Genomic DNA, 128,906 nt, shown 5'->3' on the forward strand with positions numbered 1-128,906 from the left:
TGCCATTTAGAATTGTAAAAAAAAAAAGAATTTATACATAATGGCTGCAAACAGAGAAACTTTACAACATTCACACTCTCAATCAAAATATAACCTAGATAGCAAGAATATGTCTCTGGTGTTATAACATAAAGTAGGTATTGTTGCCTTAAAAACGCCTTGTACAGTCAGACCTCCATAAATCGAAGTAGCAAATTGTCGGAGAAAAATACGATATATAGAAACAATCTTATTTTATCATAAAAATCTCCTAAAACATTAAAATTAAAGCTAATTTTCATGCACGAAACCCAATTTCTAATTTATACGAGCATCGGATTAAACGAAAGTTAATAACTGAAAAATTTACAGAAATTACAACACTCTTAGTTTATCATAAAAATTTCCTAGAATGTTAAAACTAAAGCTAATTATGACAACTGTAATGCCCTTTCGTGATTTTGAGTGAGTTTTCTGTAAGTTTCGGTACTTTTACTACGGTTTTCCCATTTCTCATAATAGCAGGAACTTTGCTTGCAAAAATACTAAATTTACCAGAAAGGACATTGTTGCGCCTTCATACATCTTCCTTCTTCGGCTATTCAACTTGATCTGCAACACTAGGGGATTTTCGTTTTGACAATGTCATCGAGAGAAAAGTGAAAAACTAATCTACTTAACTTGAATGATTTTCACTGAAGCTAAGAAGACTGGGAATGATAATCAACCGACAATATGGATAAATTGAAATTGATTTTACTGTATTAACTGGTTGCAACTAACTTAAGAACTCCAGAACGGAACAACACCTATCTACACGCCCCTCAACCCTAGATTTCTTGTGAGTTTCGTTGGAATATTTAGTGAACATAATTTTCTCCCCTAACTTTCATTTTTCATGAGACAAAGTCTAAAGTGGAAAAAAAATCTACGAATGTCTCGAAATTTTTTTTGATATATAGAGATTTTTTGGATATATAGAAACAATTTTTCTATGTACTGGACATGGAAATTTGCTCAGACTTCGATGTATAGAAAATTTCGATATGTGGAAGTTTGATATATGGAGGTTCGACTGTATTAATAGACAAATAGACCTTAAAAAGGCTATTTAAATAATAAGATAAAATGTGAGAACTCTGTCCAATGGCATTAAATAACTGATAAAAGCTTGTCAACCAAAATAAAGATGCAATACTTATGAAGAAGTATATTACATTGTTATGTGATTTAATGTACCTGAGATTCTTAGTTTCAAAAGATCAAAAAAAGGTATTATTAGCCAGTGGCGGATACCCAGACGCCGTGATAATATTTGAACTTTTTCTTCAAAAAATTTAAAAATTTTGATTGAAACCATAAGAAAAAGTCAATGTTTTTTTAAATTCAATTTTTGGGGGGAATTACAAGAACGAAGGGGGGGTCATGACCCCCTCCCCTCCCTAATCTGTGACAATACTTTGTAATCTGTTATGAGGTTTATTGCATTAGAGTAGTGAAAATGACTGCTTGAAAAACAAAAACAGGAAAACCCGACGAAACCACAAAAAAAAGTAAATAATGATTGAACTCCTTTTTTTAGGGTATTATACAAGGGCGCCCATATAGGAGGGCAAGGCGGGGCTCGAGAAATTAGAACTCAGAAAAAGACCTCAGAAATTAGAACTTCTTTGCTTTTAGTACTTTTTCTTTGCAAAAATGTAAAAACATTTCTTCTCCAGCCATTAATGAATTAGTTATTAAAAATTTCGAATTTTAATGACTAATCTGTCTTGAAATCTGATTCCATGGGGAAAATATCTGAGCTCACCCCCCCCCCCTAACAATTTTGCATATGGGCACCTATGGTATTACATGTCACTTTTCTATTTATATGTAGAAAGTAAAATAGTTTTGCACGAGACAGTTTTTCTGCCACGCGCTTTTCAGGTGCCGGTAAAAAGAAAAGTAACAAGGAAATGTCTGCCGCCCTCTTTTTATATAACCAAGTTCATCACAGGTAGTTATTATAAATCTATTTCCAGAGCTGTGCAGGCATCGCTTCAGTTGATAAAATATTTGAGTGTGTAATTTTTTTTTGTAAAGTGTATGCGTTGTAAGTAGGTTATTATTCCTTTCTGTTGTGATTTTTAGGTAGTTTCGTTTTTGTTTGTGCTGAGTTTATTTTTAATTGAGCTGTAAATAGTTCATTAGTTTAAATCCCTGTTTTGGACTTAGTGTTGTGCAAGAAATGTAAAATTTTAGTATCCTGTTGGCCCAAAACCTCGTTATACAAGGGTTCCTGTAAATTTAGCCCCTCATGTTAGATGGAAATTGCTGAAAAAAAACTGCAGTTGTTAGAAAAAGCACTACTTGTAACAAAAATAATGAAGCATACAGGTGAAAAAACGGTGATCTTTTTTGAAAAGTTTCAAAAAAAAAAAATCCCAAAACCAATGGAAACATATCCAGGAGACGTCTTCATTCACCTCCAATTTTTCTACAATTGAAAAGAGTCAGTTTGTAAGTATTTACCATGTCTGGATTATATTCAAAAAATATTTAATTTGTAATTAGATTTTTGCCGCTGTTCTTACTATTTTCAGTGAAGTTTTAATATTTTTCTGCATACAAGATGGATATGTCAAGTATCATGCAAATTTATAATCAAAGATGGATATGTCTCCTGTGTCGAGTATTATGCAAGCATTTAATCAATGTCTAAATTTATCATGTTTATGTTGTAGCATAGTTGTACTTCTCATTTCTGTTAAGGTTTTTATTTAAAAATTTCACAATAACAACATATCTCCTTACCTAAAAATTACGACCTACTTTGACCCAGCATAAAATCGTCAAGAAATCTGTCAGAGAGATTTGGAAAATTGATGAATAGCTATAAGTAACACTCTAAACAAGAAAAACACAAGAAAAACACTGGAATTCTCAGCAATGCATTAAGGGAGCGATTACGGACTTGAATCATCAAGGCTCAGTTACATGGTTTTCCGAAGATGGAGAGAAACTTCGAGTTGTAGGAGGTTTGGAAAAGATTGACCCGATTGCATCTACTTCTTACAAATTTTGTTAAATTTTTTTGGAAGGTTTACAGAATTTTGTTATTGGCAGAATGAAATAAGATCATGTTTCCAGAGATGGTTGTTCATGTGAGAAGAAGGAGCTAGTGTTGAGAGCAAGGAAAGCACCAAAAAGTGTTGGAAGTGACCAAAAATTTTGGATCCATTTCTTTTACAAATGGTATTATCTTAGTAAAATTATTCAACCTCCAAAACTGATGAAAAGATGACTGTTCTCCGTCGTTAGTTTCTGAAGCAGTAACTAGGTATACACACACATTGCAAAAAAAAAAAATGTATTTTTCTTTCAAATAAATAGTTTTTCCCATGAGCACACGTTTTCTTCGGCTCTAGTGAGTTCTACAATGATTTTAAATAGGAAAAACCACTTTGGGCAAAAGTAACCCAAACGTTAGGGCAATATTGGCATAAATAAAAAACAATTAGAAAAGTAATATAATACTTTGAAAAGTAATAATACTTTGAAACAAAATGATCAGTATTCAAAAATTAAATTGAGAGCTTTAGATGTGTAGGAAAGTTTTTCACAGCTTGAAAATATGAATAGTTACAAAACTATTGAGAAGAGTTCCAAAATGTTTGCCAAAGTAGCATAGACGGATACAGAAATTGTTAAAGGAGGGAGCGGTTGATTTTTTAGTTTATCTCTATAGTGTATCTAATTTACGTATGCTTGGAGGGATGTGCATAACATCATTTTTATTTGACACACCTAAAGTACGGAGATTTATCCAAGTAGGTCCGCAGACCTACTCCATTTCTTTTCGGTGAAAGAGGTATTATGAAATTACGTTTTATAAATTCAATTTCATGGTAATTCTGAAGCGATGTTTAGAAACCTCCTCTCCGTGACATGAGCGAAGGTAGTCGAAAATTGGCCTTTTTTGGAACTTCAGTTTCAAAAAATTACCGGAGCAAAGTCAATGAACCTATTTCTTCAAATAACACTACTTGAAATGTCTACAATCGCATCATTAGGACTTAAATTTTGCAAAATACCCGAGGGAAAGCCTCCAAACTCCGTCCTCCTCACCAAAGACCATTTAATTTATATATATATATATATATATATATATATATATATATATATATATATATATATATATATAGCCCTTTTAAAACTTCAATTTGGAAAAATTGTCGATGCAGGATTCCTCAAGGTCGTGGGCGCCCATATGCAGAATTTTAAGGGGGAAGAGCTCAGATATTTTCCTCATAGAAACCGATTTCAGTACAGATTAGAGTTATTAAAAGTTTGACATTTTAAATAAATTATTCATTAATGGCTGGAGATGAAAGCTTTTTACATTTTTGCAAAGAAAAAAGTACTAAAAGTAAGAGCAAGTTCTAATTTCTAAGGGGGACTTGAGCCCCCACTTGTCCCCCTATATGGGCGCGCTTGCTCCAGGGAGGGGCGATCTCCCCCATCGCCCTTCCCTTGTATCCGTCTTCGCAAAGTAGCCCGCGTTTGCGGTACTTTCTTTCTATACAAGAGGTTCGCCAACTTCTTTCAGGTTTTGGAAGGGGTTCACAAGGGAAAAAAGGTTGGAATCAATTGCTCTTTTGTTGCCAAAGATGGCTTACTATCGCGTTTTAAAAACTAACTATAAAAGCACGGGAAAATAAGGGGAATTTCGATTTCTTCTTGGTAAAAATTAAACCATGAATATTAAGTTAATACCCCAATTTTGATTTTTTTTCTTTTCGTTTTATTTATTTATTTTTTTTTTCTTTCTTTATTTTTATTTGTTCTTTATTCGAAATTGTTCGACTTTCTCGCGATTAAATAAGTTAATTAGTTCAATTGGGTTGTTTCCTTCAGTCAAAAGTACTACTTTTAGTCACTGAAACTGATAGAATAAGCAGAAAAAATAATAATAATAATAACATGGACTCAGAAAATACTTTAATTTTCCCAACAGTTATTTTTTAATTAATTTTTTAAAGTGTCCGATTTTTTAAACAAGGCGTGGTCTTTATGACGTCATAAATGATGCACTTTGGCACATCCTTCTACGATGTTTCCACATTATGATAATCAAGAAGCGAATTAGAAATTGCGCTCTTCGCTTCCTATCAACCATATCGTTGCCAATACACGTGAGTCAAGATGCGAATTAAATATTTTGCTCTTTGAATGGCATTTCGTTATTTGTGATGTCATCGGCCTAAGCGTAAACATTGAAAGCGCACCGGTTGAAGTAATTTTTAAAAAATACTAAACTTAAACAAATTACTTAAAAAATGCTCAGATCCTATGTTTTTAAGCATGTTCTTTCAGAACAAAATATTTAAAATTTTGGAAACGAGTCATTAACGCGATTAATTTTAAATCGTGATCAAGTAGCTCAATTTAAATAAAAAAAGTTCTTAAATATTTTCTAATAACTGAGCTTTTTAGTTGAATTGCTTGATTTGGAAAATATCGAAGCAAATTTTCTTTGAATAATTTCAAAGAAGTCGTGTTACATAGTCATCAACTAAAGAAGTCAGGTAACTTCAACTGAGATTTTTTGCTTTCCTTTCGTCTAGACAAGTGAGACAAATTCTTCATAAAGTGTTTTAAGTTATTTATTTTGGCACCGTCTGAAACGCTTCGTTAAGTATGTGATCCCGTCTAGAACTCATTTTAAAGCAAGAATGTTATCTTATGTACCCTACCGGAATGTGTTGTGAGGATTACGGACTGAGAAGTTTTTGACAAACTGATTTAGGTGATTTTGAAACTGCTGTTGAGTCTTAGCCGAAATCGATTGTTCTTGGTGTAAGTGAATTGGCTGAAGTTTTATTGTTTTTTCTCCGGATTATAGTTTTCCCTGAGCCTGCGCTTAAGAATTTAAGAAAGAGAAATAACGCCGTTATCGGGAATTTTAGAACAGGATCTAACTCAAATGTTATATTCCTTTGAGAAGCACAACTGTGCTGAAATTTTACGCATAGTACAGTCAACAGAAACAGAAAAATCTAATGCTGTTTATTAACTGAAGATCTACGAAATCATTTTAAACAGTTAAATATTGTTATCAACTGAACACTATAAATAGGCTTGCCAGACGTTCCGGTCTGACTGGGGCAGTCCCGGATTTCAGGCAAAACTCCGGTGTCCCGGCTGATTTAATTCATGTCCCGGAAAATTATAAATTTGATAAAATATTGCCAAAAAAGTCTAAAAATAAGAAACTGAAGGATCATTTTTAGGATAATTAATTTGTCATTTGTAACATTAACATAAAAATTTAAAAAAAATATTAGCTTGTGAAGATTTTTGGAAGATTAGAAACGAAAAACGTTCTGGTCAATTGAAAATACATGAAAATATATTTCACATTTTTTTTCCTCATTCAATGTGAAAATGAATATGACATTTATCTTTTAAAATTTGTCAGTACGACGATAGAATCTGGTAGATGTTAGTGTATTATTTTTTTTCAAAATTTATCTTACTTGAACAATTAACTAACGAATCTATGAAGTTTATCATTATTATGTACATTCAGAATCTCGATGTATTCTATGACAATGTCAAGGTCCTAATAATTCCCTATGAACTCGTCTAACAATACTAGATGTGTATTGTGTAACCATTAACAAATAAAGAATTCTTATTTTTGTTGTTGAAAATGACTTTTTTCAGTCGTTTATGGTTCCAGATTTGTATTTTTTGACTCGCAATAATCATTTCTGTTTCATTTGAAGTGTCGTAAAATGATTGTGATAACAAACCCGTAAAAAATATACGTTCTCCGTAAAGAAACCCCATGTTTCATTTTATTATAACCATCTTTATATTTTGCTATGTCACACCGTTTTTTCCGTCATCTTCAAGTGGTCATCTAAAAGCAAAAAGCTTAACGCCATCTAAAAGCAAAAAGTTCCAGGTCATCTAAAAGCAAAAAGCTTAACGCCATCTAAAAGCAAAAAGTTCCAGGTCATCTAAAAGCAAAAAACTTCAAGTCAACAAAAAGAAAAAAGAGGAATTAACATCTAGATTCCAACATTCATTTGCATTTTGACGTCTTGAATTCAAATTATGTTTTTCGCAATCACGAATTACGAAAGGACCCTTCACGTTGGGCTTCTTGTTTCTACAAGTGGAATGGAATGGAAGTTGTCAAGAAATTTGCGCCGTCATATTATGACTAGTGATTTTCTAGAATAGGTAATACGAGAATCCATAAAAAAAGAAATGGTAATCAGTATTCGGTAATAAAGATAAATATTTTATGACCGAGATATCCACCAAAACACTTATCATAAGGACAGCGCATAATGTATTACATTTTTTTTTATTATTTCTTATCAATCTTAAATGTTGGGAATTAGTAATTAGTAATTTTTTTATTTCGATGGCGCTTTGTTGCTTAAGTTCATCTGAACAGGTGTTTTTTCCTGGAAAAATTAACTTTATACAAAAAACTTTTTTTCATATAAAGTCTGTTCGAGTTAAATCCTGAAAAATCAAACCCAGACGATTTATAACTATGACGACGAAAATTTCCCTCTCTAAATAAATATAAAAAACAACCGTCGTAACCTGTTACCATGGTATTCTGTAAAAACAGAGGTACATCAATTTCGTTCAAGTGAGGGTAATAAGCAATTCGTAATTGCTCAAAAAAAAAAAAGAAAAAGTAAAAAATTAATTTGAATTCTGAAATTTTGAATTCAAATTATGTTTTTCGCAATCAAGAACTGAGACAGGACCCTACTCATTGGAGTTATTGTTTCTAGAAACAGCTCCTGTCCCCCCCCCCCCCCATGCCTGCCTCTCCTCCTGAGTGGTTACGTGTGCATAGTTGTGTGTGTAAGTAGTATGTAGGCTTGTGTGTGTGTGTGTAGACCTGTGTGTATGTACGTAGGCGTGTATGTGTGTGAGCGTGTGTGTGTGTAGGACATGGACGCCTCCGACCAGGAGAAGCGGATAGCTCAGGACCCGAGCAGCCGCGCCGCGCCGCCTGCAGATGACGGTGGGCGGTGGTGCTGCACAGGCTTCTGGTCCAAGCTGAAAAAGGCACGGAACATCAAAAACGGTCAAATAAGAACAATAAGCAATCGTGATTGCTCAAAAAAAAAAAAAAAACGAAAACAAAGCACTTGGGAGTCATATTACATATGGAAAAATGCTAATTGAATTGTCAATGATTTGTCTAGCACTCCCCCTTTTCCTAATGTTTGGAAGTCTGTTATTTGATTTATTTTTTGTCCGTGACGTTTTCTCCTGAGTGCAACTGTCCTCTGCAGTTCTGACGTAACCTTGACGTCATCGTTTCCGGTACTGCTCTCATATCTTTTACAACTCGTCTCTCATTCCATTGTTCGCCTCGACTGTGTTTTAGTCGGGTAAACCTGTCTTCGTTTTTAATGCACTGATGATGGCACTTGTATTTTAGAGTGCCGAAACAGCTGTTTGCTGGTTTTTTAACCTTTTTTCATTCTCAATTTGTACTTTATATACGTTGTCATATTTTATTCACAAAGCACTTTTTGTTGAGCAATCACGATTGCTTATTATTCTCACTTGACTGTTTTGATTTCCTATGATTTTATTTTCCCCCCGTCTCCCTCTGCAGCACCACCGTCGGCCGGCCGCCTCACGATGCTACTCCTCTAGCGAAAGCCATCTCCAGGTTGCGTCACTTACTTGCCTATACTTACACGTACACCTACACACACAGAAAAACGTACACAGACAAACACATACACACATACGCATACATAGAGACACCTACACATACACACACACAAACACGTACACACATACACCTACACACAAACACTTATACACACGCATACATACAGACACCTACACATTCACACACACAAACACATACACACAAACACGTGCCTACACACATACACATAACCCCCACACACAAACATACCCCCACCACACACAAACACACCCCCACCACACACAAACACACCCCCACCACACACAAACACACACGCCTACATACACACACTCATGATTGCGAAAAACATAATTTGAATTCAAGATGTCAAAGTTCAACTTTTTTTTTTTTTTTTTACCACAATCGTACCTGTGGAAAATATGTCACAACCATGTCAAATGCAGTACCTAATAGTTATAAATAGCAGTAATTGTTCTGTACGTAGCTTATTTTGTATTAGCATGGTGATTAATGAGAAGACGAAGTTTCTTTATGCGAGCGTTAATTATGTCTCTCATTAGCAAAATGGTTATGTCTTTCCCTTAAAATTGCAAATTAAGATCATTTAAGTATGAAAACATTTCAGCCAAGTAAGCCAGCTGTAATATGTTTTAATTAAACGTTTCAGTTGAATGATTATGAATGATTAAAAAAAAAGAATCCTTAAAATACAAGAGGGCAAAATGATAGTCATTTCTCTTACGAAAATACCTTTCAATCCTTTCAATATGTTTTTCTAAACAGTTTTCAGGTGGGAAAGGGGGGGGGGGGGGAGATGGGTTGCGAAAACTTCTTTTTTTACTTATTAGGGGTTTGCAGGAGCAAAAAGGTTAGTAACACTGTTCTTAAAAAATCATAAAACAAAAAATCTCTAGAATTTCTGAAGAGTGCTTTAATTTTTTTTATTTTTTAAAGCATTCCAGAAAATTTAGAAATTTTATATCCTGTAGATTTTCCAAGAAAAAATTATTTCAAATAACTTCAGATTTTTCACAAGTTGGCATTTCTATATATTTTCTTAAAATTATAGTTCGAAGAAATTTTATACTTTTACCTCCTCATATTTTCTGTTAAATATAGTATTTTTAAATTTAGTACATTATGCATACTTAAAAGTCAACAGCTGTTTTTTGTGATATTCTTCCGAATATAGGCACATAATTTTTATAAATTAAAAGATCAGATGCTTCCAAAAGTTCTGGGTTGTTTTTGACTAACTTTCTTTATAGTATGACAGCAAGTATTAAATTTACTAAACATGATTACCTTATTAAAATAATGTAGGTATCCAATACAGAATTTTTAAATAATGTTCTGATATACACGCCTTCAGCTGACAGAAAATATTCTGCTGTTGGGTACGGTTGAGACATTTCCTGGATACAGTTGTAACACAAGTAAAATTTATTTTCCAGCTTTTTTTTTTTCTTTTTTCTTCTTTTTTTATGCGTTTAGTTGATCAAAAAACACTTAATGTAGGCAGAAAACGAGCAATGCGATAACAAAGTATGAAGTCGCTTATAAAGATGTCAAACGTGGAACTTCTTTACGGAGGACAATCCACGGGTTCGTCACAATCGTCGTATCACAATCATTTCGTCAGGACTGTCCGTTAGGGTCTTAAGGACTGCAAATCCATCAAGCAGGATGCAAAACATGCGTCTATCCTTTCTCGAACATTTAAAGAATTTCTCGAATTCTTCTCCGACGCATAGAACCTTGGCGGTGCTTGATAGCAATTACTAGCATATCCAAATTAATGCATTGGACTTTTGTGATGAAGACGAAATTATTTTACTTTCTTTTTCTCCACGTTGCTCGTCCAAACATTAGACATTGGATTACTCTTTTGACCCTTAAAAAAGGCTATAAATATTGCTACGTAAATATTAAATTTTTCTAGAAGAACAATATGTTGCATTATGCTAGATATTACTTGCAATAAAAGAGATTTCAAACCATTTTGGAGTATTTCTAACATTGTCACTATTGAAGCCAAGCATTGTCATAACCTCTCTTGGTGGTTCTTTTGAGAGTTTTTCTTTTCTTTTTTTTTTCCTTCTAATTAGCTCTTATGAGTTAACTAATGTAGTTAGAGACAAAGTTTTAGTGTTTGTGTTCAGACAAATGTTACACTTTACTGTTAAATTACTTTTCTTCCAGTTAACTGGCATACTAACAAAATGCATATTGGAATACTAATCACATGAAATTTTCTCACATCCATATCCAGTCTAGTCTACCTCATTAGTAAAAGATTGACGCAAGAACTGAATGTTTTTTTTTTTTTTTTCAATTAAGAACGTATGTTTTTTGTCGAATTAATTTCCATACTTAACGAAAATTAAATCGCTGATGTTTATTTTTTGAAGCCCAACAATATCCTTGTAAAATTGTCGTATTTTACTGAATCCAATCTTTAGAGCCCATGGAAATAAATCGCGACGTGCCAAAAGAAAAAAAATTTATCTCCCAAAAATGATAATAAATTTGCACTAGGTCAATTTTTCGAAATCGCAACTCTAAAGTTGGCGTATTAATCTTCCTGAATGGGTAAAACAAGCAAAATGCAAAAATGTGTCTCCAAATTTTAAATATATATTGCTAAGTTACGTATAAAGATTTTTCAAATATTGCACGAGAAACTGAAATTTATGCTATGTCTTGTTGAGGGAGAAATTAAAGAATAAGGTAGCCAAGTAGAGTTGTGTTATATGACCCTGATGCCAAACTCGCCAATGAGTAGAACTATTAGTTTTCTATTCTTCTAAACCTTAAACCGTTTCTTCTATAATAGGCCAGTAGTTGGGTGGTGATGAAATGCAAAAATGTGGCAATCACATGGAAATAGGTGTGAATTTTTATTTATCGTCTATAGTTTGTTACAAAGATGAATATCTTTTAATGAATTACTGCTGATGTAGCAAAAAATATCTTAAATAAGAATCGAATGTATTTTCACAATACATACTCTTAGAAACGAGTTTTGCATTTCTAAACCTTTTTTTTTATAGAAATTTTTGCAAATTCCTTAGTTTTTGGTTTATGTGTCTGAATTTTTAAAGGTTTTCAGCTATGTTTCGAAAACTACTTAAAGTTGCAGCGTTTGTTGTAATAATACTTTTTTTTTTTCAAGTACTAATCTATTGTTTTTAATGCGCATTTCGGTAAAACTTTGTATTTGTAATATTTTATGTTGATTTCCTAAACCGCATCTCCTATAATACCATGTCTCACAGCAAAACATTTATTATTATGGATGAAATATTTAAATTACGTAAATTAAAAGATTAATTTACTTCAAGAAAAGTGAACAGGAAAACTTTTTTACCTCGAACATAATAGTGATTTTCTATTTCTAATTATGTGTCTCAAAATCAGTCATTTTCTCTGGATAGTTTTACTTGAAATTAACCTATCAGTATTTCTGCGCTTCCTTTTAAGAAATGAAATGAGTTCTGTATGAAGATAGGATCCTTCTTTTTTTTTTTCATTTCTTTGTTACATAGTAATGAAATAAATTGTTTTCAGCAACATCTAGTATATCAACTTGATGAATACGTACCTGTGTAACTGCTTTCGTAGGTTAAGAAAGCACCGCCGTCTGCTTTGGTGTTACGGCGTTCTATTCCAGGGGGTCTCGGGGAGGGCCGGTGGGAGTAGTAAAGTTACATTCTGGCTTGAAGCGCTTGATTACTGATTTTAGACGAACTTTGAAATTAAGTTGTGCGCTTAGTATTTAACAAAGGTATATATTGTAGATACTCATTTTGATCAGAATTTCCATCTTTACAAGTTTTCTGCACGTATTATGGTTATTGGCAGCGTTATTTTTGAGATATTGTTATATTAATGAAAAAACAGGTTTTTTTTTTGTCACTAATTTGGACGTCACGGCTAAAGCTCACTTAGTAGAAGGGGGAAAACTTAGTATGGTCATTCCAGACCCATACGGCATAGATTAAAGCAATTTCCAGCTTTCCACCAATTACTTCCGTATTCAACTCCCCAACCACTGGGCTATAAAGCATTATTTCCAAAAAAAAAAAAGAAAAATATTTTCATCCTTCCCCTCCCCCATTATTCTCTTAGGTTAATTTAATCCCTTGTAATTAACTTAAAAGCTTCAAAAAATTTTTATCTTATGTATATAAAAAAGAGTTGGGCTTTAAATTGTTTAAAATTTATTTATCTATTATTTAATTACCTCATTTTTTTCTTACCTTTTTTTTTTTCGTTTTTTTACTGTTTCCGGGTTTTTTTCTCTGCTGGAAGAGCTTATTGTACTAAGTTTCAGACAAAAATCATATTTTAAACGTTTCAGTTATTACTAGAGATGTACCGAGTAGCACTTTGGCCGAGTAGCCGAGTACCGAGTACTCGGCCTTTCACTACTCGGCCGAGTACCGAGTTACCGAGTACTCGGCCTTTCACGACTCGGCCGAGTTACCAAGTATCAATTATGTTTTAACAAGAACCACCGACACACATGTGATGAATTTTGAACTTATTGGAATAGTAGTATAGACCTCCTTGTCCATATAATAGTTTTTAAAACTATATTCCTGGTGAAATTTAATTACGCATTATATAAACAATTTTGTTTGTCAAAAATTTTACCAAAAAAGGATTTTTAAAATTAAAAATAAATGAATAAAAGGTATGATTAATCAAGTTAGAATTAAAACAAATTACAGTAAAATCCCTCTAATGCGGACACTAACAGGACAATTTTTTTTGTCCGCAATAGAGAGGTGTCTGCAGGACAGGGGTTTAATAATGTTATTTGCATTGGAACTGGGGAATTAAAAATTGTCCGCATAAGAGGGGTGTCCGTTAGGAGGGGTTTCACTGTATACCAATCAATTATAGTTCTAGTTCGCCAAACATTTGGCCGAGTACCGAGTACTCGGCAAATTGGCCGAGTATGCCGAGTACCGAGTAATTACCGAGTACTCGGTACGTCTCTAGTTATTACAAATGCTTTAAGTGAGAGATATTCTGAAAGAACAGCGAAAGTCAGTTTTATCCACTAGTTACAGATTCACAGATAAAAATGAAGAGCATCAACCCTTTAATAAATATTTATTGACAAATGCATAATTATAATCACAACAAAAATCTTTGTTTTAATTTGAAGAACTGCAACACTTTTAGCAGAAATATTACTCATTTATACATACAGGCACACAAAACACATTTTCCATCACAAAATATCGTAGTACATGTATCTAATTATTAATTATACACTTAAAAAAAGTTCACCAGCAATATTCAGTTCACATGATTTACCGACACGAATGATTGTTATTACAATGGAAGATTCGTACTTAGTATTAGAACTAATTTATTTGCAAGTATAATTGATTTAACAGTTTTGCATTTTCTTTCAGACAAGAATATACAGAAAACCTTTATTGCTTTCTAGCTGTTAACAATATGGTTACTCAGTAAAAATTTTTAAACGATCAGATCACCTGGGCGGTCATTCCAAGCTCGTCAGCTTGCGAGATCGAGATTCTCGCTCACGTGATCGGTTTGACGTAGAAATGTCGCAAAGTAACATTCTAATCTACTCGAACTTATCTTGCGGCTAGGTTCGAGTAGATTAGAATGCTCCTTAGCAGGTAGTTATCTGAAATTTAATATGATCGATACGTAAATCATACTTAATTATATAGTTTTGAAAACCAAAATCCCGACTATTCAGTACAGTTTTAAATGTAAGTATGCTCCCTAAAGTTTATAACAACTTAATTTTTAGAAATGGTTGTTTAAAAGTGCATATTTCACTGAGTAAATAAAAATATTGCTTAAAATTTCTTTTGAGCTACAATTAATGGTACATCCAAGACGTTTATTGAAATTCTGGATGAAAACAACACATTTTTTCTTTGATAGGCATAGATTTTTATAGTCGCTGGGAGGTATTCAAAAGCAAACAATGTACAATGCTTGATGACGCTAGAAGTCAAATAAAATATTTACACGCATGACAGCAAACAAAATATGTACACAATGCCTAAATACAAAGGATTTACAATGTCTCAAGAACACGAGGACAAACAAAGAATGAACAGCACTTGAAAATACTTGTACGTAAAGCATGTACAATAATTGAAGACACATAATCTAAAATGATTGAAGATACTTGTATGCAAACAAAGGATTTAAAATTCTTGATACAAAGCAAAGGATCTAAAATGCTTGAAGAAAAGCAAATGATGAAATTGATTGTTGAAGAATTACTTATTAAGACACATTTTTGCAATGGAAATGAATAGGATAGACTCGTATATATATATATATATATATATATATATATATATATATATATATGTGTGTGTGTGTGTGTGTGTGTGTGTGTGTGTGTGTGTGTGTGCGTGTATGTATGTATGTATGTATGTACGTATTTATTTTTTTTAATTAGATTCCATTTCCGGAGTCGCTGCAGTTCCGCCAACACAAATTTTCTTTTTCAATCGTACCTTTCGAGATATTCAGAGTAGAGGGAAAATTTTAAGTGTCGGCGAAATGGGGGATTAATACCATTTCCATATACTTCATTTGATAAAGATATTTATTTTTAACCCTTAATACAATGTTCAGACATTTTTATTACAAATTAGTGTCTAAATAAGTAAATCTTCACCAGCGAATAGGTATATAAGAGATTTTATGCAAGAGAACGGAAGTCTTCAAGATTAATTGCAATTGTGTGGGGAATCACTTCAAGTTTAATTTATTTGAAACATACATTTTTATCACATTTTATTAGAAAATAATAAAAAATGAGATTTTTTTAATTCAAATTTATCCACACTATCTTTCATGAAAAATTCGAGTAAAATATTCTCATCATCGACAATCGATGAGGAAAAAAAATACGCCTAAAGTTATTCGAATAATGGTTAATTTTTATTGCTGATTTGATTGTTTTACGCGACTTTGTCCACACTAATAGATTACGACGCATTCATTTCAAACTCACACATTACAAAACAATTTTTTTTGTAACTTACTTTAAAGTAATAAAAAATGAATTTTCAAATGACGGGCACATTTTTTAAATCTAAATACAAATATGATGAAAAGACTAAAAGGATTCAAAATACAATAACGTAACTTTAAGACCGATACAGCTCTCATAAAATTTGAGACAAAATTATGCTTTAAAACTTTAAGTATTTTACTTAGTATAAATTATTTCTGTGAGGTTTACATTTATATTTAACACTGTTTTATTTTATTTATTTTTCTATTTATCTATTCATTTTTTACGCTAAAGGAAGTTTTTGATTGAACAAAAATATTTCAATTTGTTTTATAAACAGAAACTCAAATTTTATACGTTAGAAATTTTCAGATTCGCAAACTCTCATTTTTGTTTTAAAGTACTGTTTCACAGTCATTTAATTTAGCTTTCACAAAAGAAAAAATTCGTCATTCAGTAAATTTTCTTACTTCTAAACTTTTATTATTTGAATTCTACGTTGTCATCAGAGATAATTATATTAATTAAGTGTTTACAAAAGAAATTTAGTATGCCAAGAGCAGTTGGGTTTTTAACCACAACCAATTTTTTATTTTTTTTTTTATTAGCCCTATTGGAAAGAGCGAAGAGTAAACTTCAATTTCAAAACTTTAGTGGCAACAATGTTTTGTAAATCAGCGAAAAAAGTTTCAGAACAATTTCTGCAGTCCACACTTTGCTGCTTAAATATACTCACAAATTTACACAACCATGTTATCACTTTTTCATTAGAGAGAGTTTTATTTTCTTAAGAGCAGATTTTAATTTTACAATAATCTCTCAATACAAAACAATGTCATTTGCCTTCATAGCGCGATTTATATTACATTTTTATACGAAATTTAAAGTTCAGTTCTCGTTCAGTACTTTGATTTGAACATTGCATCACAACAAATGAACAGCACCGTTAAGGCAAAATATCTTAATTTAGCCTTTTTTTTTTTTCATATGAAATGCATACAAAACTGCTTTAAGAATCCTATTGCTTTATATTAATTCGTACTTTAAAACTATCTTCGGAGCTTTGCTATTTTAATGCATAGCTTCGAAATAAGTTTTAAATTAATTTTAAATTGTAATATGATTCTTATACATGTGTTTAGTTTTGGGGCTATATGAATATGAATCGTTTATTTTAGAATGGGCTCGAGTCACATTTTTCAAATGGGGTTGTTTCCTTCAGTCAAAAGTACTACTTTTAGTCACTGAAATTGATAGAATAAGCAAAAAATAAATAAATAAATATCATAGACCCAGAAAATATTTGTATTTTCCCAACAGTTATTTTTTAATTAACTTTTTTTAAACGTCCGCTTTTTCAAACAAGGCGTGGTCTTGATGACGTCACAAATGATGCATATTGGCGCATCTTTCTACCACGGTTCCACGCTATGATAATCAACAAGCGAATTAAAATTGCGCTCTACGCTTGCTATCAACCATATCGTTGCCAATACAAGTGAGTAAAGATGCGAATTAAATATTTTAGTCTGTGAATGGCAACACTGAATGGCATTTCATCATTTGTGATGTCATCGGGCAGAAACATAAATAATGAAAGCGCACCGATTTAAGTAATCTTTTTAAAATATTAAACTTGAACAAATTATTTAAAAAATGGTCATATCCCATGTTTTTAAGCATGCTCTTTCAGAAAAAAATACTTTTAAAATTTCGAAAACGACCCAATTGTACATGAGACATGATTTTTTTTTTTTTTTTTTTTTTTGAAGTAGGCTTTCTCTTAAACAAAAGTGATTTTCTAGTATCCATAATATTGAATGGAGTCGAATTGTAGAAATGGGCCTTTTTTGTAACATAATGTTGCCATCCCGTCACAAAATTTTGTTAAGACTGCGATTTCCACAAGAATGTGCCCTGTGACCTCTCGAAAATAAAGGCTTCCATATACATATTGGAAGATATAGCATTTCAAAAACTGCTTTGAAAACAGCTTGTATTTCAACGATTCGATAGGGAAATACAATGTAAGAAATCTATCATTATGACTATTTTCTTTTTTTTTCTCATTTTTCAAGATAATTTTGCAGCAATTATGAGATACCCTTTGAAACACGGCGACTACGTTTAAAGCCACCGCTATTCTTTTTTTAATTCATCTTTTCAGCCTATTGTCATGGAGCTTCAACTGGCAGGTAAAAAAGAAAAAAAAATGGTGGTCTCAAATGAAGCCACCGAATCTCAAATGGTTAAAAAGAGGAAACACTGAAACAAAAGTTTTTATTTTCAGAAGGGAAACGACTCCACGGACAGATCAAGGCAAACATTTTGTGTAGATGCAATTTCTTATCTTTTCTGGCAATCATCTGACACTTTCTGTCATCAATTAAGTACTTAAAGCCATTCATTGGGCTCATTGTTTTATTATAATACAGAGAAATTTAGAACATTAAGTTTCTTCAACAATTTTTTGAGGATTTCAACCGAAACATTTATGCTTTCTACTGGATTTGCAAATTACAAACCATACTCATTATGACTTAATTTAATAAAACCCCTGTCCAAAAAATAATGCTAAGTAAAATAATACTGACCAAAAATAGTTGGGTCATCACGGAGTTGTTAATACATATATTGTACCTTTAAGAACCTTACGGACATACAGGAGTCCTTCGTATAACACGGTACTTATACAACACGGTTTCGATATTACACGGTAATAAATTTGCGATTATTATAACACGGTTTCAATATTACACGGTACGAAACTTGAATTTAATCTATATACATAAATGGCTACTTATGTATTTAAGGATGTCCGGGGTAATCTTCAAAACTACTGGATTGATTTTAATTATTTTTTTTCGCCATAGATAGCTACATTCTCGGGAAGAAACATAGGCTATAATTTATTCTTAAACAACTTAGTTTAAAAATGTTATGCTTGAAAACAGTAAATTTCATGTAATTTCCCTATTAAATGATTAAATATAAAATGCATTATTACAAAAATTCGTTGCCTAACAACAGTAAAATTAAAAGTAATCATAATGAAAATTTTGAATCAATGCTTCTCTGGAGAAAGCAGGACATTTATTGCTTTCTTAGGATTTTTATCCTCATCTATATACATAAATGACTATACTTCTTTATGTGTGTATGTTATGTCCAAGGTAAGCTTCAAAACTACTGGACCGATTTTTACCATTTTTTCACCATAGATAACAACATTATCAGGAAGCAATATAGGCTATAATTTATTTCTAAAAAACTTAGTTTCATAAAGTTATGATAGAAAATAATAAATTTCATGTAATTTCCCAATTAAATGATTAAATATAAAACCTCTTGTACAAAAAATTCGTTGCCTAACAACAGCAATATTAAAAGTAATCATATTGAAATTTTTGAATCAAGGCTTCTATGGAGCAAGCATGAAATTTATTGCTCCCTTAGGATTTTTGTCCTCATCTATGCCAAAAATCGATAACGGTGCTAAGTAAAAAGACAGTCGATTTTGGGAACAGTTTGAAGATAGAAAGTGTTTATAGTCTAAAATTACAGAGGCCTGTAAAATTCGGGTCATGAAAAAGTGATTGTACGGTAATGAGTGACTTTCATTCTATTGAATGCGCTGATTTCAAATATGACATCCATTTTTCTCAATCACATAAGAGATTTTGACCAATTGGGCTTTAACAAATACGCAGAAAAGCTTATTTTTTTCCTATTCTCAGAGAAAGAGTCTTTTCAAAATATGTGTAAGTTTATTACTTACAAACGAGTTTATGCATCTAACATACAATTGGAAATCAGTTACTTAATATATATATTAGTTTCATAGAAATAAGAACACAGTAATAATTAATCATAATGATTCAACTATAACGTAAGGCAATCTTTTTAATTGGCACTATTTTTGCAGCCAAAGACTACTTAATAATGTTTCTCAGCTTTCATTTCACCATATAACCAAAATAGCGCAACTAAAAGTATCTTTCAAATTTTTGTTCAAATGTAAGATAATCCGCTAACTAAATTAGACAAATCTTCCATCAGTTTGTCTTTTTGCGCAATTTCAAACACTGGTCAAGTTTTACTACTTATTTCGGAAGAAAATATTTAGCATCATTTTATGGTCATCAAAAATATCTCAGTATTTGGCGACAATATCTCTTTGACGAAAATTAGTAACAGACAGTTTTATAAAGTAGGGAGGGGGAGCATTATCCAAGGTATCCCAAAATGATTACCGCAAATTTGGTAACATTTTAAATCACACCAAGAACTCACAATAATTGAAATTTTCCAAAATAACTAAAGCAAGCATAGTGGGATTATGGGCAGCTACGTTTTTTAAAACCGTTTGTATTTCAATGGCTATATAGAAAAAGTTTTAGACAGTGTTCAAAAAAAAAAAAAAAAAAAGAAAGAAATATTAACTGATAAATCTTTTTAAACAAGTGAAATTTCATATTTTGGAAATTTATCAACTTTTGATATGCTTAAATGTCGTGCTTTCGTTTCTAACTGAATACTATTTTGTTCTTTATACTTATTGCTATTTTACTTTTATGGGTAAGGAAGAAGCTCGATTTTTAATCACGTCAACGCGGTGTGTTTTGAATTCTTTTTAGTTAAAACAGAAAACGAATGAAAGTAGCGATTGGTTCTCACAATTATTACTGACCCAGGCAACGCCGGGTATTTTTTGCTAGTATTCATAATTTTGATTCAACACGAAAGTTATTTTTTAAAAAGACGGAATTTCATTTTTGTTTAATACATTCTGTTAATGTTTGATAATAACTCTAATAAGTTTTTACTTTGTTTTTATGAAACTTGGTTTAGATAGAACACAATACACATCCATTGATTTACATTATTTCTAAGTACCTTATAACACGGTGTTGTTATAACACGAAACACGGTTTCGAAACACGATACATATTGACATGATTTTTACTATGTACATGATTAATAAGTGTAAAAAAACGAGTCAAAAAGTTATTTTTAAATAAGTCTTGTACAACACGGTTTCGATACTACAGGGAACGAATTAACTGATACGAGAGACGCCTGCATATGTTTCCTAAGTTTTCAAGTTTAGTTTATTAATTATATAAATTACAAATACTTTATGATTTGTAGTTTTTCAAGTTATCGAGACATCAAAATTTTAAAAATATTGGCCAAAAAAAAAGATTGTTTTTTAAAGAATATACTTTTTTTTTTTTTTTGATAACACAGCAAATTTCAATATTCTACTTAAAAATTTCTTATAAACCTCTAAGTTTTAACCCTACAACACATTTAGTTCAACGTTCAACGACTTCTTTCACTAAATTTATCAAAAATGCTGTTTTGTTTTTAAACTGCTAAGCATATTATCCTCCTTATCTTAGTATCGTAAGAGCCATAATCATCAATTACTCTCAAAAAATGGCGAATTGAAAAAAATGTCAAAGATAAAAATGTTTTTCGGGCTTTGCTTGAAGTTGGAAAAATATTTGAGTTGTGAGATATGAAGAGATTGCATAAAAATATCATTTGACTTTAGACAGTCCGTGATAAAACTGGACTGTGGACATGATAAATATTTTTTTCTCCTTTTTGGAAGGCATCGACTGTAAGGCATATATTTAATATTGTCGAATTTGAAATGTTTAATATAATTTAATAAATTAACTTAAGATCAGGCAGATATTTACCAAGAAAGTTAAATTGAATATTAAATTTTGAAAGACGTTTTTTCCCCTATCAAGCTACAAAGGGTTACAGTAAATTATTCATGGAGCAGTTGGAATAATAGTTAGAATAATAAATGTCTCTAAGGTCGTCTTGAGTAAGCACTGTAGAAAGTTCAAGCTGAGTTGAACTATTTGTGGGGAAAACGTTTTAAAAAGTTGTATTAGATTTTGGGTATTTCTTGTATTAGATTCATACATTCTCATACTATTTTTTTTCTGAAACAAAATTAGTAAACCATTTCTGTACGTTGCTTGAATCGTAAAACTGTCAGCAAAAAAAAAAAAAAGCTCATTGCAAAACGCAGTTTTATGGTGACTATTAACCTTTCCTTTTGAGTGGGAATGCTTATTTACTTTTAAACTTCATAGACGATCTTGAATACAGTATTAATGGTCTACTGTTTCTAAAAGAGTTTCGATAGCAGTTGTCAGAGAAACATGCAGAATATCTGAGATACGTCAAACCATAGATATGTTTTCATCGATTCGTTCTATATTTAGATTCGATATCACTAAAAATATCGCAACTGTTGTTTCAACTGGTTGTAATATCTTTTAATTAGCAAATAGATAATCTACTAGAATAGAATACTGAATTTTATTTCTCAGTATCTTATATTTTTATAAAAAGATATATATTTTCTTTTATCTCTTCTCATTCACATTGTTTTTGAAACTATCATGATTGCGACGGACGCAGAAGTATTTTTGTTATTAGTTGAGGGTTTCATAGCAAGTTTAGTATGATTCGTTCTGAAATAACTATGGTCTTTAAAACTGAAGAAATAAAAATTAATTAACTGCGTAAAAGATCACTTGAAACTTTTGATGATTTACATGATTTTACAAAGAAAGTTCAAAGAATGTGTCTTGAACGTGATGGTAATACAGTTCTAAGAGATCAGAGAAAACATCTATGATAAAAAGATAAATTAATAAACTTGGAAGATTTTAATGCCGTTAATTCAAAGGGAGGGGATTTATATTGAGAAGAAATGCTATTGAAGACCTGACCCAGAGAGATATTTCTTTTCTGACAAAAACAACCATTACTGAATTTTTTCCAAAATGTTTTGTAAATAACGAAACAATTTAACAATGCAGAAAAGTTTGCATTTGAAGCTTAAAGTAAACTACGTACGGAGAAACAAATAGTGTTTTAAAAGAAAGACATGTTATCAGTGAAATTTGAAATTAAATCAAAACTAAAAATTTAACAAAGTTGTTTTTTTTTTTTTTCGTTTCAAGTTAACATTTACGTAGCAGCGTAGTCGAAGCTGTTTTTCTTTCATTAAAAGCTGTTCGGATGAAAATTTGTGACATAGCCAATTTTCACTCTCAAATTGACTCGAGAAAGTTGGCTGGTAACATAGGTTACGGTAGATGATTTTTAAATAGAATCATTTTTTGACTAGACGCAGAATTCCAGATCATACAAAAAGAAAAAAAAAGTGTTTAACTTTTAGCAGATAATTTATTAACCTCCAGCAGATGATAATGAATCCTATATGCAATAGAACGTCAAAAACTCGAATGACAAAAACCGAAACTTCAAATTTCAAACGCACTCATAAAGTTTTAATAAACTACTCCACAAGTGCTAAGGAACACATACATGTCATGAAAGAAATGATTACATACAATGGTGCAAGAAGAATGAAACTAGGTACATACGTAATGGAAGGGAGTACTATATTTACCATGCAAAATGATATGGATTTCACCACATGGAAAATCGAAATTAACAAAAAAAAAATGGTTTGGTACGAAACACTGCCAGAAAGTAATAAAGAACTCAACTTTTACAAAGAACTTAAAAGCTCTCAGCCAACAATCGGTGATTTGTTAAAATAGGTCAGTTAATTTTTAAAAAAGCAGTCTGAAATGAAGTCGGTTTTTCATTTCAGAAATTCATTTCACTTTTCTGTGTTAAAGTCTGTATTTTCCAGAAGTTCATTCAATTTCCTTTGTTTTATTACTGTATAATAGTTCCTCACAGAGTACAAGCAGTACTGTAAATCGTTTTAATTTTTCCTTTATGTTCAGTAAAAAAGCGAATGTTTATTAAACATTTTTTAAATGTAATTACTTTGTGTAGCGTTATGTACTGTATTGTATATTACGTACATACATATTGTATAACCACTTTATCGGATTAAATAACACACTATTCTCTTAAAAGTTATTGCTTCGTTATTTTTGAAAATCTGAACAATTTGGAAGTCCTAACTACCTGTGGTCTCAGTTAGTTCGGATTTTTTACATGTCGGATGTATTACACGGTAGAGAATTTATGACATACGGGCAGCAGCACATAATCAGAGTGCTTCGATCAGAGGTCACTGTCACCACCCAAAATTTTGACAGACGATTCGGGATATTTGGAGACAGGATTGCAACATACCAATTATTTTTATAGTTTTTAATGGAACCTAGTCTTTTTATTACATGTAGATAGCTACGCACGTAAATGTTTTTTTTTTCCATCCTTCCTTTTTATCATTCGGTGAAATTCGGAGTTTCATTCGGTAAATCGAGATTTCTCCCTCCCGAAAATTTTGATTCTTGGCCTTCCTGAACATAATGTATGAGTATGACATTTATTTAGCATGATGAATTTAACAGTACAGAATGTATGGCATTCATGAAGTATAATTCATTAAACAAGCTATAGTGTATGGCTTTGTAGAGATACAGTGGCGGTAAAAAAAATGCATCACCCGCGTCGCAAAGGAGAGTAATAACATCCCGACTGCATTCAACACACAGTCAAGCATCCCGTATCCCAGATGATTTGGGGACTTATTTCTGATTAAGGAGTTGGTGGGCTTCACTTAGTGCAAGGAACAGTAAACGCTCAGATGTATATTGGCATTTTGCAGGAGAAATTGCTTCCTACTATCCGGGATCACTTTACTTCAGTTCCAAACGTCATTTTCCGGGATGATTCTGCTCCGTGCCATAGGGCAAAACGGGTAAATAACAATTTAAAAACCTTTATCGGGTCATTAGACTTAAATTGACATGGGGTTAAGTATTTTTTTTTCTGTAAACTCACACGCAGGTTCAGAAATGGAAAAATGAGCATGGGGCCAGCAGTTTGCCTTGGCCCGGAAACAGCCCCAAACAATTATCGGATTCCTGCTGTTAAATGTTTATTTCATAAGTGTTTCAGAATTTTACATACATTCATCGTTAATCGTTCGACGAAACTTCTCACATAATCCCATTGTTGTGAAAATGCGAGAGCGATGCATTTTTTTTTTTTTTTACCAGCACTGTAATGTACTAACCAGAACATAGTGCACGACTCATTGATACCTGAAAAATACATACACTATGTTTTATTTTTCTTCCCTTTATTGAAAGTAAAATAAAATAGAAAATGACTGCAACGAAAACGCAAATATTAGCCTTAACTTTCTGTAACCACTTTTTACATTTGAGCCCAGGTTTTACATTAGCATAAAAATAAAATGATGAGAATCCTATAAAAACCGATATGGGTCATTCCATGTCAAGTGATCCAAAGTTTTTTCCCTCACCTTTTTGTATTTCTTTGAAATTTGGCTCATCGATTGTACCCTTTGAGGTAATCAAAAGTCCAAATTTTTAGATTTTTATCTCTATTATTTTTTTATTTATGACACTTTGATTTTTCGAAAAACCCGCTTTTTTTCATGGATGCTTGAACATAAAATGGACGATAACTCAGCACCAAATATAGATAGAAAGATTTGGTAAAAAGCATTTTAAAGTACATTAGTTGCTGTTTAATGGGATATGCAACATGACTAATTTCAAAAAAATTTTAATTTTAAAAAAATGAAATTTAAATTTTAAATTTATATTTCTCTGAAAAGGTATAATGAATTTTTAAAAAAAAATTCTCAAAAATTTGTGTGTATTTTATCTTTATTTGTGCAAATTTTCAAGTTGGGATCTCAATGGGATCATATTTTTATGAATTTTTAAATAAAGTTTGACTTATGAAATAATGACATTTTTCAGATTCTAACTAGTTAAATATGGGGTTCTTTTACTGGGGATGGTCTAGTAAGTAGTAATTGATCATGACTATGCTTGAAATGAACTGACATGACTTTGTAGATTAGTACCCCCCCCCCCCCTTCCGCCACACAACCACTTTTTTATCTTTTTTTTTTTTTTCAAAACTGTATTTAAAAAAAAGCCGGCACGTAAGAGTTATAACCATAATAAACTGGGACGCACGCTGCTAAACATCAGTAGTGACTAAAGCTTATAAATGGGGGGGGGGGGGGGTGTCATAAAAAATAAAAGTCAGAAAAACTGAACTCATTTGCAGCTTTTTTTTCTTTCGGAAAGTGAGACGATAGGGGGAGGGGAGCAATCTGGAATGAAACATAACAACATGGAAGGTTATGCTCAAATTAGCAAAATTTGTTTGATATATAACTGCTTTTAATATGTCTATAAATAGATCTCGCTGCATTGCTCTCATTTACAAGTGAAATTAAAAGAAAACTAGCATTAAAGAAAAGAAAAAACAGCTGCACTCCAAATGTTGCTGAAAGAGTTTTATGTGGACAGACATATGACCTGATACTTAGATTTATTTTTAGTTTGGTGTAAAAAGAATGAAACAACACGGGGGGAAACACTCCTATTTTGCTGTGATCTTGGGGAAAACTATTTCTTTCCTCCATCCAAATTTGAAAGTTGGTGCAGAGGTAAGGGACGAAATGAATCATAACTTTCCTTATCAGATAGTGAAATAATCAAGTACACTTTGTGAAGTTCGGGCTGAAAAAGAAACACTTGGTCTGAAAAAAAAAAGCATCAGGTGAAGCGTGATACTAGTATAGTGTTAATCGTATGTGTGAGTGAATGTGAGGGGGGGGGGGGTAATGTACTTTGTCTTGCTTTAAAGAAGAACATTTACAAACTTGTATTATGTTTTCTATTCATTTTGTTTTATTCTATTTATTTATTTATTTTTTACATTTTAAAAATAGTTTTGGAAAAAAATAATAAAAGTGGTGGCCCGGGGGAAGGGGTCTTTTTCTTACTTTAAAGAAGAATATTTACCAATTTTTAATAAGTTTACTATTCATTTTGGTTTTTTATTCATTTATTTATTTTTTACATTTTGAAAATAGTTTTGAAAAAAGAAATAAAATAAATAAAAGTAGTGGTGCGGGGGGGGGGGGGGGTGTGCTTGCCAATTTACAAATTCACGTCAGCTCAATTCAAGCATAGTTATGATCAATTACTACTTACTAGACCATCCCCAGTGAGAGAACCCCATATTTAACTAGTTGGAATCTGAAAAATGTCATTATTTCGTAAGTCAAATTTTATTTAAAAATTCATAAAAATATGATCCCATTGAGATCCCAACTTGAAACTTTGCACAAATGAAAATAAAATACACACAAATTTTTAAGAATTTTTTTTAAAAAATTCATTATACCTTTTTTGAGAAATTTAAATTTAAAATTTAAATTTCATTTTTTAAAAATTAAATTTTTTTTGAAATTAGTCATGTTGCATATCCCATTAAACAGCAACTAATGTACTTTAAAATGCTTTTTACCAAATCTTTCTATCTATATTTGATGCTGAGTTATCGTCCATTTTATGTTCAAGCATCCATGAAAAAAAGCGGGTTTTTCGAAAAATCAAAGTGTCATAAATAAAAAAATAATAGAGATAAAAATCTAAAAGTTTGGACTTTTGATTACCTCAAAGGGTACAATCGATGAGCCAAATTTCAAAGAAATACAAAAGGGTGAGGGAAAAAATTTCCCAAATTTTGGATCACTTGACATGGAATGACCCATATAGTAAAGACTCTTGTGTGGGGCGATACCTGAGAAATCAAGTTCGAAATTGCTTTCTTGTAAATTAAAACTATCTGCATATTCGGATAAATTTTGCCCAATTGTATTCTCTACTTCTCACATTTTTTTTTTTTTTTTTTTGGTTTTAAGAAACAAAAGTGCGATGAATTATCTATATATGCTTTAAATAAAAGCGAAATATTAAGCTTTTTTTAAAATCTTTTAAGTACGAAGACGTGCATTCAAAAAAAAAAAATTAATTAGAACAGTGAAATAATTTTACAAGTGTGGCCCATTTTTATAATACTCTAAAATTTATACCTTTTTTATTCCGAAGCATTTAAAAAGGAAACTTTACCGTATAAATAATACTTATTTATTGAAAAAATGCTTGCTGATTTTTTGCATTTATTTATTTATTTTTGCATTAAAAAAGTGCTGTGCCCATACGATTATTTTAAGTTCGTCTCGTAGCTATTAAATGCATCGTAATTGTATTTCCTCCATGAAATTCAAATCGACAATTTTAACTCTTCCAATAATTCTTTACACAGCTTAATGTACAAATATTTCAATGTCATGCAGCTGCTTACAGAAAAAAAGTGTCCTTGAGCAAGCAGAAACTTCTCAAAGATGACATTTCTTTTTCTCAGAAATTCACAGAAACGAACAACTTAGTTGAAAAGAATATTAATTATTTTTAGTCCGAAACAAGTAATGTCATAGTAAATATGCAGTAATCTTATCGTTGGTACTTTAAAGTAATAATTAAGACTTCAAAATATTTATTAGTATGTCAATACGTCGGCAACGTGGAGTTTACTGAAATGCTAAAATTCAGGATTGGCTTTTTTTCAGCCGTGGCAAAAAAATTTGACTGAAAAAAACCATGGAAAAAAATCGCGGTTTTTTAAACCCGGCAAAAATGAGCTTTTGCCAGTTTTGCTCCAAGTAGCAAAACTGGCAAAAGCTCATTTTTGTGGTGCACAGGGAGTTTCTTTTTGTGTCTAATAAATAAAAAAAATACTTACAGACGCGGTTTTTCATATTTTTTTTAACTTAGCAAGTAAATAAAAAAACATCAAATATACATTTCTAAGATTTTATTCTTTTTTTCTAGTTTAAAATGTATTATTTGCTTTAAAAATCAAATGTTTTAAAAATTTTCATTTTAAATTTTTTAAACATTGAAACAACACTTATGATTTGTATTTAAGACAGAAAAATAATTGTTAACTTAAAATGTAAAGGTAATTGATGTCTTATAGAACTAGATATATGTACTGTTAATTTTTCTGTCCTCCTTTATTACTTTCGTCAGATATTATTTCCTCGATGAAGGAGAATAAAAGGGTATTCCTTTTGTGAGGAAAAGAAGTTCTAATTATTCTCTACATTGTTCGGCTACTTCTATCAAAATTAAATAATTTAAAAATCTCAACGGAATCAGGCAAAAAAATGTCTATAATTAATTTCACAATTTTCAATAAATTTGCTAATCTTAAAGATATAATTTCTATAAATACTTTTTAAAGAATAGGACTTAGAAAAATGTTTAATGTGCTGCAATATAGTTCTGTAGTGGATATTTAAAATCATTTTGCTAATTGCTATTATATGATTTTTTTCAATAAAAAATGTAATTAATACTAAAGTTGATAATTGAAATATTCATTTACACTGTATTACTTATGTGTATTAATCAACATAATCCAATGTAACTTTATTTGTAATTTGGTTTTTGTCGTTTTTTTCATTTTGGTCGGTTATTTTTTTTTTTTTTTTTTAAATTTTTGCCATAGTTTTTTCCACTGTCTCAGGAAAGATATCGTTTTGCCGACAAAATTATCAATTCTGTTAAAATTACGTTATTAACTACAAAGTACAAAAGTTGTCTTTCTCAATACAACCTTTTTATTGCTTCGGAGTACTTGTTTTAAAAGTCAAAAAATTTGAAAAACCTTTTTTTTTTAATACAGGGTATTTTTTTAATATAGTAATTTATTAAATTTAGGCCGAAACAACTCACCACGTTTTGTGTTTCAATTGTTCTTGTACCTAAAAAGTGTTTGTTTGAGTAATGTTTTTTAATTGTTGTTGCAAAACTCTCCTTTTCCTAGGCCGTAGGGGACACCTCGACCAAATGGAAAAGGCTGCATTAAAGTAATCCTACCTGCAGGGCTAATTTTCATGAGAGCTCACTAGAAATCAGCAACTGCACTTCTTTTCTTAATTTAGGCAAAGGTAATTTAGGTAAAAATTGCCCGTTTCGGTATAATTCAGACTATTTACGTGTGAAAGTGTGAACTGATATCCCCTGCACTTCTTTTATCAAAAATGTTCCCTCCCAACCCAAGCATCAGTGACGTGGGCCATATTCACGATTAATAGCTTAGTACCAAAACATTAATTGCATAATCTAATAATATTTAAAAAAGTAATTTTAAAAAGGTTTTTTTTTTTTAGTTTAATTTTACTTAGCAATGTCATTTAATTCATCCCACTGAACAATAATAAACAAATGCATTTTAAGACAAGTATGCGAATTCATTTCCCACTGCTACGCATAGAATCGTAAGAAGGCGGCATGCTAAAGGCAAAGGTGCTTTCCTCCCAAGAGCGATGGCTCACCTCCTTAAATGCTACGTAGTACCTACCCCCCGAACGAGAGCCCCCCAAATAAGCTCAAAATAACACTCAAATTACACCCATCCCACCTCCAACAAATTTTAATGCATCAATTAGCACCATGGGCCCGCCCTCGTGGGCACTCAAGCTAAAGGGAAGCAGGGGTAAGAAATGTATTTTCACTGAAAAAACCACAAGAAATTTTGCACTTATCAGAGCTGCACTACTAGAACCTAAAGGGTAACTATTCAGTACTTATCGTACAATTTGTCAATAATCATACTAAAAAACTGCGATAAATATTACCTAATATCATTTAAATTGACCAATAACAGTAACGTGCTACAACCAAAATGATTTAAATTACACTTGTTGAATTTATTTGCTTTTCAATACTTAGTTGTAATATATATATATGAGTGATAAAACAGCTTAAAAAACTCAGAAAGGCCGCAGTATTAAAGGCCTTTGGGGAAAGGTGGATATAAGTATTTAACATTCTCATTTCAAAGATCGCTATTTCAGAGACAATAATAACAATAAAAATTCTCTTCTTTAAAGATTTTTGAAAATGACTGTAATAACTAATAGTGAGACATCGATGAAAAACATCCATGTCTGCAAACATCGTTTTTCAAAATTAATACACTGATGTCTAACATCACCCCTAAAAATATCGATGTTTTGAAACATCGATGATTTGTAGCATCAAACTTTTTACATGCATTAAAAGTCTTAACTAAAACAAATGTTTTTATGGGAAACGTGAATACATAGTCTGTACTTAATAATCAATAATATCTAATATTTTTGAACAAAACAATGATTTGTAAACTCAAATTTTTTAAACTCGTTTTTGATGATTTCTAAACTAAAACAATTGTTTTTATGGTAAAACAATGATTTGTTAACTCAAATTTTGCAAACTCATTTTTGATGATTTTTTAAGCTCAAATAAATGTTTTTATGGGAAACGTGAATACATAGTCTGCTTTTAAAAATCAATACCTAAGATTTTTGAACAATGCATAGGTAAATTTTAACGAAAACATTGACATCGATGCCGCACCACTAGTACTGAAGTCCATATTTTGACTGTGTAATAACTTGTGATCTTCGTTAACTTTACAATTAAAAATAAAACTTTTTATGAAATTTTCAGCTAACATGCCTAAGATCAAAGAAGTTAAAAAATACATAACAAGTTAAAAGTTTATATTTTTAAAAATCTAAGCAAATTACAGAATAAATTTTCATTTTATAGCTTTGTTTATATTATTTAGTTACTTGGCACTACTTCAAAAGAAGAAACTACCAGGGTTTTTCTGCCCGTAATATGCTGTAACAACCACAATCCAAGAATCGCTATTCGAAAAACCTTAAATGAATATATATGACGCAGAAAACTACACTCTACTTCATGGTTTTTGGAAAGAAATCAAACAACAAACATTTTTAAACTTACTCTTCTGCAACATTTTGAAACAAAAAAAAAAGAAAAACCCATAAAAAAAACCCATGAAGTTATTTTTTACATCCTTTACAACATTGTCACACTCTATCAAAAAAAAAAAAAAAATCGTCGCACTAAGAAGAGGTTGTCAGAATGAAACAAAAGTTTACATACACGAGGAGAACATCAAATTGATATCAGAAAGTGATTACAAAATGAAAGCAAAATGATCATTTATCACAAGCAAAATTTTAAGCAAGTGAGAGTTTTAGCACCCTGTTGGGCCACCTCTAGCATGAATGCACGAGTCAATACTGGCAAGGATTGCGGCTTAAAAGTATCTAACGATGTCCTATGTCATGTCGTTCACCATTTATTGTCAAGGGGAAACTAATTTGATCAAGCTGTTGGGCAGTCCAATTTACCGTCGAGAGGGATTCCAGATTGCTCGGTCTGTGACAAAGCAAGACATCGAATAGGTCAAAGTAGAGCCGCTTTATATACAAGCCGACGCATCAGTTAAGCCATTTTGGATAGGATATTTCATTGTTGCGGAGCTAGGGGTGCCAGAGAATAGTTTCTGATTTTTCCAAATTGGCCAAACACTATATTTTATTTAATAAAGTATTCACGTGTCGCCAATAATTGCTCGCAGTGAAAAATCACCAAACGCGAAAATTCGCCAGTAAAGACAACCACTTAGACACCCGCTCCGATCTAAAATGGCTAATCTTAAGCAAATGCATCAACTCGTCCATATAAGGGCCTTAGCTCAGAGAACATAATAATGTGGTAGATGAAATACTCTGACGCTCTTGCTGTGTGCGACCGAGCATTGTCCTGTTGAAAAATTGCTCCTGGGAGTCCCACCATGAGTACATACACATATTTGAAGCATACCACGAACGTACCAATAGGCTGTCATGATGGTGTGAATCCAGATTAAGGGTAATCATGTATACAATAGTACCCTAAATCTCGCCTGTATCGCTTCGTACATTCCATTCACATGTCCATTCCTTTGAGATTATTACAGCAATAAATGATTATTTTAGTTTCATTTTGTAATGACTTTTTATATCAATGTGGTCGGCACGTGTCAAATTTTCATTTAGTCTAATAACTCCTTCTTTGTGCGTCGATTTTTTTTTCCAAGTCTATTACGAAAACTATAGCATTGCCGAGATAATAATAAAAAACTCTTAATAATAATATATATAAGTAATATTAATAACAATAATAATAATAATAATAAAATTATTTTTATTATTATTATTATTATCAATAAAGCAAAACAAAAACGTAATTCACACTATTTTGATTTTTGAAAGAAAGACTTACAGTTAGTAACTATTTATGCTGTAATAGTTTCGTGTGGCAATGTAAAGTTTTCTTTTAACAACTAAAAATAAATATTTTTGTAAAATTTCTCGATATAAATACATTGTTCTATGTTTTATGAATATGAAAGGAAAAGCTTAGTATAATAAGATTGAAGCAGATTTCTGAAAGGCAGATTCAGAAAATGTACGAATATTTAAAGCACTTAAAGACATTAAAACATTTAATTACCATGCGAAAAAAATATAGTGCCAAATTTTGTTAGCTTTGTTTGCTACGTTTGATTATTTTATCACTATTTTGTAAAACAAAATAATTATTGAAAATTGAAACTGAATTAAAAAAAAAATATTTTATCATTAATTCGTACGTGTGGAAAACGTACTCAACTTTTGAATGTTATTTGGAATATTTTTTGAAGGTATTTTAGCTCAATTATTAAAACACTCAATATTTTGGAAGGGAAGAATAATTAATGAAAAGTGTTCATAAATATAACTTTTCGAGTTTTTAAATGTCAAGGATAAATTCTTATAATTTTCATTTTAGTGAAATAAATACTAAAACGAAATGCCAAGTTTATGGTATTACACTAATTTACATTTTAAATTCAAATAAAAATAACTGTCAATTATCCGAAAAAAAATTGAACTTTTTAAAAATCCGCTTTTGTATCAAAATTGTTTTTCATATCTATCGTTAATTATTGTAAAAATAAGGCACCTTTATAAAAATATGTAATCTTTCAATTCATGCATTATAGACTTGATCAAAAATATGTCGTAATTACAAATGGCATTACCAACATTTTTGCTATATATCAATTACTTTTGATAATTTCAAAGCACCACTAAGAGATTTTAATGTGTACAAGTTCTGACACATTTTTCTCAAAACATTTCACATAATGCACTTTTAATCATCATTGTTAACAAGTAAAAACTTAAAAAATTATCACAAATAATAAAAGAAACTTTTATGATGACATAATGACTGAAAATATACTTGTAATAAATATTCAACTTCAAACTTTTTGCAAAATATAAATAAATTTAAATTTCTTACATATTTGCCAGAATTGATAGTTTTGATCTACCAAAATTGGTGAACCCATGTAGTACTAGTACTTGGAGAGCTGCGTCCGTCGCTATAATACCCAAAACAGTAATTATCTCCCCTATTATTGTCCCAGTATTCTTTTCCATTGACTTGGTAACGTAAAGCGAATTTAACATTTTTGTGAAAAGGTGACAAAAATATATTGAAAGAAAAAGCGTCCGAATCATCTTGTGTCGACCCCGCGATGTAAGATGCATCAATGTCATTGGAAGATGCCCAATCGTTAACAGTATATCTGGCAACAACCCTCTTCTTATAACCCCAGTTCATAACTCTACAAGTACACTGTATGCTCAAATCTGACACAGTCACTGACTCCAGGCAAATACCCTGCGCATGAACTCTTTCTTTAAAATCTGACATCAGACCAGGAACAGAGAACATCGGATACAAAGAATTAAAACCAGCTGCTGACTTGAAGGCTGAGTCATTCTGAGTGTTTTGGAGGACAACTACCTCGTTAGTTGGAGTCGGCTTGTCATCATCACTCAGAACAAGATCAGTGTAAGCTGAAGAAGGTATGTTTGGTAAGTCACTACACATTATGTGACGGACATCTTCCAAGTCTAAGCCAAGAACATCAGCAAAACGAACGATTTTTTTCCTAGGTGTGCCTGGTGGCGTTTTGCCTGTTTTAAGAGAAGTACTACGAGAAATCATTGGACGGTCTTCATCGAAAACGTGAAGGCTACTTTTCAGCGAATCATTTTTGCTTTCTGATTCAGCTAAGGAACTTGTTGATATATCTTCCGTTATCTCAATCGAAATCATAGTTTTCAGTTTTGGACTAGCTTTATCACATTCATTTTTTTCTTCAATACTTTCACTTCTTTCCGAAAATTCTTGTACATCTAATTCGTCTTCATCTGCTTCGATATTTGTTGCATCCTCCGAATTTTTACATTTGATATTTTTTGGAAAAATAGTCTTGGGGAAACATGTTCTTTTTTCAGTTCTATCGTTGTATTCTGCTTCATCAAGCAAAGAAGATTCATTTTCATTATTTTCAATAGTTTCTGTGGATTTGAAATTTTTAAAAGTAAGAGTACTTATGTCATCATTTATCCTACTTAACTGCTTGCTCGTAAAAACTTCCCCTCGCTCACTGTCAGAAAATTGAATTTTATCCAATTGTTCAACGTCCCTTTTACAATTATTGAAAGTACATAAATCTACATCATTAAAACATACAGTGTCTTGTTTGCAAGTTTCTAATTTTTCACTATAATTTAAATTTATGTTGGTTTCACTTGTTCCTGAAAATAGCGTACCCTCCAATAGAGCACCATTTGTTGCTTTGTCAACCTGAGATTCATCCACGCAGTAATCTTCAGAGTGGCAGAGTAGTTCCGAAGACACCAGAGGAATATCTGACATTGACTTACCATCCAATGAATTACCCTCTGTTTCATTATCGAAGAGAGAATCATCAATGCGGGGATTATCAGAGTAGTAACGTCGTGCTGAAGAAACCAGGGGAATTTCTGTCATTGACTTACCATCCGACAGATTACCTTCTGTTGCACTATCAACGTGAGAATCACCCGTGAGGTGATTATCAGAGTGGCAAAGTTGTTCAGAAGACACCGGAGGAATTTCTGATATTGACTTACCATCCAGCAGATTGCCTTCCTTCACACTATCACCGGGAGATTCATCCACGCAACAATTCCCAGGATGGCAAAGCTGTTTTGAAGACACCAAACCATTTCCAGAATCATGATTTAAGACATTCACTGAATTAACATCCATGTCATCACTCTGACACGTTTGACAGTTTGAGCGCTGAGTATTTTCATCCGCGCGACACATTTCCACCGCGTGCTTTTGACCTGTCAAAGTGGCCGTCCTCACTGACGTCGTAAAAGACCTCGGTTGCGTCATCAGCAACGTGCTGCTGAAGAAGCTCGTAGAGTTTAGCTCGCCCGGCCACACTAGCTGCCGAACTGTCATCATTGCGCGGATAACGAGTGATCGAATCTTCGTCTTCGATCGGGGAGGGAGAGGCATCGAAGTACAAATCGTCTTCCTCATCAGGCGCCGACATCCCGTCTCCTCCGGAAGGTTCTCCACCGACCCACGTGCACGGCCATATCCTGCTGTTCAAAGCTCGAGCTAGAGCTTCCGCCTTCAGACGGCAGCTACTCAAGCTGCAAGCGCTCACAGAACTGTTATTTTTCAGCATCAGCGTAATCCGACAGTGCAAACAGCATCGAATTGTGATCAAAGCGAAAGTTTCTAGCGCCTATGAAAAGAATGAACCCAGTTACAGAGGAGCGCAAAAGATCTTCTGACGGAGCGAGAGAGAATGAATTCCTATCCCGACCTTCAACGTCCTTCATGAAAAGTGATTTGCTCTTGAAAATGTTATTTTGATGTCTGCGCGGCTGCCGTTAGATGGCGTTGTGTTGCATCAGCACGCATTTGCTCGATGAAGTTTTCCCCCGTGTCTAATTTTAACTGTCTTTTTATCGTTTTCGCAGTTTTTAATCACAACTTCACATACTTATTTTCTAAAGTTGCAAAAAAATTTTTTGCAGTGAACTTGAAAGGTTTGAACAAATTTAATAAATAAAATTGAACAACGAAATGTAATTTGAATGCAAGAAGTTATATTTTTCAAAAAAAAAAAAAAAAATCATGAAAAAAAAAGAAAGAGAAAAATGTTTTTTTTTTAAACAAATATTTTTATAAATGACTGAAAACATAACTTATGCACAATAGACAGCAGCCTTGAGAAATAAACTTTTTTAGTTAATAAATTATTTTAGTTCTTTTTACTGCAGAAAGTTAAAATGTATTTCAAGATCTTTTAATTCGTCCAGTTTCGTCTTTTAGAGGCTCAATTGCCCCCTCCTAGATTTGAAAAAATAATGTGCTGACGAAAAAGTGGGCATGGTTTTTGCTGTTTTTTTTTCGTATAATTTACGTTGAATGTATACCCTTTGCCCACTTCCCCCTCTCCTCTTGCACAATAAATGTTATGATTTTTGATTGTTTCATAAAAAAATGTTATTGCGAAAAAAAATAATTTAAAAAGAAAGGACAAAACAATTTGCATTAGTAAAACTATTTACGAATTCAAATTATCATTACATCTACGTAACTAAATTCATACGCTAAATTTTTTTTAAACATTTTTGTTAAATTTTATCTAACTAAAATTTAACATTCATGAATAAAATTAGCCGTAGCCAAAAACTTCCAAAAATAAAATTATTGAGTTATGTAAATGTAGAAAAACATTGAAAATATTTTCTTGAAACTCCAAGAAGACTAGACAAAGAAGTAGAAACCAGTTTTTATATTTTAGAAGATCGCATTATGTGTAAATTTTGCATGGCACATTGTCTTAACAACATTTTTCCAAAGTTCATTACAAATTTCAAAATAAATAAATAAATTAATTTAACTCTCAACTGAGAAAAATAATGAAACTGATTTGCAAAATTAATATATTCATGAAAAATTAAGTTAATAAAGGGCTAATGAATAGCTCATTTACGGAAAGAGATGACACGGATAAAAAAAATAACCTCGTTCGGTTTAAATACAGTATTGCCAATCACAGGTATGTGAAAAATTGATTTTCATTCATGCTAGCATTTGACCCGGTCTGGAACTCTAATGAATTAGTATGAGCAAATATTTGATAATGACTTCAGAAAAAAAGTTTTGGGGAGTATTATAACCTCAAATTGCCTAGAGCATCGATCTTCTACTTGGATTCCGGGGAACCGAACTTAGACTATAATTCCGCAAGTGATCACTATTTGTTTAACCAAATCGCCCAAATGTTAGTAAATTTTTAGTTTTAATAAAATATTATATTCTTAAAGGTGATTTTCTGTGTAAAATAAATATAAACAGAGGAATGTTAGTTATAATGGCTGAGCATTTTCAAAATGAACAAATTGGAAATCTGTTTTGAATATTACAGTACATCAAGAAAAAATAGTATTTATAGTAAAACTTGCATTGAAATAGTTTTTTTTTTTTTTTTTGGCAATAAGTTTTTGCTTTCAAAATAAGCGGAACATTTTCACTTTTTTTTTCTTTTCATGGGGCAAAGTCAAAAATGAAATTTTTTGTAATGAAATATTTCTATTTCATTGTAAAAAATATTTTTGATCAAATGAGTCAGTAAATAAAAGGTTGTAATCAAAGATAAATAAATGAAAATATACTAAAAAAAATAATCAGTTAATGTATGAGGACAAACAAATGAGTGAGTTAAAGAGAGACTGAATAAGAAAATAAGTGAATGAATGAATGAATAGGTGAATTACTAAATTAAGGTACGTTAATAAAGTAATTAATAAAGAATACGTAAGAGATTTCATAAATGATTGAAGAATTGAACGAAATTAACTTTTTCACTTTGCCCCGCATGTTGTCTAATTGTACAAAATTTTTAAAATACAAATAAGCTTAATATTAACTAAATAAATACTGCACCGAATATTAGAAGATCTCTATAAATATTTCAAATGAAAATTATAAGAACTGTATCATTTAATAATACCAAAAGTAATTTTTGAATTACATACTTTTAAGTGCGTGATTCAGACTTAAAAGTATGAAATAAAATCAGTAGTGTAAAACCACTTATTTTTGCGAACTGAAAACTTCGTGAATTGGAAACGAACAGAACCGAATGTTGATTGTTTTTATAACTATGAAATATTTCTTGAGGCTAAAATTTTCGCGATTACGACGGATTTGCGTAAATTAAAGCTTCTTGAATATAAGAGAAAATAAGTGCTTTTACAGTGCACGATTTCTTGATTACGAATTGCAATACTCAAAATTTGCAGTTAATCTTAAAATCTTAAAATTTCAGTTAATCTCATTTAGGTTGCTTTTAAAGCAAGCAATAAAAGAGGAAAGATTAATTTCAAATTTTGAGAGTTGTAATCAAGAAATCACGTATTTATTATATTTCCTACATTTTGGTGAGAACTTTTAGAATTAGTCCTTAGATTTAAAAAAAGGAGGGGAGGGAGGGACATATTTTACGTTTTATTTTTTCAGCTCGAAGATTAAAAGGAGCCTTTATGAAAATTTTAAACTTAAAAGGCTCCCCAAAGTTGAATAATCCTGGTTCAGAGACAGTGCTGAAAATCTGAGTGCTATGGCGTTTCTTGCCTGGAATTAGTAAGCCTTATATCAAACTATTTGCCATTAAACAGGGATGCCCCCCCCCCTCCAAGGAAAGGCGCACCCCCTAAATACCGCGAAGCTCCCAAAAGAACAAGAGCCCCTCAAATAAAAAATACCCATCAAAACACCCCCTAAAAATTTCAAGGACACAGTCTGCGCCATGACCCCCCCCCCCCCCCGCACCCACTAAGATGGGCACCCCTGCATTATTAAAATAAATGGGTTTTAGAACTTTGAATTATCACTCGGATTTGAACGATACAAACTAAAATTCTTCTAACCAGGGCTGCGGAGTCGGAAGAAAAATGGCCGACTCCGACTCCGAATCCTGGATTGGTAAACCTCCGATTTTAACTCCGACTCCGGTGTTTTTATTTATTAATTAATTCATTTAATTAATAAATAAATAATTTTTTTTTCAAATCCCCCATCATGGGAAGGGTAGAAAACCCCTAAATAGAGATTGAAATATTATTTCCTTTTTATCCAATTTTCGCGTTGTGTTTTATATTAAACCTAAGATGCATGCAACATTAGAAGTTCAATTTGAAAATCATGTTATCCAATAGTTGTGATTTCTAAAGTGAGATTACTTAAGAATCCCATTTTTAAAAAATTGAAAAGGATTAATTCGCTCCCGTTTAAATGTTTAACAAATAGATGTTGATCAAATTCTGTGCTTTCAATTTGTTAAAGCTGTAACTTGAGAGAAAAAAAAATATTGGCCAGGTCAAAATATTTTTCTTGAGAGGGGGCGGTTCTCCCCCTCTCCCTCCCGGGAAACACTCATCTGGTGGTTGAAACCTCAACTAAATTTCAGAGTTGAAAAATTGAAATACTTTAATTCTGAAAAAAAATTCTCCATAATAAATCTTAAATTTCATCATACAAATTTCAACGAAAATTCACTACACTGAGGGGAGATGTCGGGTACGTGTACGTCTGGAGAAAATTTTATACAAAATGCGGCGGTATACAACTTTGCACGAATAGCTTCTACTGCACTTACATTTCTTGGCTCACTTTTAATTTTAATTTTATTGGCAGTTTTACAATTAATCTTAATATGGATATTTTAGTATTAATTACGATTATTGAGCGTTGTAACCAATAAATCATGTACTTATTTTATTTTGTATTTTTAAGTGATAACCAAGCTTTTTTAGATAAAGTCTTGAGATTAAAAAAAAAACTTTTTTTTGTCGGATCTTTTGGATTTGAGCTTTCGTACCAACACTTACTTGAATTTACCAAGAATCGTCAGAAGTTTCCCGACTTGCTCAAGCGATACATTCCTTTTACTATATTATAACTGAAATCGAGGTAAAAAATATATTATTATTTTTATACGAAAGTTATAACTTAGAAAACGTTAGGCAACAAAACTGTTTCTGACAGAAAGCAAACAAGGAGACTGCCGCATAGATAGCTGTTGCAGAAAGTTCGATAAACAATCAAGTCAGCTGGTTGCCACAATGACAGTTATTTTCTTATTAGTAGGCATTTATACATGCAATAAAATTAATTGGTAGTCAGTTTTTTTTAATTGCAAGGAGAGTCTGAAAAATAAGGAAAAAAAAACGGAGTCAGAGTCGGCCTGTTTTCGAACGACTCCGACTCCTTTACCCTAAAATCAGTCCGACTCCGACTCCACAGCCCTGTTTCAAACTACTCACGCGCTATAAAAATATGAAAGTCGTATGAACGGATTTTCAAGGTTAACTGCGAAGTGCGCGTTTAGTTTTTTCCTCCTTTCGTTGTTTGTCCTCTCTATTGCATACTGTTGACAAGTCCCGAAGTTTAAATCAATCGCGAATCGTTTTTATAGCTTTATTTATTTTTTATTGTGTATTATTCTCTGATTTTATATTTTCGAAGAAATTGCGCCTTACATTTTGCAAAATGTTCTTATCTAAGAACTAACATTTACATCCAATATCTTTTAGTTTCATTGAAACGCTCGATTCTAAAGAGGTTCTAGGATTTTTTTTTTTTTTTTGCTTTTCCATTTGTGGTTTTTACACATTTATATATAGTCGAAATATGCTGCATCATATAGTTCTTTATTTCAGTTGATGTGTGTATAATACAAAAAAAAAAAAAAAAAAAACATCTTGCAGGATGCCAAAGGTTTCTAGGTTTCTTTGTTTATTTTCTTTTTGCTGTGACTTTCATTTTTCTGTCACATCAAAAAATCACCAAAAGTTATTTCTGTAAATAAAATGAAATAAAGTCTTGGAAAAAAATATTGCGATTATAGAACTTACCAAAATGAATACAAAGAACAGCAAATAGAATAAAAATACAAGATAAAAACAACTTAAAAAATTCAAAGTTGGAAAAGGCTGTTTTGAAACAGATGAAATTTACAAATGAAAACATTTGAGCTGAAAGGAAAATTTGAATAAACAGCGTTAAAAATGCGAAAAAGTGCAATAAGTGGTAGATACGTGTTTCGGGGTTTCAAGGAACCCTTTTTTCAATGCATAGAGGTGAGAGCTTATGGATGTACAGTCATGGATGTTAGCTTTTACCAGATAACTTTACATCCATAATCTCCGTAATTTTTCGTGTCTCCGTAATCGCACGTGTCTGAAATTTATTATTCATTATTATGAATAAATATGTGGATTTTTAAGTTGTTAATTCATTTTTTACTTAGATAAAATTTGTTTCAATCAATGCTTTGTTTCGTTTTACTTTTTTTTTTTCTTAATCCCTTGTTTTTAACTCCTTCCCCAAAATTTTAATGAGAATGAGGTTGTTTCTCTCAGTCAGAAATACTACTTTTAGTGATTGAAATTGATAGAATAAGCAAAAAAAAATTAATTTTAATTCTAAAATTTTAAATTTGAATTATGGTTTTCCAAATCACGAACTGCGACAGGACCCTACTCATTGGAATTATTGTTTCTAGAAACGGCTCCTGTCTCCCCGAACTAGCCCTCCTCCTGGTCGGTTACGTGTGCATAGTTTGCGTGTGTGGGGGGGGGGGGGGCTTGTGTGTGTGTGTGTGCATAGACCTGTGTGTGTGCACGTAGGCGTGTGTGAGTGTATATGTGTGTGTAGGACATAGACGCCTCCGACCAGGAGAAGCGGATAGCTCAGCACCGGAGGAGCCGCGCCTGCAGAGGACGGTGGGCGGTGGTGCTGAGGCTCCCGGTCCAAGCTGAAAAAGGAACCGGACATCAAAGACGGTCAAGTGAGGGCAATAAATCACCGAAAATCATTTGTCCAACGCTTCATTTTTAATTACTTTTTTTTTTGAATGTCCGATTTTGAAAATAAGGCGTGGTCTTTATGACCACACAAATGATGTACTTTGAGGCATCTGTGTACCGCATTTCTACGTTATGATAATCAAGATGCAAATTGAATCTTGCGCTCTACGTTTGCTATTAACCATATCGTTGCCAAAACATGTGAGCAAAAAAGCGAATTAAAAAGTATGCTCTGTGAATGGCATTTCATCATTTGTGATGTCATCGGCAGAAGCGCAAACCATGAAAGCGCACCGATTAAAATATTTTTTTTAAATATTAAACTTAGTCAAATTACTTAAAAAATGGTCAGATCCTATGTTTTTAAGCGTGCTCTTTCAGAAAAAAATACTTCGGAATCGACTCCATTACGTGAGATACATGTAACTAGTTCAGCTTTTTCCCTCCCCCTTCCTTTTTACTTCCTTATTCGAAGTAAAGGTGTCCTTTGCCTGGGGGAAGTGAAGGATGTTTCTCATTCGCGGAATGTTTCTCACTTCAATTTTAACCTACTGAAAGAATGTTTAGTAATTTTTTGTTCTTTCTGTACGCATTTATGTGCTTACGAAACCCTCACTCTTAATAGTATTGAGGAAATTGTCCGATTTTAACAAACCTTATTTGACTGATAAAATACCAAATAAGCTTTGTGCTACAATATGATTAAATTGAAAAACCAACGTGAATAAAGCACAAATTAACACAGAAATACAGCAGATAGCTATTTTAAGGTTACAATGGAGCCTCTTCATCAGTGCAAAAAACTAAGCACAAAACCAAAAAAGTCGTATGAGAACTGAACGTCAACCACGTGGACGCTGGTGTTTATACCAAACAGGTCAACCAATAGGAATTCACGACATGTCGTGAATTCCTATTGGTTGACCTATTTGGTATAACGCACAGTTTTCCCACGACTTTCTGCTTGTGTGCTGATTTTTTTGCACTGATGAAGAGACTCTATTGTAGCCTTGAAATAGCTATATGGTCTGTTTTTGTGTTAGTTTGTGCTTTATTCACGTTGGTGTTTCAATTTAATAAAATCTTTTTTGGCTTGAAAGATCTTGATTAAGATATTTCACTCCATTATTTCATATTTAGATTTTAATAATTTTTCTTTCACTGCTAAACATTTCAAAAAATTTAATATCAGCGCCTGCAGGAAAATTTTGTGCATGCATAAAACCTGAACTAAAACGCGGAATTTCTTTTGAAAAACGCTTTGACGTATAGAATGTCTCAAAATGATTTTTACGAGTTGATTCTTTCAATTTTTTTTTTTTTTTTGAATAATTGTCATTGTTTCTTTTTTTTTAATATACATAACGCTACAATATGCAGTTAATTTTTTTTTACAAAAATTATTCCTCACTCTTTATTGAATATAAGGAAAAGTAATTTTTTTTCAGAGTATAGTATGTACTCTGTGAGGAGCTATTATACTCAGTAATTAAACAAAGAAAATTTAATGAACTTTCTAGAAAGTACACCGACTACGCGCAAATAAAGTTGAAATAATTTCTGTAAGGAAAAACTGACTTAAACTCATTTTAAAAAATCGCCGATTTTCTCCTAAGAGAGGTTTGAACTATGCATTCGGAGTTTCGACGGTTTGGATTTATGAGATTTTGGATTTTTGACGTTCGGATTTGTAATGCTTTACTGTAAATTTTTTTTCTTAATTGACGTAAACTGCATAAAATTTCAAATTTATCCATTTGTATGAAACAGATTTATAAGAGCAAAATGTATCTCTTTTATGCAAAAAGAAAACATTTGTTGATAAAAATTCATATCAAATGCATTCCCTCAAGCTGTTTGGTCAATATATTTCTAAAAATTTCAACTAATTATGTTTTTTTTTTTTTTTTGAGTTTCAAGCAATATTTTAAATTTAGGGGTTATTTTTATACATTTAAGCTTCAAGAGTGGTAAAAACTAATCGCTGTATATGTTAAAAAAAAAAAACTCTGAAGAATTCCAACTTTAAGTAGGAAAATTTTTGAATTAAATTGGTAGAAATAAAAGAAATACACAGAGGCAGTTAGAAAGGTTTTTATGTAACAAGGTTTGCAGGTTTTTTTTTTTTTTTTTTTTTATGAAAACTTCTTGAAGAAAATTAAGTGTTCCAACTGGATCTATGTTATTTCTTCAACAATGAGACTGACACAATGGTTATACTATTACATCATATTAAAACTGTTTGTGTGTTTCCATTCAAAATCTTTGATCACTGGAATATACTAAAACGTAATGCGAAAAAATTTAAAGGCATCGATTCTTAAACAATTTTTACATTTCCTTTTTTCTTTATATATTTTTATGTAGCTCAACAGAGGCATGACTTGCTTTAAAAAGATTGCTTTAATCTAAGCTCCAAAATCGACAATTCGTAAAATATCCACTTTATATGCCGGAAAATATTCTTGTGTAGTTTTCTATAAAGTTCTTGTTAACATGTAAAGAATTTAGCATACATTAATGACGATGTTTTGGTTCACTCTTAATTTTGCCAACATTTAAAATTTCCTCCCCCCGTAAATATATCAAATTGTATGATTGAAACTGAAAAACGGGGAAGAAAAGAAAATTTGGTATCGGCAAAACTGGAAGACAACGATTTTTTTGACACATTAAAATGCTATTTCTTTTTATACGAGTTTGTTGGTGTGAATTTTGAAACAAAATAACTACAAAATAATTAAAAATGCGTCAAATTAGTTTTATTCATTAAGATTGGAGACGTAAGAAGACGACATAAAATAAATAATTTCTCAGTCACTTTAGATAATCACAGTGCAGTCTCATCTGCAACAAAGCAATCAATCTCCTCTGTAGGCGGGGTTTCTAAACTCAGAAGTTGGTTGTATGTAAATAGGATTGTCAACCTAGAAGATAAAAATAATTAAAAAATCATATTAATTAGGAGAAATGTGTTTCATTCATAACTCAAATCAGATGTTCCCGAAATTTGGGTGAATAGGGAAGTTGCCCCCAGTACCCCGAAGAATATAGATACAGCTAGGACTTCCATGAGAGTTAGTTCTGTAAAATTAACTAAAATCATATTCTGATGATGTGCACGGTGTTGAAGTTGTTACAGGAGCTTTAAGAAGAAAATAAATTTTATAAAGAAATATTATCTTTGCTATGTAGCAACAAAACTAAAGAAAGTATCTTTATATTTCGCCTTCATTAAAGGTTGGTTGCTGGTTTTCCTTATTTTGACCATCTAATCGAAATTTAGAGGAAAAGGTTTAGGATTGCTATTTTAGCCGCATGAAACAAGTTTTAGCTTGATGTCACTTAACATTCTGCCAAATCGTTAAGTTTCAGTAGAGCTGTAACATACTTTATCACTTTGTTTTTGGCCAGAAACATTTTGCATAACTTAATGTAATTAAAGCAATAATAACCGATGATCGTCAATGAATTTTCACATCAAAGAAAATGAAAATACCTGTTACGTGACAGTGTAGAAAGTCTTCGCCAAGCTCATCTCGAAATTTCAAAATGAGTTTATTCTACTTACTATCAGGGGAACCTCGAACGTAAGTTTCTGGAAGAGCGGAAATTCTCAATGTGCTGGATGGAATTCCAGATTTCGCCGATTAATAAAATACAGGAATGCACACATATTTAAATGTAATAAAAAGGGATATTCGGGCATTTAAAAAATTCCAATATTGCAATTATGTCTCCAAATTTGTCAAATCGTCAGACAACTAAGCCGAATAAGGAATTTTTTGGGTGGTCAGTGGGACCTCCCATCGGGGCGTACCTGTCTACTTCGAATGCTTCCTAAGAGATTGTGACTTCTGAAAGTTGAACATCAAAGTATGTGTTTATACTTGCCAAGAAAATATTGAGTGCTGTCAAGCCTAAGGACAGCAAACATGCTAAATGAATTTGAAGGATTTTTTTTCTTTTTCATTTGGGGTTCCTTCACATTTAAATTTAGTTAAAATATACTGCATCATATGCGGCACAAATATGCTGCATGTTTTAATGCAAAAAAAATACTTTTTTTTATCGTATAAGGAATATAATTTTTCACGCAGCTAGCAGTGGCCAAATCACCTTACTTGGAGTACGTAACAGTACAGTATACAAAACAAAAAATCAGAATTAAAGTTTTTCGGGGAAAAAGCTACATTTTCCTTGACGATAATGCTAGAAGTGATATCGATTTTCCTGGATTATCGCATAAATAAACATTGGAAATCGTCTGTCACAGAGCGAACTGAGAAGTGGCAATTTTTCCTCGCTCTTTCATAACATGCGAATATAGTGCGTAGTGCGACTCCAGATAGGTGAGCTATGACCATTACAGTGTTTACCTCTTTTTCAAGTAATAGAGAAGGGTAATTGGCGCGGAGTTGAGTGTGTTACTTTCGCTGTAGTTTTGCTAACGTATTCCAGCTCAGATCTACTCCAGTAACACGTTCCTTTTTGTACTCAATTTTCCAAAAAGAGGTATTGTCAAGGTCACAGCTTAACTAACCAGACCAGCACTGTCACTCATCTATAGTTGTCAAAAACAGAGTCGTATAGACACTCACTTTCTGCCATTTTGCCATAAGCCTTTCCTTCTCGAATTTAGCCAGTTCTCTTCTGTCATGAATAGATGTTAATATTTTCCATATCATTAATAGGAACAGTCCCGTTGCGACGACACCACCAGCCACTCCTGATGTTATGGCAATGACGTTAACAGGTGTCGGACATTCTGTGAATAAATAAGAGATGGTTTCATTATATGGATGCCTCAGTTGCCAAATCTGTTAACTCCAGTTTAAAAAAAAAAAAACATCATTTCGGCTTTAATAGTGCTTAATCAATGCTTAGCATGTGAATTTATATTAAAGTTTTGGTTCAGTACATTTCTGACCACGTATTGGCAGGAAATATAACACGAGGTCCTATTTACTCCTATGTATAACACAATTTTTTTCTTCTTTTTTGTTTTATGGAGTTAATCGATTTGGCAAGTGAGGCATCCATATGTAGTTTCACATCTTAAGTCATGCAAGATCTTAAGACGTGTTTTTTGCTAAACATTTTATTCTCTTTCTCCTTTTTAAGACTTAAAAATTAGTTTGCACGAGCAAACCAGGGATATTTTCGTCATCGTTCCACTTTCTCGTGATATCTAAAAAGATGCTAAGTTGCTAAAGATTGCTAAGTTGCGTAACATTAAAAACAAACCACCTTGTTCAGGAGATGAATGCAAAAGTTTTTCTGAGCGGTATCTCCTACTTTTCGCCGACACGAAATTTCCTTTCCCTCTTGTTTTTTCCTTTCAATCTTACCTTTTGATATATTTAGTGATTTCACGTCGACGAAACGATTGGAACTAGGGAAAAAAGGAAATTAATTTTGCCTTGGCAAAACGGCCAAAAATATTTTCTCTTATTTTAAGTCAAGTGTGTCATTCACTTTAACTTGTATTTTCTTCTCTTAACATCTAAAACTATTACACTTTCATACAGACGAGTAAAAGAGGCAACAGGTTACCAGAACGAGAGATTCTTTTTCTGTGCATAGAAAAAGATGTTCACGATAACCCGAATATAGTCTAAGTGAGTAATTACATCAGAGAGCATATACAAAAGAGAGCATATACAAGATGAATCTCATACCACTATTATTTTATAGGGCAATTCCGCGGATATTTTTAGACAAAAACAGTAAGTATATTTGTAATGTTTAACGCAAAAGATACGTTGTGCAAACGGTTTTTCTCCTGGATAATGGGGCCGTTTCCAAAATTTTAAAAGTATTTTTTTCGGAAAGAGCATGCTTAAAAACATAGAATCTGACCATTTTTAAAATAATTTCTTTAAGTTTAATATTTTAAAAAAATTACTTAAATCGGTGCTCCTTCTACCAATGACATCACAAATGATGAAATGCCATTCAGTGTTGCCATTCACGGTCCAAAATATTTAATTCGCATCTTTACTCACGTGTATTGGCAACGATATGGTTGGTAGCAAGTGTAGAACGCAATTTTAATTCGCTGCTTGATTATCATAACGTGGAAACGTAGTAGAAAGATGCGGCAAAGTGCATCATTTGTGACGTCATAAAGACCACCACGCCTTGCTTGAAAAATTGGACATTTAAAAACATTGATTTAAAAAAAAAAACTGTTAGGAAAATTAAAGTATTTTCTGGGTCCATGTTATTTATTTATTTATTTTTTTTTAATTTATTTATTTTTTTTGCTCATTCTATCCGTTTCAATGACTAAAAATAGTACTTTTGACTAGAGGAAACCACCCCATTGTATTTTTAAGCTGAATTTTATGGTTAAATTGTATACTCGAAATTCATTTTGGTTGATTTTTGAAAAAATTTTTAAAACGCGGTAGCTGACAGAGATTTTAAACAGTAGCATGGTCAGTCAGTTACCATGCTTTTGATATTTTTTAAATCATCTAAAATGTGTCTCTAGAATTCAATTATACCATTGAATTAAGCTTAAAAAATACAATAATCCAGGATAAAAGATCGTTTGCAGAACGTATATTTTTTGTTGAATGTTGCAAAATACACACTTTTTTGTTCTAAAAATGTCAGTTACCCGTGGAATATCCTTGTATAAAACCTTACAGTCTTAATGTTGTTGTAAGTTTTGAAAAATATGACGTATGAGTAGTCATGTGAGAATACGTAAATTAAAATTCAAATAAATGGGATAAAAAGAATTAAAATCTCAGCAAGTACAGCTTATACTCTCCTTTTTGCCGTTTTATTTGCTAACTGGCAAATAAAACGGGTTTAGTGAACATATCTTTTTATTAACTGATGAAGCATTCTTTTGATAGCATCGAAATAAAGTTTGCTGAGATTTTAACTCTTTTTATCACTGTTATTTGTACTTTTACTTACGTTGTCTCACTATCTGGATGTCTGTAGGATGTCTGGATCTCTGTGACGCGCGTAGCGCCTAGACCGTTCTGCGGATTTTCATGAAATTTGGCACAAAGTTAGTTTGTAGCATGAGGGTGTGCACCTCGAAGCGATTTTTCCAAAATTCGATGTGCTTCTTTTTCTATTCCAATTTTAAGAACAAAATATCATAAGATGGACGAGTAAATTACGAAATTATCATAACGTGGAACCGTAACATGGGCACAAGCCAATTGGCGAGATACGAAATTATCATAACGTGGAACTGTAACATTGGTACAAGCCAATTCATGAGAAAATTCACTATACATTATTTGTAAATATACAGGCGAACCAAAAAAAATCTTTTATTTTTCTATTACGGGCAAAGCCGTGCGGGTACCTCTAGTACATCATATTTATAAAAACTGTCAACAATATTGATAAACATATAAAGCGTTTGTAAATTATTGGATTTTAAGTCTTACCTCTTACAGATTTAATATGGACCGTAGATTCTCCTTCTTTATTAAAAATGTATTTGAAATAAAACCTGCAGTTATTTTCGTCTTCAAACATGCACTGCTTTTCATTTCCTTTAACTAAAGTCAAAAACAAAAAATAATATACAACACCAGCTATCGAGTTTTAAATGTAAAAACAAAGGGAAATTGTAAACGTTTAAAACAGTAAAACGTTAAACACAGGAGTGAAAAAATGTTGTTTTTTTCCCTCACCTCATACAAGTTAATTTTCATTAAAATAATGTAAAACTTCAGGCTTGGCTTAAAATTGAAAAAATATTAAATCACAAGATTCAATTAAGTTTTACTGCAAAATTTCAGGTATTCTATCATGCAGTTTTAAGCATGTTCGTTTGTTGCCTTTCGTGAAAGATGACGCTTATTTATTCTTCAAATAATATCAATAATAATTATAATAATAATGATAATGATAATAATGATGATAATAATAATAATAATAATATAAATGATGATGATGATGATGGTGGTGGTGATGATGATGATGAAAATGATGATGTTGTTGATGATGATGATGATAACAGTAATAGCAATGATAATATTTATAGTGATAATAATATATATAATAACAATAATAATAATAATAAACCATTTAGATATAAAGTCGGATAACAATAGCATAGAAACTAACACAATGGAAACAATTTAAGATGATTTTTTTTTCATAATATGTAGCTTACTTTAAATTGAAGTAATATTAAAATACATGAGTAAGTAAAAATGTAAAAAATAAGGAAAAATAACTTACATTTTAAGAACGTCCTAAAACGTCAAGTGTTTTTGTTCTTATATTTTAACTGTCGGCGTGCTGTGTATGTTTCAATGGTTCGTCTAACGAATTAGGTCGATACATTTTCCCCCATATTTTCTGCCATTTCAATTATCACTATTTTATCAAATGGAACTTATTGTAATGTAACAGCGACTCAAGAGAATTGGATTTTTATTTACTTTGTATGTTAAAAAAGATCAATTTCCAGCAATCCGATCTCATGCTCTGTTCGCAACATCCCTTTTTGGCAGCACTTATATCCTCTAGGAGCTATTCTCAAAATGGAGAATTTAATGTCAAAACTGAGGAACCGTGTTTCTAGCAATCACCTCGAGAATTATCTTCGAATTGCTTCGTCCCACATAAAAGTCAATGTTGACAGGTTAGTAAAAAATGAAGTTCGCCAGATTTATGATTGAACTAAAAACAAATCGTCATTTTGATAATTTCAATATAGATTTGAGTTTTGTAACAAGTTTCCGCATATTTTTTAAATCATACTTCGTTATTCATTACATTATGTGTTGAATATCGATTTGCACTATAATGTTCAAATTAAATGAGGACTTATCTTTACAATGTCCTTCTCTGAATTTAAGTCTATAAATAAACGGCCTACAAGCACTTCCATAATCAAAATTTAGTCCATTATTAAAAGAAAGTTGAAGACCACACTGTCCTAGAATCTTTCTTACCTTCAAGACTATCCACTAGTTGGACATTAGCTTCTCCGCACATGAAGCATGTAAGATTTGCTCCTTTTTGATCACGTAACCAGCATTCAACGCATTCTCTCAACTCATCGCATTTTCCAGGACATGTCTATTAAAAGTAAATAAAAATGTAACAAATTTACGCTTTCGATGGAAAGAACAAATGGCGATTGACAATAGTTGCGCTTCATGAATACGAGTTAAAGTTAGAATTATTAGAAAACTATATTAAATAAATGTAAAAATTCATAAATTCGCAAAAATTAAAATTCAGCATGGATACAGGGTGTTTCAGTAAAAGTTTCAGAAAATCCAAAAGGGGTACATCAAAATGAGTAGGAATGGGGTTGTTTTCATCAGTCAAAAGTACTACTTTTAGTCACTGAAGTTTATAGAATGAGCAAAAAATAAATAAAAAATAAATAACATGGAGCGAGGAAAAACTTTTATTTTCAAAACGTTTAATTTTTGATTTTTCAAATAAGGCGTGGTCTTTATGACGTCACAAGTGATGAACTTGGGCGCGCTGAATATTTACGCTTGCTCTCTACCGCGTTTCCACGTTATGATAATTCAGAAGCGATTTGCATATTGAGCTCTACGCTTGCTATCAACCATATCGTTGTCAGTACATGTGAGTAAAAAAGTGAATTAAATATTGCGCACTGCGCTAGTGGCATCATTGAATGGCATTTCATCCCTTGTGATGTCATGTGCAGAAGCGTAAAAAAATGAAATTGAATCTGCGCACTAATTAAAATAATTGTTAAATGATATTAAAGTTTGTCAAATCATTTTAAAAATGATCGAGTCCTATGTTTTTAAGCATTTTCTTTCAGAAAAAAAAAACTTTTAAAAATTCGGAAACGACTTCATTAGATAGCAATGGGAGGTCGGAAATGGTTTTCTGACGCGGTAGATGGCGTTGCGAAAATATTCTATAGGTATTCGAAAAAACCCTCCTCAGATGTAGGATTGCTTTCATGTCGGTGGACAAATTATCGGCAACTAACTTTGAACTATGTTATTTTTGTTCATGCAAATTTATTTATTGATAAAACGAACATTCACTTAAGTTCTTTTTTTTTCCTCGAATGTTTCTGCTCACATCACTTTCACTTTGATCATGAGACGTCGAGTGCATCGTACCAACCCCCCCCCCCCCCCCCGAAGTAATGAATTGTTTAATTGTTTGATTTTACTTTTGCACATTTATAAATTTTTACATTCATTAAAAACTTTTGTGCTGAATTCGTTTCTAGCGGCTATACTCATCGCCTTTTCCTTACGAACCTTAGAAATTTCAGAAAATCCTCAATATATAATAGGAAATTCATTGATCGAGTAATGCTCTAACGTCATCAACGATGAACCTCGCTGCATGGCCTGATAATTTGGTAATATTTTCTAGGTAATGCTTGACACACAGGGGAATGAATTTTGACACTGCTGAACTGGATTCGATAACTGTCTGACCACGGATTGTATGGAAAGACAAACATCCGTTTTACAGACGGAAATGGACGAATCTATTATTTTTTACCGATGTCAGCTTTTGCAGAAGCTGAGGGTCATTCAAATGAGAGGAATACGCGCATCAAATTTTTGCTTTTCCCCCTTATTCACATAGATTCGTCTTATCTGGACGTTTGAAAATTCCATGCAATCCGTGGTTGGACAGTAACTGTTTTACTGGTAAGACTGTCATTTTAGGGGAATGAAGAAACGAAAAAGTGGTCAACTATGAACGCTATCTACTGGAGATTAGGGTTAAATCCACTGGAAATACGGCTAAAATTTCAACTATCAAAATATCACTAAACATGCAGTTGCTTCGTTCAAATGTTGAAGCAATTTTCACCTGTCATACCTTGAAGGATGATTTTCTAGAAGTTTAATAATCAACATAGGGAGTCAAAAACATGCAAAACAGCAAGCACTTACTGAACAGTCATCACAGTAGGCTCCAAAATACTCTGTGTCACATTTACAAGATCCACAGTTACATATTCCATGACCACTGCAGATTTTCTGAAGTAAAAGTAAAACATTTGAGTTTACAAAGCAGGAAACTAAGTTCATTTGAGGCAGTGAGAAGCAAAGGGATATAAGCGCCAAAATTAAAATGCAAGCCGCTGAAGACGGCAAGTTAAATATAAAATATTTTTACTTACTTTATCTGAACTGATACAAGTATCATTCGAATCTCTGCAACTGCAGTCGGAAGTAGTCCAACCTGGGTTACATTTGCATTTTCCACAGTCACACTCACCATTGCCTACAATACGTATTACAACACATATAATATAACATACATATATACACATACAGGGTGTTCCGTTTTTACCTGCAAGACCTTTAATTTCTCAACTGTTAGTCCTAGATGTATACTTCCAATTGCAAAAATGTTCAACATCAGATGCAGAGTTAAGACATTGAAAGTTTGAAGCAAAAATAAAAATGAGTCAAAAAATACGAAATTTCCCTTTTTATATGGAACCTAGGTCCCCTAACTAATATTTAGAGAAACAACGAAAAACTAACACAAAAAAAGTGACATTTGTGCAACCAAAACTGAAGGAGATATTCAAGTTAAAAGTTTTAAGGGACCATGCAGAAAATGAGATAGGAACTTTTCGCCCTTTCAGAAGAATGACAGGTCGTCAAAGTAAGAAAAACCAAGGTATTTATATTTTTCATTGCTATTCAAAAATAAATGCAAATTTTATGCCGTGATACGTAAAAACGCACTACAAAACCTCGAATAATCTAAAAAATCATACTCTATACACACATGTAATTTTAAACACTTATTAACCACTATATTTTCCACCAAAAAGTGTTATTGACGTCGAGTGAAAAGTGGTGTAAGTCACAAAACGCTGCGTTTCATATCTCGGTGAATATGGGTCGTACTAATCTCAAAATTTTTGTGTTGGAATAACTTTTCAATGGAGATTATTTCCCTAAATATAAGTTTAGAGACCTGGGGCTCGAATAAAAAGTTAAATTTTGTATTTTTTGATTCACTTTTATTTTTACTTCAAACTTTCAAAATCTCAACCCTGCATCTGATCTTGAACATTTTTGCAGTTGGAAGTATACATCTAAGACTAACGGTTGCGAAAATAAGGGTCTTGCAGGTTAAAACGGAACACCTTGTATATATAAGATGAAATACAATTTAATTTCATCGATCTAAATACAGTGGCTCCCAAAAGTGTTCGTACACCTACGACTTTTAATGAAATAGGATCCTATCCATTGGTTAGAATTAATATTTCAGAATAGGTATTTTATTGTAAAATCTATGATCAATTTTCAACAAAACTACATGAAATATTTTTTTAAAAATATTAAAACTTAATTTTTTAAAATCAAAAACCAAAAAAAGACGGAAATTTTATCTCACAAAAGTCTTCGTACACTTTAAAATATTTCTATATATTATTGAATAATCTAACTTTTTATTAAGTTATTATTTAATAGAGTATCATGCAGTATCAACAACACCTTTTAAACGTCTGGGAATAAATTTCATTCTTTTTTCTTTCTTTTTTTGCGTAATTTCTGAGTAAGTGTTCAACCATACTTCGAGTCTTACTGTTTCTAGATCTATTTTCGTTTCAAAGCCGTATTTTCGTAATCTAGCCTACAGATATCTCTAAATATGTTACACTAAGTTCAAATCCTGAGATTCAAGGGGTATTTTCTAAACTTTAGGACAAGTTTTGAGGCACTAGATGCAAACGTTAAAAACCTTGTGCTTCTTATCGTTATCTTGATAAAAAATAAAGTTGTTTCCGATAACCAAATTTTTGGCTGAGAGTTTAAAATTTGTTTTAAAAATATTTAAATGAACAGCATGATTCATTATTTCCTGAAAAAATTCTAAACTACCAAGTCCTGATGCTGATATGTATTCTCACACAAGAACACTTTCACCGTCCTGATTAACTGGTCCTACTAAGTTCTTAAAATTAAGTTCCTAATTTTTCTTCTATTTACAATTACACAACAATTTAACCCAAAATGTTGAATTCATTTTTATCTGTAAATAAGACGTAATTCCAAAACCTTTTGAGCTTATTTATCATTGATTTTGTGACGAAAAGCGTAAGCTTTCTGTTTTTCGCACGGCTAAGAAAATTTCTGTGGGAAGAGGTCCCATTTAAACCAGCCAATCAGAGAACTTGGCGAACAGTTTTAGGTGAAAATTAAATGTAAAAATTTTCATTTAACTTTGCAAAAACTTTTACAGAACTTAAATGTGTATTTTTCATATATTTTTTTTAATTGTCAAGCTTCGATCAAGCTTTGTCAACTTTGCCGGTTAACCGTTTCTTACCTTGTTTTCGGTCCGATTCTTTTCTTTAAAGCATTTTATCAAGCACTTTACTATCGAATGGAATAAAATAACTAATTTAGAGACATTTCAAACCAATTTACTGTTACTGTGAGGAAAAAAAATCAAATTTCGAATGGTGCTTGTGGTTTTTTACGAATACCAGCCATTTTAAAGTAATAAGCACAATATTAAAGGATAAATAAACAAAACATTAAAGCCAAATGATTTTCAAGGGTTAACACAATGCAAAAATAATTTTAAAAAATGTATAATAATTTTGATTATGAATTTATTCGAAAATATTTGAGGGTACGATGACTTTTGTCGCGTATTATTTCTCTGTCTTTTCCTTTTTTTACCCAGTTCAAAAAGAAGATCTGTCAATATTTTGAAAAAAACTACAAGGTTTCATTGAGAATAATATAGGAATGATGTGAAAAAATATTAGACTCATTTTTGAATTCAGTTTCGGGTTATTTTGGTTTTACTAAAAAATTTCAAAATGTACGAACACTTTTGGGAGCCACTGTATTTCTCTTTCAGACAATTCAGTTCTTGTTGATCTTTTTGATAAAAGAGACTTTCTTTTAAATTCAAACATTTCTATTAAACATTTACGTTATACCTTGATTAATGAAATTAAGAGTTAAAATCATCTGCAACAGAAATGAGTTTGCTTCTAAAAATCTTAAATAACTAAAATTTGCTTCATCTTCTTATTTAAGTAACATTAGAAAAGTAGGGAATAGCCTTTCAGAGTGAAGCATACGCAAATGATTGTATTGATTGCAGAGAGGCTACCTAAGCCATGAAAGTCTGTTGGAATCCATCCCGAAAATTTCTAATGTAATTACGGCTTTCCAGTCTTTTATTTCCTCTCCAGTTTTAGTTTACATCTCCAGGTTATTTTGCTGTTGGTGTTCTCTAACTATTCTCTTACCTGACACGTATGTGTCTTGTAACCGTAACGTTTGTCTTCTGTCTTTTTAAAGGTCCGCATTGTTTCTTGTGTTCCTTTTGCAGGTTCGCTATTCATTTTCACGGCTCTTTTAGCTTTCACCGTATTTCTACAGGTTAGTTATTTCGTTTCATTTTGTTCAATTTATCCATTTCTTAAGGCTCTCGGGGAAGGTAACATGTTTTTGGACCTTCCCTCGTGCTAAATATAGAAAGGGCCTTGTGTATAAAGAGGTTAGTCTTCATCCTGACGACGTATCAGTCCCTAGTTCACGTTTATATATATATATATATATATATATATATATATATATATATATATATATATATATATATATATATATATATATATATATATATATATATATATATATATATATATATATATATATATATATATATATATATATATATATATATATATGTGTGTGTGTGTGTGTGTGTTTGTATATATATATATATATATATATATATATATATACACACAAGATTTACATAATTTTGTTTCAAACAAAGTTTTATGCCTTCCATTAAATGCAGAGTCAGTGAGCTTGGAACAAAGAACATTATTTATTTAACAAAACACGGACATCAAACAAACAGATACTTCACCAGACTGTAACTAAAAAAAAAATTACGCCACAGCGTATGTAACTTGGAGATGGCGTCACAAGTGACAGTAAATCATGGTTATAGTAACAGTGCACATTAGGATAGATGGGGTTTAACATTGCAGCTCAACACCCGCTCTCAATGATAAACCAGTAAAATTTTTAAATCAATCACATCAATACATACAAGAAAAATTATTTCAAACACAATACATCTTTAACATTTAATAAATTCAAACACTTGTAGTGCTTTGAAGAAAAAAGTGGTTTAGTTTATATGTCTGCGCTCATGTCGAACGTAGAAATGTACTCACGAGATATACAGGGTGACAAGAAATAACTTAGACACACAAAACACATCATAACTTTAATGCTAATGAAAATATTTCGACCAAGCTTCAAAATAAGTATGAATACACTATTTCGTCTAATATATTCACAAATTTTCAGAGTGGCTACCTTTGGCCTTAATACAGAGCTTTAAACGTGTAATAAAATTATCGGCTCTGGGCCGCAACTCACTTACTGATATTTTATCCCATGTCTTGCGCATGAATTTCTTTATTGATGCCAAAGTTTTATGAGATTTAGTACACACCCTTCTCTCTACGATGAATCAAACAGAATTATCCATTGGGCTCAAATCTGAGAAATACAGAGGTTATTCTTGAGTCCCCGTGAAGTCTCGAAAATGTGTCGTGCCCCGATCTTGAGATTTGCTCTGGTGCGCAGGTCTGGAATGCTGTTGGAAGATCCATTTTTTCTTTCCAAAGAACCTTGACGATAAAGGTAAGACAACACCTTCTAGGATACGTTTGCGGTATGTTTTTTGATTGATCTTTATCCCTTGATTAGCAAAAACAAGTGATATTTTCCCAGTAGAACATATCATATCCCAAACCATTACAGATGGAGTCGTTGACGCCGTTCATCAATGCAAGAAGTTCTTGGTGGAACAAGGGTGTGTGCTAATTTGCATATAACTTGAGCACCGCTAAAGAAATCCTTATACAAGGAAAGGAATGAAATATCATTAAATGAGTTGTGGTCCAGAGTCGAAAATTTTGTGACATGTTTAAAGCTCTGTATTAAGGGTAAAGGTAGCCACTTTGAAAATTTGTTAATACATAGTATATTAGACAAAATAATGTATTCACATAAATTATGAAGTTTGGTCTTAATATTTTCATTAGCATTAAAGTTATATGTTATGTGTGTCCAAGTCATTTCTTGTCACCCTGTATTTTCATTATTCATTAACGTATTCCTAATAAGGTGGTGCCGAATATCAATATGTTTTGTTTGACTATGACATTAAGAAGTTTCTGCCAACTTTTAAGCTCCATAATTATCAACAAAAATTTTTATTTTAGAAAGATCTATTACTCTTTTTAAACTATAGATAAATTAATTTAAAGACTTCTTTTTTCGACCTAAATGAATCAAATCAGGAGGTATTTTTAAAATGCAGGACAATTTCCGAGAACCGTAAAAACTAAAGCAAAAATTTTACATAGTCAAATCTTACGACATAAGTTCAAAATTAAATAGATTTTATCTTAATAACAGCAAAAATATCCATCGCAATTTGTCACCATGACAACAGCAGCAAAACAAGTAGTCGGAAAAGTTCTTTTAGTACATCCTTTACGGTAAACTTTTTTTTACAGAAAATCGATTTTAATGTAAGATCCAACTATAGATATTTTGACCACCCAAGTCTTCAGAAGTTGTTTTGAAGATAGAGCCTATTTCCTTTTTTGTTGGGGCAAATATTATTTTACCTATTCCATTTCTTTAAGGACATGAGTGAAATAGTGAAACGGGCACTTTTAAACTGAGCGTCAAAATTTCAAGGAAAGTTTTTCCTCACTCCACTAATATTACTATTTGAAACATTTTCTTTTTCAGATATGATATTTCGTTTTTTTACCAGCTTGAAAACTGTTACTCTGAAAACCATACTGAAATCTACTAACACGTACATTTCTCATATTCTCCACTATTTCTACGAAAAGTTTATTTGTGGGGAACGCTAAAATGAGCGAAAGCAATGATAATTAGTTTAAAATAAAAATAGTTCGACAATTGCTTGTAGGGGTGTTTTCCGAATTTCATCATCATCACCGCCATAACATTTTAAAGTGTAGTTTTAGTCAGTAAATCTCACATGTAGGTGTTCTCAAAAGATCGCTGATTTGTTAGTAAACGTGTTTATCGACAATGGGGCATTTTTCAAAAAGTTCAAAGAGAAAAAAAAACATTTCAAATTTTCAAAGAACCTTAAATCTTGTTACTTCTTACAAAGGAATTTAATTTTTTTAATGACTTTTGTTTATTTTTTTTATTTAATTTTATTTTATATTTTTTGAGCCTCACAGTACAGGTAAAACGTTTTTCAAAATATACTCTGCGTCATTGTATTACTTACCACTGCAAGACTTGTCACAACTATAATTGTTGCAGTCGCAGAATTTTCCATAAATCTTCTCGTTAGGATTCTGAAATAAACCGAGTTAGTTGTAAACTTATTCGTACAAAATAAAGATTATTTTAACCCGTTATCTACTACACGAATTTATGAGGAAATCCCGGTGACTGAGCACTCATTTAAAAGGTTTGGAAGGACAACCCGTCCTCCCCCCTTTTCTCGAATACTTTTTCTTTCCTAAACTGTTTAAGCAAAATCCATTAAAGTGTTTTATAAGTAATATTTAAGTATAAAGAGTGGTACGATCTTGAAATTATTAAAAATGCATAATTTGGTTTCATGTCGTATTTTATGCAACATGTCAGTGTCAGTCATCAATGAACTGTGGCAGTCATCAATAAAACACGCAGCCTGATGAACGGAAAGTTTAATATCAGTCACAGATTAAACCGGCCGGTTAATGTGAACGAAAGTTTAACACCAGTCTCCAATGACTGACACAGGCTGATGAACGGAACATTGAGTATCAGTCACCAATGACTGACACAGCCTGAACGAAAAGTTTAGTGTTAGCCATCGGTGACTGACATGGCAACTAACGTGCTGATTAACTTCAGTTGAAATTACACTTAAGGCAAACAATAATGGACGACGTAATATTCTTGAGTGACAATAGCTTGAATTATGGAAGTTGCACGACAAATAACTGCATACGATTAACAGAAATTAAATTGAAAGAAAAAATTGAATCATTAAAAAATATAAGTCATAAATTATATTATTCAGTTATCCTTGTCAAATGACATGCTTAGCATTAAAACCAACCATTTTTAGAAATTTTACAGGGAGACAAAAACCAGTTCACGCTCTAAACATTTTTTTCCCTCCAAAAGATTTCTTTTTTGTTTGGATATCATTCGGCGTACGAATACATTCTTTATGTTTCATATCTTAATTAGAAGTATTATCTAATTATTTAAAAAATTAAGTTAGATTGAGCTGAATTTGAGGTAAATCGGCTCTCAACTTTACTGTCAAATTCCAACTGAATTCGTGTGGTATCTCAATTTTATGCCATGCATAGTACAGTCGAAAATGTGACAATAAATGTTTTGACTAAGCAGTGTATTATAGTGATGCTGTTTAAGTTACCCGTGCGTGCGTGTTTTTTTTTTTTTTTTTTTTTTTTTTTTTTTTTTTTTTTTTTTTTAGTGGCGATATGGGAAAAGTTTGGATTGAGTAGGTTTCGAAGTAAAACGGGTTTTTGTCAGCGGTTTTTGACCTGATTGAGAGGAATTTGTTCCAAATCACTTTGTGGTGTGATAGTATAGACGAAGAAGTATTATAGAATGGAAAAGTAAATAAATAAATTACACTTCTGAAAATTCTTGGGCTGAACTGGTTTTGGTACTAAACGCCTCAAATAAACGTCAAAAATGTGTAAAGGTAGTCAAAATGTACTTCACATCCATTTGCAACTTACTGAGCGAGGATTACAATGACATTGACCACAGCGACAAATTCCATTTCCAGAACACATAACTGTACTGTTTTCTCTGCAAAAAATTAAAATAAAATAGTTTATCAATAACCATTGCTATAACAAAGCTTAAGTGAAAAAAATTAAAAGAAAGAAAAAAAAGGCTTTATTATTATTATTAGACCTTCCGTTGTGATTAATATACAAATAGCCGGTATGAGATAGATATTCCGTGATTTTAGACATGTATTCAACCTTACATTCGCGGCTCATCATATAATACATGATGTGTCGAAAGTTTGTAGAATGCTGAAGTTAGGTTCGTCTTACACTTCATGGAGTTCGTGGTAACTAATCCTTACGGATGCACCCGCATCTAGCCGACATAATATGATAAGTTCCACGTAACATACTTGGAATGAAATTCAAACTGCAGTGTCGTCCTTTTCATCATATAATACATGATGTGTCGAAAGTTTGTAGAATGCTGAAGTTAGGTTCGTCTTGCACTTCATGGAGCTCGTGGTAACTAATTCTTACGGATGCGCCCGCATCTAGCCGACATAATATGATAAGTTCCACGTAACGTACTTGGAATGAAATTCAAACTGCACTGTCGTCCTTTTCAGAGGTTTCATATTTTTAAAACGCAAATATTAATCTTATTCTAAAACCTCGCTAGTTCGTAATTTATACCTGGAAGAAAGATAATGGTTTAGTATAGCTGCATGGTACTTACTTATAACATTCTTTGGCTTCTAAAGTTGGGTCTGATTGGTTGGCATCACATTCACACTCTTTGCCATATTTCTCTTTGTAGCATTTACATATGCCGCATACAAAGCTGCCATTGCCTTTGCTGCATTTTTCGCTGAAAGGCTCCTGTAACAAAAGAAAAATATTTATGGCACTTTTTAGAAGATGAAGAAATAACATCTAATTAAAAAAAATACACAGAAAAGTAGATAGATTGGGAAAAAAAGAGAATTGTGATGCAAACACATTATGGAATTTCCGGCAAAAGTTTTATCTGATCACAAATTAAATTACATTGAATAAAAGTTTTTTGACTTAGAAAAAATGAAGCTACGATAACATGGCGTGTAGTAGTGTGAATATATTATGCCGATAGAGTAATGGATAGGTAGAAAATAAGTAGATTATTTATTTAATTGATAATACCGCTTAAAAGTGCAGCCAAAGCTGTTGAGGGAAAAAATAAAACGCTAGGTAGATTCCATTTCTTTTTACTCATTGATAGTAACATGATTTGCCAACATGCCAATAAAATTTAACCAATTGCTAATAATTTCTTCATCTTTTCCTGTTACAGTAAATGTTTCCGTACATCTATACCTAGTGTTTGTTTTCGCGACGTCCATTGGCGCAGTGAGAGAGTTTGGGGTTCTTAGGAGTTCACACTCAGAAGACTTGGTTTTAACACATATTTCCAATCCTAGTATAGTAGTTAATATGCTTGTAAGGACTATTGTGGTCTACCCTCGTAGAGGCTAAGATCTGACCATGGTAATAAAGCCGCAGTAAGCACACTTCCAAGAGAAAAACTAATTCTAAGGAATGGAGTTGCATTCCGGGAAGAAACAATTCCCCCCCCCCCCTCACTAGTCAGTGTTTTAATTTTAACTGTAATGTATCTTTAACATATTTTTCATCAATATCCTGATTATTAAAATACATATGAAAAAATTCTTACCTCGTTCTCTTTCTTCTCGCAGTCACATTGGCAAAGCATTTCTAGGTTGACCGTCAAGGAGTCTTGTAGCCCAACAGGAGAGATCTGAAAAGATCTGTTCCATCGTTTTGGATCTTTTGGGCACTTGTCGTATTTTAATTCTACTCTGAACGTTACCTGTCATGAGGAAATAACAGTAAAGTATGAAAATGCTAAGTTCAACAAATATTTCTTAAGATGTATTAATTAAAACATATGTAAAAATCATCACATTTTCAACACAACCTAAGCAATCTAACAACAAACAAGCAATTAGCATAAAATAAAGTTATTGAGAATTTTAGTCTGAATTTTTATGTTTTTTCATAATAACTGAAAATTACACTAGATTGAGAATTGAAACATATTGTTTCTTTATTGAAGCAAAAAAAAATTGATTTTATGCATTGTAAATGTGTGTTACTTGTTCAAGTAGCTTACTTTTGTACCAACTTTTAGTCCTCCACATATATTAGTTTTCTCTTCTTTTTGTCTGAAAAATAAAAACAAAAGAATAAAAACGTCAAGAAATAATATAATGCAGTCTTATTGTTTGCTATAAAGCGTCGGAGGTAATTTATTAAAGAATTCTAATTGCGATATTCACAATTTCTTTACTAATAATAAAGCTGAAAGTCTCTCTGTCTGTCATGATCTCTATCTGTCCGTATCTCTGTGACGCGCATAGCGCCTAGACCGTCCGGCCAATTTTCATGAAATTTAGCACGAAGTTAGTTTGTAGCATGGGGGTGTGTACCTCGAAGCGATTTTTCAAAAATTCGATGTGGTTCTTTTTCTATTGCAATTTTAAGAACAAAATTATCATAAGATGGACGAGTAAATTACGAAATTATCATATCGTGGAACCGTAACGTGGGCACAAGCCAATTGGCGAGATACGAAATTATCATAACATGGATATACAGGCGAACCAAAAGACCTTTTAATTTTTCTATTACGGGCAAAGTCGTGCGGGTACCACTAGCTCCAAATAAAAACAGCATTCATGAAAAATCTTAAACATTTAACTTTTCTCGCATGGAAGAGATACCTACCTGTATCATTACAGGCTATTAACATTCACAAACCTTATAGTCTTTAAAATTCATATTTTTGAAAAACCTAGGATATAGTATTTAAAATTGTATTCATTATTCTGACTGTAAGTTATTATGACGTCGAAATTCATTCTGCATAAAACATGTAGATGCTATTGCACGAAATACTTCTTGTTTCTGGAAATACAATATCATCCGTTTCCTCCGAAGAAAGAAACAATCTGATTTCAGCTTTAATTTCTTGCCGTTTTCCGGTACGTTTTTAATTCAATGTTCGAGAATTGGGGAGGAAGGAATGTATCGGCTAAACAGAATGTGCTTTGTATTCATGTAATGACAACTAGTGCTGGAGCTGGAAAAAATGTTTGGGAGACCTACCTCATTTGGGCTTTGTGGGGAATTACCAAAGGCAAAAGGTGGTTTGAAACCAATTTATAAAGTGTGGATTATTTTTACCATGTAGTCAAATGTTTCGTAGAACGACGTTCTATCTCGTTCTATCCTAACTGAAGCACTGATAACAAATTACGCATTAATCGTTTAACGTTAAAATTCGTCTCATCACACGGTAATGCGGATCTGAACCTTTTCTTTATACCGTATTTTGACGATTTTTATTATAAAACTAGCAAAACTACCCGGCGTTGCCCGGATCAGTAATAATTATGAAAAACAATCGTTACTTGCACTTGTTTTCTGTTTTAAGTGAAAGAATTTAAAACACACCTTTTTGACGTGATTAAAAATCGAGCTTCTTCCTTACTCATAAAACTAAAATAGCAATAAGTATTAAGAACAAAATAGTATTCATTTAGAAACGAAAGCACGACATTTAAGCATATACAAATTTGAAGAATTTCCGAAATATAAAATTAAACTTCACATGTTTAAAAAGATTTATCTGTTAGTAGGTACTTTTTTTTAAAACATGGAGTCTAAAACCTTCTCTGTATGGCTATTGAAGTACGAACTCCTTACAAAAAAATGAAGCCTCCCGTAATCCCCTTGCACTTGCTTTAGTTATTTCGGGAAATTTCAACTATTGTGGGTTCTTGGTGAGATTTAAAATGTTACCAAATTTGCGGTTTTGGGATACCTTGGATAATGCTACCCCTTCTTACTTTTTAAAATGGTATGTTACTAGATACTCTCGCCAGATGCTGAGACACTTTTTGTCACCATAAAATGGTGCTAAACAGGTTCATCCGAAATGTCTCCAAAATAAGTAGTGAAATTTGGCGATTGTTTGAAATTTTACAAAAATAAAAATTAATGGAAGTTTTGTGCTGTTTAAGGATTTGCCTAATTTAGTTGGTGGATTATTTTACACATCAAAAAAAAGTTTTTAAGATTCTTTTAATAGCGATATTTTGTTTGCATGGTGAAAGCAGAGAAACATTGTTACGTAGTCTTTGGCTTCAAAAACAGCGACAGTTGAAAAAACTGCCAAATGCGTCAGCTACTAAGATCTTTTTTCAAAAAATTTTGGCGAGATTTCTGCCAAATAATGGGATAATGAGAATTGGATAATGAGAAAGTGTCCAGTCAGCGCAAATAAAAAAAACTTCAATTATATTAAATTTTCATTTAAATGGATGATAATCAGACAAATCCATTTGCCAATCTTGTGAAAAAAGTTACTTTAAGATTTGACTTAAGAAAAGCCTCGAGCAGTCACACGAAACGCAAAAATATTGAACAGTACAACAATTCTAGCTATCAACTGGGAGTTGAGATGATACACTAAATAATGAATTGGGTTGTTGAAAGCCTTCGAACATGGAACTAAAAAGCTCATAATTCGTTTTTTATACAACTTAGAACTTTCTAACAGGTGCCATCTTCAGCAGAAAAATTAGCGCTTTCGATGGACACATAATGTTAATACGAGTATGTGCACGTTTTTTTCCATCCCATTTTGGGGCATTTATGCTCAAAATTGGGACTAAACTTGGAATAAAAAAGGAACTATTAATCGAATTTTTTTCGAACTGGTCTATAAACCTTCCCAGTACCAAAATGAACAAACGGTGAAAGTTTCAGCCAAATCTGCCGGGTAGTTTCTGAGAACTTAAGGAACAAATTTACCAACATCCATTTATATATATATAGATTAGATGAAGTCGTTGCAAAGATTAAGAAAGTAAGACTGTTTCCAGACCCTGCTTTCACATTGGAACTACAAAGGTAATGAGATCAATTAAATTTATGCATTTTTTTTACTTGTATAAACTTCTAAAAATTAGAAAAAAAGAATGAAAATTTGAATATTTGACGTTTTGAATTCAAATTATGCTTTTCGCAATCACGAGTGTGTGTGTGTGTGTAGGCTTGTTTGTGTGAGCAGGCTTGTGTGCGTGTGAAGGCTTATGTGTTTGCGTAGACTTGTGTGTGCGTGCGTTGGAGTGTGTGTAAGTGTCTAGGGGGGAGTGTAGGCATGTGGTGTAGGTGCGTGGGTTGTTTGGGTAGGAGTGTGTGTGTGCGCGCGCATGTGTGTAGGCGTGCTGGAGTGTAGGACATGTACGCTACCGCCCAGGAGGAGCGCATTCCGGTGGACAGTGTTGCTGGTGGAGACCGAGGATCAGAGGAGCAGCATTTGGAGACGGTGTTGGCCGCGAAGGACCTGAGGGCAATAATCGAAGAACGCGGACGTCATTCAACGGTCAAACAAAAACAATAAGCAATTCGTGATTGTTCAAAAAAAAAAAGCCGTTTTTAATTTTTAAAATAATTTGCCGACAAAAACATGTAGGCAAAAACACGTGTAAAATGCTTTTTTGTCAAGTATTTCTGAAAGAGGAAATAATAATTTACAACAAATAAAGTGTTCAGTGCACTGTATACGCCACAATAAAAAATAAAATTTATCATTTGAACAGAATGTTGCTTCAATGCTTTTTAAGTGTAGTTACAACCACTTTAAATCTGCTTTAGCCTAGTTTTTCAACTGAATTATAGCATAACGTTACTTTAAAAAAAATTATAACAAAAATCTAAAAGTTCGACTGTTTACAATCGAATAGATTTGAGGACCAGGGCTCATAGTTAAAACAGTACTGGATATACATATGCTTCTACTATTTTCACGAACTTTTTATTTTCTGATCCTGCATTCGTTCAGAAAGCCTTAACCACATTCCGGAAAATACAGTGACTGCATGTGGGGTAGTACGAAATTAGAAATAAAACGTTTACCTTTGAGCAGAAAAAGTATTGATAAAATCAAAGTTATTAAAGCATAAAATAGTTTAAGGGAAAAAAATGTTTTATCTTACCCAAGGCATTTTGAGAAGTATGACACCTGAATGTTATTGTCACCAGTGTTATCCGTCATCTCCACTGAGGAACTAATTTTCTATACAAAAATAAAAATAATAAATTAAAGATGAATTACAATTGCAATTTGTACATAATATAACAAATTTTGAAGGAGAACATTGAAGTTTATCAATTTATATTATTTCTTAATAGTAGGATGGATGGCATGGGGGTAAAGCACTACCCTCATATGCCTAGAATCCCGGTCCGGTCCTCTTGAACCCACGGTCCAAGAGGCTGGCCAGTGGATTTCCGAGATGCAGAAAATCGATAATGCCCATGTCGTATGATTATGCGGCTTGTAAAAGATTCAATTGGTATTCTTTTGGCTTCTAATATTCTCGGCAAATAAAAATCCTTACTAATGTTTCGCATCGAAGAGACCCCAGGTGCCGCCATCTGGTGGGAAACTGGGCAGCAAAAGTATCTGTGCCAACGCCATTCGCACCTTTATGGTGGCACATGAATATCTGAATGTCATATTGGGGAATCGAATACTATAGTTGGGGAAGCCTAACTTGACGGCATTGCAAAGGCTACGCAAATCCCCATTGCAGCATTACGAATCAACCAGGTTTGGTTTGCCCCAACTGTAGACCTGCATAAGGCCAAAGTCTTAAAAAATAGCAACCCAGTAGAAAGAAAAAAATAATAATTACTTAATCTAAAATAGTTTACCTAGCATTGTTTAAAACTTTTAAATGCAGGGTATGACTGTACTATTAGAACATATAGCCAATATACACAGCTAACAAAACATGAATAGGCCAGCAAATTATCAGTAGCACATAAAAATATCAATCTAATGAGTTTACCGTAACATCTAACGACATATACAACTAACAGTCAAACTTCTTGAGACACTTCAACACATACACCAGGAGGAAAACTTATTAGAGCTACGTCAACGCATATATCTAACAGCGTAGACGATATGGTGAAAGTAAAGCTGTAATTGGGACACCTAACGACTCACACGGTAAGTTCACCAGATTGTTCCATACACTTTGAATGAGACAACTATATACATACACAATAAATAACTAAATTATTCAGACGTCGTTAGAAGAGAGAAAGGGAAGTGAGGCGCTATAATTTACGGCAAACTGAAAAAACTAGAATACCTGAAAAATACAAAAATATTAAAGGAATGTCTTGATTTAAACTCATTTATTCAGTAGAATTTGTCGAGCAAAAGCTCGAATGTACATTGTATGCATACTACAGGGCCGGATTTAGGGGAGGGCAGGCGGGGCTACTGCCCCGGGGCTTCCACAACAAAGGGGCCCCCACAATAAAAATTTTTACAAAATATCCTAACTTTCACGGGTCGAAAATATCGGATACATACATATATATCAAAATATTCGGATATATATCAAAGTATCGGATATTTTCAAAAGTATGATGATCTTTTCGAACCCTGATTAGGGGCCTCCACTCCTTCGTTGCCCTGGGGCCTCCACACTTCAAAATCCGGCCCTGTGCATACGATGCTGTGCCACATGAAAATATAAATAACTCTCCATCTTCTCTTCAAAATCCAGTGTGGTAAGGAGAGTGACAGCTCTTACAACTTTATAATATACAGTAAACTTCCGATTATCCACGGAATAGGTTGGCATGATAACCGCGGATAAGCGAAACCCGCAGATAATCCGAATATAATAGGTAAAAAACGATACTAATATAGACTATAGTTAAAAAATATGAATAACTCTCACACGTGCATTTAAATTATAGATAAAAACATTGCTACATTGCATCTACTAACATTGAATGCAAAAAATATACATAAAAGCTAAAAGGCGACAATACAACAATCATTAGTTCAAAAAAAAAATGTTAAAAGACATGCGGATAATCCGAATCACGGATAATCTAACCACCGATACTCGAGAGTTTACTGTAGTCTTACGCTGAAAACACTGGCAACGCTGCACTGGCAACGCTGAATTGTTAATGGCTTTTTGACTCCAGGATGTGATTGAAAAATGCACAGATAGCATGCTCTAAAGAATAATTGAGAGACAGTGAGAAACAAAGGGATGTAAGTTCCAAAATTAAAAATTTCAAGATAAACTGTACAAAAGGGTGGGCCGAAAAAACTCTTTTTTTTTTTTTTTTTTTTTTTAATTTCGAAAGTGGTTATAGTACGGAAAAGTTGCGAATTATAAAGACAAACAAAGGAAAAAAGAATTATGGAAGTCGATTGACATCTTCCGATCGCGCATGGGGCCTAAAATTTGACAAAACATGAAAAAAAAAAACATCATTTTTGAGATTTTCTTTTTAAAATTTAATTAAACGTTTTCGTAATGTAATAGTTTGTAATGTCTTTAAACAGAGCCTCAAAACATTGTGTTTAATTTTGGTTTCTGTCGGCTAATATCTTCCGGTCGCCATTTTCCAAAATAATGAAAAAGTTACATTTTTATGGGTTTTCGGTGAATAATCAGAATTTAAATAAAATAGGCGAAGTATATTTTCAGTCGAACTGAAAATAAGATAGAAAAAAAAAGCTGTCATGTTCAGTCATTTTTTTTTTCCAGTCGCGCAAAGGCTTAGAAACTCTCGTGCGCAGACGTCGCACAGCAATCCAGACAACGTCATTCGCCAGGCTGGGGCGCTCCCCTCAACGCCATCCCGCCTTCCTAGAACCACGTCAGCTGTCTCCGTACATTGTTTTTCAGTCTGCATCTCTCATTAGTGGTCTCAGTGCACTATTATTTATTTTGATGAGAATTTAGTTTCATTATTTAGTTTGATTTGCGAATGAAGTTATTAAAATTGCTGTGCGACTTTTGCGCACGAAAGTTTCTAAGACTTTACGCGACTGGAAAACATTGACTGAATCTGACAGCTTTTTTTTCTATCTTATTTTCAGTTCGACTGAAAAAATACTTCGTTTATTTCATTTAAATTCTGATTATTCATCAAGTACCGAAAATCCATAAAAATGTAACTTATTCATTATTTTGGAAATTTTTGGTGCTTAAGCACGACCGGAAGATATTATCTGATCGAAACCAAATTGAAACACAATGTTTTGAGGCTCTGTTTAAAGACGTTACAGACTATTACATTAAAAAAACGTCTAATTTTAAGAATTTTTAAAAAGTCTCAAAATTTATGATTTTTTTTTTTTTTTTTGTCAAACTTTAATCTCCATGCGCGATCGGAGGATGTTAATCGCTTTCCATAATGGGGCTGTTTCCAAAATTTGAAAAGCATTTTTTTCTGAAAGAGCATGCTTAAAAACATAGGATCTGACCATTTTTTAAAAAATATGTGTTAAGTACTTTTAAAAAATTACTTTTATCGGCGCGCTTTCAATGTTTATGCTTCTGTCCGATGACATCACAAATTATGAAATGCCATTCTGTGCAGCCATTCACAGATCAAAATATTTAATTCGCATCTTTACCCACGTGTATTGGCAACGATATGGTTGATAGCAAGCGTAGAGCGCAATTGTAATTCGCTTCTTGATTATCATAACGTGGAATCACGGTAGAAAGATGCGGCAAAGTGCATCATTTGTGACGTCATCAAACCACCCCTTGTTTCAAAAATATTACATTTTAAAAAATTAATCAAAAAATAACTGTTGGGAAAATAAAAGTATTTTCTAGGTCCATGTTTTTTTTTTTGCTTATTCTATCAATTTCAGTGACAAAAACTTTTGTTATTTTCGACTGAAGGAAACAACCCCATTCTTTTTTTACTTTGTTTGTCTTTATCATTCGCAACTTTTCCGCTTTATTACAACTTCGAAATAAAAAAATAAGTTTTTTCGGCCCACCCTACTGTACAAATAGTAGGAGAACCTCTCCTCTGCGTTGGTGCAAGGGATGGTACTAGCAGTCCTGGTAGGTTCTGCTATGTAGCATGATTTATAAAAAAAATTCAATGAAAGCCTACCTAGGATCTGAACCGCCTTTTACTCGAAACTTTGAAAAGTCCACTTACAACATTTTGCTTCTCACTGCCTCAATTGTTCTCATATTAGCAAAATATGTCACACAAAATTTTGATTTGTCCTCTAAACAATACAATGTTGCGCCACATTAATGAAACCATTAGAAAGATTACATTAATATCACTAAAAACGTTAATATTGCTTTACTAGTTTTATAGACTCTGAGCTCCGACAAAGGCCGGGATAGTAAAAAAATACCTTGGTGACTAGTTTTTTTTTTGGAACAAGGGTCTCTCTCTGAAGTTACGTTACATGAATTTGCCGCTAAAATTCGATAAATATTTTGTCTGGTGCCTAAAATTTCTTCCGGACTACAAAGAATTTAGCTTTTGTCTGTCTCAAGAAGATTCATTAGACTGAGTTGACTAATAAATAATTCATTCTCCTCTCCAGGAATGACCCACGTGTTTCAATACTGCTGATCTCTGTTTCTAAAAGCATTAAAATGTATCGAAATTGTAAAGCACTCACGTCGAATGATAATTGAAGCTTAAGAGTAATTTTGTAATTTTAGCGAAAGTACAGGACTAGCAGCAGTGGAAATGCCAAAAAAAAAAATTGTTTATTCAGTTTCCTATCTAGAAGATATTATTTATGACGGAGAAAGAATTTAGAAAGCAGTGAGTTTGTAAAAACTGTACTTCGATATTTCTACGGTTGTTTTCTATAAAAACACAATGTAGTAGTACGCTAACACAATCCTTTAAAAGTTAAAAATAAGTTTGATTTTTATATTTGTGTTATAAGGTTAAATTTGCCCATTGTTTAGATAATTAAAAGTATAGATTACACTATAAGACAATTTGAAACATTTTATTTAAAATTATCATGCAATTTAAAAATACTATTTCGATTAAAATTACAAATTTCAGACATTTATTTCTCTAAAGGCAATGTCTGAAAATTAAAATGTAAACATTACGAAAAAAAAATCAGAAGTTAGTTTGAAAAACAAATGTGCTCTCTTTCTCACTTTCACTTAAAAAACTTCTTTTCAACGATTTGACACTATTTGCGAAAACTTGCTTGTTATGGGAAATAATCCAAGAAACTAAAACCAAAAGAAAAAGAAAACATGATAATTTTCTAATAATAGTAGTTTACTATGCATAATTTACTTAGATTATATTTCTTTTCAAAATCATTCATCGTCATATTTATATAAGAGACAGTATATAGAGTTTCATGTTTTCCAATTAAAAAAATCAACATTAGCATCTAAATCTAAAAGAAAAATAAATATCTGATATTCTTTCTGTGTTCCTGTTGTGACTAACTTACATTGTATTCATCCCGAACAAGTTTGACCACATTAGAAGAGTCCTTTTCTAATTTTCCAGTAGTGGCTGCAGTCAATCTCTCACTTAATTTCTTATAAAGTTCCACTTGATCCATGGTCACCGCGAAAATTAAGTTCATGTTATGTTTTCGGATCTGTCTATGAATTTGCGCCAAAGACGGATAATCTAGAATATTGCTCATCGTGTACAAACCTTCCTTGTTCAAATGGCATTTTTCATCATTTGGAATAACAACACCGCCAAGCTAGAAAAAAAAAAAAAAAATATATATATATATATATATATATATATATATATATATATATATATATATATATATATATATATATATATATATATATATATATATATATATATATATATATATATATATATATATATATATATATATATATATATATATATATATATGTCATTACTTTGTTGTCACACGGAATGTTTAATAGTCAAGTACATTTTTTTTTTCAGCTTCAGTTACATTAGGAAGAAATATAATTAAGTACCCGAATGGAGTCGTTTCCAAAATTTTAAAAGTATTTTTCTGAAAGAGCATGCTTAAAAACATAGAATCTGACCGCTTCATAAATAATTTCTTTAAGTTTAATTTTTTTTAAAAATTACTTTATTCGGTGCTCTTTCATCGTTTAACGCTTCTGCCAATGACATTACAAATGATGAAATGCCATCCAGTGTGTCCATTCACTGGTCCAAAATATTTAATTCGTATCTTTACTCACGTGTATTGGCAACGATATGGTTGCTAGCAAGCGTAGATCGCAATCGTAATTCGCTTCTTGATTATCATAACGTGGAAATGCGGTAGAAAAATGCGCCATAGTGCATCATTTGTGACGTCATAAATACCACGCCTTGTTTGAAAAATCGGACATTAAAAAAAAATAATTAAAAAATAACTGTTTGGAAAATAAAAGTATTTTCTGAATCCATGTTATTATTATCATTTTTTTTTTTTTTTTTGCTTATTCTATCAATTTCAGTGGCAAAAAGTACTACTTTTGACCGAAGGAATCAACCCCACTATAAAAAGTAGAACTATACTCGGTTTAAAATCGGACATTCTTTGTAGAAAAGGAAAAGTGTGCTTTGTTCCACTATTTGTGTTTGGCTAAGTCATTTTTATATTTTTTGTTTTCTTTCTTTGATTTAGTGAAGCGTAATTAATTTCCCGCAAATGTATAACAGGGGTGGCATGCAAACCATCTGCAACACCAGTTCAATGTTACATAATAGCACCTACCCGTGTACAAGAACATATTTTGTGCTTTTTAATTTGGTTCAGAAACTAAAAGTGATAATCGTGGTTTGATGTTGATTTTTGTACAAATGATATGAATCTGTAAATGCGACTTGAGCATTTTTGTCACCTTCAAAGAGTCTTATTCTACGCGAAAAAGAAAAACCGCAAAAAATGTTTTTTCTTTTCTCCAATTCTACTTGTGAAACCCGACATCCTTCTTCACTTTGTGAGAAGGGTAACAATAATGAGATTCTCATAAGATTGGAAACCAACTTTGGCTTCTACCGTCAGACAACAACACTATCTGTACCTTAACCTTCCCAATTTAGTCTTATTTCAGAATGGTAGACAGACTTAAGAATACTGTGCCCTATGATAACTGCTAGCCACCAACCACAAGACTTACAAACCCTTGATTTAATGAAGGTGTACTCTGCAGATACCGGCTCATTCCACCTCGACCACAAGAAATGTAATTGCTTGTTGAACATTCACATGTGTTTTATGATATCTTATAGTTAGTTACACATCTTGGAATAGATTGTAAAACTTCTCATGCGGAAACTTCCCTTGTATAACTATAAAAAAATTGATATCAGTCAAAACTCATCTATGAAACAAAATATAAAAGAATTTCACTCGCATAGACGTGAGTCAATAGGCACAGTTCATATTCTTGGAAAACAAATAAATGATTCAAACTCAGGATGCACTGTAAAATTTTATTGTTTTAGAAATACTAAGGACCAAAAACATTTGTTCAAAGGTTAATTGATTCTTAATAGCTTACTTTTCCATCGCCAGCGTAGTGAAAAGCGTTATCCGTTGAAAACACTAATACTTTTCTAGAATTGTTCCTCCATCCAACTTCTTTCTGTAATAGACGCAAAACAATGAATTAAATAACATTTTGGCATGATGTGCCATTTGTACATCGGCTTTTGCTTTGACAGTATCATTCTATATATGTAATTTAGTGCTCATATGTCGTCTAGTTAAGATGAAATAGTATTGTTAAGAATGAAAGAGATGCTGAATGGATAAACGGCGACGGTCTTATTAATCTACTTTACATACATTAGTCAATAAAGTCTGCGTACATAAAAAAAACGTAATATTATATCCAAATTTAAGGTGCAAAAAGGGTAGTTTCTTAAAATTTTATTTATTAAATATTTAGTTTGAATAAGGGACTTTGAAATTATGTAACTGCTTTATTTTCATATCTAATAATTTATGCACACTAATATTTAAAAGATTATTTGCTTTGATTTCTGGCCAATTAAGTTTGCGTACAACGCAAAGGAAGCGGGGGATTTTTTTATCTAACTTTTAAACTTCAAACTTGAGAATGCAAAGAAGGTTACACTTTCAAGGTCACTGACTTCCGAAGCAAATTTCACGTTGATTGGAAGTTGTTATTTCTATTTTCTTTGACGAAAATGACAACCAATAAAGAAATTCCTTTAGTTACGAGACAACAAATTATAAAATTGAGAGATGAAAGTAAATCTCTTCGTGATATTGGTAAAACGATTGGAAAACCAATTTCTAGTGTACAAAAAGTTATTCAAAACTATCTTGACACTGGTAGTCTTGCTGTAAAACCAAGATGTGGGAGACCGAAGAAGCTAACGCAGAAAGAAGAAAGAAAAATTATTTTAAGAATTAATCAGAATCCTAAACTTTCTGCTGCAAGCATTGCAAAAAACATTTTTTTTAACCAGCAACAAGGAAATTTCTCCTGAAACTGTACGAAAAGGGCTGCGAAAGGCCGATTATCGTGGACGCAAACCTTGGTCTCAGCCGTACATTTCTGAGACAAATAGAAAGAAAAGAATTGCTTTTGCCAAAACATATTTAAACTCTTCGCAGGACTTCTGGAACAATGTAATTTGGTTAGATGAAAGTAAATTTACAATATTTAAAGTTAATGGCCACTCTATTGTATGGAGAAAACCAGGAACAGAACTGAATCTGAGAAATTTAAATCCAACAGTCAAACATGGAGCAGGTGGTGTAATGGTAGGGGGGGGGGGGTATGTCGTCGAAAGGAGTTGGAAATTTTCACATTATTGATAAAGTCATGGATAAGTATGTTTATCTGGATATTCTGAAGAAAAATCTACGAGACAGTGCCCGAAATTTAAACCTTTCTAATACCTTTATTTTCCAATAAGACAACGACCCGAAACATACAGCTAAAATTGAGAAGGAATATCTCCTCTATCACACTCCAAGACAGTTGCGTACTCCTCCACAGTCACCAGACCTCAATCCAATCGAACATTTGTGGGCAAAATTGGAGAAACGAATTCGAAAACACAATATTGCGTCGCGAAATGAGCTAATTAGTAAATTGCAGAATGAATGGGCAAAATTTACTTCGGATGACACTGAAAAACTAGTTCTGTCAATGCCCAGACGTCTGCAAGCTGTTTTGAAGAATAAAGGATATGCTACAAAGTATTGAAGAAATTTAACAAAAACTTATATTTTGCTTTTTTTTTTTTTTTTGAAAGTGTACGCAGACTTTATTGGAAGGAATTTCCGAGTTTTTTCGACAAAATATATTTTTTGTAAAAATGTAAAAAGTATTACACTTATATTATTTACTTTTCATCTAAACTTACAATTGTACCTAATACAAGGAAAAAAATCAGTGATTAAATACATTTTCCTATGCTTTAAGTGTTTCTTTAATTTAAAATTAAGTATGTACGCAGACTTTTGTGACTAACTGTAATTGCCTTACGGAACGATTATGAGCAATAGGATAAATCATATTCCATCATTTGTAATTTTTTTTACTGTCATGTTTCTCACGTTGTCATGACAGTTGTCTGTCATTGATACAGTTAAATCATGTAAAGATATTATTGTGTTGTTGTTATTAATTCCATTTGGGAGACCGAAGCCCAATCCCGTAGTGACTATGGTTTTAAGGCAGAAGGGAACGGCTATTAAAAAAACGAGAACCATCTAATCGGGAGAAGACCTTCCTAATTGACCTCCGACAGATGGCAGCATTACCTCCACTATTTATGCATAATTCTGAAGGGGAAGGAAAGTCTCCAGCAACTCTGTTTCAATACTATAATAACTTTAAATTTTTAAATCATGTAATTTTTACCAATAACCTGTATTTTTTTATTCTTTAGCGTTTTTAGGTTTGTTTCAGAAAGCGTTTGAGATAAAGTATAAATATTTACTGTAGTAATGAAAAACACTTGAATTTGCAGAATTAAAAAAGTATGGATGGACGCTGGTTATTTAGGTAAACTAAAAATGTTTTAAACAATCTATTCCCTAAAATATTTTGAACAAAAATTAGCTATGTATATCTTGTGTCCATAAGTGTCCCTCCCCTTCGACCCGTCCCAACGTACACCATATACTCACAATGAAATTTTAAAATGCCACACTGTTAGACTTAGCACCAAAACTCTCATTTTTTCGCAAAAGTTTTAAATTTCGATAAATCATGTATTCTTTCATAATATTTTCATTAAATTCCTCTGTACAACATTTCTTTTACATGAAAGTAGACTAGGCATGTTTTTAAAATAAAATCGTAACAAACTCGCTTCCTTAATGAAATCAAAATGTATTTGAAAGCTAGGAGGAAAAACTAAAATTTGTCTCCGATAAATTAAAAGTTTCCGCCAACAAGAACTGCAACCAAGTGTTCACTCTATGTTTTTAGAAGTTGTAATAGTACACAAATTTCAGTTTACCTTTTAAAATTTTTTTGTTCGTTTTAAATCTATCATAATAAACATTATTTTACATTTTTATGATTTCGTGGGAACCGATTCATGTCTGCAACATTGGTTTGTTTAAAATTACATTATATTTTTATTTCAGCTTTAAATTCTTTAGTGGCAACGCTTAGTTTTGTCTTTTATTTTGTTCATGGCCCCACTTGACTCTTATAATAAGAATGAAGTGGGGCATGGTTTGTGTTGTAAAAATGTATTATTTTATTCATGCATGTTGTATTCTACGAAAGATTAACGTATTCAAAAATGATTGATAACATATGTTCTCAATACAAGTTGAATGAACTGGTTTGATGACTGGAATTCTTGACGACCTAATTTATTTTTACATTTTGATTTTTTACATTTTAAAGCAACTTTTGGGGAAATTATCATAAATTGGAACATGCCAAATTGGCAATAAATTTCCCTTCTCGCATTCATTTAGAATTTTTTTACAGCGTAACTGAACTTTTGGATTTCATTTGTTGTCAAATTCATTTCAACCAAACTGCTAGAAGAAATGAGTTATCAACCAAAAAGAAAGGGGGTAAGACAAATTAACTACGGTCAAGTGAGAACAGGAAGCAATTTGTGATTGCTCAGTAATAATAAGGTGCCGCAAAGAGAGATCCACTCTCCCCTGCACTCTAAAATCCAATATTTCAGTCACCTTACAAACAATAGCTTGCATGATTGCATCGAATCCGCCCTCAGGTGCATCCAAATTACCCGAGACAGGGGCTGCATTCACTTTGCGGGCAAATTCATCAGTTTTTTCACTCAACGGCATATTGTTCCTGTAGCCGTAGGGAGCGGCGCAGCCCGGGCAAGGCTCTTTCAATCTAAAATTACAAAGTAAGAGAATATGAATTCTAAATTTGTTCTGAAAAAAGAAAAGTAAGTCTTTCCATGAAAGTACACTTTAAACATAAAACTAAAATTTGAAGGATTAGATGTGTGATAATTTTATTTTGCTAAAATCAACGTTTTACAGTTATTCCACAAAATAAAAGATTTGCATTCAATTACAATCATTGTTTTTTATTTGTTTTTGCTCAACCGTTTTGTTCAAATGATACATATTTTACGCATATCTTACTAATATTATATATGCGAAAGTTTGTCTGTATGGATGTATGGATGTATGGATGTATGGATGTTTGTTACTCTTTCACGCAAAAACTACTGAACGGATTTTCATAAAACTTTACAATAATATAGCTTATGCATCAGAATAACACATAGGGTAGTTTTCGTCCCGTTATGGGGGGCAAAACCCCCTTAAGGGGCAATAAAACACAATTTTTGTATAAATTCTCTAATATTGGGATGAAAAAATACTTGCACATATTTACATTATATGTCCATCGAAAGCTCTGATTTTTCTGCTGAAGATGGCACCTGTTCGAAATTTCTAAGTAGAATAAAAAACGAGTTATGAGCTTTTTAGATCCTTGTTCGAAGGCTTTCCTCAACTCAATTCATTATTTAGCGTATCATCTCAACTCCCTGTCGATAGCGACAATTGTTGTATTGTTGACTTTCTTTGCTTTTCGTGATTGTTCAAGGCTTTTCTCAAGTCAAATCTTGAAGTAAGATTTTTGCACAAGATTGGCAAATAATACATGATTTGGCTGATGATTTTCCATTTAAACGGAACTTTAATGTAATTAATGGTTTTTATTATTATTTATGCTGATTGAACACTTACTCATTATCCAAACAACCAGCAGATCGCCAAAATTTTTGCAGAAAGATTTCCGTAGCTGATGCATTTGGCAGTTTTTTCAACGTTGCTGTTTTTGAAGCCGAAGACTACGTCATAATGTTTCTCAGCTTTCACCATGTAAACAAAATATCGCCAATCAAAGAATTTTCAAAAGACTTTTTTTACTGTGTTAAATAATCCAGCAACTAAATTAGGCAAATCCATAAACAGCACAAAAACTTCCATTAATTTTCCTTTTTGCACAATTTCAAACAACCACCAAATTGTATTACTTATTTTGGTAACATTTCGGATGAAACTGTTTAGCGCCATTTTATGGTGACCAAAAATATCTCAGCATCTGGCGACGATATCTCTGTAACGAAAATTAATATCATATCGTTTTACAAAGTAAGGAAAGAATGGGGGAGCATCATCGAAGGTACCCCGAAACGACATTCGCAAATTCGGTAAAATCGCACCAAGAGCCACAATGATTGAAATTTCCCGAAATAACTAAAGCAAGTATAAGGGGATTACGAGCGCAGCTACTTTTTTTTAATCACTTCGTACTTCATTAGCCATACAGAGAAGGTTTTAGACTCCATGTTAAAAAAAAGTATCAACAGATTAATCTTTTTAAACATGAGAAGATTAATTTCATGTTTTTTAAATTTGTATATGCTTAAATATAGTGCTTTCGTTTCTAAATCAATACTACTTTGTTCTTTATACTTATTGCTATTTTAGTTTTATGGGTAAGGAAGAAACTCGATTTTTAATCACGTCAAAAAGATGTGCTTTAAATTCTTTCACTTAAAACAGAAAACAAAAGCAAGTAACGATTTTTTCGAATAATTATTACTGACCCAGGCAACGGCGGGTATTTTTGCTAGTATCTTATATCTTTAAACGAGCAATTCTTGTGGGTATATATATATTTCTTATCTCGGAAACGGCTCTAACGATTTGGATGAAATTTTGGATTTAATTGTAGCTTTGCATTCTAAGCTCATCTACATCAGTATTTTTTCTGTAAAAACGCGATTTTTTACAAAAAACAGTTTTTTAATATAAAGTCAAATTGAGTTAAGCCTTGAAGTAAACTGTGAGTTGACGCATCAGGCAGACGATTTGCAACCATAACAATGAAAATTTGTCTCTTCTCGCTTTAAAATTTTATACTTGCTTAGGGTTGCCAGGCTTGGCTGATATTGGCCACTTTGGCTAATTTCAAACACACTTGGCTGAAAACAAATTCAAAAACATTATGTAAGTCGATGTAAGGCTTTTTTCTTTCTTAAGTGAAACTATTGCTTGACCATCCTGTTTTATTTTATTTTATTTATTTATTTTCTTTTTACACTTCAAATAGTTTTCACATGTTTTTTAAGTCACGCATCTAAATTTTATTTCGAAGAAGTGTATGTCTTGAGATTGTTTATGTTTTGTTAAGACAGTTGTTATCATTTGTTGGAATGGTTTGTGGATCACCAGTTTTGATGGATATCATGCTGTACGTTGCATTTTCTGGCGTAAAAACTAAAAGTACTTATTCAAAAAGAAAATCTCGATTGGGATAAAATCGTGAAATGCATCATAGTATGAAAGGAAGTATTCGGTTAAAAACCGATTTCACCATAGTAAAACTAAGGTCAAAATATTTTAATTACTGACAAGAAAATTGTATAGTGGAAACAAACGTAACAGATAGTTTAAAGCAAAATGTTGATTCAATCACATTCAGAATCTTCTTTGTTTGGTACTTTAGTGTTATAAGAAGGTCGAGTATATAATATTTCGTTAACGTGAAGCTTTTCAAGTATATTTGGAAAAGTATTGAACCTTAAAAAAACACAATTTGACAAAAAAATAATTCTTTTAAAGCCGAGCGAGGCTCGGTCGTCCAGGTACTTTGCACTTTATTCCTGAAATTTTAAACCTTGGCTTTTAATTCTAATATATCTATACTAATATTATAAAGAGAGAGGGCGGATTTTTGTATGTTTATATGTTCGAGGTAATCTTCGGAACCATTGCAACTATTTGAAAAATTCTTTCACTACATGAAAGGTGCATTCTTACTGAGTGACATAGGCTATAAATTATGCATATATATATATATATATATATTTATATTAATTTTTTAAACCAATAGTTTGTCTTCACCACCAGTTTATGTTTCGTATAGTTTTATTGTTATAACCCGCAATGATAGAATAATCGCAGGTTCTCTTTGAATAGAATGCTGGGGGAAGGAAACACGTGAATGAAAACAAAATTATAATGTCGGCGTGAGAATTATCAAAAACTTAACATGTATTTGAGGCTGCAGAGCATAAGATGTATAGCATTCTATTAGCTTTGACAATTGCGAAACATTGAGAGTCGCAGAATGATTATGCATCAAAATTTATTCGAACGAATTATAACTGAGATTCACTTCCAGTAAATTAGTATTTGAATTCAAGTAGTGCAAATTGACGCTATTAATCCGTGTTTCTAAATGTTGTAATTTTGCAGGCATTTCGGACTATCCTTTGAGGTTTTTTTTATCCATACTAATATTATAAAGAGAGAGAGTTTATTTTGTATGTTTTGTATGTTTATATGTTACGGGTAATCTCAGAAACCCTTGAACCTATTTGAAAAATTTCTTCACTACATGAAAGGCGCATTTTTACTGAGTGACATAGGCTATAAATTATGCATATAGGTCTTTATACGAATTTTTAAAACTAATAAGCTACATTTACTACCAGTATGTTCGTACTGTTTCGTTCTTATATACGTAAAAACAAATTGTGTTTGAATGTTTATGTCTGGTAAAAAGTCCTATTCGAGCGATACGCTAAGAAAGAGAAAAGGAATAACGTTGTCACCTTAAAAACCATCAAAAGTTTATCTAAATGTGAGGCAGGGCTTCTAAGAGTTTCAATTTAGCATACATTACTTGATTTATTATATGCATACGGAAATCAAAATGAAAAACATCTGCTAAAGAATTCACATAAGTTGTATTTAGTTTTAAAATTTTTTAAGAGGATTTTTTGTAACAATTTTGCCATAAAATCAACTTTTTGATCTTTTAGCTTTATGGAAAACATTCAAAAAAATATCTCTGTGACGACACATTGCAAGGAGAGTAAAACAGACATTACCCCCCCCCCCCGAAAAAAAGACCATATGAAGCGAAAAGTCAACAGGGGAGTTTTTATCGTCAGCGCAGCAGAGAATCAAAAAAAAAAAAAAAACGATTCTGTAACAAGATTGATACATGATTGCAACTTACTGAAAAAGTACGTATCTAATCTCGCAACAAAATTAGTAACCGATCAGCGACTCGATTATGATACCAGAACGCAAAGTAATGTTTATCGGCATACCATGTGGAACTGAAAAAAGTTTAATAAATTTACCACTGGCCAAGATCAACAAGCACACTAAGGATGTGTGTGCATGGCTTTTTTTTTTCTTACTAAATTTCAGCAATTTTACTTACTTACTGATCACTCTAGATTTAAACTACTTTGAATGTCTCTCTTCAGAATGACTCCGTACGTTTCATAAGAAAAAAAAAAAAAGGTTCATTTGCAAAGCGTCTTTATGAGGTCTACCCCATAATGCAGGACGAATGTTCAATGAGGCACTGTTTGAATATAGAAGCCGTGGATAGAACTCTAGACAACATTATGAGAGGTGTTATCGTTGTATTTGGCGGTGACTTTAATCAAACTATTCCGGTGGTTCCCTAGATGAACGCTTTCAAATATATTTCTAGCCTGTTTAAAGTCATCTCCTTTTAGGAACTCTTTACGATCTCTGTATCTTAAGAACACTTTTAAAAGCCCATATTTGTTCTATTAAAATTAAAGGTGGTATTGCAATAACCTCGTTCCGAAATTTTAATTTGCTCTATGTATACAATGGAAATGGACCCCCAAGTAAAACTAATATGGACTAATATGATTAAAAGTATTATTCTTACTGGACCAGCAGCAGGTCAGTCAGCTCATATTCCTTGAATTCCCACCCCATGATCCTTGCACATTTCAATTTCCAATATAAGTAATTGCAATTTTCAATGAAAATTTCTTATGCCATCACCATCATCAAAACTGAAGGTCAAACGTTCAATTATGCGCAGTACGACGTTACTTTTTGGCAGATTATATTGTTCACTTTAAAGAAAAGGTTGGTCTTTCTTGATTAGAAAATGAAATGAATCAATTTCTTTTAAAATCTCAAAAAAAAAAAAAAAAAAAAAAATAAATAAATTTAAAAAATATATATATATAAAAAAAAAAAAAAACCAGAACAAATGATGTTGTACACTAGGATATTTTAAAACAAAAAAATCTGCATAAAATTTATTTATTTCAGAAAGGTAATTTTTCAGGACGGCCCTCTAGTTCAAATATAAAAAAACAATTAATAAAATATGAGCATCAACTTTCCGGAAAGTTTTTTAGTACTATTTAAAAAATAATGATGATTTGTACATGTTCGGGGGTGAAAGTACGGTCACATACATGTTATGATACTTAATAATAATTCCTTTCATTTGGATAATCGCAATTAAGAGCCGGTTTAAAACTAAGGGAATGAAGTGCAAATACATGCATAAAAACGTCACCCCCAAGCAGATGGGTTGATCATAATCAAAACTTCATATCTTTTCTTATTCTAACAAGGAGACAAACACGAACACATCTAATAACATAAAGTGGGGTAAAATAGGTTTTTTATGCATACAGTGGCTCCCAAAAGTGTTCGTACACTTGGAATCACTTTTCACATCATTCCTATGTTATTCTAAATAAATCCCTGTAGTGTTTTTTTTTTTTTAATATTGACGGATTTTTTTTTTTTTTTTCGAAATGGGTCAAAAAACGAAGAGACAGAGAAACAATTGGCCACAAAGGTCATTGTACACTCAAATATTTTCGAAAAAATTCATGACTAAAATTATCATATGTCTTTTTTTTTTAATTATTTTTGCATTTTGTTGACCCTTGCAAGTCATTTGGCTTTAACTTTTTGCTTATTTATTCCTTAATATTGTGCTTATTACTTTAAAATCGCTGGTATTCGTAAAAGGCCACAAACACCATTCGAAATTTGAATTTTTTCCTCACAGTAAATTGGTTTGAAATGTCTCTAAATTAGTTAATTTGTTTCATTCTATAGTAAAGTGCTTGAAAAAATGCTTTAAAGAAAAGAATCGGACCAAAACAAGGTAAAAAAAGGTCAACCAGCAAAGTTGTCAAAGCGTGATCGAAGATTTACAGTTAAAACATTTATGAAAAATACACGTTTGAGTGTTGTAAAATTTTCTGCAGAGATAAATGAAAATTTTTACATTTAATTTTCACCTAAAATTGTTCGCCAAGTTCTCTGATTAGCTGGATTAAATGGGACTTCTTCCCGCAGAAATTTTCTTGACCGTGTGAAAAACAGAAAGCTTACGCTTTTCGTCGCAAAATCAATGATAAATAATCTCAAAACGTTTTGAAATTACTTACAGACAAAAATGAATTCAACATTTTTGGTTAAATTGTTGTATTCATTTTTGTAATATAATGCATGCATATAACAGTAAATAGAAAAAGAAATAGGAGCTTGATCTTAAGAACTTAGTTGGCCCAGTTAATCAGAACGATGAAGGTGTTCTTGTGTGAGGGTGCATATCAGCATCAGGACTTGGTAGTTTGGAATTTTTTGATGAAATAATGAATCATGCTGTTCATTTAAATATTTTAAAAACCAATTTTAAACTCTTCGCCAAAAATTTGGTTATTGGAAACAAATTTGTTTTTTTTTTATCAAGATATCGATAAGAAGCACACTGTTTTCAACGTTTGCGTCTAGTTCCTCAAAAATTGTCCTAAAAATTAGAAAATACCCCTTCAATCTCCAGATTTGATTTTGATGTAACATGTTTAGAGATATCTGGTGACTAGATTACGAAAGTACAGCTTTGAAACGAAAATAGAGCTAGAAACAGTAAGACTCGAAGTGTGGTTGAACAATTACTCAGGAATTACGCAAAAAAAGAAAGAAAAAAGAATGAAATCCCAGACGTTTAAAAGTTGTTGATACTGCATGATATTCTACTAAATAATAAATTATTAAAAAGATGGATTATTCAATAATATATAAACATTTTTTTAAGTGTACGAAGGCTTTTGTGAGATAAAAATTCCGACACTTTTTGGTTTTTGATTTTTAAAAAATTCAGTTTTAATATTTTTTTTAAAAAAATCATGTAGTTTTTTTGAAAATTGATCATAGATCTTATAATTAAATACCTTTTACGAAATATTAATTCTAACCAATGGATAGGGTCCTATTTCATTGAAAGCCGTAGGTGTACGAACACTTTTGGGAGCCGCTGTATATTTTCACGTTTGAAGATTTATAGCAGCAAAATTGTTATTTTTATTACGTTTCGTTATTAGATTCATTCTAAACATTTTTACATAATTTTATGAAACATTTTTAAATTTTAAATTTGAAAAAATTAGCGCCCAACTTTTGAATCCCATGTTGGGGGAAAATGGGTCGTCATACGAAAAGGACATTAATTAAAAATACTGACGGACCTATTTATTAAAATAATAACTATAATATACAGACACGAAAATACATTACCTAAGCGATTTAAATTTCATATTTTAAAATGATATTGTATCACTCACTGAATCGAACCTTCAGATATTTTTAGAGTAAGTGACTTTTGCACAATATCAATCTTCACATTTTTTGAGAAACCCATAAAATATACCATTCTTGATTTTAAATATTTGATTTGTACTTATTTACTATCATCATGTGTGATTTGTCCAATAAAAGTAACAATAAACTTTTTACTTTTATACTTTTAGCGAACTTACTTTCAAGGTAAAAGGTTTTCTTTTATTTTTTCCTCCTTTGTTGAATGTAATCGCTTTCTCCATTGGTTTAAAGGAAAGAACTATGCTTATTTCTTATTGGAAGAGACATTTGCAGCTTTCCACGGAGTTCGCAAAATCTCTTCTTTAATCCACCATCGGACTTTGGAGAAAGCTTATTGCCATTTAAGAAACATCATTGGATACTGAAAATCTGCCCTCTTTTCTATTTAAAGGGCCGCAGTCTGTTTATCAGGGCTTCTTCACTACTTTCTCTATGTCTTGCTGTATATGTGTCCCCATGTTTCGTATTAAACGTATTTGTTTATGTTCAGCTGTCTGAATCTCTGCTTTACACAACCTTTCAACAGCAGAGCGTGGTTAGTTCTAAGTTTTTCCCAGCTACTAAATCACTGCAGTAGCGGAGTAACATGGGGGACGAGATAAAATATTCCGTTGAGCCTTTTGACGGAAGGAATTTCTCTCTGTGGTGCAGGAGAATGGAAGCGGTTTTCGCAGCAAAGAATTTAGAAATGTTTTTGGAACGTGAAGCGGATTCTTCGAAAGCTAATGAACTTTTGGCGAGTAAGAAGGCCTATGCCTTGATGTTATCATTTCTTAGTGATAAAGTTTTAGTTTCGCTTTCGGAAGAAAAGACTTGTGCTGAAGTAATTGCAAAATTGAAATCGATCTATATTCGAGAAGGAGCGGTCAGTCAGATATTGGTTAGAAAGAGACTTTCAACTTTGAAAATGAAAAAGGACTCATCCATGCAGGAGCATATTGATGAAGTGAACAGGCTCGTTACCCAACTAAAATCGTGTGGCGTGAAAGTGAGTGACATGGACAGTATTGTCTATCTATTGATGTCTCTTCCAGCAGAGTATGACGCATCGAAATCTGCAATAGAAAATCAGCCTTCGGAGAACTTGACTTTAGAGTTTGTTTGCAGTCGTCTTCTGGATGCTGAAGCGCTGATGAGAGATCGTCGAGTCTTGGAGCCCAAATCGTGGAAAACAGAGTCATCGAATGGTGCAGCCTTTTCTACAAATCATCGGGTAGTGTGTAACAAGTGTCGCAAAACAGGGCACATTGCGAAATTTTGTAGAAGTAACATAGTTTGCTACCAGTGCGGAAGGAAAGGACATTTTAAGAGGAATTGCACAGTCCAGACGGGAAAGAATACTTCATCAAAGGATGGAGCAGTTGCAGTGACTTTCGTTGTTGGCGAAGTAGAACATCGGTCATTTATAGTAGATAGCGGATCTACAGCTCATATGTGTGCACATCGGGAATGGTTTGAGGAGTTAAAACCATCCTCAGGAACTGTGTCATGCGCTGCAAAAGCCAGTAAACTGGAAGTAAAAGGAATAGGAACTGTTCGCGGTGTATTAGGTGACGGTGTGCAGGAGATCCTACTGAAAGATGTGTTATATGTTCCAGAACTAAATGGAAACCTCATTTCAGTGAAACAGATACAAAAAGCTGGATACACTGTGAGCTTCAAAAATGACGAAGCAGTTATTGAAAAGGGAAGTACAAACTTCGTTTTGTGCAAGCTGAATTCAAAAGGTCAATATGCAAGTGATTTTGTTCCCTTCATTTCAAATTCCTTTGTTGCAGAAAAAGATTGAGGTGAACTGTGGCATCGCAGGTTAGGACACTCCGGAAACCATGTTCTGAGCAAACTAGGATTACCAACAAGTGAAAAATTTTGTGAAAACTGTGTGTTAGCGAAGCAGTCCGCGAACCCTATAGGAATAGGAAACCGAAGAAGAGAAAAAGCTCCCATGATGACAATCCATTCTGACCTATGCGGTCCGGTCAACCCACCAACTCAAGCGGGTGAAAGGTATGTGTTAACATTAGTTGATGATTATTCTCGTTTTTGTGAAGTTCGTCTTCTTAAAAAGAAAAGTGATGTTCCCGTGGAAATCAAAAAGTTTCTCAAATTGAATGAAAGCGTTCGAAAAATTCGTTGTGATAATGCCCAGGAATATGTTTCAGGTGAACTTAAAGTGATAGCAAATAAACTTGGAGTTACAATAGAACCCTGCCCCCCTTATACTCACGAATTGAACGGAATTTCAGAGCGGATGAACAGATCACTTTTTGATAAAGCCCGTGCACTTTTATATGATGCAAATTTACCTAAGAACTGTTGGGGATATGCTATTCAAGTTGCAGCATATATTCATAACAGAATCCCTAGTTCAAGCATAAATGAAATGTCACCCTTTGAACTAAAATATTCCCAGAAACCGGATTTAAATCAAATAAAATTATTTGGTTGTGATGCTTATGCCAAAATTCCTGATACTCGCAGACAAAAATTAGATCCGAAATCTAAACGAATGATCTTCATTGGATATTCTAGCATGGGATATCGATTAATGGATCCTGATACGCACAGAGTTATTGTGTCTCGTAATGTTCGCTTCAATGAAAATAAAGTATATGTGCAAGATAGAAGTAATTCACAAGACGAGGAAAAACACAGCACCGATGTAAATAAAGAGTTAGGAGAAAACGAAACCAATGTAAAACAAGAAGTTCCGGCAGATACACCCCGACGATCAGGAAGAAAAAGTAAAATGCCAGAGCGATTTGAAGCAATGTACACGTCAGAAGAAACGTTGACCTTTCATGACATCTCAAAACTATCGGAAGAACAACAAGCCCAGTGGAAAGTCGCGATGGGGGAAGAATTGCGCTCCATCCAGATAAACAAAACTTGGGAACTGGTAGATCTCCCTGATAACGCGACCCCCATAAAGTGTAAGTGGATGTTTAGGAAGAAAAGAGACGAAACTCTCAAAGCCGCAAGGGGAGACCAGCAGAAGGAATACGTAGAAACTTATTCGCCAGTCATTGGGATGCCTTGTTTACGATTAGTTCTTGTTTCGATTCTTCAAGAGGATTTAAAGGCTTATGTGATGGATGTGAAAACAGCTTTTCTGAATGGTGAGTTGCAAGAAATTGTTTTTATGGAACAACCGCAAGGATTCAACGATTCATCTGGCAGAGTATGCAAATTAAATAAAAGTTTATACGGATTAAAACAAGCTCCTAGACAATGGTTCTTCAGATTTTCGCAATTTATGTTGAAAATTAATTTTAAGCAGTTAAACTCGGAACCGTGTATTTTCATCAGAATTGTGAATGGAAGAAAAATAATAATTTGTTTATATGTTGATGATATTCTTATTGCTGGATCAGATGATTCGGAAATAATGATTGTGATTAAACTTCTTCAAAATGAATTTCAGATGTCCAAACTCGAACCAGCTTCTGAGTTTTTAGGAATTCGTATGGAATTTACTTCTACTAAATTAGTGCTAGATCAAAAGGAGTATATTCTTAAACTATTGAAGAGATTTAACATGAGTGAGTGCAAGCCGAGTGCAACACCTTTAGAAGCAAAGTCAACTCCAGCTGACTTTGAGGAAGGAACTATCTTCAAAGGACCTTACCGTGAACTAGTTGGATCTTTATTGTATCTTGCGATGACAACACGACCCGACATACTGTTCGCTGTGAACTGTCTCAGTCAATTGCAGGAGAATCTAACAGAATCGGCTTGGAATGGATTTAAAAGAATTCTGCGATATTTAAAAGGTACATCGGATTATAAAATTGTGTATAGTAAGTGTTGTGTCTCTAATGTTGATTTATCTATGTATGTTGATTCAGATTGGGCATCAGATCCGCGTGATCGCAAATCAGTTTCAGGTTACGTTATTTTTTTATAAAAAGTGTCCAATTTTATGGAGCGTGAAGAAACAAAGTTCAATAGCTGTTTCTTCTACTGAAGCTGAGGTACTTGCAGTTGGTAAGTCTTTATTAGATCTAGTGTATTATAAAAATATTGCATGTGAATTTCTTACTGTAAATAACATTGTCATATATGAAGATAATCAGTCTGCAATCAAATGTATAACTAATGAAAATAGTTCTGGTAGATTGAAACATATTGATGTTAAGTTAAAGTTTATTAGAAATATTTTAAATGTTGAAAATATATATATTGAATATGTTTCTACTGATAAACAAATTGCTGATATGTTTACTAAGGCTCTTCCAAAATTTAAATTGCATGAACTTATGTCATTGTGTTGTTTAGTAATAAGCGATTAAGGGCGGGTGTTGAATGTAATCGCTTTCTCCATTGGTTTAAAGGAAAGAACTATGCTTATTTCTTATTGGAAGAGACATTTACAGCTTTCCACGGAGTTCGCAAAATCTCTTCTTTAATCCACCATCGGACTTTGGAGAAAGCTTATTGCCATTTAAGAAACATCATTGGATACTGAAAATCTGCCCTCTATTCTATTTAAAGGGCCGCAGTCTGTTTATCAGGGCTTCTTCACTACTTTCTCTATGTCTTGCTGTATATGTGTCCCCATGTTTCGTATTAAACGTATTTGTTTATGTTCAGCTGTCTGAATCTCTGCTTTACACAACCTTTCAACAGTCATTTTTAGCATTTTGCTCTTATGTGGTTTTTTAGTTGTCTGGTTTAGTTGAAGAGGAAAGAAGTTATACATCAGGATCTAAAGATGATTATGTCAGTTCCTGTTGCAATGCGTTTCGCTATGTTATTTTTAAATGTTTAAAAATGTGTTAATAGAAGAAGTTAATTGTGATATTAAGCTATTAACTGTTGAATAATTTTTAAAAATCTGAAAAAAAAAGAAAGAAAGGAAACAAATGATAAGTTAAAAAAAAACCACTATGCCTAGATATGACCCATTTTATCCCATTAACAATAAAATGACACAAAAAGGAAAAATCTCATTACTTTGCTTTCTGACAGCTTTCAGTAATAAGCTTCAATTATTAAGAAAATACTTTTAATTTGACCTGTTATTTTATAAAATACAAAATAATTTTAGAAAATGGTTAACTTTGTGTTTTGAAAAGTCAATCTGATACTTGTAAAATGTTTTCCTTCGATTGTCATATTCATGAGATAATCGTTTTGGAACTAAAAATTGTTGCCAACAAACTAAGAAATAGTTTTACAATTAAAAAAATGGCTAATTGTGTTCACATTGAGTTAATTACACAGTGACACATTTTACCACACTCCACAATATGAGAAATGAAAACTTCAGAATTTAAAATCACACCATTAGCAAACTTGCACTACTCTACAACTTATCAACAAGTATAGATCAGCTCCAGGTCACTTGATCAAAATGGAGTCTACTATTGGTCGAATAGACAGGTTTGTTTTTTTAATTGAGACAATCCTATCTATATGTTCTCGTTTGATTTAGGACGCTAATTTTTAAAACAGAATTTAAATATAATATCATTTTATTCTACTGAAGCTAACAATGCAGTGTTGTAGGAACAATCGACGATATAGATGTACTCAATTTTCTGTCATTTCCAATTCGCAAAATTTTGATTTCTAACAATCACCAATATCATTTTCACAAAAATTACGGATCGCGAAATTGAATGATTTTATAGCATATTAAATTTACCGGATTCACTTTCAGTGGGATGCCTAAAAATATTCTTTTTCCCTTGACAGTTAGTTAAAAAATGAATTTACAATATATGAAACTAAAAGGGTATTACCTATTAATTTTCCTCATCATATTTTGACTATTAGACATTGTTAAGTCAGTTTCGAAATTCCAAAGTTTACCCACGCCAATTTCGCAGCCCTTTGCTCTGAAAAAAGGGTTTTATGAAAGTCCAAATCACGTGTATATGCACCTGTTTGCAAATTGTGCACTTTTGTTGTTGTCACATGCCGTTATTATTGTTCTCAAGAGGTACAATATTTTTCAGATTTTATATTCTTTGCAATGAATCGAGTGTGTAATTGAATAGTATGCTATAAAGTCATAGCGAATAGAATATAGTAGGTTACATAATGTGTTATGATCACTGTGCAACTGAAAATAACATCGAAAATACGCATCGATTATGGTTGCGTTTGAAAATCGAAGGCAGGGAACAGTCAAATTTTAAAGAGAAAAACCTACTAACTTGTCACTTTTACGTAACAAAATAAAGTAGAAACTCTTCACCTCAAGGGTAGAAAGTACAGATAACATCGTTTCAGGTATTCCCGCTTCTCGCAGGTGGATTTCCCCAAGAATAGAAGTAGAACTGAACTCGAAAATAAACTCGAGAAAGGAGGAGAGAAGAAAGGGCGACGGAAGAAAACAAGGGAAATAGGCAAGAGTACAGTTAGCCCTTATCAATCCGGATCCTATTAAACCAGACTTTGCTTAATCCAGATAGACATTTATATGTACGTATACTGTATTGTAATTAAAATGCGAGTAAGAGCAATATTGCATTTTTTGGCTCTTATCTCAAATGTATCGTGTCTCATGTGGACTCTTTTCTCTTGCGTAGTTTTATATTTCAGTCTCTCGAGATCAAACTGCAATTTTTACTGTGCACAGTAGGATGGGTCATTAATTTTTTGGAGGGTAAAGGTTAAAGAGGTACTTAATGCTCTGAAACTAACGTTTGAAAAAATTATTACATTCTGATATACCTTTTTTCCTCCGGGCTGATTTCGAACTTTCGATTCCTATAGCTAGTTATACTCCACGTAGGATTGCAGCAATAATAATCGTTGCATTGTTTACACGTGATGAGTTTCGCAGTGAAAGTCGACTATTAAACGACATTTCATCTTACAAGTGTAAAGCAATTAATTACTTTATTGGTCTGAAAGAAGAAAAAGAAAGTGAAGAAAAAACAGAGAAAGAAAAACTTCCTAATTCTTCAAAGTAGCACTAGAAAAAAGGTGAGTGGAGCACCATGGAAAATGCTACTCTGAAAGAGCTAAAAACGTACTTTGAAGTGTAAAATGTTGAAGCAAAAATCGCAGCCTCAGGAGAAAAGTACAGATCGTTTTAGCAATTATAATAGTATCTCGACTTCATTGTTCATTTGCATCTAGTCAGTTGAATGCGGATGACAATAGTGATTTCCAGTCACCATTACAAGCCTCAGCTTCAAAAGTTCATATCGATAAGCTAATTCCTACAAAGGCTGATCTTGATTTTTGTTTGGTTTCACGAGCATGTGATAGATACGGAATATCAAAACTGAAGCAGTTCTAAGAGTTCTAAGTTCTGGAGTGGTTCTAAAGAGTCGCTGAAGCTCAATCACTTCGGAAATTATTAATCAAACTGTACTTTGTTAGAAGAGCCAGATAGCTCGAACATATGCTTTGGCAACGAAATCCTACAAATGGAATTGCAAATATCTATAAAATCTTTAATGCCAGTCAAGTGTGGTGAAGCTAACATGAGAATTGGTAAATATGGAGGCCTCATATACGTCTGCTTAGGAAAAAAAAAGTTACAATGACTTTCATAAATACTTCCACTGAACCAATTGCCCTTTCGACATTTGTTTCTACACACCGATGGGAACACAATGGGATCCAAGAAGTTTTCAGGAACAATCTGCAAAAATGTATAAAAAAAAAGGCCCCTTGTTCGATTTATACCTATTTCGAAAACTTGCGAGGGTTTCGGAAGAGTTGCGAATAGAAGGCTAGTGCTAAATAGTGATAGTGGTAGATTTAACATAATACAACTGCCGCAGTTGCGAGGGGCCACCACGACCATAGGGACCCAGAAGAGGATTAAAAAATGCACATGGTAAATGCTTTTCATAGATTTGTGATCGACAAAACGGCCCCCTAAATGCATCGCGACAAGTACCCAAACTAGTAAATCCGCCACAGTATAAATATTATTATTTTCACAATTGTAAATATGATTCATTATAATCGTTTTTGAAATAAATAAATGATTTTCTGACGACTCCTATTTGCTTTACATATATTTGTAAACTTGTTTTTCAATTTTTTAATAAAAAGGGATTTTTTTTAGAGACATGCGATTTTCAAATTCAATCCGGAGTATACAGTAAAGTCGCTTTTGTCTGTTATCTTTTCATCCATAAGCTCAATTATGCTCGTGTCCAAAATTAAGGTCACAAACATAAAATCTGCGAAAACTGAAAAACTTCTCACTGTGTGGCCACGAAATTTCACACAGAAGTATATTACAATGGGAGAAGTAACGTAGAAACATAACAACACTGAAAATATATTTCAATTGGGAACTAAGAAAAACGGTACACGAAACAGGGTTAAATTATGAATCAGAGATAATGCATTCATCTCGAGTAAAACCTGTCTAGCATTGAGTGTGACCACAGAGGACTGCTTTACAAGCTTCACAACGAGCTTGCATACTTTTTATGAGGGTGTCTATAAATGCTTGCGGCAACAAAGCCCATTCTTCCAAAACGCGGCTTTTAACTCTTGGAGAGTATTGGGAGGGGGATTTCGCTATGCAATGACTCTTCCTAGACCATCCCAAACATATTCAATGAAATTGGTAACTGGAGATCTCTAGGGCTAGTCCATACGTCGAATATTCTCTTCTTCAACATGTTTTTGACCTTAATTTTGGACATGAGTGTGCTTTTCATAAGAAAAGAGGTTCTTCGTAACCCCGAAACATGTGTATGCAGAAATCTACAATTTTGTGTTATTAAACGTTTTATTTCCTATTTTACTTATCCTATTGTTTTTGAACATTCAGATACATAAATTCAAAAAAATAATGCAAACAAACCTTGTTGGGTAGGAATTTACAAACGGTGCCACCGTTTTGTCTACGAAAGATCCAAATCCGAGTCTGAAATTGGATGTGATTGATCTCATCTCCGAAGCTAATTTGTTGCCCAGTTCGGCCAACTTGTCTTTATCGTCTGACATCGAATTCGACAAATCCATCAAATAATAAAGATCAACAGGATAATCAATAGCTTGTCGGAACTCTACATTAAAAACCATGGGTGTCTCTAGAATAAATAAGAAATGAACTAAGAAAAGTTTTCCCATAACTGTGCACCATGTCTCCCTAGGGCGCCGTAAATTCTTTCTCATATTTTTAAAAAAATTTCAATAAATCATCTTAGATACTTTAATTAATTGGGGGAAAATAATCTGCAATAGTTAAACTTAAGAAGCAAAATAAAATTACAGCAGAACTTCAATTATCCGAGTCAGTTTGTACTAGGCTCCATTCGGATAATCAGAAATTCGGATAGTTAGATTTTTGTGAAAAAACGCTATATTTTAATCAATTACTGTACGCATGTTCAAAATGAGAGAAAAAAAGCCTTTAATTAATCAAAGAGAAAGGTAACGTTTTTCTTGCTAAGCGTACTACAATGCTATACGTTATTACAATATGTACTATGTACATTCCGTACTGTAAATAAAAATCATTGCTTGCTGAACATATTGATGAAAGTAAGCTGTTTGAAAAGCTTTGGGGAGGGAAAGATGATAACATGAATCAACAGGATTATTATTATGCGAATCGCCTATTTTTACCCAAATTCTGAAAGCGATTCGGACAATCAGCGATTTGGATAGTTGGAGTTCGGACAATCAGAGTTCTACTTAACGAATGAATACTTTTGTGCTGAAAATTAAAATAATCAGTTATCCAACGTTTTGAAGCACAAAAAAAAAAAAGCAAATTACTGCAGAGACGTGTTTTGGTGTTACAAGGAACATCTTTTCAATGTTTTTTTTTATTATTATTATTTTGCCTCGAAAAGTTGATTTTGTTTCGTATTTCGAGTGAACTTTCTTCAGAATTTCTCCGCACATTCCATTGTTTTCATTTTCCCACTTGCCTTAGGCATAATCTACCCCCTCTTATGATTTTACTGCTTATTCTTACAAATAGGAGAAAATAGACCACATGTGAACATAGTATGTTCTATTTAGATAACTTGAAGTAAAAAAATTTTAAAAATTATCAACTGATGACAGTGACAGACTCTGCAAAACTTTTAGAGCAATGAGTTTTTCATGCTTCTGCGGTAACAAATTCTTTCTATTAGCAGGTGGTAGTACATGGTAGTGTATATATTTTCATCATTGTCTTCGCGTGAAAGCACAGTACACTAAAACCTGTCTAAAACGATACTGTTGGGACCTAAAAAAAATATTGTAATAGACAGGTTATCGTTATAGACAGTTTGATTATTCATGCTGACATTTTGCTGGGGCCAAAAAAAAAATTGTTATAGACAGGTTATCGTTATAGACAGTATCGTTATATACAGTATCGTTATACACAGGTTTCACTGTAGAGGCTAACTAATATGTGTTAAACCATTGCAGTTTCGCGAGCTTTTTTATTTTTCCTTATCTCTTAACTGATAGGAACTTGGTCTAAATTGTTATTCCAGTACTGACTCTTCACGCTCATAGCCAAGGTTTTTGTTTTTTTTTTAAACTATCAACGTAAATAGTCACCTGTATATATTTTTTTCCTTCAAGATTTCGCCATTTTTTGTGATACTAAAGTACTAAACTTAATATGACTGCTGTACAACCATAAGAGTAAAATGATGATTATTAAAAAAAAAAAAAACAAAGCCCTAGAGCTTATACAAATTCTCAATTAATATCGATAAAAAACATTTCTTACTTGGTCTAAGGCGTATATTAATTTCTTGGGGTTTTATTTGAATAGCCTCGTCTTCTTTTGCTCCTTTATCGCTCAGCGTTAAATTCTGTGAAAAAATGAAAGTAAAAAAAATGATTGATTTCTGTCGATAAAAATTATCACAAATAAATGTAGGGTAAGTTTGTTTCTATATTTTCTTTTTGCGTTTTTTCTTTCCCTTTTATGAATTTTGATTTTAGAATAATTCATCCCATTTTCATTTATGACAATGTTCTTTTTAAAATGCTTTAAGTACATACGAAAAGAGCTGTGATGGGAATTTGTAATTTACTGAGAAGTGTGCTCGTTTGGAGGAAAAAGTATTCGCGCGCCACTGCAATTCGCGTAGTAAAGTTTTGAAAGCATTCCATACTGCATGCTTGCAGCAACATTTTGAGTTGGGCAAATAGAGAACCGAGCTGTTTGTTTATTTCATTAAAATGCGCATAAAAAGGACTTCCCCACAGCGTGGATTTACTTGAACATTTTAAAAAGAAATCGCTAGCGACGATATTCTAGCAAAATTCAAATTCTGGGGGAAAAAAATTAGAAAAGCTTATTTAATGTGTAGTAAAAATCCTCACAAAAAAAGCATTTCTATCCAAATTTGTGGTTTATCTTGAAAAATGAATCAAATTTTAATTTTTTGATTTAAAACTAATTTATTGAGTTTTTTTTAACTCTCTAGCATCAAAAACAAAATTTGCTCTGTTAAAATTTTATAACTACAAATAAATTGTATGCTAAAACGTTCCAGGGTAAAAATCTAAAGTTTTTCATTAAAAAAAAAGCGTGTACCGAATTACTTTCTCGAACCCGTAATGCAGAAGATATTTTTTCTCTCCTCTTCTAAATTTTATGACCGAAAGAAATGCACAGTCCTCTTCTCACTGTCTAGATCTTGTCTGATTTTAGACTCATATAAGTACGAGGCGTCTCGTTTTAATGCCACCTTGTCCGCTTGGTTCTATTGATTGTGAGTTGATTCTTCAAAAAGCTGTCTCATAAATAACGGTCGTTGTATTGCAAATATTTGTTCTAACATCTACACAAATAAACGGAGAATGCTTAAGTTCCCAGTAGATAAAGAAATGAGAAAAAAATGGAGTGAAAGAAATTACTTTCGTGAAGGTTTAACATCAACGAAATATTTACAACTTATATTATTTGTACTCTAATTCTGTACTGTTGATATTTAACAACTAGAACGTTGGTTTCAAGAATTATTGCATTATGAAATCACAGGTTTATTTAAAAATCTATTCTATGTACAGTAACTGGAAGTAAAAAAGAAAAAAAAAACTTCAAACCGTTATTTCTGGAAATAACAAATAGGTTTCTTATTGATACTTATTGCAGCTTTTGTAAATAACGAGGGTAAAATGCCAAAATTTAAATCATATCGCACTCATAGTCTAAAAGAGTTGAATCCCGTTCAGGGCTTAATTTCAAATAAAGAAAAGGGAGAGAACCTTATAATCTTTAGAGAATAAATCTGGGGATATACATAAAATGATTCCGAATGAATTGAGAACCTCCTCCTTTTTTAAAGTCGATAAAAAAAAAATCTATTAACGCGTATGAAATTTATGCGGTTGGCACTAAAAACAAATCCTTGTTCCTCTTTAGGATTTATTTGTGTGCTAATTTAATTAGAACCATTGAAATGTGAAATGTTTCCTTTTATATTTATATTTCATAATAATTATATTGTGTATAGTAATTTATATTTCACAATAAGAAGTGTTACGTGATAACTTGTGATAAAATTCATTTATTTTTATTTGGCCTCGTTATAGATCAACACCATACTAGAAACAGTGTATCTACTGTGGTGTTGTATATGATTTCTCAAAGATCCCTCACCAGACCCGGACATGATAACCATTGGGCCACCGGGGAAGTATACCGTTTCAAACAGAAAAAGTATTTTCCTAATCGCTCCAGGTGCCTTCGAGCAATCGGGGAACAAAGAACATAAAAAAAATTCCGAAGAAGTCTGTTAATTAGTATCACAATAAATGTAAATTAAACTGGCGGCATTACGAAATATTGAATCTAGAATAGTGATCAAACTTCAGAAATCGGACACTACGAATTAAGGAACATAAATTAGATCGTCGGGGGAGTTGAGGGATTTCCGTCTTCCATTCCCCTTGAATTGAACATTAAATACATTTAAAAACTGAAACATTAAAATTTGGAGAAAAAAAAAAGAAGAAACCTCTTGATGTTTTAATGACGAAAGAAAGTTATTTATTCGTGGAAAAAATGGATTATATTAATTGTAATTCAAGTATTGTCGTTGAAAAATACATTTATTTTTCTGATTTGTTACATAAGTACTAAATACATTATTAAAACTAATTTTAAAATTAGCAGACAGAGCGTGAAAATCAAACTTCCCAATGAGGTAAAAATTAAATATCGTTCAAGACGAGGACAACCGAGAAAATGCACCGGTCACGGCGAAACCACGTGACCTCTGTGTTATCGTAACACTGACGTAAGTCGGTCTACGTAGCCACAACGTATGAAAGTTAAAGTTTCTTGGATTTCTTCAGGACCTCTTATTTCAACCCAGATCAAATTACCATGGGGTTATACCCTTCTGGTACCATCTGGAAAGTCTACCCTTTAAAAAAATTATTTTGCAATTCGGTCCAGGCGTCTTTGAATAATACAGAACATGCATAAAAAGCCTCCGACAAATTCTTAACCTCCGTTTTTGAAGTCGGTTTAAAAAAAAAAGTTCTGCTTTAAACATTTAATATATTTACAACTTATTTTGAACATTTTAGCTCGTTGAAATATATGTATCTAGAACTAATGGTAGTGAAAATTGAGGTTTCTCAGGCTAAAAGACGACACGTTGTTTATTTTTTACTTGTTCAGTTCGAAAGTTTTATACTTTGAAAGAAATTGTTGTGATACAGCTCTACATTTTACATCTCCTACGCGATACAATTCAAATCTAAGCTTGAATTGCTTATTTTTCTCCCAAAGTATCTGATCTTATTTCAAATTGCTGCTAATTCTTGAAGAAAAAAAATACAATGACAAAAGCGGATAGTAGATTCTGGAAATGCTGATAAAGTAACCTTTTAAGGTTTCAAATAGAGTTTTTGAAAAATTGAAAAAAAAAAGAAAAAAAAAAGATAATAAGACAAGTAGAAGAATAAAAACAGATATTAGTACAGCATGCTTAAAAAGTTTACCTGCACGTATGCCATTGAACTTTTTGGATTAACGATATTTTTACACTTCCTTTTTCTTAAATTTTCTACATAATCACACCTCGGCCCTTCTGTGTCTGTAAAATTCTGAAATCACATTTCAAATTAAAAACAAGAATGACAATACGGCACGAAAACTATTTACAGTAGAGCATAAACGAATATGGAAAACCTAAACTAATACAAAAATAAAATTAAAACTACTTATTCAAAATATCTTCCAGACTTTCATTGAATGTTTGTCCATGAAAAGCGCAAGAGTTATGAAAGTTATTTTTTGTTTCTTAGTGAGGCTGCATATCGGCTCTTCACCATTTGCAGGTCTAATGCATTACCCTTCGGCTAACATTCAATGTTGCATGTGGCACAAGAGACGATACATAAAAATATTTTTTGGAGGGGGCACCGTAGAGTACCCTCCACTTTCCCTTATACTATGTTAACTAAACTCACATGAGGTAAATCCAATTAATCTATTTTAAAATGCAGAAATATTATGCACCAATATACTTCTAGTGTAGACAGAAAATATAGTTTTCATAATACTAATTAAACCCTATATATTTTTACCCGAATGATATAATAACGAACGGTATTGATTATAAGAAAAAGACCCATAGCCTTGAGTTGAATTTTATTAAAAAGAATTATATTTTATCCTATGAAAGAGTGTTATAATCCCCCCCCCCTTCCGATGATAAACACACCTGCTAGGAATTAGAAAAAAGTGTGTTAGGTGTAATAATTTTTTTCACGGACCCAAAATTCCAATTTTCTAAAATTACCACTATAATAACAAGGAATATCCAATATTTCTTAGCCCAAATAAACAGATTACTGAATGCACGTGTTTCGGGGTTTCCAGGAACCCCTTTTTCAATTCAAAGTTTTGAGCTTCTGGATATAAAGACATCCGGTAAAATTTAGTTGCTTGCACCGGATGCCTTTACATCCAGATCTTGAACGTACCGTATAAGCATACGATTTTCTGCCTCACGAAAATCCAATGCCTGCGACTTGGTTTGAACCCGTGAACTTGGACGTAAGAGACCTAAGTTAAGAAAGACACGAAATAGTGCCGTCTTATGACAGTGGAAAATACCCATTTTTGTGTAATATGTATTTCGATACAAATGATAGTGATATTACGTAATAATAACAGGGGGCTTTTACAAACTTGAACTCTACAAAAAATTATCATTAGTAAGTACTATGAAATTTTAGCGAGAATTTACGAATAACGAAAAAGCAACATCAAAATAATTTTCTAAAGAATCATACGACTTAATCTCGGTTTGAAACTACTTTAATTGATATTATATTTCAACAAGTATTTTTAAAAAATCTTGGTGTTTAACAAATAACGATGCTGTATTAGTTAAAGCGCACTCACAATCAAAATTAAAATCGATCGAAGTTTCTGTGCTAAAGTGCAAATCTGGCAGTAAAATTTTCACTAAAACTTGAAATTATAACAGTAAAAACTAAATAAATTATTTAAAATACAAACTGCATGTGCTTCATTGCTTAAAAAATTAAAATTCTATGCATCTCTTTTGTGCAGAATAAAGCAAAAATTAACTTCCAAGACCAAGGAAAATGCAGTTTTTGGCAAATGATTTAGTAAACGAATAATGTTAATTACTAAATAACACAAAAATAAGACAAATTTTAGGAATAAGATGAAAAAAAAAACATTTAGAGAAACACAACCAGTAGTTAAAACTCCAATTAAAGGCTTAAATATATAGATTTTCGAAAAACAAAAAGTAGTTTACGACTACAAATCTTAAATTGCAATACAATGTTTTGAGTGGAACGTTGGAGAAGTCCAAAAATACCCTAAAGAAATGATTGAAGGTAAGGAGAAGATTTAAAGAAACTATACCTGTGACTCAAAAAATAAAAATATCAGAAATGACCCAGGAAAATAACGGCTAATACACTAGTTTCGGGGCTACAAGAAACCCTTTTGTTATCCACATGATCTCTCACATCGCTCACTTCCTGAATACTTAATAAGAGTTTCGAAATATTCTGCATGTTGAATGACTTTTACATAATCAATCAGTAAATTCATCTTTAAGATTACAATTTAAAAATTTATATCGAATGAATAAATTTTAAATATTTATTAAGGCAATATATTTGCGGTATTTCAAATTTAACAGTCTGTCGATGCTGCTTCTAAACTGTTCTTCGAAATTAAATATAAAAATATTTTGCAAAACACAAGTTATAAACAAAAACATATTAATATTGTCCTTTTTTTTTTCTTCTTCCAAAACACCTACCTCGTACCAGCACCATGCGCAATCAGGACTCTCCGCAATGCATTGCCCACATGTTTCTTTTATATCGCAGTTGTTGCAATAAACACCTAAAAATGCATAGTGTTAAACCATATAAGTTTCTAGCACATGATCTTTGAAATTTTAATATGTAGGTGTAATTTTACCTCTAATTGGGGCATTAAAGGTCCTTTAAAGCGAATGTACTCATAGTTAGTCAATGAAAAATAATTATTTTAGTTATGGGCATATAAGACCATACTTAATGTTTTGACCATTCTTACTAAAAAATATTATTTAGGATTGATGATAAAACATGAACTATGTTTGACAAACAATAAAAAAGAAAGGCAGCAGTAGACTAGTTCTATTTATTTTATTTATTTATGTTGTTGTTGTTTAGACGAACCTTTCAAAAGCGATTTGTTAGCTAGCCATTTTTTTTTTTTTTTGAACTTTTATGCTGCTCCAATTGGTAAGCCAATAATCTTTAAATTTGATTATATTGTAAAAGAAAATACGTGTTTTTATGGTGTTGAATACTTTTTTTTGCGTATTTCTTGAAAATAATTAAGTTCAGCTAGTTCGACCGTTGCTAGTATTTAGTATGATTATAAATAAGCAATTGGGGTCATATCTAGTCAAAAATCAATGTATTCTAATTTATTTTAAAAAATGTAAAAAAAATCATAATTGAAAATTAATGAAAATATCACAGCTATAAAAGTGCGATTTCTTAGTTTAAACAGCGTTAGAATTAGTTGTTTCTATAAGTTAGAACTGCAACATTTGTATCTAAATTTTAAAGAAAAACTTAATAAGCATGCTCATAACTAGTCATTTATCCTGTAAATGCATTAAAATTCACCTATTTAGCTAAAAGTTAATGACGTTAAAACAACCTTTAACAACACAAAAAATTAAAACAATTTCACACACGAGTAACAAGGATCCCCATTTGAAAGTTTAAAAAAATGAGCCTATGGATGAAAGGCAGTAAATTGAACTCGCACGTTTTTTCTTTCACCCATTGCTTTGCATTTATAATGTTGTTTCCACAAATCCATCCAGCTTTAAAATTAGTTTATTAACTTTATTGCCGAAAATAGTTTTATAATTATCATTCATTTTCTTTTGCCGTTAATTAAAAAAGCGGAATTTACAGATTTTAGACTGAAAAAGTAACTTAAGATATAGTCTTTAAAATATTAAATAAACAAGTTAGTAAACTGGTAAAAGCGTCAATATACAAAATAATAAACAAATATCACAACACAATACTACAAGCCCATAGATATGCCACAATTCCTCTTGGATGAAATCCTAATGCGAATATTTTCCTTATATTAAAGGAAGTAATGCATGAGCTAGTGTGCTGAAATATTTTAAGCCAAAATAAAAATTCTTCAGTGCAGCTGTATTGTTTATATTATTTAATGTTCTTTACTTCATTGACTTGTAATTATTTTTGGAAAGGAAAAAAAGCAAATGTAAGCAATGAATAACCAACTTTCTTTTCAGCAAACGTTTCTTCTTCTGCAGCGCTATTTTTTTCTTCTCTTATATTAATTCATAATTGAAAATATGAAATTAAATTCTTTCGTTTTCAAAGAATGTTTTCGTAACACAAAGCAAAAATTCCAGGAAAATGTATAATAATTCTCTTTGGGCGAATATGATGGGTAACATCAACAAAAGTTCGAAACACAAAATATAAAAAAAAAATTTGCAAAATATTTACCTTTGTTTGAATAATGGACAAGAAATAGCATGAATAGGAAAAATACATTCGCAGCATTAGATTTCTGAAATGAAAGGTAAGTCATTTAATTATTTTCTTTTTTTTATTGCAAAGTGTTTGAAACTTAAAGGGCTAAGAACAGGTTTTAGCCCTGTTCTTAGCAGGATTTTCTGAGATGTAGAGTTAGTGTGCGTCACAATACGATAGGCTGACCCACTGGTGGATACTTATTTATTGGTCTTTCAAACTCTTTATTTTATTATTATTTATAAGTTTATTCACTTATCTATCACTGTGACTTACCGAAAGAAATCGAAAAGCCATTACAGTGAAACCTGTATCAATTGACCACTTGCGGTGCACTACTTTAGGGGTCAACTTAAACAGGTGGTCAACTTACGAAGGTTGATTAATATGATAAGGGCTAATTCCGTAGCTGAAAAAAGTGGTCAACTTAGACAGGTGGAAAACTTACAAGGGTGGTCAACTTCCCAGGTTTTATTGTATTGTAGCATTTGCATCTAGCTTTAAAATTTGACTGTTCAGAAGGAGTTATAGTCTACTGCTGACGTTAGTAGTACTTTCATATTTTTAATCTGAATTTTAACATAAAACATTTAATAAAAAACATAAAATTGCAAAAATTGTAAAAAAAGTAAGAATTTTTAAACTTTAATCTTTGCACCCTTAAGTCTAAGATAAGAAATACTGCCTGATATATCAATTAGTAAGGTATGTAACTAAATTCAACATTTATATTTTGTTCGAGTGGAATAAATCGGACGTTTGGAAAATATGAATTCGAACAAACTTTTAATCGTTTCATACCTGCTTATTATTTTATATTAACTCGAATAAACTTTGGAAAATTATGTTTTTGTTTCATAAACCTTATTTATTCCCTTAAAAAACTTTTACCCATTAAATAATTTACTATTGAGTTTTGAAGTAGTAATAATCCAGCGGAAATCGTATGATGTTCAAAAAGATTAATTTCGTCCTCAATGTTTATCTGAATACATCTTGTATATTTTAGAGCTTCAAATCCTACTTTTTCAAGCAACTGAAATTGCTGCGCTTGGTTGACAATGGTGAAATTCATTTCTCACATTTCATTAAAAATTTTCTGTACAAGTATTTTTCCCCAGTTCATATTCTCTTGTTCATATATAGGGGAGGGTGGCCGAAAGCAGGTAGGTTTTCGAAGAACGCTCGAAAATTGTAGTTTTTGGATTTTAGTCGCCTCCCTCTGCAGCACCACCGTCGACCGGCCTCACGATGCTGCTGCTCTAGCGAAAACAGTCTCCATGTTGCGTCCATATCCTGCACACACACGCATACATACACACACACCTACACACATACAAACATACACCTATACACATACACCTACAAACACACCTACATACACATTCATGCCTGCACATAGACACTAACACACACACACACACACACTCGTGATTGAAAAAACATAATTTGAATTCCAGATGTCAAAATTCGAATTGATTTTTTTTTGTCACTACTGTATGCAAAAAGTAGAGACATTTATTCTCTCATAATAGAGCCTCATTGTTTTCCCGGATACATTTTGCGCAGGATATTAGTCCACCAAATATGCTTAAATGTCTTGTAGTCACTGCAGCATGCTAAAAAAGACATGAGTTTCTAGGAAACACTTTTTAGCTCACCGAAGAGCCCAGTTTTTTTTTTTTTTTCTTTCTTTTCCGGATGCATTTTGTGTAGAATATTAGTCTACTAAATATGCTTAAGCTTCTTGTACAACAAATTAAACAAAACCTAAGTCTGTTTGGAACATTCATTAACTCTCCATAGAGGCGCAGTGTCTTTCCGGATACATTTTGCACAGAATATTAGTCAACAAAATTTGCTTACATTTTTTTGTAGTTACTACAGCATATTAAAAAAATAATAATAAATAAAATAAACCAGGCACCGAACCTTAACTTTTTAAACGGAGAAAATTCTCAATTTGCCGAATGAAACTTCAAATTTTACTGAGTAATAAAATACGATGATTCACTTACCTTCGTATAATGAGAGGATCTAATCTAGGCATGAGAGGATCAAAACGCAGTTCTGCACTAGTATCTTCCAATTTGCCGAATCGTCAGACAAAATGTGCCGAATAAATATCTTCGAGAGGTCAAAGTGACCTCCAATCGTGGCCCCCAGAACCCAAGTCAGTACAAAATATTTATAAAGTCACTGTAAATTTTTGCAGTCACGACAAAAATACCAAAGTCAATACGAAATATTTATTAACTCTTCGAAGAGCCCCAGAGTTTTTCCGGATACATTTTGTAGGGAATATTAGTCCCCTAAGTATGCTTAAATGTTATGTAGTCGCTACAGCATGCTGAAACGAGCAAGTCTTTACAAAATATTTATTTAGTCACCATAAATTTAATTTTAACTAATTAAGTCACCATGAATGGTGAATAATTAATTAATCACCATTAATTTAGCAATACAGCATGTTTTTTTTTAAAACTAAGTCTGTACAAAATATTAATTAATTTACCTTAGAGGTTTCTTTCCAGATAGTTTGAAAAATAGTGCGGTAAATCTTCAACGAAAGAGAAATTACTTGATAAAACTAAAATAAAAATTTCAACCACTTACCACCTTTTTTTTGAGCCAAATAATATCCATTTTCAGTCTTAGTGTTAATCGGGAAGAGGAGGGTGCGCCTTTACGGAGTGTGAGGCATTGTAACGTTTGCTGTGACTTTATCTTGCCGGATATCAAACCGCACACATGCATTTGAAAAAAAAAAAAAGGAAGCTCACGTCTTGGTTGCATTTCCGCACACTTTCAAAGCTATTGTCACAATTCATTGTTTAATTTTGGTCGGTGCCTCAAGAAATATGACGGCTTATACGTGCCAGGATATTGCTGTAAATGTAATTCACAATACAATAGATATTCTTTTATCCGGCCCTCGTTAATCCGGATCTCTGGATAATGGGATCAAACTTGCAGCCCTTTTTACTTCCTTTAAAAAAAAAGGAAGTATTGTATTCGCGAAAAAAATTTCACTCCAAAATCGACCTTAACTTCCATTTTACTCACCCTCGAATGAATATTGAGTTTTTTTTTTCCTACTCGACCAGACGTGGATAAGTGCTTTAAGAACGTATAGACACGCGAAATATCCGTAATGACGATTCCCGAGTTAATTAAAACGAATTTTCTCGTGACGTCTGTATGTACGCATGTATGTGCGGATGTGCGTATGTGCGTACGTGCGTATGTATGTCACATAACTTCTCAAGAACGGCATGTCTTAGAAAGTTGAAATTTGGTACGTAGACTCCTAGTGGGGTCTAGTTGTACACCTCCCCTTTTGGTTGTATTCGGGTGTTTCTAAAGGGATCTTTTGCCTCTTTTTGGGGGGAAATCATTGTTAATTTCGATGTAAACTCAAGTGGTGTTATAATTTGTCGGACACTTGGCGATATATCGCCAGTCTTTTGGTTGCCAATTTTTGTCGCCAATTTAGCTACAAAATTGGCGATTTTTTTTTTTTTTAAATCTGTTTCAATTTGTCCACTGTTGGTGATATTTAGAGAGTAAACTATTGAATCACATTAGAATTGCCAGCAATGGGGAAATGATATTAAATTAGAGTAAAGGGAAGTCATGTGATGCACACATCAGCTCGTTTTTCAAGTTATGTTCACATGGATAGGATAATTATGTTGCATTATGATAGCAACTATTCGCACACCAAACATTTGATTTTTATTTTAATCTCTTAAAGATAAAACGCTTGGGTGGTCGTGCTTTATACGAACACCACCCTTGTTTGAAGCAGAAGACAAAGAATTAATTCTTCGTTAAGAAATAATGTGAAAATTATTTATTTTTAAATGCTTTGTAAATAATTTTGTGCAATTTCGTCACAAACTATGTTTTTTGTCATAATATATGGTTTTAGTTTGCTTATTTAAAGATGTGTTTTGCTTAAATTTGCATTTTAACCGGAATTTCAATTTTCCGGATTTCCTATGGAACCAGTTAGTCTGGATAAGCGAGGTTGTATTGCAGTTTTAAAACCTGAATTAAACAGAAAAATCATTAATTTCGCTCCGTTTAAAGATTTCGTTTCAAACAAGCAAATTCTCTAGCAGCAAAAACGCAAGCGAGTTTTCTTAAAACTTTTCATACCTTTACCTCTTAAAGAACTATTTTTGCTAACGCACCTTTGCCTTCTTTTAAAATTTGAACATAATCATGACTACCTTTTAAGTTGGAGGGAAAAAAATATTTTCAAAAACGATCCAATGTCAAAATTTACAGAAATAGCTTTCAATTAGATCATTTAAAGGACCAGGAGGATAATTGAAAGAATCATTTGAGATCCCAAACGCAATATCTGAAGCTGGAAAACGAAAAACAAATTTTTGCGCTTTTATCAAAACAGAAATCCTACAGAGTACGCAATTAATCTTTATGGAGTACTTCACTCCAGAGAGGTAGTTCAGATTTTGCATCAATATCGTGTGTTTTACTTATGAAAGTTTGTTGATACACATTTTAGAAGAGAAGCATCATGATAATTTTTTTTATGTGTCTCTGGTATGTGAGTGGTATGGTATTTTATGCATCTATGGTGACAGAAAGATAAGTATAAAGGCATGCTGCGTTTCATTGAACGTTTAATCACTGAATATTCTGTTCTGTTGCTGGTACTAATTTTTTTTTTAAGCTATTAGTACGATTTTAAAACGAAATCTCAAAAACCGATCTTCTAGCAAAGCCTTTTATTGCTTAAAATTAAATATTTAAAAATAATCAGCAAGCCTTTATATTATAACCGGTCTATAAGCCATTATATAAAAGTAACAAGCATTTACATTAAAAAAACATAAAGGCTTGCTGTTTCATCCTTAACATTGCAGCTTTAAGTTTTTTCACTGAATATGCTGTTGTGCTGCTTATACAAATTATTGTATGTGTGTGTGTGTGTGTGTGTTTTTAAATTTTAAAACCAAATTTCAAAAGCCGACCTTTATTCAAAACCTTTTATAGCTTCAAATTTTTCATCAAAATCAGTGCTGTTGAGAATCACCCCAGTACCAAGCATACAGTAGTGTCACCTAATGACACATTGCTTTGTTTATTTTTGAATCAGTTCTCATTGAACAGGTTATAGAAACTGATATGTGCCGATGCCGAAACAGAAACTAAACCATTATGGATTATAAAGAAAGGCATTTTTTTGTCATGCTCAGGGCCCGTTTAACCTCTGAAGTTAGGGGAAGCGCAGTCACATTTTGTGGCCTTCCCCATTCGTTTAGGACAATCGTTTCTAAAAATTCCATACATGTTGAAACAAAACTCACTAATGCTACATACAAGTAGGATTTCTAGAAGTGGTCGAGCCTATTTTAGAATAAAGCTTATCACCCCCCCCCCTAAACGACGTATAGAAATTTTGTATACTACATATGTTTGTACTGTAATTCTCAACTAATAAGGGCAGTTGAAAAATCAGATTCACCGCTTCACAAATGAATTGCTATAAAAGTACCTTGTAATACAGTTGAGCCAACTTTCACTGAACTTATTCTAATGTTTTAGTATCGTTGAACTTACATTTAAAAAACAGAAACTGACGTTTTTAAACATTGTTTTTCAGTCATTTTTAGGCCCTCTGAAAATTCTAGGGGAAAGCTCAAACTTCCCAAGCATTCAGGGTAATCAAACCCTGACCATGATCGATCAAAAGTAAACATATTGTTAAGAGTTCGTGATACTACTTTAAACTTTCTTTAAATGACGACACAGTTCTTGCGAAAGCACAGGAGATTTATTTACAGCTATGTACAGGAAGCGTAGTTCCAACTGCTAAATCAATCATCAGCAATTAAGCAAATATCAATTAACACCGTAAACTCAACGGTTACACACGTATTTACATCCAAAGACGCAAAAATACAGCTCAAAGGCTTCATAAAACAGAGCTAGTACATGCTCTCCAGCGCACCGCTGACACGATTCACAAGCAAAAACTAACTCGAGACTAACTCCCGCCGTCAACGGTGTTTATTTATAACTCTCGAAAGAGACCTCTCAAATATTCCACAAGATTCTCGAAGTTTCCTTCCATTTTCTTTTTTTTTTAATCATTCACAAACCTTATCATTCAGAAATGGAGGTACCACATACTTCATTCGAATGTTAGGGGGGTTGTATGTATATTACAAGAAGCTATTTACAGGTTACGTTATTAAGATAATTTTAGATGCAAAATAATGGAACAAACGCCTAATTTAGCCAGATTACAACAAATTAATCCCAAAAATAATTACTATTTACAGAATTTGTAACAATATGAACTTGCAAGATCACATTTCCAACGTCATAATAACAGGTTTTTTCCTACTAAGAAGAAAAAAATTTCCCTTTTTTTCTTTTTTAATTTAATCTCGCACAGATGATCTCAAAGTTTTAGCTTTTGCTGACGACAATTGTAAAAAATCTCTTGTAATTATTCTCTAGCAATGGTAATGTTTCACATTGAAACAATGTAGTTAAGTACTACTCAAATGAATGATTGAAGGCGAAGAAAAGTAACGTAAGCACAAGATATTTTCTGCTGTTATTCCGTAGTTCTGTTTTCTGCATCTCTTTCGATGTCTTAATTTACTTTTATCCGATACAGACAAATGATTTCACTTACTTTTTGAAGCCGACATTTGGAACATAGCGCATGCGCGACTTCTCTCAGTTCCTTTATACGTTGCTTTCGTGTGGAACTGCGGACCTCTGCGGAAGCGCTGTCAGCAGCGCATGAGTCTCATAATCCGATTCCTGAGTGAGCGTGAGTTCGATTCTCATCCGGGTCAGCGCATTTCATCTTCTCCAGAAGAAAACATTTTTAAGCTAAAACAATATTTTTCAAGGGAAAACTTCTTTAGACGCTTTAGGTATTTTTTGAGATTGGAAAAAAAAAATTAATTTTTCTGAAATCGGTAGTACATGTGTTTATCGTTGCCACCCTGCAAATGGACAGATAATTGTAATGGTTGCTATTTGTATTTCACCGGCTAAGCCTATAAACGCAATACTGAATTTTTGAATATGAAAATTTATTTCTTTTTTTACAAAGACGCTTGTTCATTACTTCAAAATAAAAGTGAGAAGAACCTTGATGATTTGCCTATGATTTTCAGTGGAGATTTCAACATCAACTTTACAGATGATAAGTCTACCATTAATTGAATTTTTAAATAGAGAATCTATACAATAATATAAAGCTGTAGAGTTTGTTTGTTTGAACGCGCTAATTTCAGGAACTACTGGTTCGAATTGAAAAATTCTTTTTGTGTTAAATAGTCCATTCATTGAGGAAGGCTATAGGCTATATAACATCACGCTATGACTAATAGGAGTGGAACAGCAATAAAAAATGTTATGAAAACGGGAAAATTTATATTATGATACAAAATGTTTGGAACGCAGAATATAAATAGCCATGGTGGCTCGATCTAAAAGTTCGGTCTTCGCGAACCTGTGTGCATAGGTTCGAGTTAGCCATGAGGCAAATCTGGAGGATACTTTTCAGAGAAAATCCTAACCGATGCTAAAAATGATTTGTAAAATAATATAAAAATATACGTATCATTGTCTTATTTTTCTTAACTAATAATATAAAGCTGGAGAGTTTGTTTGAACGCGCTAATTTCAGGAACTACTGGTTCGAATTGAAAAATTATTTTTGTGGTGAATAGTCCATTTATTGAGGAAGGCTATAGGTTTTTTTTTTAATCAGACTGACCGAAATTTTTGTAAAACAGATTTTTGAATGCGTTTTTTTTTTCCCCCGATCTTCAAGTACATAATTTGATTTTGTAGGATTTTTCTATTGAGTTTTGTTTTCCTTATTTCTTCAACGTTTGTTTTTGTTCTTATAGTTTAAGATAGTTACTTATCGAAGTAAATAATTTGATTTGTCGAATTATTCAATTGTGATTGTTCTATATAACGTTTTTATTATAGCATTGTTTATTTGGCGAAACACTTTAAACTGCAGGGGAAAACAACTGCTTCACTGGCTAAAGGGCTAGGTTACGGTAGCGTGGTTGCTTGGCACGTTTAGCATTAAACTATGTAGTTGAAGGGTTATTTTGAGTTTTAAAGCTACTGTTAATATTTTTATGTGCTTTGGCGAATAGTTTTAAATTCCAGAGAGACTTTAATAGGTCTTTTGAAAAGGTGTGTACGCATTCAAGTTGAATAAAAATGATCATTTCACATCAGAAGGGGACGGAGAGGCTTGGATTTTTTTTTTTTTTAGTTTTTGTTTAACGGACTTCCTTGAACTTCTTAGCACAAGCATCGCCGTGCGGCTACTACTAGTTTAATATAACTATGTCCAATGGTTGCAATCTTTCCACAACTAGATGTTGTTCTTGTCGTCTTGTGCCGGCTAGGCTGGCAGCAGGAGAGAGGAAGTACACCCATGCCTAAACCGGGATTCGAACCCGGGACCTTCTCATCGCAGACTCCTCTGACCACTAGACAAGGCGGGACCAAAACGAGATATAAAACTACAATTGATGCTGTCTTTACAAGATATTTAAATAGATTCGAATCAAAGTCTTTAAATTCCTATTTTAGTTACCATAAGCCTATCGTATCAGTTTTGGAACATTGTTATAAAAATGATGATGATCAGAGGCGTAAAAAAATTATGATATTTTTGAAAAAATAAAAAAAAAATAGAATTTTTTGATTTAAATCATTTTTTTTTTAAATTCAAATCTGATTTTTTTTTCTAAAGGCTTTAGAAACTTTTGTAATTGATTAACTGAAACTTTTAAATATAATTAAACTTAAAATCGATGTTTTAAAAAATTAAAACAAATTTCAAATAACACATCACCAAACCGTTTTCATGTCATCATACAAAACCAGTTTAATGCAGCTGCATATGATTCAAAGCAAACTTAAAATAGATTGCGTAGTTGTATGCATAAAAGCAGGGCAAACTAATCGGGATTTGACTTTTGCCAACTGTCTTTTCATCTACAAATCTCACTTTTTTTTCGGAGGGGGGCGGGGAACCCCCATATTTGCTGACATGCCTCAAAATTGGAATTGCCCGGCATGCTGGTCAATCTCACGGCATGTCGGCTAAAGAAGAGTAATACAGTAAATTGGTTATGTGCAAAGCTCGGTATATGTATTGTTTATTATAAATATGCATGGAAAACTGAATAACACAAGCTATAAGAATTTATTTTCAAATATTTCTTATATTTGCATCAATTTTCACTTTATAAATGAACTGAAATAGACCGCACGAAAATGTATTTAATTGATGCTCGAATTGTTGATAAACGTAAAAACTAGACTGTACCTAGCTGATATTTTGAATTTACAAGTTATAAAATTTTGTTTTTTGAAACCACAATTAATTTTAAATGAAAATTAAACACACACCACACACATGCGCGCGCACAAACACACTAAATTTATTTTGCAGTTTTAAGTTTGCACTTCTGTCGGCAGACCCATGACTGCCTATTTTTCCCCCCTGATTTACTAGCTTACACTATAAAATTTAAAAATCACCATGTAAAATTTTAATCCTAAAAACCAAATGTTTATTGGGGGCGGAGGCGTTTAAGGACTTCCCTTGAATTGTTTCGAAATTGAAGTCTTTTAATAACGCAATTGATGGTCAACTTTGATAATGTCGGGGGAAATGATAGCATTCAGGGACTCTTTCCCGAAAAATTGTTGGAAATTTAAGTTACATTTTTTTTAATTTTTTTTTTTTTTTTGACGATCTTTGATTATGTTAATACGGTTCATCTATGGGAGTCTCCATCTTTTTTTTTTTCTTTAAATGGAAGTTTAAAAAACAAAGTTTTAGAACGATCTTTAATGATGTTGCGGCGAAGGGGTGGGTGGGGGATCTCACACAGACTTTTTTATGAATTAGAGTTTCAAACACGCTTTTCGTTTGTGTTAGAGAGAGGAGAGATCGAGAACTCCCTCTACCCACTTGTTTAGTTATGTATTAATTGGATTGTTTTTAGAATTTTGTTTAGAGTTATTTTCTTCTCTTCTTTTTTTTTTTTTTTTTCCTTTCTTATTTTTATTTTTAAATTTCTACAGAAACTCAGTTGGGATATTTTTCCTATTTTGATTTATTTTTTGCCTTTTTTTTTTCTTTCAGTGTTAGGCTGTTAGGGCGTAGATTAACTGAGTGTCAGTCCAGCCCCTGAGAGTGAACCTTATTAACGAACCATCAACTGTCTGTTCATATCATCACCAACTCAAAGACAGATGTGCCCCCCGAACTAAAATTTTTGGGATGGAGAAAATTCTTAATTTACCAATTGAAATTCTAATTTTATCGAACATTAAAATTCGAACACATATATATTAGGACTCGACCGATGCATCGGCCAGGCCGATGCATCGGCGCCGATGGTTCAACAATTTAGCCATCGGCATCGACATCGGTGGCCGATGCAAACTTGCAGGAAACATCGGCCCATCGGCCTTAAAAACATCGAAAAGCCGATGGAATTGGCCGATGTTTTCGAAAAAAATGACCTTTTGCTGTTTTACTATTTAATGCAAAGTAATGGAGTTATTGTTTTCATAGAAAATTGTTTACTTAAACTTCAGTATGAATTTCTATTTTAGTCACCCCTGAAAGAGTTTTTAATACTGCATTCAGGTACCAAACAAGTTAATTATTGCGTTGTTTCCTGCGGCTGGATGTACGTATGTATCTCTCATATGCCATATAACTCAAAAATGGTAAGCTGTAAAAGATTAAAATTTTGCATGTGGGGTGTGCGTACGTTCCAGTTGTGCACTTCCCTTTTTGTTTTCGATCGGGTGTTCTAAAAAGCCTATTTACTCATTTTTTTGTGGCTATTTATTACTTATTTTCAATACAAAACTAATATAGCGTCTCAGACTAACGATCATTTGGCGATACACTCTATAACAAAAAAAAATCGACGCACCAAGAAGGAGTGATCCGATTGAGACGAAAATTGGTGGATAGGAAGACAATGCACTGAATATTAAATGAATAAATTCTTATAACAATTGAATAATTTATGTCAGAGTTCCAGTAACAAGTTCAATAAGGTATTGACCCGTCTCTAGCCCAGATACAAGCTGAAGCACGACGTGGGAAACACCGATAAAGCTCCCGGAGGTTGTCCTGCCGTATTTCCGGCTAAATTCACTCCAACTGCCGGACGAGGTTATCAATATTCCATCCCATCATAGCCCAGACATGCTCGATGGGAGAGAGATCTGACAATCTGGCAGGCCACGGAACAGTTTGACAAGTTTGCAGACAGTTCATGGCAACATGTGCCGTAAGTTTATCGGGCGATATTGAAAACCAGCCGAGGGTACTGCAAAAGGAATGGCATCAAAACAGGTCTTTGGATGTCAACGATGTACCACTGTGCAGTAAGTGTACCTCTAATTACGACCAAAAGGGTCCAGTTATCAAAGGAAATATCACCCCAGACCATAATGCCTTGTTGAGGGCCAGTGTGACGTGTAAAAGTAATACCAGTATCCCTCCTCTGCCCTGGGTGTCTCCAAACACGTCTTCGATGATCGTCATGACATAGTTGGAAGCGGGATTCGTCGCTAAAGACTATACATCCCCAGTCGGCACCATTCCAATCTAATCGACCCATGCACCACTGTAATCTGGCTCGGCAGTGTGTAGACGTCAGTGACAGGTGGCGTAACGGTCTGCGCGAGCGTAAATTTCGTTGTCCCAGCCGTCTGTAAATGGTCATGATGGACACTGGTGTTTGGGTTGAATGTCTGATGGTTCATAGAGATGAAGAAAGCGCTGTGACAGATGATCGGACAATCCCTCTGTCATCATGATCTGTTGTGACCCTAGGTCGACCGCTAACATCCTGATGCTGAATTCTGCCATTTTCCACCCATCCTTGCCAGCATCTTCGAATCGCCGCATCGCTTCGACTCAAATGACGAGCGATTCTCCGATTTGATCAACCGGCCTCTTTCAGTCCAATGATATGACCTCGTTTAAACTATGACAGTTGCTCGTACTGAGCACGAACCATGCGACGAGGCATTTTTAAGTTGTTGAAAGGTAATCTGAATTGCAATCAAACCGAAAGTTTTAACAACTATTGAAGAATTGCTCTTAATATGCATCTGCTGGATGCGCAGTTTCGATGAGCTAAAGATCGAACTATCCATTCATTGGACAAAATTTTTTTAATCATTTGCACATCTGGTCAAAACAATCATGTATACAAAATTTCAAATCAATCGAATGATTGCTTCTTAATGCGTAGAGTTTTTTTTTTTTTTTTGTTAGAGTGTATATTGCGGAATTGGAGACCATGGAAACAAATATGAGATGGCAAAGCCGGTTTTTGTGTCATTTTGTTAGATTCCCGTTGAATCGACGGTAATTTTTAGAACATTTGCGTGCCCCCCCCTCCCCCTGCCTGTATTTCTTATATTAAACTCTAGTTGCATTTCTGAGTTGTTTAAAACTAACACCATTCATAAAATTAGAGATTTTTTTTCAAACGTAATCTATTGTTTAGGAAGAATTTAGAGCATTAATGTAAGAAATTGATTAAAGACGTTTTGAATGGTGACATAATTCGGAAATCAAAGAAACTTTTGAATTTTTTCTTCGAAAGTGCTGAAGTCGACTCAGAAACTCTTCCGAGGCGTTGGTGGTAGCGGTTCTGTACTAAACAAATGAGGCCGAAGTTGGGAACGAAGTTTAATGTTTTGAGTTACTCCAAAATCAGCAGGTGACCCCCCCCCCTCCGCCCCTCCCTCGTCGTTTCTAGCATTTCTTAAATATTGAGCGATTATTTATTTTGCTCAAGAAATGTCATTTTACGTATTTCTCATTCTTGTTTCATCTTTATTTCGTAATGCGCCATCTTTTTTGCATCATTTATAGCGATCGATTTTTTCTATTGTAACTATCTTCATGTATTTTTATAAAATCAATGAACGAGTTATTTTCGTTTTCATCATATTTTTAATAATATGTTATAGAAAAGTTTCAAGGATTTTCTATTAAGCAATTATTTAAATTTCAGCAAATTATTGTTAAATTGAAAAATTTAATTTGAACTTGCTTGTAGTACTTCATAAAAGATTTTAAACAATCAAATTGTTCGATATTATGTGTGCAAACATCAGATCAAGTAGTATATATATTCAGTTATTATTAACTTGGAGTAAATATCGAGCTTGTTTATTGTAGCTGCGTTTTAAGAACCTCACTCTTTTCATGGCTTTTTTTTTTTTTTTTTAAGAAAAATTTATGTCACTGTTATAGCTTTTATGAAAAATGCAAATTTTTTAATTCATAACTTTTAAATAAGTATAAAAATATTCCTATTACGATTTAATATTGTAATTTATCTGTTACCTTTTTTGTTTAATTTCATGACTAAAAATGTCTACGTGCAATCTTTCCTCTTTAATTGCGTAATTTGTTGACCGTTTCATATTTTTATTCTTAATTTCTTTCGAATGATTAAACAACATAATTTAAAGCTTTTTAACTATGTATAGTGTACATAATCCATACATTATTACAATATTGCTGAAATCTTAGTTATATTTTCAATTAAAAAAATCAGTTGGTTATTAAACAGTGTCTTTGTTTTTCTTCCTTTTTTTTTTCTTTTCTTTTTGTTTTAACTGTTGTTCTTTCTCTATCATCATACAACAGTCAAAAAAGAGAAGCATAACTACATCTTATACAGATTGTACGTAGTACGATCCAAAAGTTCGGGGACAAGCTGCATAAAACTTTACCCAGAATAGTTCACATTACCGAAGCACATCCACCTTCAAAGGATCCTCTTGAGGGACCATGTACTTCTGCCAGTGTCCATATAACTTTTGGAAACACTCCCGGATGCCTTTTTCGCAACCTACTATGATGCAGCTTTATCTTCTCCTGACGGAAGAAAGCGGCGTCCATGCAAATGTTTTTTTGCTGGGAACATGTAAGAGTCACACGGAGCTAAGTTCGACGAAACATTAAGTTATTTGTTTGTCGTATCAGAGCATTGATCAATCAAACCGTGCATCCTCAACATGAAAGTCGCTTTCTTCCCCACGATGAAGTTAAAACAGCAGCGCAAGAGGCTTTACAGGAGGTTGCGAAAAATAGCTGCCAGGAGTGCTTCTAAAAGCTATACGAACGTTGGCAGAAGTGCATAGTCGTTCAAGGTGATTATTTTGTACATCACAAGAGAACTTGCGATAATTAACTGAGGAGGTGTTCAAAATGAATATTTTGGTCATCTATATGTTCTTTGGTACATATGCGTGTACAGATGTGCCGAAAAAACTTGTAAAGTTTAAATTGGGTGATCGTAAAATAGAAATTAGGTCGAAATTTGATTTTTTTCTTTTTTCGTTTTTATTAGAAGTCCTTATTCGTAGAAAGGAAGTAAAGTGAAATGAATAAATTATCCTTTAAATCCCTGGCAATCTTATCACTTTTTTTCCCCGTTAGATTTTTTTTTTTTTTTTGCCATCGGCCAACGGCATCGGCCATCGGTCATCGGCAATCGGCCATTTGGAGGAAAACCATCAGCAATCGGCCATCGGCCATCTTTGAACAATCGGCATCGGCCCATCGGCCAAAAAATGCCATCGGTCGAGCCCTAATATATATGTCATACATTCATAAGAGAACATTAAACATTTCTTAAAGAAGGAAAATAAATAAAAAATTTAAAAATGTCAACGTTAGTATTGTCTCCAAATTTGTAAAATAAAGAAATTTTTGGGAGGTAACAATGACCTCCCGGACCCCTAATGGGTCTTCCAGCCCAGCTACGAAAAAAAAAGATAATGACATTTATAGGGAAAAAAAACTTATAAATTTAGCTTCAAGTGTTCCACGGATTAAAAATTTTCGTGTACTGCTGGTTAATACATTAACAGAAAATAGGTATATAAATAAATAAATTTCGATATCTTGAGTTTAAATTATGTTTTTCGCAATCACGAGTTGCGATAGGATCCTAACTCGATGGGTTTCTTGTTTCTTCAAATGGCTCCTGTCCCCGGAATCGACTTTATTTACACAACTGACAATCTCGACTTTACACAATCCTGTTTTGACAAAAAAAAAGCAACAAACGTAAGTAAGCATATGTCCCTCCTTCTGGGCGGTGGTGTGTGTGTGTGCGGTGGGCATGCGCATGCATGGATGCCACCGTCCAGGAGGAGGTCCTGCTCGTGGCAAGGGCGGATTTATAGTCTGTTCAAGGTGATGGCGTTTGAAAACCGTAAAAGCCAACCCCCCAGCCCCGTCACGTCCTGTGCTTTTTCCTGATCCCTTGGGGGAGGAGTCAATTGCTCCTCCACTCATCCACTAGGGCATTGAAAAATAATGTTTTTATATTTTAGTGAACTTGTTTTTTGCTATGCAAAATATACGATGCTTCCAATATATATTTTTAATTTATTTTTACAACGTGAACATTGTGTCGGACTTGGGCTCATAGGAGTGAGTCCTATGCTTTGGATTCATGCAGAAAATAATTGAAAACATTGCAAAACAAACCAGTAGGAAACTTTGCAGATTTTTTAATCAATTAAGGGGGAATACCCCTATGAGTCTCCCAACTTGCTCCAAATGTTCATACTTTTGAACTTTGCACCTGAAGAAGAGTGCATTGCTCGTTTTCAATCCAAATTAAAAAAAAAATGAAACTGTCGAAAACTGAAAAAAATAATGGGGTTAGGGGTAGCGCTATTTTTAAAAACTGGGACGTATAGAGGGAAAACTGCAGTCATATTTGGATTCAGGAGATCTTTTTACATATAAGAATCAGCAAGAATTATGTCAGAAACATTTTGATTTTTTTTTTCGGGAGCAGTGTTAACTTTAAAAAAGTTAACTTTAAAAAAAGGGGAAGGGGGCAAGTTTGGGGGAAAATTAAAAATTGGAAACGCCGTCCATCCTCGACTATATTACTGTCTGAAATTAATTGGTAACAATTGCTAGTAATTTGTTCAATTTCATATTATTGTTTTTGGAAATGACAGTTTAGAGAGGGGGCGGTAGCATTTCCAACCCCACTCCCCTTAAGTAAATCTACCACTGAACTCGTGGAGGCTACCGGACAGAGGTCCGGGTCCAAAACTCAAAGAAACATCAACTGCGGTCAAGTGAATGTAATAAGCAATTCAAGATTACTTTAAAAAATGAAAAGAAACATTGATAGAAATCGGAGTCAAATGCATCGAGATAGCTGAAAACTGCATGTTTTCAATAGCTGGTTAGTTTATAAGATATAAGAGGAACTAAAAGACATAATATATGATTCAAATTAAAAAACTGTTTCAGTTTACTAAATCACGAGACAGTTTACCGATTCGGAACTCCAGCGCTCGAATACGCTACCTTGCGGTGATTTACAAAACTGCAAATGAAACTAAAATATTGCCACGTTGCGTTCCACTTGCGTCTGTTGACGTAAACTCAGGCAGTTTGTTCTGAGTATTTATTAACGCAATCGATGTGTCTTAGTTTGCTTTCAGCTACAGAAATTAATTCGTCCCCTAGTAGTATTCTCGAGCTTCTCAAAATAATGTTAGTTTTCATTATTTCCTTAATAATTGGTGAAAGCGAAAATTCTGTATTAACAAACTTGGATAACGTTATACATGGTAAAAAATTTTATTGTTTTGTATGAATTTGTAAGAATATGGGTTTTTTTTAAATCTTAAATTAATTAAACTTACCATATTTTACAGCAGCATTTAGTTTGAATGGACAGTATGCAAAATATTTTCTTGAATATATTATCGTAGAACAAAATGAATAACCGAGAAAGAATTTACTTTATTCCTTTTATTCTCAGCTGAAAGGTTTCGCCAAATTTGTTTAGGGTTATAGTTTTAGTATAGTGCAAGCAAAGTAGCCTTGGCGAGATTTCGCGTTTTTAGATAAACCATTTTTAATTTTTATCATGAGTGGAATAAAATGGTAGTAAGATTACAGAATTCGATTAGTGAAAAGAAATAATGGTCAATCAACTGAAAAGAAAACTACCACCATATATCCGTGAGAATTTTGTTGATGATTTGCATAACATGACACAATTAAATCGTAACTCAGAAATTAGAAAAATCGAAACAGAAAATTTTTAAATTAACCGATTCGGGAATTCGAGAGAAATAACTCAGCTACAAATGGAAAACAATAAGCGCTAGCCAAGCAAGGCAAAAAAGTATCATCTTCTTTCGATAACAATTTGTAATGTCATATTGAATTTTCTAGCATTAATTGTTATTCTTGTCAGGCCACAATTATTATGTAGTTTTATCAAGAATTGATAAATATCGAATTCAACATCGTGGAAATAGCTGCTTAGAACTACGAACTACGTAGTTTGCATTAATCTTTTACGTTTAGTAATGCTTCTTGAATTCTCATTTCTTTCTACGTGGGCCTAGAGTCCCTATATGAAAAAACGTAGTTTTCAGAGTTGCGACAACGCGGCATCATTTTCCTATTGGTCGAAGACCGCCTGAGGCACGGTTTCTTCTTCTCCCGTAGGATTAACATGGAGCGTATGACAGTGCTGTGGAAAAACCCAGAATCTGGAAAATTAAAGGTGAGTCCAAGAATTTAATGCTCATATTACTGTTCTACAATGTTCAAATTATACGTGTGTAGCTTTACTTGAGTGAGTCCATTCCTATTTCTTTAACTATCGCGTAATTATATCAAGAACATGTGTTCCGGTGTGCTTAAATTCCCTTCTGACACTTTATTTGGGTCTTTTATAGTTAATTTTTCTGTTAAATCAGTGATTCCAATCACAACGTTGTTGAAAAGCAACACTTTAAGACAAGGCAAAAGTTTAAATTGTGTAAATTAAATTTTTTTAACGATAGATCTCTGTATTCCGTTTGGCGCGATCAATTTCGTGCTTGGCGACGAGTGAAAGTAATCAAAACATACACTTGTGATGTGAGATCTTAACTTGCGATTTGTATTATAAATTCTGTACGTTGCAGAAATTTTTATTTTTAATTAATATGACTTGATATTAAAACCCATTTTAACTTATGTTTTAATGTTAAGGTTTTTATTTTTCCTGATCATTTCTTAGACAAAAATTGACTTATGTATCGTTTTTAATGTTCCTTCAAGCTATAAAACTCCAAATTAAATCTATGCAACGTAAGTATTAACAGTGTCAATTTTTTGTTTTTTGAAAGGAGATGCAGAGGAAATAAAATGCTTATAAATTATAGAACTTTCAATGCTTGCTGACAGTATCTTTTAATAACATTTAGATTTAAGTTTAAACGATTTGTTATGATTTTCTGCCAAATATTTATTAGTTGAAATTTGTAAAAAAAAATGTCAATTCGATTATGAAATTAATGTAACCACATGAATTTGCCAAAGCGTTTGAGGTGGATATGAAGTGCAACACTTGCTTGACACACGGCACAGTTTTTATTGATTTTTTTGATTGAGCGAGCCAATTTAAAATACTATTTTATTAAAAATTTAATGCATTGTAGGTATTTTTGGTTGTTTTGGTAATTTATTCTTTTTTATTCAACAAGCATTCCAGTCGCTGTGTGTTCCATCATAAATAGAAAACTGAGGTGTTTTAAGTTCGGTTCAAGTAGTGTGTTCGTACCTTTTATTATGCTCTAATTAGGGTTTTTAAATTTTTAGGTTGCCTAGTTATTTCCTTTATATGCTACTCTTTCTTTATCACCTGAAGAATAAAGTGCATGTTATCACCTCGCTTCAGGTTCGTAAAAATTTCTATTTTTTTTTTTTTTTTTTTTTTTTTTTTTTGAGAAAATGATTTTTAAATAATTATGCCATGATTGATACATGATTAAGTTTTAACAAGTGTTGAATTACCTTTGAGATCAGGACCGTAATTGAGATTGTAAAATTCCTCCCAGCCACAAAGCTCTTGTTTGTCAGAAATTAGGTACATTTAAAGTTTTGCGGGTTGAAATATCAATACAGTTGAAGAGCATTATAATGCACACCTTTGGATCAGAGTTTTTGCGTTATACAGGTTTTGGCGTTATATAGGTCATTTCACAAATTTTTAAACTAGTATTCAAAATATATCTATATATTAGCACTTCAGAATGAGTTTTATCTGTAGTGAATATTGAAGCATTAATTATGCAATGAGTCATTCACAAATAAATATGTTTCTTTATTAAAAGAAAGTAAAATATCCTGCACTTCTGCTAGCTTCATGGTTTGCAAAACAGCTGCATTTTCAAAAACCATCTGGTATTTTCATTTTACTGTAAATGCTAATTTTTAATTAAAAGCTTTGAATTAAGGTGAAAAGATGAAAAACTGATTCAAAATTTACTTTTCCTAACAATTTTTATATTTGCAAGGCAAAATAGAAGGATTTTTTAAACTTCAAAACTTATTGTTTACTTCTGAAAAGTTGTGCGGTTTATAGAGAATTGCATTATACAGGTCGGCGTTATAAAGGTATTCTACTGTACTTTTATGATAAAATGCTGAATCAAAGATTTTTTAAGTGAAACTTTTTATGCGAGGGCTTTCAAGTTATGGTCCAACCTTTTTGTGTGATGAAAATTGGTGGGGAAAAGCAATGTCGGTTAGAAGGAACGCAGTGGCTTGCTTGCCTTCAGAAGTGAGATATTACACTCTTCTCGCTTCCTTTCTCATTTTGTATATTTGCATGTACTACGTTCATGCAGAGCGGAGATCAATATGTACATTTGTAATTACTTACTTTAGTTATCGTAAGCAGATCATTTCTCTTTTTAAGAAGGAAGAAGATGATCATTATCAGTGGACGCATGTATATAATTTTATGTAAAAATATGAATAAGAAATACAATCTATTCAAAAGTGTTTGATGAATAATTAAAATGTTTCACGTCTATCGTGTGTCATTATGACACAACCCGTTTCTTGGAATCAAACTTTAGAAGAATTTTACTCTTTTAGATCAGCAGAAGAATAAAGTACATGAAGCTCTCACCCCACATCAAGTTCATAAAAATTTCGATATTTGGTGCGAAAATGATTTTTAAATCATCCTATCTCGATTAATGTGGAGTTAAATTTTAACTAGTGTGGAATTGCATTTTAAAATAAAGGCTGTCATTTTGGGTTTTTGAGATTATCTGTAAAGATCAGGGTTCGAAAATATCCGATATTTTGATATATATTGGATATTTTGATATTTATTCGATGTATTCAACCAATGCAAATTAAAGTCTTTAGTAACTGCTTCCTAAAATCAGTGTTATTTATTTTCTTACGTTATTATTATAATGCATCAACTTTAAAAGTAATGTTTCTTTCATTATTTATATTCATTTGTTACATGTTCGTGATTTTGCCTCGCCCACTCAAAAAGTAATTCAATTGCATCTGAGTTCATTTCAACGACTCTTAAAAAAAATATAAAAATAAATAAATATTCAGTTTATCAGAGCTTATCTTAATTTGTTGAACGCTTTAGAAAATCAATACTTTTGTCAGGAAATAGAACATTGAAATAACGGGGAATTTAAATGCTCTAAAACAGTGGTGCCAAACATACGGCTTTCAAAACTGATTCATGTGGCCAGCTGAAATATCTGGTATAGATAAATTAATTTACTGAAAAACGTGGCTTTTTTTAAAGAATTTAAATTTAAACATCAGTATATTGCATTCTCTATATTTTTACTTCACTTAAATTTATATGTTAAAAACAAACAAAAACAGTTTATAATTAGTTTCTATAGTATGCACTCACATTTTTTCAATGACAAGCGCTTTGATGAGGTAGTAGCATTCACGTAAAAGTTTGAGACAGGAGTTCAATTTTTTTTTTCCGCAATCTTGACTAAAACCATTAAAAAAAAAAAAATAATAGTTTACTGAAAATTACTCAGGACTACTGAAATAACACTTTCTGGAATAAAATTTGTTCAATATAACTGTGCCATGTGATTTCATTATAGGATTTGTAGGACCATAGGAGCTATTTGTTGGTCAGAAAATAAAATAAAAAATATTAGTATTATTAAATTATTGGGACCAGTACAACGTGCTCCACTGTCCAACGTACCTCACTTCCCCCGACAATTTTGTTGTGGATATTCCTAAGTGAGGTGCAGAAAAAGCAAGCAAGTTTTCTCACGGTTCCTAAAAAATTTAGAATCACGAACGTTCATGACTTATTTTAGTCATCATAAACTGATGATTTCTCTTCTTAAGAGCAAAGATGATGCACAGTAACTAATATGTACATAATTTCACTTAAAAAAGTGAATGAAAAACAATCTATGCTAGTCAAAAGAGATTGATGAATTAAAATATTCCCCTGTAATATGTGTTTTACTTTTTCAAGTGTTTTTAAAACACACCCTGTTATTTGAAATTTAACTTTACAACACACTTAATGCAAAGTAGTTGAAATTCAGTTCTATTTCAATTAAAGTGTGTTTATTTATTTTCCATTAATAATTTTCTGAACTACTTTAAAAAACATTCCTGCCAATTGTGTTCAGCCGTATTGATGATTTAGCACATTTGAAGAGTTTTACTTCTGCTTTTAAATGTATTTGCCCTGAATGTTTTTTTAAGTTTCTTCCAGATATTCTGCAACTTGAAGAAAGCTCAACTGCTAGTTTAATTTAAGTTTACAAGGATGTCCAGAAATCATTTTCCAAGTTTTCTTGGATTGACAGCTTTATCAAAACTAATTTTAATGAAGTTGTTTAAAAAAATAATATACTTCCATATATAATATGCCATTCATGTTTGTAATGGTTCACATTATGCTGATGACTTCAGGAAATTTGTTACCGAAATGGTCTTTGGACTTTCAACAACGACATACAAACCAACGAAAATTTTGTGTTTAAATGCTAAATAGTGTAATTAAATGAAATTTTGATCTTCTTTATACAATCAATGCTGTATTTCTGATTTGTCACGCTTATTATCAAATTTATTATCATTCATTTGTGTAATAATATTGAAATGTAAGGAGGTAAAACAAACAATTTTGCAACAGAAATTGAGAAATAGCTGGAATTCTGTTTTGATTCTCTAAATTTAGAGTTTTAAATTAGTTTTGTAAAACAAATGCTTTCTTTAGGTTTATGCTTGTTTGTCATGTAAAAATATTGTTTTCAGTTTAGATTTTTAATAAACTTTTTGGTATTCAATGCAAGGCTAAAAAACTTAGGTATACGTAAAATTGTGAAAGATGTGTTTAGGTTTGTTTATTTCATGATTAAATGAACAGTTCATTGATGCTTATTCTCTTCCTGTAGTTATCCAGAAATCTCCCCCCCCCCCCCAAGAAGAGATTTTTCTCCCCACTTAAACTGCAGGACAGGATTTGAATAACTGCAAATAACTCCAATTTTGGAAGGGATAGGTAAAAACCGTTATCTTAGTCCACTTCCGACTGTCAATGCATCTGTTCTGTTTCTGACTGAGTTCTGGAAGCATTTTTCAGGAAATTGGAACATAGGTTGTGTTCATCTATCCATGATACAGGGTAATGAATGGAATTACAATCTATATGAAAAAATCTGAACAAGAAATTCAATTTATTTCAATCAAGGGGGTTTTTTTCCACAAAAATGCACTTCACAAATAGTATAAAAGAAAATAAATTACAAGCATCAGTATATTTTGCCCTGTCTAATCTAAACTCCCTGATTGAGTAGATGGGAGTAAAGCCTATAACAAAATTTATTTTCTTTATGCTTATAAGTGACTGAAATTTTTGATTATACTTATGTTTTGTCCATAGTTATTAGTTTTAGGAAATGATACTTTGGAGTAAAGAATTTTTAAAAATTTGGTAATAATAACCACCTTTTGAACATCTGAATATTTTAAAGTTACATTGCATTTCAGAAAACACACAGATTAATCTTTGCTTATTTTGTTACTTAAGCAGTTATTGACAATAATACTTTACCCCAAAATCTATAAAAACTACAAATCCTGTTTCGGTACCCTGAATTTGATTTTAATTGCCTTATTGAGAAAAATGTTTTCATTTCCTCTTTTTTTTTTCGTGTAAAAATGTTGGAAGTTCTATGTTTGAAATAAAGTTTACAAATGTAACAACACCAAAACATAAATTGAACATTAGAGACTTTTGTTGTAATCTTTATATGGTAATGACCTGAAGACTTAGTATGGAATGAATGTGTTTTCTTCATGCTAAGTTGTATTTAAAATATCTGTCAAAATTAAATGTAAACATTGCTTTTCCACGAACATTGAAAACAAGTACAAGTCCTCTACTGGTGCTGTGAATGATTTTTTGTTTGTTTCATTAAAAAAGTCTACTTTCTTTTCTTTATAATATTGTTTTGATGTGAAAATATTGTTCAAAATTTAAGTAATAAATGTATGATGCAGAGAAATAAATAAATTTGTGCTTTTTTTAATGTTGTTTTTCTTACCTTACTTTAATAGATACATTTGTTTCTTATTCATATGAGTTGAAAATAAGTAATGTTTCAAATTACACCCCCTCAACTCCTCAATTTATTTCTGAATATTTCTATTTACATCAAATGAAAGTAATAATTTTCAACTTTATTCAAATTAATATTTTAACCAGGAGTGCCTACTGAACCACTAAAATATTTAGAGGTTCTTGGTATCTTTTCTTTCTTTTTTGGGGGGGGGGGGGGGAAGGGTTACCTCATTTTAACCATCTACCTATTTCTAGTATTAAGCTTTCAAATTTCCTTTGCATATGTATCTTTCAAATTTTTAATTTAATGTTTAACTTAATCACATTTAAATCAGAAAATTGTATAGGGTAAACTTAAACATGCAATTTTTTTTAACAGCAAACCCTTTTAATTAGTAATATTGCTTTTTATATGGTTACAGGAAATATTTTTAGGTTTAAAACTCTTTATAACGCTTGCCTTTCCGAAACAAAAACAAGCAATTTCTAATGTGCATTATCTGTCGTTCATTTATTTATTTTCACTTTCTTACCTTTTTTGTCTCTTCATTTATTTTGAATCAATTGAATTCTAATACATGGAGGTGAGAATTCACATGCTGCGAACCAAAAAAAAAAAAAATTGTTCCAAAAAAAAAAAAAAAAAAAAAAACTGTTGGCAGATTTAAATGGATATATTTTTGTTGAAATTAAAAAATAATAAATTATTCCTTAGTTTTAACTGTAAAAGGCATGTGACAGCAAAGTTGCACTTTTTGAACATTAGCCCATTAGTGACTGAAGTTTTTAATTAAACTAATGTTTTCTTTTTCGGATGAAAATGCTTGAAATTTTGTGTTTTAAATAAAGTTTATAGATATAATAAGACCAAAAAATAAATCGAACAATAGAGATCTATGTTGTTTACAAAAACAACAAGATTACAATAATATGATCATGCTATTGATCTGAAAACTTAGCATGAAATAAATGAGTTTTCCTCATGCTAAATTGTTTTTAGTTTTTGCCTTCTTATAAAAATTCAAAATACATACAAGTCCTTTTTTGGTGCTCTGAAATGTTTTAATTTTGTTTCCTTGAAAAAATGTCTACAACCAAATTCTTTTCATTCTAGTATTGTTTTGGTATAAAAATGTTGGTGAAAATTTTAAATAATAGATAGTGTACTCTTATGCATATATGAATGTTGAAAAAATATGATGAGTCAAAATACACGCCCCCCCCCTAACTTCCCAATTTATTTCTGGATATTTCTATCTGCATCTAGTTTCAAATAAAAATGACCTCTGATTAATATAATTTCAGTTTTCAACTTTATACAAATTAATCTATTGACTAGGTGTGCTCACTAAACCATTGAAATATTCAGAGGTTCTTAATCTCTTTTTTTGGAGGGGGGGAGCAAGATAGGATCCCCGCAGTGTGGGGTGCCCCACGTCTTAAGGAGTCCAACAACCTATGAAATTGAAGAAAAAAATTGCAAAAAAAACTAGCACTAAGACCTATTTAATGTTACAAATGTACACTGATGGTCTCT

At 32.4% G+C, this 128,906-nt stretch overlaps 3 protein-coding genes across 5 annotated transcripts; all 3 read right to left on the reverse strand.

Moving 5' to 3' along the window:
* Window positions 1-33,465: 33,465 nt before the first annotated feature.
* Window positions 33,466-35,590, reverse strand: LOC129235252 (uncharacterized). The gene is made up of 2 exons (XM_054868961.1): window positions 34,888-35,590; window positions 33,466-34,806 (listed from the first exon to the last, which is right to left on the reverse strand). The coding sequence occupies exons 1-2, from the start codon at window positions 35,588-35,590 to the stop codon at window positions 33,812-33,814; spliced, it is 1,698 nt and encodes a 565-aa protein (XP_054724936.1). The 3' UTR covers window positions 33,466-33,811.
* On the reverse strand, window positions 35,382-36,040 carry LOC129217087 (uncharacterized). The gene has a single exon (XM_054851336.1). The coding sequence runs from the start codon at window positions 36,021-36,023 to the stop codon at window positions 35,634-35,636; it is 390 nt and encodes a 129-aa protein (XP_054707311.1). The 5' UTR covers window positions 36,024-36,040; the 3' UTR covers window positions 35,382-35,633.
* Window positions 36,041-44,978: 8,938 nt separating this feature from the next.
* Window positions 44,979-106,555, reverse strand: LOC129216999 (integrin beta-PS-like). Of its 3 annotated transcripts, XM_054851224.1 has the most exons (21): window positions 106,470-106,555; window positions 103,827-103,890; window positions 102,089-102,174; window positions 99,777-99,881; window positions 96,541-96,625; window positions 94,663-94,891; window positions 78,096-78,267; window positions 74,452-74,535; window positions 72,384-72,647; window positions 67,078-67,157; window positions 63,186-63,237; window positions 62,727-62,882; window positions 61,752-61,894; window positions 61,016-61,088; window positions 59,533-59,602; window positions 53,360-53,463; window positions 53,130-53,216; window positions 51,168-51,294; window positions 49,647-49,760; window positions 46,824-46,990; window positions 44,979-45,149 (listed from the first exon to the last, which is right to left on the reverse strand). In XM_054851224.1, the coding sequence occupies exons 1-21, from the start codon at window positions 106,497-106,499 to the stop codon at window positions 45,084-45,086; spliced, it is 2,358 nt and encodes a 785-aa protein (XP_054707199.1). In that variant the 5' UTR covers window positions 106,500-106,555; the 3' UTR covers window positions 44,979-45,083. The 3 variants fall into 3 exon arrangements, with proteins under 3 accessions (XP_054707199.1, XP_054707200.1, XP_054707201.1); XM_054851225.1 differs by lacking the exon at window positions 72,384-72,647; XM_054851226.1 differs by lacking the exon at window positions 103,827-103,890 and having other exon boundaries at window positions 106,470-106,553.
* Between the last annotated feature and the right edge of the window lie 22,351 nt (window positions 106,556-128,906).

This window comes from Uloborus diversus, chromosome 2, assembly GCF_026930045.1.
Source record: "Uloborus diversus isolate 005 chromosome 2, Udiv.v.3.1, whole genome shotgun sequence".
NCBI lineage: Eukaryota > Metazoa > Arthropoda > Arachnida > Araneae > Uloboridae > Uloborus > Uloborus diversus.

Bases quoted from the DNA above. Each gene is read 5' to 3' on its own strand.
- LOC129235252 (XM_054868961.1), bottom strand. From the start codon at position 35,590: ATGGATGTTAATTCAGTGAATGTCTTAAATCATGATTCTGGAAATGGT. The intron at 34,807-34,887 runs GTACTCTTACTT...TTGATGAAGCAG, and splicing joins TAGGATAAATGATGACATAA to AATACAACGATAGAACTGAA.
- LOC129216999 (XM_054851224.1), bottom strand. From the start codon at position 106,499: ATGGATATTATTTGGCTCAAAAAAAAGGTG. The intron at 99,882-102,088 runs GTAGGTGTTTTG...ATGTGATTTCAG, and splicing joins GCGCATGGTGCTGGTACGAG to AATTTTACAGACACAGAAGG. The intron at 74,536-78,095 runs GTGACTGAAATA...CGTCTATTACAG, and splicing joins TGCAAGCTATTGTTTGTAAG to AAAGAAGTTGGATGGAGGAA.
- LOC129217087 (XM_054851336.1), bottom strand. From the start codon at position 36,023: ATGCTGAAAAATAACAGTTCTGTGAGCGCTTGCAGCTTGAGTAGCTGC.